This window comes from Anarhichas minor, unplaced genomic scaffold (genome assembly GCF_050575085.1).
Source record: "Anarhichas minor isolate MPS153535 unplaced genomic scaffold, ASM5057508v1 ptg000011l, whole genome shotgun sequence".
In the NCBI taxonomy this organism is placed as follows: domain Eukaryota; kingdom Metazoa; phylum Chordata; class Actinopteri; order Perciformes; family Anarhichadidae; genus Anarhichas; species Anarhichas minor.
This window is the reverse complement of record NW_027466457.1, coordinates 8,767,330-8,899,038: the sequence shown is the minus strand read 5'-3', so window position 1 is coordinate 8,899,038 and position 131,709 is coordinate 8,767,330. Positions and strand designations below refer to the sequence as shown.

The 131,709-nt window shown below is 41.1% G+C and overlaps 12 protein-coding genes, 1 long non-coding RNA gene and 1 pseudogene across 15 annotated transcripts; 9 read left to right on the top strand and 5 right to left on the bottom strand.

Moving 5' to 3' along the window:
- Positions 1–1,471: 1,471 nt before the first annotated feature.
- Positions 1,472–5,177, bottom strand: aqp9a (aquaporin 9a). Its single transcript, XM_076089936.1, has 6 exons — positions 5,076–5,177; positions 4,722–4,848; positions 3,656–3,793; positions 3,392–3,510; positions 2,415–2,632; positions 1,472–1,676 (listed from the first exon to the last, which is right to left on the bottom strand). Exons 1-6 carry the CDS (start codon positions 5,175–5,177, stop codon positions 1,472–1,474), a joined length of 909 nt encoding a protein of 302 aa, XP_075946051.1.
- Positions 5,178–5,385: 208 nt separating this feature from the next.
- Positions 5,386–15,470, bottom strand: LOC142948055 (cingulin-like protein 1). The gene is made up of 18 exons (XM_076089935.1): positions 14,499–15,470; positions 14,330–14,424; positions 13,299–13,392; positions 13,106–13,201; positions 12,876–13,024; positions 11,956–12,097; positions 11,640–11,852; positions 11,341–11,547; positions 11,140–11,244; positions 10,787–10,939; positions 10,444–10,614; positions 9,983–10,135; positions 8,514–8,603; positions 7,297–7,380; positions 6,581–6,705; positions 6,207–6,315; positions 5,950–6,113; positions 5,386–5,843 (listed from the first exon to the last, which is right to left on the bottom strand). Exons 1-18 carry the CDS (start codon positions 15,468–15,470, stop codon positions 5,765–5,767), a joined length of 3,201 nt encoding a protein of 1,066 aa, XP_075946050.1. The 3' UTR covers positions 5,386–5,764.
- Positions 15,471–18,536: 3,066 nt separating this feature from the next.
- Positions 18,537–29,581, bottom strand: LOC142948053 (transcription factor 12-like). Its single transcript, XM_076089934.1, has 13 exons — positions 29,459–29,581; positions 26,946–27,045; positions 26,292–26,437; positions 26,078–26,201; positions 25,912–25,982; positions 25,429–25,525; positions 25,237–25,310; positions 24,105–24,281; positions 23,265–23,376; positions 22,950–23,097; positions 21,084–21,319; positions 19,733–19,912; positions 18,537–19,523 (listed from the first exon to the last, which is right to left on the bottom strand). The coding sequence occupies exons 1-12, from the start codon at positions 29,525–29,527 to the stop codon at positions 19,770–19,772; spliced, it is 1,497 nt and encodes a 498-aa protein (XP_075946049.1). The 5' UTR covers positions 29,528–29,581; the 3' UTR covers positions 18,537–19,523; positions 19,733–19,769.
- Positions 29,582–36,887: 7,306 nt separating this feature from the next.
- On the top strand, positions 36,888–50,167 carry rfx7b (regulatory factor X7b). Of its 2 annotated transcripts, none has more exons than XM_076089252.1 (10): positions 36,888–37,297; positions 39,505–39,538; positions 41,588–41,673; positions 41,962–42,048; positions 42,139–42,261; positions 42,351–42,470; positions 42,845–42,926; positions 43,012–43,219; positions 43,625–43,920; positions 44,017–50,167. In XM_076089252.1, the coding sequence occupies exons 1-10, from the start codon at positions 37,170–37,172 to the stop codon at positions 47,335–47,337; spliced, it is 4,485 nt and encodes a 1,494-aa protein (XP_075945367.1). In that variant the 5' UTR covers positions 36,888–37,169; the 3' UTR covers positions 47,338–50,167. The 2 variants fall into 2 exon arrangements, with proteins under 2 accessions (XP_075945367.1, XP_075945369.1); XM_076089254.1 differs by having other exon boundaries at positions 36,889–37,297; positions 41,588–41,674; positions 42,011–42,048.
- A 2,447-nt stretch (positions 50,168–52,614) lies between these two features.
- prtgb (protogenin homolog b (Gallus gallus)) lies at positions 52,615–65,942 on the top strand. Its single transcript, XM_076089933.1, has 19 exons — positions 52,615–52,737; positions 53,307–53,606; positions 56,652–56,796; positions 56,948–57,081; positions 57,178–57,474; positions 57,717–57,876; positions 57,975–58,222; positions 58,866–59,030; positions 59,317–59,622; positions 60,402–60,587; positions 62,460–62,555; positions 62,671–62,857; positions 63,135–63,262; positions 63,423–63,593; positions 64,049–64,231; positions 64,768–64,891; positions 64,999–65,137; positions 65,334–65,441; positions 65,529–65,942. Exons 1-19 carry the CDS (start codon positions 52,671–52,673, stop codon positions 65,940–65,942), a joined length of 3,558 nt encoding a protein of 1,185 aa, XP_075946048.1. The 5' UTR covers positions 52,615–52,670.
- Positions 65,943–68,838: 2,896 nt separating this feature from the next.
- Positions 68,839–71,201, top strand: rsl24d1 (ribosomal L24 domain containing 1). Its single transcript, XM_076089251.1, has 6 exons — positions 68,839–68,997; positions 69,989–70,102; positions 70,187–70,259; positions 70,359–70,422; positions 70,556–70,641; positions 70,773–71,201. Exons 1-6 carry the CDS (start codon positions 68,917–68,919, stop codon positions 70,847–70,849), a joined length of 495 nt encoding a protein of 164 aa, XP_075945366.1. The 5' UTR covers positions 68,839–68,916; the 3' UTR covers positions 70,850–71,201.
- Positions 71,202–72,329: 1,128 nt separating this feature from the next.
- On the top strand, positions 72,330–74,348 carry arpp19b (cAMP-regulated phosphoprotein 19b). Its single transcript, XM_076089250.1, has 3 exons — positions 72,330–72,493; positions 73,049–73,171; positions 73,258–74,348. Exons 1-3 carry the CDS (start codon positions 72,449–72,451, stop codon positions 73,426–73,428), a joined length of 339 nt encoding a protein of 112 aa, XP_075945365.1. The 5' UTR covers positions 72,330–72,448; the 3' UTR covers positions 73,429–74,348.
- Positions 74,349–75,216: 868 nt separating this feature from the next.
- LOC142947581 (unconventional myosin-Va-like) lies at positions 75,217–88,595 on the top strand. Its single transcript, XM_076089249.1, has 40 exons — positions 75,217–75,384; positions 75,755–75,865; positions 76,400–76,571; positions 76,783–76,927; positions 77,052–77,208; positions 77,291–77,434; positions 77,839–77,920; positions 78,028–78,135; positions 78,260–78,366; positions 78,475–78,740; positions 78,835–78,916; positions 79,002–79,142; positions 79,278–79,403; positions 79,678–79,761; positions 80,026–80,154; positions 80,452–80,549; positions 80,668–80,754; positions 80,874–80,982; positions 81,072–81,283; positions 81,361–81,517; positions 82,208–82,447; positions 82,598–82,846; positions 83,336–83,429; positions 83,518–83,660; positions 83,763–83,876; positions 84,315–84,449; positions 84,549–84,605; positions 84,765–84,992; positions 85,080–85,147; positions 85,226–85,300; positions 85,379–85,577; positions 85,789–85,882; positions 85,988–86,131; positions 86,261–86,415; positions 86,487–86,576; positions 86,663–86,813; positions 86,926–87,205; positions 87,590–87,764; positions 87,850–87,930; positions 88,021–88,595. Exons 1-40 carry the CDS (start codon positions 75,358–75,360, stop codon positions 88,171–88,173), a joined length of 5,469 nt encoding a protein of 1,822 aa, XP_075945364.1. The 5' UTR covers positions 75,217–75,357; the 3' UTR covers positions 88,174–88,595.
- Positions 88,596–90,038: 1,443 nt separating this feature from the next.
- On the top strand, positions 90,039–99,806 carry myo5c (myosin VC). Its single transcript, XM_076089932.1, has 40 exons — positions 90,039–90,065; positions 90,454–90,564; positions 90,672–90,843; positions 90,952–91,096; positions 91,168–91,324; positions 91,527–91,670; positions 91,752–91,833; positions 91,993–92,100; positions 92,189–92,295; positions 92,398–92,663; positions 92,761–92,842; positions 92,936–93,076; positions 93,167–93,289; positions 93,427–93,510; positions 93,675–93,806; positions 93,957–94,054; positions 94,160–94,246; positions 94,335–94,446; positions 94,532–94,743; positions 94,827–94,992; positions 95,102–95,248; positions 95,324–95,488; positions 95,605–95,698; positions 95,780–95,843; positions 95,958–96,232; positions 96,330–96,393; positions 96,480–96,560; positions 96,666–96,846; positions 96,941–97,034; positions 97,140–97,203; positions 97,288–97,456; positions 97,578–97,662; positions 97,747–97,845; positions 97,961–98,115; positions 98,379–98,468; positions 98,587–98,737; positions 98,833–99,118; positions 99,197–99,371; positions 99,448–99,528; positions 99,651–99,806. Exons 1-40 carry the CDS (start codon positions 90,039–90,041, stop codon positions 99,804–99,806), a joined length of 5,232 nt encoding a protein of 1,743 aa, XP_075946047.1.
- A 1,348-nt stretch (positions 99,807–101,154) lies between these two features.
- gnb5a (guanine nucleotide binding protein (G protein), beta 5a) lies at positions 101,155–105,469 on the top strand. Its single transcript, XM_076089247.1, has 11 exons — positions 101,155–101,290; positions 101,779–101,915; positions 102,025–102,066; positions 103,047–103,123; positions 103,223–103,355; positions 103,687–103,830; positions 103,927–104,018; positions 104,279–104,327; positions 104,415–104,511; positions 104,617–104,783; positions 104,869–105,469. Exons 1-11 carry the CDS (start codon positions 101,155–101,157, stop codon positions 104,878–104,880), a joined length of 1,086 nt encoding a protein of 361 aa, XP_075945362.1. The 3' UTR covers positions 104,881–105,469.
- On the bottom strand, positions 104,245–106,654 carry LOC142947580 (uncharacterized). Its single transcript, XR_012953380.1, has 2 exons — positions 105,648–106,654; positions 104,245–104,870 (listed from the first exon to the last, which is right to left on the bottom strand). It is a non-coding gene; the product is annotated as an uncharacterized LOC142947580 (long non-coding RNA).
- On the top strand, positions 106,065–116,464 carry ap4e1 (adaptor related protein complex 4 subunit epsilon 1). Of its 2 annotated transcripts, XR_012953379.1 has the most exons (22): positions 106,065–106,401; positions 107,680–107,751; positions 107,871–107,994; positions 108,199–108,272; positions 108,356–108,477; positions 108,591–108,750; positions 108,838–109,004; positions 109,086–109,159; positions 109,252–109,374; positions 109,478–109,587; positions 109,675–109,818; positions 110,494–110,602; positions 110,747–110,865; positions 111,499–111,801; positions 112,176–112,287; positions 112,377–112,515; positions 112,609–112,864; positions 113,146–113,697; positions 113,798–113,988; positions 114,068–114,228; positions 114,926–115,163; positions 115,846–116,464. XR_012953379.1 is itself a non-coding variant. In XM_076089246.1 (21 exons), exons 1-21 carry the CDS (start codon positions 106,261–106,263, stop codon positions 115,084–115,086), a joined length of 3,414 nt encoding a protein of 1,137 aa, XP_075945361.1. In that variant the 5' UTR covers positions 106,065–106,260; the 3' UTR covers positions 115,087–116,464. The 2 variants fall into 2 exon arrangements, 1 of the variants encoding a protein (XP_075945361.1); XM_076089246.1 differs by having other exon boundaries at positions 114,926–116,464.
- A 1,370-nt stretch (positions 116,465–117,834) lies between these two features.
- Positions 117,835–120,298, bottom strand: LOC142947576 (aromatase-like; annotated as a pseudogene).
- LOC142947571 (uncharacterized) lies at positions 117,879–130,395 on the top strand. Its single transcript, XM_076089240.1, has 32 exons — positions 117,879–118,102; positions 118,552–118,676; positions 119,886–119,954; positions 120,189–120,269; positions 121,928–122,027; positions 122,215–122,584; positions 123,265–123,316; positions 123,424–123,441; positions 123,527–123,598; positions 123,980–124,063; positions 124,482–124,601; positions 125,233–125,289; positions 125,412–125,495; positions 126,045–126,119; positions 126,341–126,433; positions 126,525–126,614; positions 126,775–126,861; positions 126,951–127,025; positions 127,172–127,240; positions 127,386–127,466; positions 127,559–127,651; positions 127,741–127,815; positions 127,964–128,044; positions 128,137–128,229; positions 128,319–128,393; positions 128,529–128,609; positions 128,704–128,796; positions 128,879–128,950; positions 129,092–129,166; positions 129,317–129,442; positions 129,540–129,690; positions 129,783–130,395. Exons 6-32 carry the CDS (start codon positions 122,261–122,263, stop codon positions 130,249–130,251), a joined length of 2,865 nt encoding a protein of 954 aa, XP_075945355.1. The 5' UTR covers positions 117,879–118,102; positions 118,552–118,676; positions 119,886–119,954; positions 120,189–120,269; positions 121,928–122,027; positions 122,215–122,260; the 3' UTR covers positions 130,252–130,395.
- The last annotated feature ends 1,314 nt before the right edge of the window (positions 130,396–131,709 follow it).

Below are 131,709 nucleotides of genomic sequence, written 5' to 3'. Positions count from 1 at the left end.
AAAGTCTAGCATTGAAAATATTATTAATTAAAGGATTAATCTGATTCTTTTTGATTAAATAATTGTTGGTTTGGTTTGTAAAAATTCAAAAAAATGCAATTAATGCTGTCCCAATAACCCAGAGCCCAATATGACGTATATATATATATTTGCTTTTTGTTACTACACTCTCACTTTGCACAATGATGAGTGTGGCACTCAAATTCTCCACTTTAAGGGACAAATGCTTCTCTGCTTTAAAGTGTGCACACGACTGGTGTCTGTCGTGTCATGGTCCAATGTGCAACTTATACAAGTGTGATCTGGAAACTTGAAACTTGGAAAACACGTAGAATGTATATTTTGCAGTGCTTTGCTTTAAGGATTTCTGACTCTAGATGACTGAACTTTGGAGGGGATCTTTGAGTAAAAGTTTGAATTCAGTACTTTTACTTGTAACAGAGGACATTTGCATTGTGGTATTTTATCATTTTACTCAAGTAAATGGTCGAATACTTCTTCCACCGCTGACCAAAAGGGTGAAGAGTCTCCACAGACTGACAGGATGGCTAGATTTTTGTAACCACATTCCTGTTGTTTCCACGTGTTTAACTCTCCAACAGTAGAGTCACCGCCTGAGGCTCTAATTCAAGTCAGACGTCCCACTCTGATATGTACAAAGACATTAACTTGAGTAATCAGCTCACACAGGAAATATTTCACAGCATAATGTACTGAGTTGACACAGAGGTGTAATCATCCTCAGCGATCATAACAACTAACAACAAATAATCCGTCTCTTGTGTCGGTCCAATTATAGTCGAAGGTGTTCAATCTTAGACCAATAAATGTACTTGTCTGCTGGTGAAGTTTACTGCAAAGATTCGTGCCCGCCATTACTGTCCTCGTTCACTTCATCACACAAGCCTATACAACAATCTAAAGCTCAGTTTAACTGCAGTTTTCAGTAATAAATGTAACATATGATGGAGTCTCATCCCCTGAAGTTGAATATCTCTTATGAACTCGATATTTGTAGAAACTTTAATGTTGACAAAACATCGCAGAGTAAAATACAAATATTAATAAAGAACAGGAGGGGAGGAGTCCTCGTGGTTTGCAAAATCAGAAAACAATTACAAGTTACAACAAAAAACATGTTTTTTTAAGTGAATATACAGAGAATATCATCACAACCACTCAACTAGAAGGGAGCAAACGTAAAGGAGACTGGCAGTAATGTAAAACTATTAGTCCAGTACCAATTGTTGAATATAGCCAAATAAAGGGTCTAATATCTATAATACAGTATTTACAACATATATATGAAAATTAATAACAATGTTAAGCAAACAGGACTGAGATTTTCATGTGTTTATGAAACATAAAACGTTAAATTGGAAATGAGACAGTCCAATATCGGTGTGGACACTGACAGAGGAAGCCTGTCTTTACAGATGGAAGGGTGTTAATGTCTTTTTTCCCGTTTTGTTTAGCTCATCGTGATCATCTCATATTTGTCCTTCAGACTGCTGTCCTCGTCGTCCTCGTCTTCCTCCTCCTCCTCTTCCTCATGGGGCTTCTCGGGCGCATCGCGGTGGTGGTGCATCTCGATGAGCAGGTAGTAGATGACGGCTGCCACCACGCCCCCCACCATGGGCCCCGCCACAGGGATCCACCACCAGTGGTCTGCAGTGCTGCAAGCGACAAAGTGTGAAAACACATCGGCAGAAAGAGTTAAATAAATCTCACACGGAGGCCCCTGTAGATCACCGGGGCCACCACCGGATCATTCACAAGCATCGACTGCATCTGTCGAGTGCGTGTGACCTCATGTAACACTATGGTTCATGTCAGCAGCTCAGGTCCTAATCAGTTAACAGGATGACAATCTATCAACTGCTTATTTATTATTGGACGAAATTAATGTGTTAATAAATATAAGACAAATAGACAAAAGATAGACAAGATAGACAAATGAACAAAAGTTTTATGATAATTAAGCAATAACATCAACAAACAACACGCCATTATGGACACAATTTAAAATGTTTCTATAATGTAGCTCGATTACATTTCAATAGGCCACATCTAACATATGCATACAATCCAAAGGATAACTAAGAAATAATTGAGTTAAACTACAGAAATGATATACAGTAGGTTGATAAAATAAAAAAAACATCTGTACATCTGTATGTGTCTATGTACTGGCTGTGAAAACTAATATCCATCTGGAACAACAAAAAAATCTAAATCTAGTTTCCCTGCTTCTCTTCATATGGCGGTGCTCTACTAAACAAATAAAAAATCAAATAAATGATGGTGTATTTGGACATCGTATTGCCTGTATTTGGTTCAACCCAGGTAGATAAGAGAAATCACACATTAAACGTAACATAACACCCTGATCTGTCTTCCTCTGCTGCAGTTACCTGAAGACCTCCATCCCCCATCCTGCTGCAGCTGTGAACAGTCGGGGTCCCAGGTCTCTGGCGGGGTTCAGGGGGTAGCCACAGTTCAGTCCCATGGACACACCGATGGCCATGATGATCAGACCAATAGCCAGCGGCTGCACGCCTTTGGGAGCTCCGATGTTTTCATCATCAATAATAGCCAAGATACACAGGACCAGCATACCCGTCCCCACCACCTGCGGGAGTGGAACATTTGTTTGGTAAACTGCAGAGTTCAGGCAACGCAGTACGAGTATGTCGAGTAATTCGGTTTATCTTGACTTAAGAGGTCTCTGCGCTTTTAGCTTCCTACATCTCCGGCACAGGTTTTTTTAACATTACATTTTTGCATACAACTTTTACGTTCATGTATATCTAAGTCTGTATATATGTGAATGTCTTTGTGCACATATGTCTTTTAGAATAATGGTATTTTAAATAAAATGTGTCGCGTTAACCTGTATAGTGGTCAGCTGTTTTGATTTGTAAACAAGTTTAATCTAAAGGGTTCAAATCTAGGTTTTAACTGCTATTCATTATCATTAATTATTTAGTATTTAGAGGCAGGGCCCTGTACACAATTCAAAATGTTACACATTCAAAATGAAACATTAACATGAGCACAATCACGCTGATTAGAGTTTAGTCAGACTTATCTCAGTTGTTCACCTGATGTGGTTTTCAACAGTTTTAAGATGGTAGATGTGTTTTTTTTGGATCGCTGCACCGACTAAAAAGGTGGAAAATGGTGTTAAGTATAGATTTGACCTTCCAGTGAATGCCAGGAAATGGGTCATTCGACCCAAAGCTGAAGCAATAGAGGGGATATTCTCAGACTAAATGGGGCAATCAATTTTGCATTAGCTACATTTGCCAGACACAATTTAAAGGCTGAATGAGAGCGGCGATGCACAATTTATTTGGGAGGTCATTAGGTCACCGTGACTAGAGCTCACCTGATCGATGAAGCCGCCGAGGACAGACAAGTGTCTCGCAGGGTAGGAAGCAAAAATGTGACCTGTCGCGTTGATTCCCGTCACTGACAGAATCCCACTGGTGAAGTCCATGAAAGCATCTGTGAGGAGGACAAATAAATAGTTGTAACCATTAGTATTTAATTACTATGAACATGTAGCTGAAATACTTCTACTGTGACAGTCATGGCCAACTGGTATGGTTTAATATGCAAGTGTAAGGGGATAAAGTTCAGGTGTATTCACCATAGTATAATCCAAAGACTGCGGCAGCTCCAGCAAAAGCACCGAGAAACTGAGCAATGACGTAGAAGGGAAACTTCCAAATCTTCAGTTTGCCCAGAATCACCATGGCCAGAGACACAGCGGGGTTCACATGGCCCCCTGGGACGAAAGACAAAGCAGAGAGTGAAAGAGGGGTGCAGTGGGTGGGGGAGTCTGGCATGATATCCTCTCCATCATTAGTGAGGCTGTCACATTTACGAGGGGCAGCAGAAGGAGAGCGGCCCCCGGGGCGGTGCTGGGTTTTGTTATGTATGCTCACAGGCAAAGAGGCAGAATAATGGTCACATATTAGAAATTCAACCAATGAGTAAGAAAAATCAAACAAAAGGGAGCATTGTTCTGTTCTGCTGCGCTCACATCCTGCTAATTTTTATACATTTTTAAAACATCTGTCATCCGTCAGCGATCTGTCTCCATGAATTCTGTTTGGTCCTTTTGTTTGTAAAATTGGAAGTAGCTGCTGCTCCGACGAGTCGGGCAGTCTCGTTTGGTGTGATGAACGTAGCCTGTGATCAATGGACTTTGCAGGACATTTAGTGCCCAGGGTTATGCATGACCCTGGAAAGGCTGTGCACCAACACTAACAAATCGATGGTCAGTACGCTTTCATTGGATCTGGACAGAGAACTGGCACGACCCTGCCGACACTGGCAAATGGCTGGACAGGACGTCATAAAGTTATATTATTACAAGCTGCAAACCTCATGTTTACATTACAGCACATACAAGAGAACTGTTTCAGGTTGTTTGCATCAACTATAAAGTATTTTAATGGAGTCTGTAGCGCGAAACAATATATTAAATCCAGCAAAGAAGTATATTATTAAAACTGATGATATTTATTCCCTTGATTTGACAGGAAGCCAATACCCAGCAGAAAGAGTAGAAACTTGATCATAACAACACCCAACAATTATTATTTATTTAACTGCATCGCACATGTATTCAATTCCAAGAGCCATATCAAAGTTGTGGGGAGTGGTGGCTCATGTGAAATGAGTTCGACTTGAGTGGAAACCACATTTACCTGAGACTCCACCGGCCACGTACGCCGCCATCATCAGTCCCACGGAGAAGCCGATGTGGACGGTGAGAGGCTCACCCAGGCTGTTTCGACTGAGGACGGTCTGAGCGACTGAGCCACAGCCAAACAACTGACAAACCAGAGAGGAGGAGAACAGCAGATGTTCACTAACATCACAGAGGGACATGTAGATTTCTTAGCATAAGCTGGAGCAGCCTGGAACTCAACGAACATGAACACATATACAAGACCTCAGACTAAACAACTTCTAAAGCAAATATATTGTGTAAAGAATTGCACTCAATTGCAATTAACGTGAGAAGAAAACACAATTTTATAATGCAAAATGCTACTTACAACCAAGACAAATGTCCCCAGGAATTCTGCCAGGAATTCCTTGAGTATTCCATGTTTGAGAGCACAGTGTTGCCTCATGCTTCTCTTTTGTTGTATTTCCATGTATAACTGTCCCAATTGCTGTTAAAACTACTAAATTCCCAGCAGTGTGAACCTCTGGAGTTGTCAAACCTCCACCTCTACTCGACCGCAGCCACTCAGAACAGACCATTGATCCACTGGCAAAACCATCACAATCCTCTCATCAGACTCGGCGACACACACAAAGTTTCATGAGCTGTGATTTATATTTTATTTCCATTTCTCCGTATTTGTTTTTTGCCGTCGCAGGACAAACAAGCTGCTTCTTTTAAGAGTTTCTTGAGATGTACAAACTTAATTTTATTTATTCATTAGTTTAATATTCACAGTTGTAAATAAACGCACACTGGAAAGGAATAACTTATGAACAAATTAATGAATATGAGTACAGGTGAATAAGCCAGTTTATCTGCTGCATTGTAAAACATCAGTTTGTCAGGTATTGTAGTTATACATGTTGCCACAAGAGGTCAGACTTGACAACTGGAAACATCATGAAATCACACCTGAGTTTGTTAAAGGGGTTATGTTGAATTATGATATCAATTTCTTCCCTGTAAGTCCAACATTTCTTAATAAAGTCCAGAAATGACAGCATGTCATGCCAGTCAATCAGATCCAAAGTCATCCACGTCGTTCCCGTCGTCCTCCACGGTCCTACTGAGAGGAGGAGATTTCCTCTTACGCCTGTTAATGCACGGAAGTAAAATGACAGAGTTAAAGAACAACTTGATTTAAAGTAACACCGTATATATTAAACGCAGAAACTCAGGGGCAGAAGGTGAGTGGTCACCTCATGTCGTTCCGCAGTGAACTCAGTTGGCCGTTAAGCTGCTCGTTGGCCTCGATCTGCTCATCCATTTCTCTCTGCAGCTTCTTTTTGCCGTGTTCCAGACGCTCGATCTCCTCCTCCGCCTCGTCCATCTGCCTCTTCGCCGTCTTCAGTCTCTGAGTCAGCTGCAGAGTTCACAAAAGGGAGATATGATGAGTCACGAGTCAAGTCTGCGGCTCCTGACTACTTGATAACTTAGTTTTTAAAGACGTGTCTACCTGGTCTCTCTGGCTCTGCAGGTTGACGTGTTCCTCGTCTGTCTGCATCTTCATCTCCTTCACCTTGCGTTCCAGCTTGCGGTTGGCTTGTTGCAGGCTGTTGTTGTCTCTGAGAGGAAAAGGCACCAAGAGATCACGTCGCTGCTGCAGCTTCCTGTAACTCAACACCTAGTGTGTTTCAGACCGGAGATACTCTCACTCTTACAACCACAGGGGAAGTGATATGAGTGGGTTCACTGCTCGACAGCAACCATCAAGTATCTGATGGAACCATTATCCAAAGTGTTATCCTGCGCTGGTAAATACAAGCTCTGTCCACATTTACTGTTTTGTTAAGAGACATAAAGGTCATTATTTAATGTGCAGGTGATCACCTCTCTTCTCCTTGCAACCTTTCCTCAAGTTCCTGGATGCGACTGTTAAGTTTGGAGACGAGTGAATCCTGGTTGGTCCTCTGCGATCCTTCGAGATGAGTCACTCTGCTCCTCAGGTCTTTATTCTGACAGAGGAAATGAAACAGAAGAATGACATTCATTTGACAAAATTTAAAGGGGGAGTTTTCACTGTGGAGCAAAGAACAGGAGGACACAAATGGCGCAATACAAAGTCCAGCCAATGGTTTCACATTATTCCACTCAACTACAAGAAATACAGCATTGTGCCAGAACCTGTGTTTGTTTACAAGAACATTTAGCTGTCAGCAGAGAGTAATGATGCTGGATTATCTGTGCTGTTGAATGTCCTCCAGATCTGATGCCAGATGTCATCTCCCGCTCTACCCAAGATTATGTTTCTCTTATTTTCTGTTTAATTTTGGTGTACTCAACTTCTGTCTCTCGTTTTAAAAACTTCCTGCCTTTATGTGTTTCCCGCCTGTGCGATTATAAATCGCAAATATATGTACAGTAATGTAAGTACCCCTCTTCCAGCCATTGTGAATGGGGGGGGGGGGTTACATCAGGAAGCACATCTGATGCAAAACCTATGCCAAATCAAATATGCGTATTATAAACCATAAATAGATTTTTTTGTCAAAAAACAAAGACTGTATTTTGTTTTCCAGGCGTTGCATGGGGTCAGAGGTCAGTACCTGTCTCTCCAGGCTCATCTTGTCACACTCCAGGTCCTGCCTGACTGCTTTTTCCTGCATCAGCTCACTCCTCATCTGATCCATCTGTCACAGAGAGGAGGAACACAGTTTACCTTTCAGCAGTGGTGAAATATAACATTTAAAAAAGTACTGTGCTGAAGTACAATTTTGAACTGTCCCTTTAAAGATTAGAACTGTGTTTCCAAGCCGTTATGTCTTGTGACCTTGTCATAGTATTGTTTGTAGCTTGTTTCCTGTTTCATTTTGATAGTGTCATGTCTTGTTCTACTTCCTTCCTTTGTTTTATTCCCGCCTGTTTATTATCTCACCTGTGTTTCATTAGTTAATTAGTCCCTTGTGTATTTAGTCTGTGTGGTTTCCCTCTTCTGTTACCATCTGTTACTTCTGTCTGTTTTGAATGCAAGCTGTAAGTATAATTCATTTTTTGTCATAAACTAATTCAATGAAACTCTCCCTGCTGCCTCCTCATCTCTTCATTTGAGTCTAAACCTCTTAATCCCGGAGACATTTACCCTCTGAACTTCTCACTTAGCTTCATTTTAATAAGTGTTTGTCACTCAAAGAGGTTAAATTATCCCATCTTTCATAAATATCAACATAATTAGATTCTTTATGCCAATGTCTAACCACAGAGCTAAATATGGGCTTGAACTCTATGCGTACTGTTTTCCCTATTGACTGAAAACACAACCTTATTAAAAAAAACAGCACCCGTTGACGGGCACTTTCAGGTTAAATTAAAAGTGTTCAGCTTAACTCCTAAAACCAGAGGAAATGCTGTCTGGTCTGAGCCGCCATATCTGATCTAAAGGCTTCTTTCCTCTCTAATAACATCCAGAGGCCCAGTGAAGGGAGTGTGAAAAGCTGCTCACAATAGTTTGCTGTTTTTTTTTGTCTTTGCACTGTGTTTTGTGTCAATTAGTCTGCACCACATTGCTCCCATGAATGGTGGCCTACTTCACAGGCAAACTGAGGACATGAGGCTCTTGTGACGCCATCAGAGAGGAAGAAACATATATCAAGTAAGTGCCGTTCAGTCTTGTTTCTTGTTACAAAGTGAGCATTCTGAAATCTGAGTACTCTGCCCAAAATCTGTTTATAGTAGGAACAGATGTAGGGCTGGGTCTTCAAACTGAACAGTTGGGGGAATTATGATTGTTAGCAAATGCTGTAAAAGAGGGAGGGAGTGAACCTGCCTGCTCTTTGGTTTTGTCTAATCGTTCCATCAGGCGGTCAGCACTGCTGCGCTCATCATTAAGATCCTCCTCTAGTTGGCTGATGCGTCCCTGAGAGAAGAGGAACACATGAAAAATGTGTCAAACCATTATCAAGTTAATATACTGCATTACGCTATAAAGCACAGAGGGCATGATGAATCCATGTCTTGAGGCTGTGGAGAAAGCTGTGGAAATAATTACAGTAAGACAAAGATAATAGCCTGTGATGTGTTCAGGTTTTAGTGTTTGACGCTGGGAAAGGGGGGAAGAGTGAAAGACGATTCCTGAGAACACCCAGACAGGTCTGATAACTTTGAACAGTAAACATGAGCTTCCTCGGTCGATAGGCAGTGTCAACAGTGATCACGCTGGTGTCGCCGTGTCATGTTTTGTCATCAGCAAGAGAAACAGTGCTCAGCTGTGAGATCTTTGTTGCTGTGGCTCTTTTCAGCGCCCTTATAGTTCACAGGAAAAAGTGAGTGCAAATACTGGCAGCTGAACCGATTCAAAGCATAATGATGAACTGAAGCATGTTGGACTGAGTGCTCTGAGAGTACAGTTCCTAATGGAAAGCTCCAGATGATCATCAGTTTAGAATTGTAGCTTTTTAGCAAACATATATACAGACTATTATTATGCCAGGAAACTTTGCTGTTATTACCTAAACTTATTATAACTCCACTTTGGGAAGATTCGGATCTAAAGGACGAGATCTACTGTGAACTCAGAGATATTTTATTTCATTTGCACAAGTTGCACAAGAACCTGTCAGATTCAGATTGTTTCCACCTTGTGAGTCTGTGTGTGTCTTCACGGCATAATGTCCTGGAGACACTGGGACTACCACAGAAGCAGTTTTGAGTACTTTACCAGGTGTTTATATGTCTCTGGACAGATTTTGTCACAGCGATAGTGATTTGGCGTTGTGACTGGTGTGATCCCACCGCAAGATGGCCTCTAGTTATTCTATTTATTCCTCTTTTCATTCATAAACAACAATTGATAAGTGTTCATGTCGATGGAGATGTATCTTAATTTCTACATCCTGCACTGGGACAAAGTATACCTATCATTCGGATGCCTGTTTATGTTCTGACCGCATCTTAAAGAGGCACTCCGCTGATTATACCTTGTATGCAGTTTACTAGTCGTGGTTATTATTCAGGCTGTGAAAATAGTTGTGTAGTGTCCTCTGTGGCTTTGGAGGGAAGTCTGAGAGGTCAGCTTGGACTTGAATACCACAGATTTATAACAAAAACCTTGCATTGCAAAGTGGGGACGGCGAGTCAGAGAAGGTCTAATGAAAGATGAAATTTATGTCCCAGTATTTTGACCCATACTATGAACTTAAAGTCTTCTTTTCTCTTGCGAGTCCCCCGACATTATGGAAGTGCAATACTAAATCGCTGGAGTACACCTTACATTTCCTAAGTTGCGTAGACGTTTACCTCCAAGAGTTTGACCTGGCGCTCTCGCTCTCCCACCGTGGCTGCGTTCTTCTCCTCCAGCTCCTCCACCCTCTGCTCCAGCTGCCGGCCCCTCAGCTGGGCCTCCTGCTGCTCCCTGCGACACCGCCGCAGATCCTCCTCCAGAGGAAGCAGCTGAACTCATAACAGACCACAGAAGAAACACACACTGTAAGATAAGGTAACATGCGGCATCTGCCATTAGGTAATGGTCCATCAGTCTCACATGTGTGCAGGAATGCAGAGTTATTCAAGTCTTATAACACATCTGTGACTACTTTTCTATCTCTGTTTAAACTCACACAAAAACTTGTTTTAAGATCCATTAAGAAGAAGAAGAAAAACAAACTCCTTTCCATCCTAGTGTTGACATTTTATTTTATTGGTAACTCAGGCAGTTGAAGCCACATGCTGGTGATTCAGAGAGACAATGAGGACCACACCTCTTCCTGAAGTTTTTTGGCAGCCTGACGGGATTTCTCCAGCTCTGCTCCCTTTTCCTGCTGCTGTCTCCGCAGCTCGTCCAACTCCCTCTGACTCTTCTCTCTGGCCTCATCAACCTGGTCCTGAAGTACTTCTGTAGACGCCTCGCACTCGTCCATAATGGTGTTCATCTGAGATTAACAAAGGGTTTCTCCAGTGAGATAAGAGGACCTCTTTGGGTACATGGACAAGACTATCCGAGCACAAGAAATATCACCTGTTTCGGCTGATCTCATGTGGTTTATGGGGTTGAGATGACAGATTAAATAAAAGTCTAATAAATAGTCCAGGTACACCTCTCACCTTCCTCTGCAGTTGCTCCACATTCCTGTCCTGCAGCCTCCTCTCATCCTCCAGCTCAGTTTTTGTCTTCCACAGCTCCTCTATTTGTTTCCTCTCCTCCTTGAGTTTCTCCTTCAGGTCCCTGTGCTCATGATTTAGCTTGGTCAGCTTACTCTGGGAAAGAAAACACAAAAGAAAATGGCGACAACTGTGAGCTTCTAAGCATGGCTAAAAAAAGGCAGTTCATGGTGTAGAAACGTGCGAGGAGACGGGATGGCATGCAACAAAGTAAGAAGCAGTTCTATGTGATGCATCTTAGACCACGAGGACACCACCAAGCGTTTTCCTTAAAGCTAACAGCAAACTGGCGTTACCTGCACGTCCTCCAATCGAGTGAGCAGCAAGTGGTTAGACTGACACATCTCCTCCTCATTCCCCCTAACCTCCGTCAGCGCTTCCTCAACCTGCTGCTTTTCCCTCTGGAGAATAAGGAAAACAATGGCATATCCAAAGAAAATGGCAGAATAGAAGAAGAGAACATCTACAAACAAAGTTAAGTAAATCAGTTGTCTCACCTCCAGCTGCCTTGCTCTCTGCTCCAGCAGTCTCTCTGTGGCGTTAGACTCCTGAGCTGTCAGACTCAGCTGATCCACCTTGTTGTGCAGCTCCTGCACCTTTCCTCTCAGCTGATCTCTGTCCTGGCTCAATTCCTTCAACTGCACCTGGGCTGTGCCTCTCTCCTCCTCTGCTTCGGCATTGTCTCGACCCAGCAGAGCGCTGCACTGTGATTCAGGACGGAGGAGTCAACGATGAAAACATGTTTTCGCTTTTGGAAATAAAGAGAGACAGTAGAGATCCATGTCTTCACTGTTACCTCTTTAGCCATCTCTAAATCCCTGAGCAGCTTTTCAAGCGCATTTTCATATTCATCCTTCAGAGCGCCCATGTATGCATCGTGAGACTCCACCTCCTCTTTGAGCGCCCCCTTCAGGGCACTGAGCTCCCTCTCCCTGTGGTGCAGCACCTCCTCCTGCTCCTCCTTCACCTGTAGCATCTCCTGAAAGTCCACACGCAGCTGCGCCATATCCTGACAGACATCCATTAAGACACTACGTCACTACCTTGAGTCCCGTGAGGGAGCTTTACAGCTGCTGTTGATTTGTGTGCCTTGTTCATGTGGTTTAATTTACCTCCAGAAGGACTTCTTTATCTGCATTAATCACCTCCACCTTCTTGGCTTGGTCCAGCTCGTCATGCATCTCAGAGAGCTGCTGCTGAAGGTCTTTCATCTCCGTCTTAGATCTCTCTCTCTCTGCCTTCATCTGGGCCAGCCTTACAACGCGCACAAATATGCACGAAAGGCGGAAATATGACAGATATATTTTAGATCAAGAAAAGAAGGCCGCTTCCCATGCTTCAAAGTTTTAGAAAGGTGCTCAGTAGGACTAGATAACAAAAAAGTACATCTGCACACTTAATCCAAATGGTATTTGACCCTGCTTCCAGTCAAATGACCTCCATCAGATCATACATCAGTTCACTTGAATAAACTTCAAGTATTAGCAGAAGCTGAGTAAAAGAAAGTGGAACATAGTATTGAGTTATTATATTTAGTTCTGCATTTAAAAACGTTTTCATTTGCTATCCCTGGAAAAAATCTAACTCTGTTTGATACACTTTGTTTTGCGACACTGGAATCATTTCAAGGAATAGTTCAACGTTACGAGGTAAACGTTCATTCGCTTTCTTACCGCAAGTTAGATGACCGCCACTCTCACATCTGCATGCTAAATATGAAGCTGATTAGCTTAGCTTAGCATAAAGGCTGGATTCAGGGGGAAACCGCAAGCTAACGATAACAAAATCCACCTACCAGTACATCTAAAGCTCAATTGTTTACACATGTGCTGGACTAGGCCGGGTGCAGTGACTTCCTGAAGCCAAACAATCGTTAGCCATGACAGGCTAGTCTTTATTGGATGACATTTTGGGGGATTCAAATTAGACACCTTTCTTTTTGGAAGCCCTCATTAAGCTGATAAGACTTGCATATTTTTACATGGCAGATTCATTGTAAACTTTGTGAACGACCCGAAGGTCAAATCCTTACTCCTGTTTGGTGGACTGAAGTTGGGCCTCGATCTCAGCCAGTCTGCCGCTGAGTTTGAAAAGCTGCTCCTGACTGTTGGCCAACTCTTCCTGAAGTTTCTTCTTCTCTGTCCTGGCCTTTTCACAAGCCTTGGCTAGAGTCTTTTCATTCTGCACAACCAAAACAACATCATCAGTCACTGGAATAGTGAGTGTTTCAGAGGTGAATCAGCAGCATGGGACTGCACTGACCTTAATCTCTGTTTCCAGTTTTTGCTTTAATTCAGACACTTCTCTCTCCAGCGCTGCCTGTTTGTGCTGCAAAAGCTTCACCTCAGCTGCATAATCCTACATGTGTGAAAAAGGAGACGCCCAACATCACCGTTAGTTTCAGACAAAGACGTTAAATCAGGCTGACTGGCAAACATCTCATCCCAACACACACTTTCTCCTCCTCCACATTTTCAGCAGCTTTCCACTTGACCTTTTCAAGCAGCAGGGAGACTTTCTTCTGAGTGGTGGAGTCATTGTCAGCCGTCCTGAGAAGCAAGAAAAATATTTCACAAACTCTAACAGTACTGACATGGTGTAATGATAACATCTGATTTAGTCAGTTGCTATTCAAAGACATGGCGGTTCCGATGTCCCGGTGGCGTGACCCGCCATAGGTAGCGGTTGTTTTTTTAAATAATAGCTCTGCTTCAGCACATATTTATCAAAAAGCCACTGATGGATCATAAAAACTTTCCATGTGAAGAAGTTATTTTATCAGTGGAAACAAGTACATGCTCTGCATTCCTGACTGCTGCGTGAGCACACACAGCTGGAGCAGAGCCCCCTCATCTGACTGCACTACATGATCACAACTACAACCTAATCACCAAGAAACACTTGTTTAATGGAACTTGCTTTACGTTGATTGGAAACAGATTCATACACTCTTTTATTTGTACAATAATATGAAGCTGCAGCCAGTTAGCGTTGCTTAGCACAAAGACTGGACACAGGGGGAAACAGCTAGCCTGGCTCTGTCCAAAGGTAAAACAATCTGCCTTCCAGCACATCTAAAGCTCACTAATTACCACGTTATATCTTTATTTGACTCCTGATGGTTACTGCGCCCGGCCACGAAATAGTTCAGAACATAACTCCTGTTTTTTTTGTCCGTTTAAACAAAGAAAATTGAACATGTTAATTAGTGAGCTTTGGAGGTGCTGTTACGTTGATCTTGAAACCATAGTCTTTTTAAAAATAATTCTATTTAACTGATGTTATTTAGCTTTTTGTTAAATCCTGCACTAATGGATTGCTTTGCCTTGTGTAAACCACTTTGAATTGTCTCCGTTTAAAAGGTGCAAAACAAATAAAGTTGCTTTGCTCTTATACTAATCTAGCTGCAGCCTCTTGGCAAGAAAGCAACCAACCATTTTTCCACCTTCCTTTAACTAAATGAACTCAGGACTGAGGGGCACTTACCCATCCTCGAGGTAAGTGAACAGCATCTGTTTTTCTGTGTCTTCAGGTGGGTCGACTGAGAGTTCTTGCTGTCCTTTCAGAAGATCAGGAGTCACCTGGTTAGAAGATATACAGCAAATAAATACACACTTTTAAATGGCAACTGTGCCTTGGCACACATCTCTTTTACCTGTGTATCTCTTTCATCGGATTCATCAGTCTGGTCACTAAATGATTTGGACATGGAGTGTTTCTCTGCTCTGCGAAGTAATTTGGCAGCATGTGGAGACATCGTGTCGTTTCCACGATGCCCTTTAAGCAGTGGGCTGGGCTTGTTCTCCTCCCTTGGCAAAGGGGCATCGCCGGCGAGGAGTCGAGCCCTGGCTGACCCCGGAGGATATATCCCACCTGGGGTCTCGCCCCTGACGCCCTTCAGAGACGAGGCTCTGCTGGAGGAAGAGGACGAGGACGAGGAGTCATAGTTTCGACTGCTGTCCACGCTGCGTGACCTTCGACACTGCTCTGGTTGCAACCTGTTCCTTGGGCCTCCCCTTCCCCTCCGCTGGCTGCTGTTGAACTGGCTTATTAGATTCCCAACAGATATGAAGGACTCTGTGTCCACTGAGTTTGGGGACCTTGCAGGGACTTGTCCACCTGAATAAGGGGTCTTGTTCAAGGCCACCTCACTTTGGTCTCCCACTGGGCCCTCAGCAGGCAGAGGGATCCTGGGTTTATTCACATTAGCAGTCTCAGGATGAACGCCAGCGTTTAGCTGTCCAGGTCGAGCGACTGAAGCTGTGGAAGGAAGGACTAAGTTCATGTTATTACTTTCAGGGTCATAAGGTCTCAGAATCTCTGGGTGTTTCTGATAATGTAACATGGAGGAGGTAGCAGTCCTCTGTGACTCATAGGGAGAGGGTCTTTCCTCCACAGACCTCCTCACCATGCCAGGATTGTACCCCGCCTGGTGAGTGATAACTGAGACATCCCGGTGGATCTCTTGGCCAGAACTGTTCAGAACCACGTAGGGTTGGCCTTTGATCCCTTGGATCTGCACCCTGACACCAAACATGTTGTCCTGGCTGCCTCTGGGACCGTGTTGCTGCGTGTAGCTCCTCTGCATCCTGACATCCGGAGAGCCGCTCAGCCTGTGAGACTCCATCGTGACTCTGCTGGATTAACAGATGAACTGGTGAGAAAAAACAAACCGGCATGTTAAAAATGACACTGAAGGAAATTGGAGAATGATGCATCAGGTTGGTCAAGTGGAGGCTGGTGTTTACACAACATTGGAGCAGGGTCAGAGCCATGGGACACAATGACAGACATCGAGGGAGCTCTTCGCACAGCTGCACTCAGCCGATATAAAGAGAATAAATGGACACTGACGAGAGCCAGATATTGCTGTGCAATGAAAACAGCTCCCACTGTGTGCTCATGACAGTGTACTATTGTACGACTGCATGACGACTACAACTGGCCGGGGTCTCCGAGGTGTCGTCACCCACTTCATGGTCTGACACTCGAGGAAAATGTTTGTCAACAAATATGTTACTGTGTGGCTGAAACACAAGAACACAGGAGGCGTTGTGCAGCGGACAAAACGGTTTCTTCTTCAGAGCACCATCCCTGAGTATAGTCGCTTCAATTAATAACTCATTTATAATAATTCAGAAAAAATATACAAGTACTCCTACTTTTTAATTAGACACCCTTTACAAAGGGTTCTGTGACTGCTTTAATTATGTTAATACTTGATTGACGAATGCTTTATAGGTTAGTTGTAAGCCATTAACAAGAAAACGTTTTGGGTTGCCAGACTGTGCTAAATCTTCCTCCAGCATGACACTCGCTTTGTCCAAACCATTGAATTCTTCTGAACCAAAAGGCCTGTTTGACCTCAGGTTAAAGGTGCTATGTACAAGTTTGGGATCATTTAGATTGCCTCTCAACGGCTCTCAACATGGCGGCGGCTTAGCCGGCGGCTCACAGGTAATGGTGCTAACTGTGCAAACTACGCCAAAAGTGCTGCCAGAGCTGAGAGGGTGGGCACTCGATTCCACGACGATGCTCACTAGTGGGGCACGCTCAAATGCACGAACATGCACTGAAACTTTCTTGACGGCGGGCCGGCTTTGTCGAGAAAAGAACGAAGAAGCTCAGATTACAACAGAGCGAAAGAGACCAGGAAGACATTATCACCTATAGCTTTACATAACGTTGTTTGCTTAACACTCTGAATATCTAGTATAACACCTTTAAAAGCTGAAAGGACAAAGTGTGTGGATTCTTTACAACCTGGCAACCCAAATGTTCTCAAATAGCTTATAACTGTTCCATGAAACATTTGAAAAGTATGTATAATCTATTAATAGCACCATTAACTACCTTTTATAAAGTGTCCTTTAGTAAAAAAGAAAAGAAAAAGAGGGACACATTTGTCTAAATTAAGTTCCTGTGCATTTTGTCCATTATTTTAAAGGGATTTTCTTTTGCATCACACGTTTTCAGCTTCAAAGTTCCACTGTTCGTGAGTCCGTTAACGTTAGACTGTGAGCCAGTCACTGTTACTGCAGATCTGCGTTTATCCGGTTTTACGTGGTGAATTTCAATTCACACTTTTAGCAGCAACGTTAAACTATAAGTCCAACGTGACAGTTTGTGAAAAAACATACAACGTCAACCTACAGTCACATTAAGTTGCGTTACATCGAGGAAACGTCAATCAAAAAGTCACAACTTGAGCTTTACACTGACAGATGGAAAAACAGCAGCAACCAACATTATTATGATGACCCTAAACTCACCACTGAGCCCCGCAGAGACGCTGCAAGACGCCGTAGAAGCAATATCGCGTTGTTTTAAGAAAACGTGCGTTATAAAGGCATCGATCTGAGCTGAAACTCACCCGCTGAGTCTTGAGTGCTGGACAGAGTCCTCCTCCTCCTCCTCCTCCTCCTCCTCCTCCTCCTCCTGTTCCTCTCACACTGTCCTGCCTCCGCCCGTGTCCCGCTCTGAGGCGTTCACTGCCTGCTCTGTGTCAGATATTCAATCCATGGGATTGCTGATTCAAAGTGCTTATACGACGAAATGTATTAATTTACAAGAAACTAATATTGATTAGAACCAAAGGACAATTTATCACACTGTACTATTGTGATCATTATCCACTGAATGGTTTGAAGTGGGAAATATGACTAACGAAGACTGTTAAAGGTTTAAAGTTCCCCATAACATTTTAAGGACACCTGGAGAGACGTATGCAGATGTTTGTTGTTTGGTAGTGTAGCCAGTGGTGGAAGAAGCATTCAGATCTTTTACTGAAGTAAAAGTAATAGCACAATGTATGAATAATCTGATACAACTAAAAGTCCTGCATTCAAAATTAATCAAAAGTACTCATTATGTGGATTGGGCCATGTCAGCATAATGCTTATTATATGATTGGCTGTAGTTATGGATGCATACATAGCTTTAATGTTGCAGCTGGTAGGCTTATTTTTTAACTATACTGCTGGGTAGCTAGTGCATTTCAAGTCTTATCTCTAGTTATCCATAATGATACATCATCATTTATTTGATTGTGTTTTGTATTATTAATTTGAATATCTAAAGTAAGTCAAATAAATGTAGTGAAGCAAAAAGTAAATTTTCCCTCTAAAATGTGGATTCTAATGTTCTCAAGCTTTACTAATTTTACTAACTCTTCTGTCAATTTCGTTTTTTATGATTGATAACTACCAACTATTTTTTGGAAACTTTGTTTCTTCAAATTCATTACTTTGATAAATTAAAAAACTTAATTTTTTTATACTTCACAATTCCCCCGATGTATATTGTGACCCTTTGGTGGGGCCTGACCTTTAGGTCGGGAACCACTGGATTAAACTAACAAACTGTAACGTAGCTAAAACTAGCTGCACCTGGACCAGCTACAATAGTTAAATAACAATTTAATAATGAGTTCAACCATCAAATAATATAATATCTCGTTATTGAGTCCTTTCACATTTTATACTTTAAGTGCATTTGGCAGATAATATTTATGTTCTTTTCTTTACACTTTTGAATGCACTTGTAATGTTGTTTGTTGTATTGGTACTTTCACCTAAATTAAGGTTTTGAGTACTACACTGTACTGTAGTGTATATACAATAGGTGTGTGATTTACCTTTCTATAAAACATAGAACATACAGACTCAAACTATTTGAAAGACATTTATTGCTACATTATCATTTCGACACATGCCTGTAGGCTACTTCAAACTGTACACACACTGTAGATGTTATGATAGGAGTATTACAGATTCGTTTTGATAATTATTTATTATTTGTTCAGCAGAGTGATAAGCAAACAAGACATCAATTATTCTGTAATACTGTATTGCTCAGAGCATGACATGTGGCTACATCTAGTAAAACTGCACACAAATGTTTTTTCTGTGTAAAAGTAAATAGAGAAATTATGAAAATCACAATATTTGTATAAAAGATAAGTTACATAACTTAAAAAAAAATGTAATGTTCTATGAAAAACTTAAACATGCAAAGAGCTTCGACTACATCTGAAGAACAATAATTACACTGAGAAGAGGATGGATTCTGTCCACCAGTGTATCATTAAGTGTAATCCTGTTAACAGTGCTATAACACAAATTTGTAACAAACATACAGATAACAGATGATGCCCACGTGTTAAAAGAACATTCTCGGAGATCTGTTCATTCACAGAATGGTCAAACTCCTGCAATACTCACACAAACACAAACTCTCACACACTTACTCACACACACACACACACACACACACACCACAGGACAAATGAAATCCGTTTTCTGAACACACAGATGTGGGAATGTCGGTCCTCTGAGATCGGTGGAAATCACGAGTGTACGTGGTGAATAGTGATACGCCGTAAAAATCAGTCCGAAAGTTATCCGGCTCTGCCAAAAAATCAAAACTGCAGATGAACCCTCGTCACTACTGGGTTTCATCCTTTCAGATATATTGAAAACAGACAGATAATCAATAAATGTACAAAATATGTACAAAACATCTGCAGCTTACAATGCATTTGTCTGTTACAGGTAAAGTTTAGGCACAAAGTTAGACTGATGATTGTTTAACGGAGAGAGGTCGACCTCCGAATTCAGAAGAAATGCTGGACCTCCAAAACAGCTGGATGTTTCCTGGGATGCTCTCCACTCAACAACATCTGAGACACAGAGATAATGGCAAAATTAGACCTTTTATACAAACATTATTAAAGTTGAGTTCTTTCCAAATATGGTTTGGTAGCGTTAACATTTGGTCAACAACAATATTAAAAACATATAACATGCATGCCTCATTTTGGAAAAGGATGAAAGTTTATCACAGATGTATGAATGTGTAAGTGTAACTGTGTAAGTTGATGTTATCTACTTTATGCTGGATTTGATGCAGTTGTTCAGATCAATGATCAGAGGTGGCCCATGGGGTTCGCTGCGACTGTCACACTGGGATTGAAAGCGAGATGCATGGACTGTGGATCGGTCATGAGTGCAGACGCCTTCTCTTCCTCTCTCCTCCGCAGACACGCTGCCTTCGGGTTCAGGTTCCTCTCTGTGGGATTCAACAGACAAGGAGTTAGCGTTTGAATGCATTTTAAAAACAGAAGCTGAAGATGCGTGGTAGTGCCTGGATATTATTCATTTTCATCCTCTCTGTAGTGCAAATTCAGGAATTTTTGCTCTGTGGAAACTGTTGAAAAATACTTTGATGAATTCTGCATTGGCTGTTGACCTTTCAGTCATTATAGCTCTCAGTGCATCACCAATTATTGTTGTGACAAACTGCTGTCATGGTGGCTTTTAAACCTGCTGTAATCAATATTTGTATAGATCAAGTTGATTACATGTGTTGTAAAATATCTCTCAATGAGAAATCCCCGGACAATGTTCACCAGACTGCTGTTCTTCTACTGTCGTGGAGCGTTTTAGCATCTTTCAGCTCATTGTTTCTGATCTTGTAATGTTTTGGTTCATTCTCTCAGCTCTCATCAGTGTAGCTTTTGGCCGTTGTTGGTGAAAAGGCCGCTGCACACTACCTGGCCAGCACCAAAAAATAGCTGGTGAACATAGTGGAGCATTAAGCTGCCAAAGATATTTCCCTCAATAGTTGGTGGGCACTGAAACAGAGCTAAACAGAGAGTGAGAATGAATTCTACGAAATATTACTCCAGCATAGTATTACAAAAGGTTTCAAGATTAGTGGTGCTGTTTACACTAAATTCCTTGATCTATGTTTGTTCTGTAACTTAAGAATAGTAACGATTTAGGTGGCAGAAGTGAAAATGAGTCTCAATCAATTAGTAATTAGTTGTGTTCAGAATGATGAAAACAGATGGAGAACAATTAGATACAAAATGGAAAACTATCGCAAACTATCATGTTTTTCCCAAATTAAGGACAGATTTTTAGGCATTCTTAGGCTTGAAAAATAGTGCACACAAAAAATATCCCTGGAGCAGAGGGTTGATAAGATTAATCAGAAATATGACCCCAAATATATGATAATGATGCCCAATGTCTACTAATTGTATAAAAAGTCAACTGAATTGACCTAAATGTCTGGATAAACTGCAGCTAAAACATGTTTAGAGTCTCTAACCAGCTGGTTAATCTGCTACACTGACTCCCAACCCCTTGTTGTAGGTTTCTATCTTATTGTCTCACTCCCCTTTACTCATTTGACTTTACAGAGACACAAGGCCCCATCTGAAGAAACCACTGACCTCTGACTTGTTGTTCCAGGTTGTGGATCACTGACACGGCCTGGTGCAGCACCAGCAGCTTGGTCTGGGGCTTCTCACTCTTCAGGTGCACCTCACACATGTGCCCCAGCTCCTTGAAGGCCTCGTTGATGTCCCGCACACGCAGACGTTCACGGGAGTTGTTGGCCATCCTCCTGCCGCGCTCACGCACGACCTTCTGCTCCGGACTCAGATCTTCATCCCCATCCTCGTGGATACTACAACACCAACGAGACATACATGAGAAGACGCTGGTAAGGATGCTCATTAATCTATTGTATGATTATTTTAAACATTCATGTTCTTAAAGTTGATATTCAAGCTTAAGTGGATCTAAGAGCTTCAGTGTGTCACACGTAAGAACAGAGTTATACTGTGGATCTCTCTGCCCTCTGCTGGTCACTGAGCTAACCTCATGTTGTTGAGTCTCCTAAGGTTATCTGATATATCTTCGTTTGTTCTGTGAAAAGGGCTTATATGTATTGACAATCTCATGTGATCAGGCGAATAATTAATTTACAAGAGTATTTCTTTTTGAAAATCATTTTTTAAGATGATCCTTTCTCAGTCCATAACCACTGATGGTCAAGAGATGCACTCCCTTTTTAAAGAAATCATTTTATTTTTAATCATTGTCTCGTTGCTGGAGGATTGTCCCCATATGTCTATTTATTGGTTTATTTGAACGGGACAGTGCACATTAATAAAAACATTTCTGCAAATGTGCCAGAGTTAGCCAAAAGGCTATTTTTCATCTGTAGTCCCAACCCATGTCGACATCGATTTCCCTCAACTAGATAATAGTTATGAATAAAAAGAAAAGATGTGCTCAGGCATCAGAGCTGATGTCCTGTAGTGACCTCTGAAACTCGAGACACCACTCAAATTAAACTGTGAGGCTCTCAAGATGTTCAATCTGGTTTCAAATCACTGGCTCATTTAAAATCGAATAAAATGACATTCTCCGTCATCAATGATCACGAAACGATCTGATGACAAAAATAGAGCTGAAACAATTGTTGATTAATGAGCAACAGAATATTAATGGGCAACTCATTTTGATACAGAATTAATTGTTTAGTTAATTAATTAATAATAATAATAATAAAAAAAACTTTGTAAGGATTTGCTGATTTTCTCAGTTTTATATATTTGTAATTGAATGAATATATTTTTTCGGGTTTGAGACTGTTGGTCTGACAAAACAAGCAATGTGTTTACTCTTGAAGTTGAGCTTGTAAGCATTTCTTTTCTCCATTTAATGGTCTAAATAATAAATTAGAAAAAAAAAATCAAAGTTGCAGCCCTTGTTACAATTATTAGTTAGTTCCACTTAGTAGCTACTAAGGGCTGTAACTCAGCCTGTTTTCTATTTTAGTCTTAATAGCTACCATGGACAGTGGTAGGATACTAAAAATATAACCCCACTACCAAGAATACACCTTCCTAACATTGATGTCTCTGCCGTTTCCTGGCAGCTCCTCTTTTTTCCCTCATTTAATTCACTGTAACATGAAGAAGAAAGATGAGGCAGAACTAAATAGGCTCGCCTGGACACAGCTGCCCTTCACATCAGGGGGTCCGACAGCGTTTTAAATTGGTGAAATAAGACGTCTCTAATTCTTACCTTTTTACTACTTTACTGTCACAAAATACTTTCTTTCTCAATTAATTTTTTTGGCATTGCAGATTATTATTCATGCCCACAACACTTTTTTCAGCACAATGAGTCCACAACAGATTCAGCAGCTTAAAAACAAAACCGTTTTTTCTTATTTTTTTTTAATATATATATAAATATATATATATATATATATATATACTTAGCAGGTAAGTGGGACTGTTTACCTGTTACTTCCACTGTTTTCTCCTTGTGTTTTGAGTTCGCTCTCATCATCTGATCTCTGGCTGTCAGAGCTGTGACTGGTGTGCATCATCTCTTCCCGTTCCCTGCTTTCCATCTTCAGCTCCAGATTATTCTGAACTCCAAGACCTCCTGTGGGAGATCACACAAAATTATTTAAAAAAAAAAAAAAATATATATATATATATATATATATATATATATACTGTATATATTAAAGCTGTAAGAGCTCTTAAGTATTTATGGCTCAAAGGTTCAAAAGTTCAGATATAGGAGGTGAGATTTGCAGCAGCCTCTACCTCCACTTTGCATGGGCTGAAGCGGGGTCCTCTGTCTGGCTGAGTACGGATGGCCATTTTGTGTGGGACTCTGGAAGGCTGAGTGGTTGTTGTTCATATTGACAGCTTCAACCTTTACGACAAACAAAGAAAAAGGGATGAGATAAGGCAAATATTCATGTGTTCACGAGACGGCAAGCCTGGCTCAGTCACATACAGTAGGTTTATACAACTTCCAGATCCAACCAATGGCAAAGAAGTCACAAAACCAACAGCTGCCTCCTTGTTTCCGGGTAGATCTCCCGCTCTACAGAATTAATTTAATCTCAGACAATCTTAATCCTTCCCTTAAAACTACTGAATACTCTCTACACATACCATCAATTCTCTTCAGGAATGATGATTCACTTCTAACAGACACATCATTTGGAAAAATAAAAGTGAGTGAATTTAATACCCCCAAAGGATTAGACTTAAAAAAAAACATTCCCCTGCATATACTTCAACTCCAGCTGGGTCAAAATCCCCTGGCCTGCTGAAAACATACTGGAATGTGAATTTTTACGATGCATGCGACCCTCATCACCCCACAGTGGAATTAGAGTCCGCACATAGCTCTCCACACAAGGGCAACGCGTCACAGCCCTCTCCCATTGTGCTCAGTTTCCTATTCCAAGGACAACAACCTTTATATGAGGAAAACATGCAGACATAGCGGGTGGAAAATTCCTGTAACTGAACACCAGCACACACACACACACACACACACACACACACACACACACACACAACATGGGGTTTCCATACACGCTGCCCTCTCCTTCCTTAAAAACTTCAAAGAAATGGTTGTTTAATGTTTACCATGGCTGAAGTGTGGCAGGGGAGCGGCAGAGTGCTGGCAGATCCCAGGTGGCCGTGGAGGTTCTGGTTTAGCAGGCCGTGGATGTCAGAGGGCAGGCCGGCCGTGGGGCCCACAGCGTGGTTCCTCAGGACGTGGATCACATCGTCCAGTCTGTCCAGTCGGTCCTCCACCTGAGACTGCAAACACCAACACAAAAGGTTATTGGTGGTATTTGCCAATCAGGACACAGTTTATATACTCTGAGTTAAATAAAGATGGGACCTTTTTGTTTTGCCAAATTTCAGCTCTAAATTCATTCTTTAAAAAAAAGAAAAAGCTGTTTTTTGTGCTCAGTTGTGCCAAAAACAGTGAAGTAAGTCACAAAGTAACAAAGAAAGGTATATGTTTTAGTTTGGGAAATAGTTCATTATTTTGGGAACTAGCATTATTCACATTCTTGCCTAGAGCTATCTGACAAAATTGATATCGTATCTGTGCGTTAAATATGAAGCTGCAGCCAGCAGCATGTTAGCTTAACTTAGCATTAAGACTGGAACCAGCTAGACTGGCTCTATTTCTTGCCCAGGTGCAGTGACTTCCTGGTCTTTTATCAATAAACTGTATGTGATTACTTTTCTCAGTTTGCCCTCATTTGTTGCCATTTGAAGTCTCTTCTGGATGTAATTATTTTTGAACATGGTCTTCTCAAGCCATAAGACAATTTTTACTATAATTATTGTTGCTGTTATTATTGTTGTATTGGTATTTTCATAATATCATACATTTTTCCAGGTATGTGAACATACCAATGCATTTATTCATTATACTGTTAATTATTGGTTTTAATATGCTTAAATATATTCTGGGTATTTTATATTGAATATATTATCCTTCTCAGTCTTACTTCATTATATTTGCCGCAATGCTTATATATATATATATATATATATATATATATATATATATATATATATATATATATATATATATATATATATATATATATATATATATATATATATATATATATATATATATATATATATATATATATATATATATATATATATATATATATATGCTCATGTTCTCTATAGGACACAATAATAATTTAATCTTAGACTTCAGGCATGTATCAAATTAGATCTTTACCAATGATATAAGTGAAGACTCATAGTGCGGTGACACTGGTGCCTGAACTGAACTCCGGTGCCACATGTTGGTACCTGAGAGGAAGAAAACAACCATATTAGACCATAAAAGGGTTGAAAAACACAGAATGTACATACATACTATTTCACTCTGGGCAGCAGCTATATAGCAGCACGTGTTACTCCAGTTTACCTGCATGTTCAGCTGCGTTCTGCAGCGGGGACGGAGACCTCACTGGTGTAGATGAGCTGGAGGGGAAGCTGCTGCTGGTGTGATCGGGGGAATAAATCTGGCAGCAGACAGGGAGAGAGAGAAGGAGGGGGAGGAGGGGGAGTCGGGGGAGTCGGGCATGGATCATTTTGAAAGCACAACTTGTCATTTCTGCGTGAGGTTTTACAGCTGCTGCCACAGCCTTTGGAGCAGGCTCGTAACATGAACTAAACTCATCAATTCTGGTCATTTTACTAGTCAGCAGGCAATAAAAAGTCCAGCAGCAGGAGCTTAGCCCTTCGTTATTATGCACTGGTCTGTTACAGGCAGGGACAAAGCACTATTTTCCTTTTGCATTATAACACTGGGGCTCTCAGGGCTTGGTCTGACGCTCTGGTCTGACTGTTTGAACAAAACACGGCATAGATGAGCCGTTCTAATTGGATTGAGGTGGTGCATACTTACAGAGGCCAGAGCTTTGCCCAAGGTATCGCCTGTCTGTGACCCTCCTGACACATGTCCCTCGGTCCCTGAGACTGAAGGAAAAACACCCATTGTAAACGATCACAATAGAGAGCAGACAAACTTGAGTTTAAATAAGCACTGAAGATTATTTTCTCCATTTCCTCACCTGTTGAATTCTCTGAGGTGTTGACTGGCGGAGTGCGTGACGCTGTATGGTTGCGGTGAAAAGTGGACATTGGTGGGAGACCCCTGTTCATGTCAGCAGCCATCACTGACGGTGGAGAGTAGTCCTGAACAGTAAGCAGACACACTATTATTATCAGCCGGGGTGAAAAGGGCGCTGTGCTGTCAACATCCAAGGTCCTGGAGGTAAATCTCACCAGGTGACTGTGTTGTAGTGGCTGCAGGCTGCTGTAGCTCCCCGGGTGTGTTTGGTGGTTTGTGGCTGCTCCCAATGCACCTTCATAGCCCTGCTGGTTCAGCCCATTTACAGCATTCCAGATGTCAGGCGAGTTGCTCATCCCCTCTAAAATAGGTAACAATATGTTACAGCCTGCACTGGAACAGCATCTCAAGCAGCCAGTCAAGTCATGAAGCTCGATGGAAACGATGAAGCCCTGTCTGTCAGTCAGTACAAACATCCATGTCCCCCTAAGGATGAATTTTACTTTGTTGATCTTCTGACTTATTATGTAGCGCCATAATCCGGTCAAATTTTAATCACTTTAGTTTTTGACCAAATACTTGAACTAACTGGCTGTTTTGGTATCCTTGCAAAGTCATAGTACTAATATTTGTATATGTCCTTAGATGCTGCTGGAGCTGGGCAATATATCGATATTATATATAACTAGATACTTGAGAGACTGTACTGTTTACAGTAAAGTGATGTAATTCTGACATTATCAGACACTTCGAGCTGTTCTATTACGTGTCTTTACCCACTGAGTCATTATACCCGTATAACCGATGATTATTTACCAAAAGTCTCATTGTGTAAATATTTTGTAATATTTCGGATCTTTTGAGCTCACCAAAGAAGGTGCTTGCAAACACATTGCTGAGGGCCTTGTTGGCCAGATGTGAAGATGAGTTCTGGTTGATGTCGTCATTAGCGGGAGACTGCCCATAAACCTAAAGAGAAGACAGTATTTAAGGCTTTGTTGACTTTAAACCATAACATAATGTACACAAACAATTATTTTCTACGTGTCTGGAACACTCAAACCAATCTTACTGGCACAACCGCGTGAATACTGTCAGTGTGAGCTGAAGCAACAATATTATAAAAACAAAGCAGAGAGCTGATGCACACTTAAAGCTATTGCGATAATCCATAAGCTGCAGATCCCTGCACCTCCTCATCCGGATTTAGGAACCATTCACCATGAGAAATCCCTGCCCTAATCATGATCAGGTTCGGCTGGCTTCAGAAGACTGGGATGCAATTCCCTCCCAAATATAAATTAAATTACAGGCCTTCCCACACTTTGTCCTCAGAACCAAACCAAACAGTGAACTGAGTGTCTCCCTAATGATGCCCTTCTGGAGGAAACAAAATATTGTAAATAGCAAATAGATCTAAGAATTTACCTAAAGATACCATTGGTTTTAACTGCAAAGCACAAGGCCAGAAAACCGCACATATGCACACGAAACACACCAACACATGCTCACTCACTCAAACACACCAAGAGGTCTGGGCTGCACCTGCACCTCCCTCGAATGCTTTGATGTGCCCCAGGAAATGAAAATAAACCTCCCTGCACAGCATCAATGGGGTGTCAGTTACCCGGACGACAAGTTCTGTAAAGCAGGCTATTAAAGACTCTCTTGAGTATGCTTGTGCAAGCACACTCACAGGCTCACACGCACACACACACACATACACACACACACACACACACACACACACAAAGACACACACTCTTAAGCCCACACACACACACACACAGCCGTGACCCTGGCTGGCAGGAGTCCCATGGTGATTGTGGGCTAGGCCAAACAGAGGAGCCCCTGCCGACACTGGGCCCGTCTAAGCCGCCATGGGCAGCATATGGTGGAGGATAAAGCCAATTGTCCTCCTTACCATCAGCATAGCAGGCGACCCGTTAATAATGGTCACACCCCCGCCCCAGCACGCCCTCTCTGGCCCCCGCTGGAAAGGGGCCGTCACCATGTCATCTTCTTTTAACATAGCATTGATTTAGGAGCCATCAATCACTGCATCACAAATGATAAGGGACTCTTTTCAACAAATAGAAAGCACAATTAATAGAGGATTGAAATACTATAAAACCTTCACATTTGCTTGGACTACTCATTTTTAACATGAGTCCTTTTTGACAACCTATTAAATGCATTTTTAAAGTTATTTTAATCTGGAAATATGTAATGTATGTAACGAACAGCTACACTGTTTTCGCCATTGTAAATGCACAGAGCATTACCATGCTAGATGAGTGAAATAACAACTGGCTATTCAGGGCCTATGCTGTGCTCCACCATGGCCAACTCCAGCCACATGCAACCAATTTTCTGCCTCTGTGATCCATGATGTCTGGATATGGTTAGTCTCTCAGAGATCAAAGCTGCCTTTGATAATGGCAGCAGTGGTGGAGGGACCGCACCGCTCCAACATAGCGGGGTTTAAATCAAATAGAAATAGCAGCAATCTGCTTCATGTCAAGATGTGTTCTGCTGCTAGGCTTGACTACACGGTGCTTAGAGAACAGGAAGCACGAGTCTCACTGGTGCATTTTAACACAAGTTTGTTAAAAAGCACAAGTGAGAGAGGTGTTACTGAATGATACGATTATTCTAGGTGCTTTTCATGCTTCAAGTATTGTGATTTGTGAGTAATCCCAATTTTAATTGTTATGAAATGGCATTCTTATGTGGATTAAGAGCTATTAAATATAACCACACAAGTGACCAATGGGCATCCTAGAGATTTGTACCTTACAATGTTACACAGACTCTTGTCCTGAATTAACTCTGGCAAGTTGCAACCGCTGAACTTTAAACAAGAATAAGCTTCATACCATGTGCTCAACTGCTGAAGGAAGTGACAATGGCACATTCAGCACAAATCATTGACATGACCACATCAAAACCTCTCTCCCACTGTTTCCCACTCTCTCTCTCTCAGACACACACACACACACACACACACACACACACACACACACACACACACACACACACACACACACAACGGAGAAAGATACACACACCAAATAGATAAAACAACCTTATAGCCCAACAAATGTTCTGTGCAGACGACGAAACATCCCCACTAATTCCGAAATGCCTCATTAAAAGGTGTATATGCTAAATGAGTTATAACATGTTGGGTGTCAGTTAAAGAACATTCTCTTCACCCACTATAAACAAATACAGATGAAAAACTGTGTTTCACTGTTCAAGTCAACAAACAAGCAGAACATCTGAGAAGACAATTAAAGAGTGCAACAGCCTCATCCACACGGTGTCATTTATCCGCTGAAAGAAATAAGATCGAAACATGCGTAAGAATTGTACTCACTGGTTTCATGTTGTAGCAATACATCAGTGAGTTGTTGCCTGTGCCGGAGACAGGATGAGCACAATACATAACTCCGTCTGGTTCAGTGCAAGGCTCTCAATACAGTCCACAAGCAGCTCGTCTGTCCGTATCTTTACTCATGTGTATGTAGTCCACATGCACTCCTTCCCCTAACCTACCCCTGCTGGTCATGTAGCTACCCGCAGACAACTTATGCAAATAAGGGCTGGACCATTGCAGGAATCAGAGAGGGGTGGCCAATGGCTGATGCTATCACTGTACTTACAAGCTTGTTCCACAATATTCTAAGCAGTGTTTTTTTATTTTAAAAAAAGAATAAACAAAGTCAGGTTGTAGTTTTTAGTGTTTAATGTGTGTTGATTAAGGAATCTGTTTGTGCAAAATGGCATAAAGAAAATATGTTGTTATAATCAGGGAATTCCCCCACCCACGCACGATCAAACACCTTGACCACACCAGATAAAAGAAGAGGGGGGAAAAAAGCCATCAGCAGTGTGTGTGTGTGTGTGTGTGTGTGTGTGTGTGTGTGTGTTGTTCAGCTGTCATCCTCTTTCTACGACTCCCTATGTTGGTGTAAAATCATATGCAAGCAAGCTCAGAAAACCCTGTAAGCAGTGATGACGCCATGAAGATGATCTCCTGTTAGACAGGTAGAGGTTTCCAGTAAACAGAGGCTAACACGCCCCAGTCTGACCTACATGCACAAATAGATCCAAATCTTTAGTTTGTAGGCACGTGTGGCGTGCTGACCTCCTCCAGCGGCCGGGTTAAAAGTTATTTTTACTGTAGCCTGTCTGGGTGATGTTGATTCTGTTCATGTAAAACACTTTTAACAGTCAGACTTCCTGTGTGAGATTAAATCCACTGTCAGTGACCTACTGCATGTGCAAACAAACCCCTCAGACTTCAGAAAACTCTCACTAGGAAGTGAACTGCCTGAACTGCTCATGTTTAAATACTTGAACAGCCAGAATAGACGGTGTGTAAACAGTACAAGAGGCTGGCCTGCTGTATTTCGTGCAGTATTCAATGTGTTACATAAATACGGTTCGCCAGAGAGGAAAAAACAACACACTGCAGTTGGCGTGATGCTCAGACCTGCAGTGTGCCACACTTTCCTGGCAAGGCTTTTAGTCCTAGAGAGACCTCACAATAATCCAATCAAATAATTCCCACTGAGACAGCAGCACAGTCTTTATCGTGACCCTCCAGTGTTTACACTGAAGCCACATGACTGTGTGAGTGTGGAATACTTCCTTAATACCTATTTCAGTTTAAGTCTTTAACCAAATGTATGCTGTGGTTTCCCAGGGTTTTACTTTTAATGCATACTGGGTGTAGTTTAAAAATAGCCAGCCTATATTTATAACAAATGAAATCACTGATATTGTTAATGAAACAATATCCATCCCTAAATTATAAGAAAACTATTTAAGCAGCAGGACCGTGATAAGGAGACCAGTGTTTACTGGGGGGAAGAAACGGAGAGCAAACTAATCTAAGAGCAGAAAGAAGGACCTATTGTCTGCTGGTTTAAATATATCTGAAGGGGAGCTGCAGTCCACTCAGCTTCCTTAAAGTCAAAGTCTAATCCCGACTATCCATGCTGGTGTTAACTGGGTTAGCAGGTCACGCTCTTCATCTTCATCAGAACAATCATTCGTGGACATTTCCTTCTTCTTCTGGTAATAGTGTCCGTCCTAAGATTCATTTTTTTCATTAAGTTAGAATGGATGATATTAAAAGGAAATGTTCTTAATGCAGGTGTCTTGAATGAATAACAACATTAAGGACTTATACAAATAATAGTGTTTCAGGAACACCGGTGGCTACTGAATGACCTTTTCCTCTGACAGAGATCAGTTCTCCTATCTGACACACTAAGCATGCAGAACACACACACACACACACACACACACACACACACACACACACACACACACACACACACACACACACACATCTTAGGTAAATCCAAGAGCAAATATATGCAGTCCTCTAACCCTGAACTTTGCATCAATCTTAGTTAATTGCAGTCTTGTCAGGAGTGCGATTATTCAAACAGGTAATGCAAATGTTAATGAGTTCATATTTGCATATCTTTATTTTCCCATGGTTGAAATGTCTTTGGTTATGACGCTCTACAATGAAGAATGTCACCGCTGATGGCCCCCTGATATGTTGTCGGCCATTAAGAGGCCAAAAAAGAGCAACTGAAGGGGATGGGGGAGACATAAATAAGGAGCCGGGCTCAAAATACAAGGAAGGAAATGGAGACTTTTTCATGCCAACAAATAAATACACATGCAGGCAATCACGTCATCATGGCAGCCCACGGTTATCAAAATTAATTTTATTTGCAGAATATATTAGTGAGTGGCATAAAATCTAATTCTGTTCTATTTTGATGTGGCCAACCAATGAGAACAAAAAGAAAACATCTACCCCTTTGAGTCTGAAGTCATGGTTGTCCTTTTACTGTAAGATATGCTCTTGTGCATCCTACGCCTGCAACACACATTTTCAGTGTTGCTGGCATATTGCTTATCGTCATGCGCCTGATTTGACATGGCTTAAATAACTATCTTCCTGCCAGTGATTGGCATTCACACAAGAAGGGGTGAGTGGGACTGGGGAGCAGATGGTGACATTCCACATGACCAAACTGATCAATCAGCATGCTGGGACGCAGGTGCAGCACAGGCGGGCAGCACCACACCATCTATTTCACCATCTACGGGGCACAAACACATGGGCACCAATCGTGGCACCCTGAGGGTCTGCATGCATGCTCCTGTGTCCTGCTGTGCCAAGGTTGATGACATCAGAATTTCCCATCCGCTCTTCCACAGGATGCCAAGAAAATGGGGGAGAAGAAAAAAACGACGCTGTATAAAGTCTGCAATAACAGCCCGGCCTGGGATAGGTTGTGTAAGTGACGTCAAAGCCAGGGACTCCCATATTTCACCCTGGTACTGAATAGATGAACCAAAAGATAAACCAAAACATTTTGGAATTAGCTGTGCTATTTTTGGGATATGATAACAGTATTTGAGAATACAAATTTCAAACATTTCTTCCTTGCTGCAGGCACACAGTGGATCCTATTTGTTAGGTTTGGCTTTTACAAAAAAAGATAACACTACCTTTGGTTATTTTATTTTTATTATTCTGCAGGTTGTTTTTTCAGTTAATCAATAAAAAAAATTGTCTCTGTAGAAAAGAAAATGAAAAAGTACTGTTATTATTCACCATAAGCCAAGTTGATGTGTTCAAATTGGTTTGTTGGCCTAATAAGCACATCCTTATATTTTAACAGCTGGAACAATAAAATGTTTGCCAATTTTCCTGAAAACATGATTCAAACAATTCATCTGTTATCAAAATAGTAACCGATTAATGTTCTTTTATTGGACTATTTATCGACTAATCCTTTCAGCTCTAGTATCTTTCCTGTCAATTTAAACAACAAATTCTTTGGGTGAGCACTTGAACAGAAAATATCTTTAAATATTCTGCTTTAGAGGACATGTATGTGAATGCTTTTTTAAAAGCAAACTGGCCTACTATACACATGCATGCGTGTTGGCTGTGGTGTTTGATACCTGCTGGCGTGACTCTGTACTCAGGATCTCCTGCATCTTCGGGATAAGACCTGAGCACGGCAAGCCGATCGTATAGTCTGGCCTGAGTCCTGGAAGAAGTGGGGGTTGTAAGAGGATTGGAGCAGCCATGGCTGCCTGGTGCACGTGAGAGCCAGACTCACCAACCTCTGCACCACGGTGACCTCGCTGTCCCACATTCACCAAAGTAAAAGGAGAAGACCGGTAGCTTCATGACACTGCCAGTCTAATGCGTGACCTTGATTTGCAGGGAGCAGCTAATGAAATCGACAACAAACAAATACGTCGTGTTTGAGGACACGTGTTTAAGTGTGCTAACATGTACTGTATATTTTAAACTACAATATACAGCAAAAGGTACATGATATCAGCTGTAAAATAAAATCTAACATTGATTATTGCAGACTGGATGGTCCTTGTCAGCTTTGTCTTTATATATTTATTTGTATACAATATGTGTTGTTCTATTTAAGTAGTTTTCCCTGCATGTGTTTGTTAATGGCACAGCATAATGTGAAATAATTCCTCTAAAAAGTAATATGTTGTGTAAAAAAACGTAAGTCGACACATGACTATGAACTAAGAAAGCTACATTGAGGAGATATTGTAAATTGGTGACAAAAATGGCATCAACTTTGTAAGAGTGTTGTGTAAATCTTAACATTCGGAAGAATGAGCAAGGGCAAAGACTGCTGAGATGAGACCTTCCAGCCCAAATCAGTAGTGACAGGAGATTGACAGTGAAATAAATCAGTCCAGAATAGCCAGCAACCGAAGGTCACAAATAGAGTGAGAAAACAATGACTAACAAGGAAACAACATTTTCTTGAGATTTAGATGAAGTGTCACTGTTCCACACCTCCGGTGCTGCTAACAAGCCAGCAAATGATGAGGTTTGAGGGATGTGTGTGTGTGTGTGTGTGTGTGTGTGTGTGTGTGTGTGTGTGTGTGTGTGTGTGTGTGTGAGTGTGTGTGTGTGTGTGAGATTATGGAGAGAAGAAGAAATTGTCAAGAATATCTAAATGTTGAAGCAAAGACTTATTTTATTCAATTACATCAGCAGTAATAAAATAGACATTTTGGTGATCCGATCCTATAGTTAAAGCCTGTTATTATATGAGAAAATGTTTTATAATTTCAGAGACGGTTCCAAAAACACCCAATGACTTTTATTATAGTTTTCATGTTTAAAAAATATAAATTTCTGTTGGCCTTTAGTACGATCAATGAAATCTTTATTTGAATGTCATACACCAGAGGTTGCAATGCACATAAGACCCTAATTTCTGCATAGAAGCGTAGAATATCATATCAAATATGTGTAATATTTATAGCTGCCCATACAAGCATCTCGAGCATAAACCAGAGCAAAAGTACAGAGACAAACTAATATGAGTACAACAAGTACTAAGTGGAAGGCTCAGTGTAGTACTTCTTGAAGAGGTGAGTTTTCAGCCTGCGCCGAAAGTATTATAAAATGGAAATGGAAAAAAGTACATTGATCAAGTAAATTACATTCCACCATGGATTTTAAGTTTGTATACCTTGATGTGTGACCTGGGCCCATGATGCCATGTCAAAGATTCATCATCAACTTATGTGCACTGAAAAAAACCGCTTCAACACTGCAGAAGACAAACACAAAAGCAGTCACATAAAGAAACCCTGAAACTGAACAAACTGAAACCAAGAAGCAACATAATTATTCCCTCTCCTTCCTGTTATTCTTATTTTAACGGGTATTAAGTCATCCACGTCACTGCTTGTCCATACATGCCTTTCGCGGGCGCGCGCGCGCGTGTGTGTGTGTGTGTCTATTGCTGTCTTGCATTATGTTTCATGACCATGGCGTCAGTGGAGTAACACTACCTGTTTCCATCAACAGATGGCGGCATAAAATAAGTCATGATGAAAGAAATTATGTAGGTCTTGTTTTTCTTGACCTGGTGGCTTCATTCTTCTGACTTTATGTTTTCATGAAGGAGATATAAAAACATCACTCATATGTTTAGTAGGTCAATACAGTGATTATAATCAAATTAACTGGACACGTGCGTAGCAGAATATCAGTTATTTTCAAGCAGGTTCTCTGGTGTGACATAAGTGCACGTTTTATTTATATCTGGTACAGACAGCCTTAATCCAAATCATCCTCTCAGGTTATTTTTTTCCGCCAGCTGTGTCTCAGATTTCAGCCGAAGGAAAAAATAGTATTGGCTAAACTGTGTGATGAGGATCTTGGAGTAATCTGTTTGATGTTGCAGCATTTCTTTCTTCACCTAAAGTCTGACCAGATGATCATTCGATTGAAACACATTGGTGGATCATTGGATCGATACACGCGCTGGTAAATACATGGTGTACATGGTGAGGTGATATCATCCTGGCTGTTTACCCGTCATTGTCACTATCTGATCAAACAGCTTCCTGCAGCAGCGCCCCTGTCGGCTGATGGCGGAACTGCAGCACACAGACCAGCGTCAAGTTAGAGGAAACACAATAAAAAAGTTAAATCCCCGTCAGGATTTTAAAATTAAGACTCTGTTAAAAACACACGCACAGCAACTGGAAGAATAACAGTACAAGTATGTATTTGTTTATCAACAAGTATTTGCCATTTTATAGAAGTGGGAATATTAGTTACCTCTGAAAATGAAACAAAAGGATTTACTTTCAAATAATTTAAATTGAATAATCTTTTCTATAAAATGTGCAGAATATATTCCCAGAGCCCAAGATGATGTATTCAATCGACTGTTGTATTGTCCAACCAGTCCAAGTCTGAAACCCAAACATATTCAGGTAATATTCATATTTCTCACATATGAAAAGTGTTTGGCATTTTTAGTAAAGTAACTAAATTGATTAATAGACTGTCAAAATAGTTGCCAATTCATTTTATTAAATTAAATTAATTTTAATTTTTTATTAAATTTACAAACAGTCCTTGGTTGGCATCATTTGAACATTTAGATACTGAATTTAGTTCCAGGGGGTCCTTTTAGTTCCTGGGTTCCTGGTTGAAAAGGGCCAGTAGTCAAAGTGAGGACTTTGTGTATTATGTATACAGTATAAGGGGGGCCTACAGTGCCCCAGGTTCATTATTTGGCAGTTCGTTTCAGGTAATTAGATTATTGCAGAATAATAATATAAATTGACATGTTATATTCATAGGAAAACCCCCATAGTGGGAGGAACCAAGGCTCAGTAGGGGCCCACAGCTCATTTCCTTATTTTGCCTGAGGGCCCCGAGGAGTTTTTTCTGGACCTAGTGCACACACTAACACCACATCACTCTGTGCAGGTTCATGCTTTTTGAAGTCTGTCTTAAAACAATAGCCAGGTTGCAATGTATACATTGAAAGAGTGTTTCCTTGCTCATTACTCCTGTTTATTCTGGTCATTAAAATGTCCCGTGTGATGTGCTTCCAATGTAAGTGATGGGGTGAAAAAAAATCGACAGTCCTTGTGCTTCCTTGTTATAGTGTTTTAATACTAACTACCCTCCCCATGTCACTATCCCTAAATAAATACTGGAAATACAAAGAGCCTCTTAATGTCTTCAGACACACTTTGGATTTAGTAATTATGTTAAGAAGGGATCTTCTGTTGGCCAGTGAGTGTGCACAGCAGACATGAATACAGCTTGCAAAAAGCTATTTGAATGACGTACATCTGGACATCAGATTATTATCAAAAGACACTCGTGTGAAACCTGTAAACAGTTCAAATGCTTTTATTTCGAAGGCAGAATCCCCGCGTACTTCCGGGCTCCTTGTGCGTAACTTGACGCTCGTCTGTAGCTGCTGCTGGCTGCTGCAGGCGTGCTATTTGCGGCAGCGGAGAGAGACCTCTGCGAAATGCCTTTTGTATTCCCGGGTGTTATTTTTGGTTTAATTTTGTGTTTTTGCGCGGGTCAGATCACAGTGTTCGTAGCCATGCTCTGCGGTGGATTCAGCGGGCTGTCCTAGCTGACTGAGCCGCTCCAGCAGCGGTGGGTCCGGTGCAGCGCACAGCCGGGGATGAGGCCTACTTGTTAAAGCTCCCCCACCAACCCCTCCATCGCGATGGCTGATGATCAACAACAACCTGGTCAGAAGCCTGCCTCGGGATTAGGCTCTCTTCCAGCGCTGGTGCCAGGACTCCAGGGGCCCGAGGCTAACGCGTTACAGTTCAAAATAAAGAATTCAATTTGGTAAGGAATGCAAACGATCCTCTCGAGCAGCCACACGGTCCCTTTTACCGCTAGCTGTAGCCTCGTAATTAGCGTATCTAGCTGTGTGGAGTGGCAGGGGGGCTGTGTGTGTGTGTGTGTGTGTGTGTGTGTGTGTGTGTGTGTGTGTGTGTGTGTGTGTGTGTGTGTGTGTGTGTGTGTGTGTGTGTGTGTGTGTGTGTGTGTGTGTGTGTGTGTGTGTGTGTGTGTGTGTGTGTGTGTGTGTGTGTGTGTGTGTGTGTTTGCTGCACAAATGCGGCTGAAAAAACAAGTGCTCTCCGTGCAAACCGGAGACATTTAACGGAAATGCAATAACCGCGAGGAAAGCTGTGCTGCCTGCTACCTGTTCGTGCACCGATAAGACGGTAACGTCTGGTTATTTACACGGTAGTAGCTGTAATCATTAGCATCGAGCCACAGGAGGCCATGTGATAGATGAGACTAAACCCACCAGTGGTGCTGATGACAGGTGTCAAACCAGACCGCTGCACAGAGAGACGCTCTCACTGATTTAATGCTGCTAATAACAACACCAGGTTTAGTTTCTACGGTGGCCTTTGGAAACGATTAAAGCAAAAATATGTCCTGTTTGTTTTCATCATTGTGAGTAAAATCATCTAAATAACTTTGACATGTTATTATCAATATCCGCTCAGATGTTTGGAAGGAATTCAAACCCCACTCACACTTTTCACACTTTATGTATTTAAACTGGGTTATATGTACTTTCACAATAACCCTCAATGACAAGTGAAAACAGGTTTTTAGAGTTTTTTTCTGCAGATTCATTTGACTTTTTTAAAAAGTGAAATTGCTCATTTACCTAAGTACTCAGAGTCTCTGATATGCATCCATTGGTGCAGCCGCTTTGATGTGTCTGAAATCTCTATTATCACCTATATGGTGCAGTATATTTACGTCCACACCATATTATTTACGTCCAAATTCTGAATTTGAAATGTATAAAATATAAAGTGGCCTAAAAAACATGACGGGCTTTTTCTTTCTTTCTTTTTTTTTGCAGAAGACATTTCCCCACCTCACAGTAGTAAAAACACAGGTGTAGATGATAACAACAATGATGGCTGAATTCCATTTAGCTGCTTCAGTTTCAGGGTCCTGGTATTGTGTGGCACACTCTCACGGCTTACTAGGACACCTAAATAGAATAGAGCCATTGTCGATGTTTTTATTAACTCCTGGGCTTTTACTACCATGACAAGTTGTAACGTGTGATGTGGAACAAACGAGCAGTGTCCTTGGCATGGATCCCACAAAGCAATTCACTGCATTTCACAGATGCTGTGGTGCGACACTACACCTGCCAATGATGACGCAAAAATGATGCTAATTCATAAATGTCACAAATCTCCATTTACTTACTCTACAATAAACTAGTGAGGGTCCATTGGGAGTAGTGACACGGCATAGAACTTGATTGGCTAATTAAAATGATTGGGGATGATTTAAAAAGGCACACGCGTGTGTGTGTGTGGTTTCACAACTGGTCAGCAGGGTTGTGGTCAGGGAGGAGACAAAGCAGCCATTGGAGAACAGGTAGAGGGTACCGCTGGTACAACAACCTGGAGCAGACAGCCAGGCCAGCGCTGGAGTGGCTTTGGGACAAGTCTCTTAATGTCCTCGAATGACCTGAAGCCCAAAAAACATCTGTTGAGAGACCTGGAGACGGCAGTTCACACACTCCGGTTCCAACCTGAGCCTCAAAGCGGCAACTTCTGCCCAAGTTGATTCTGAATTCCAACGCAAATAATAGAGAAAAATATGCAAAACATTCTGAAATATATTTTCACAGATTTAATATTGTTTATTTAAACACAATAAAGTGTGCAAAAAACAAAATGAAGTGTCTGAATACTTTCCAAAGCCGTCACTGATGCAGCACATTGTATTAACACATCTGATTGTGTCTCTTAATTTAGTATGTTTAAAAAATATATATATCATGAAAACTACAGTAATAAATGAAAAATTCTAAATATCAATACATTGCCTGACTCAACTGCTCACGTCTAGTTTCTTCTACTTTATACCACACAAAGAAAACAGGTCAGCAGGGAATGAAAACAAAGTTAGTTGAAATAAAGTGGAAATCCTGCACGTATCAATGTTCTATTAATCCAAGTCCTATTTATTCACAATGCTGACTTTTGCTCTCTTTCATATTGCAGCAAATCTGTACAATCAAAAGTGGACAGCATATTGGTGAGTATTCACAACAGAGCTGTACAAACCAAGTCTGTGTTGTTGCCTTATTATCAGAGTCACATGTAACAGTTGCTTCATGAGAACAGATGTGCAGCTTATCTTTAGTTGAGAAATAATTTATAGTTTCATGCTTTGGTGTCCTCTTTCATATAACTTATTTATATAGCTTATTATGCTTGACTGTTGTTTGTATTGGCCTGTAAATACACATAGATCTTTAGTATGTGTATGTGTAAAATGTGTATGTGTATGTGTAAAATATTTATATCTCACACATGGATGGTGTCTAAATATCAGAAGCAGCATATTCTACAATAATATGTGCATCGAATGTTTAGGTAAGGGGACAAAATAGTAATAATTAGCATTGGGTGAAATTTATGAATCTTCTATCACCGTAAATTTTACCTTATATCAAGATGTCTATAATAATATAATACATTTTACCAAAATCTTATTGAAAAACTGTCTGTTTTTGGCTTATCCAGGGAACTAGGTAACTGACGAAGCAGAATATTGTGGATGAAAAAGCATGGGAACATTTCAAACCACATTAAGTGGTAAAATATTATGTCCTTGGAGACAGGGATTTAAATGTCGGGTCTGTTTATATGGCTGTAAAATGAACATATACCTCATGTATAATCTTATTTTCTTCCTATGGACCCTGCTTTATAAAACGGATCGCTCAAATCAAGCAATCTGATTGACGTCTTAACGAAAGTCTTAACGTACTTAAAGAGGAGGTTTGACAATGTTGCCCAGAATATGAAAGCAAGCAGGAATGCACACACCGCTCCCTCTGCAGCACCACAATGAAGAAACTATCCAAAAAGTGATCGGACATGCAACATGTAAAAAATAAAAAATTAATTAAATAAAACCGCGTTCCATAGAAACCACCTCTGAACGTGCAGGCAGCCGAGGAGCGCCTATTTTATTGTGAACTTTATTGTTTATTAAACAATGATTTATTATTGTTAATCAAACGTCTGAGTTTTAGTTTAGTTTATTTAGTTTTCAACTTATACAACTCAAATGCACCCATAAAAAACAATAAAATCAATGATTAGTCATTATTTTTGAACAAATGACAAACAAAAGCAAATTTATATTTTCCGAAAAGGTGTCGACTTAACCCACAGCTTATTACACCGACCATTGTTTGTGTGTATACACCATATACACAGGAGCAGTGTTCATACCTCGGTTTTATTTTTGATAATCATTTTATTTTTAAATATTATCTACACACTTTCATTTCAATTTCACAAATTAACTTCTTTGACTGTGAAACATCTTTGCTTTGCTTTTGTTCTCATCTTTGTTTTTTTAAACATGCAAATGTTTGTTCATAATAATAATGTAATTTGGATAACGACTGGAAGCATCTTATTTTGTACTTTATACATTAAATAACCATTTAAAAAGTCCACCAAATCTGTAAATTAAGCATGTGAGTTTATAAATAACACGTTTCCTACGTTTTGTGTATAGTTTCTGTTGTCGGGTGTAAAAATCATCCGAGAAAATCCAACATTTTGGCAACATTTTACAGAATGTTGCCAAAAGATCCCACCGTGGCATCTATATGCAGAGGAGGACCGATTCGTTCACTCTGCTTGTAGCAATGGAGTGTAGTAAATAGCGTTTTCATTCACTGCTCATTGGCTGACGGCTCTCACCTCATTCATTCAAGTATTGGTTCCCCTAGCAACAAAGAGGCAAATAGAAAAGATGAGTCCACTCTGAGGAGCCAATTGAAAAGCAGTCGGGATGGAATCGACATTAAGGAGGTTGTGAGCAACTGTCTCACCTGTGTAGCGTTTACAAATCGGTGCTAAATTCAGATTTGTTTTGCAAACGTATATCTATTTGTTCAGGTGTGAAAACCATCAGGCCTGAAATATGATTCACAATCGTTTGATCGATGTCTTCATTCTCTGTTCCACATTCCTCTCATGAGGATTACATTTAGAGCTTCTGGTTTTAGATTTTATAGAAATAATATTCTTTCCTTTTTGTGATCATTTTATTTTTTTACAGCAAGATGTTGAGAAGTTTACAGACATCGAAAAACTCTACCTCTACCTGAAGTTGCCTTCTGGTCCCAGTAGTGGCAATGATAAAAGGTATGTCACACACACACACACACACACACACACACTTCGATCAAGTTCTCCCACTCTGCTCTTTGGCTTTTCTTTTGTCTCACACACACACACATGGCTGCTTTGTCGTGGCTCTCATTACATTATTGGCACTGTTGTTTCATTGCTTGTCAAAAAATTTTGGTCACTGGTGACCAAAAAATATTAAATGTATCATTCATTTTTCAGCTGTATGATTGATTATCAGTATGAAGCAAACCACTGATCTGTGTAGATTCTTGCTATACCTAGCTGTCTGTGTGTCATTTGTTTCCCCATATCTATTCATCACCCCAACCCCCCAATTCTACCCATTTGGACTGAGAATGAGAGGGGGTCCTCCACTCCTGGATTATGGTATTAAAGTTTCTGTATTAACAAGAAATGATGCGTAAAAATCGAGGACACTGCCTCACCACATTCATTTTGCTTCGGCACTAATTTCAGTGATCAGAGTTCCATGTCGTCAAGCCGCACTCAACAGATGTATGCGTTCAACTGGATACGGAATCACCTAGAAGAGCACCCAGAGACTTCCCTCCCAAAGCAAGAGGTGTATGATGAATACAAGTGAGTGTAACAGAAACAGAGAGGGGCGTGACAACAGCATGTACTTTTAATATCCATACTTTCTTATGGATGATGCTCTTCTCTTGCAGGAGCTATTGTGACAATCTCGGCTACAATCCACTGAGTGCAGCAGACTTCGGAAAGATCATGAAGAATGTCTTTCCTAACATGAAGGCACGTCGACTGGGCATGAGGGGCAAATCCAAATATCCTTTAATTCTGATGAACCCGTCGACAAAGTCTTCCTCTGCTTTCATGCGTCTGCGCTTCACTTTATTCTGCTTATATAGTCTTCAAATTGTGAGCAAGTGAGTTGATGCTGTTTGTTGATTGCAGACGTGTAGTGCTGCCACTTGAAGAGGCAGGTCATGTCTTTCTTCTAGCAATGAGTGCAACAAGTGTTACGTTCGACATTGCTGTAATAAGCTACACATCGACTAAATTGATGGCATGTGTCGTCCACAGGAATCTTAAAAGTCCCGCTGTGAATGGATTCTAAAAACTCAAGAAAAGAAAATCACATTATTGGCAAATCACGTTGCATGCAAATTATGTTTCAGACTCCTTAACTCCTTCTCACATACTGTTATAGCGGGTTAAGGAAGAAAGCTTTTGTTCACATGCCGTCCTTACCCAACCTTGATCTGCAGAAATCTGGTGATGGGGTAAGTCAACTTAAAATAATAGTAAATATCTAGCTAGACATGTGAAACTGTCTGACGCTCATCCACCTGCTGCTCTCTACTGTAGTGTGAGCTGATGGAGTCGACTGGCCAGTCCCCGAGCGCTGAAGATGAAATGAGATCTGCAGCCTGTGGACTGGTGTGTGAGTGGGCCCAAAAGGTCCTGAGTCGTCAGTTTGACCACGTGGAGGACCTGGCCCGCTTCCTGCTCAATAGCCACTACATTGGTACTAAGTCCATGGCTGCACTCACTGTTATGACCGGAACACCCACAGGTAAAGAAAGCGGTCCTCTCATCTGCTGGTGCTGTCATTTTACTGTTGTGTTGTTGGGTAACGCGCAACAAAAGTAATCCTGGTCGCTCATGAGCAACATAACAGAGCATCGGCCATTGTAAATAAATATGACGTAATAAAACGATGTAATCCGTCAAATCACACTTAAGGATATTCTCTTAAAAATTATAAAATTCAGAGTTTATTGGTTTATTAGTCTACTGGTTTATTAAAAAACATTAAAAAAATGGTATGGTTGGTTTGATGTTCAGTTCCAGATTTATATAGGCTATTTATTTAGGTAGTATTACTATGACTGAGATGTTTAGTTTAACAGTTTGCTCTCACTTACTCTGTGTCCTTACTAATCATAATTCTTCGCTTTTCATTTTCTTCTCCTGACAGGAATGAAGACGCCAACTCCAGCGTCTGCGTTTGTGCCAACAGCTGAGGCAAACTCTTTCCAGCCGCAAGTGAAGACCCTGCCTTCTCCCTCTGTCGATGCGAAGCAGCAACTGCAGCGCAAGATCCAGAAGAAGCAGCAGGAGCAGAAGCTCCACTCACCCCTGCCCAGTGAGGCCCAGGTCAAGAGAACGGAGGCCAGTACTCCCGGCCCCACCATCCCCTGTGGCAGCCCTGCTCTGCTCTCCCCTCAGCCCACCATAGGCATCGTGGTAGCAGCTGTCCCCAGCCCAGTCACGGTATGAAGCTGAATTTGTCCCCTCCAATTATGCTCAGATACGTTATCAACAAATGTGCCTAAATGTAGTTATATATTCTCACATTTCTTCTCCCAGGTACAGCGGGGCAGGCAGTTAATGACCTCACCCAGCCCTGTGGGGACTTCAGAAGGGAAAGTGTTGCCTGTGAACTTCCAGGTGGTCACTCAGTCTCTGAAACAGTCGCCCAAACATCCTCAGAATATCTCAGCCAGTCCTGTGAGTGACCGGCTGGCACGACATGGTACACGGTACGCACAAATTCTGCCCAAGCCCTCTGCCACCAGTGCCATCACGCTGCGCTCACCCCCCACCCTGCTCATCACCAACAGCCCCATTAAAACTGTGATGCCAACTCCCCACGTCAGCTCAGTTAACGTGGTGAAGATGACGGCCATTGCTCTGGCTCCCAGCAGCAGCAGCACAACCGTGCGTCCTGCCTCGGCGGGTGTGAATACCATAGCTGCGCTGGACGATTCACAGCATCCACACGGTTTCAGCTCATTTGCCCCTCAGTCTTCTGCAATCAGACCCAGTGCCCTAATCTCCACCTCAATCTTCTCCACTGACTTCAAAGTGGTGTCTGAAGCCGGAAATGACAATAACCCCGCCCATGGCATAGAGAGAACTGCTGTTGGGGCAAAAGAGGAGAGAATGGCTAAGTTCAGGGCTGCCAGTGAGCCAAGCTTCCTGATTAAGTGTTCACCTGGACCTGACAAATGGTCAAGGGTAAAAACTGACCCCACATCCCCTCCCACCTCGGTAGCTGTAGCTGGGACTCAGGACAGCAATAGCATTAACTGCCATGGCAGTACTTTGTACTTGACTGTTGATAATCAGAACTCCAATGGCAACACTCTTACCACAACATCGAGAGATCCCTGCCTAGATGTCAAGAGCCCGAGAAAGCGCACAGGCCCAGGTGGCGAGTCCCATGTCATTCCTGTGAAGAGGGTGTTTATTTCCCAGCAGCCACTGGCTTTAATTGACAATTCCAAACCTGGAGTCAGTGCTGCATTGAAGAGGATCCCCAGACCGGGAACCCCAGCCAGGCCAGAGAGTGCTCCCTGCAAAGTGACTGTGAGACACACCTCCATAGGGCCCACACAGATCTTTGCACTCTCTGACTCGCCCATCACACACAATGAGGGCTCCCAGACTGTTGTCAAACCCCTGGCCTTGCTGATGAAACGCGAAAACCATTCTCTCTGCACTGATACAACAGCAGCTGGAAACAACACGCCGGATCAGGCGTTGCTAAGGCAGATCAGCAGGGACCCTCTCACCATACCAGCCAACTCAGGAGCACACGAAGCCTCTGTGATGAGAGACTTAAAGAGCACAATATGGGAGGAAGGACAGCTTGATGAGCTTCGGAAGCAGGCGTTTGCGCAGCAGATACCAGCAGAACACAAACAAGCCCCTTCTGACCAACTTTCCATTATAGCTCAACCCCCCGAGGCCTCGGGCCAGCTCAGCCTCGCGCAGGAGATGGTTGACTTTGCAGGTTCTCAGCCCAACATGGACTACTTCCCGTTCAACGACGATGACATGACCCAGGACAGCATCGTAGAGGAGCTAGTGCAAATGGAGGAGCAGATGAAGCTGAAGGGTCTGTTTGGTAGCTGTGTGGATGTGTCTATACAAGGCCAGTCAGCCAGCAGTCAAGGCTCTATCCTAAATGCTCACCAGTCCGGCAGTACTTTCTTCCACTCTGCCCACAGTAGCACCACTCCTGTCCAAACTCCCACTCCAACGCCGACTCCAACTCCGACACCCACCCCCACCTCTGAAATGACGCTTGGGCACAGCATGACGAGAGAGAGCCCCTGTTCCCGCATGGCTCCCATCACCCCTGTGGATGGAGCCATGGGTCGCCACACCCCCATCAGCACACCACTGTCCAACTGCAGCAGCAGCGTCCCCCCAAGCCCGGTGGAGTGCAGGAACCCTTTTGCGTTCACTCCTATCAACTCAAGCATCACAGGGTATCACGATGCCAGTATTGTCTCCAGCAGCCCTGTTAAGCCCATGCAAAGGCCAATGGCAACGCACCCTGACAAGGCCAAGCTGGAGTGGATCAACAGCCGCTACAACAGCAACTCTGCAGGTCCTTTGCCCAACCACAGCATTGGCATTCTGCCTAGCTACCAAGACCTGGTAGATGACCAGTTTCGTAAGCCACATGCCTTTGCAATTCCAGGCCAGTCATTTCAAGCTCAGTCGAGACAGGATGCTGCTCACTTTGGCCGTTTGACCCCCATATCCCCGGTGCAGCAACAGCAGCAGCAGCAGCAGCTGGTAACAGGTGTAACTACTCCCACTAAACAGGAGAGTTTTGCTGTGCCTGCACCGTTGGACAACAAGGCATCAACCTCATCTGCGTCCAGCACTTTCCGTTGCCGCAGCGTCAGTCCTGCAGTGCGCCAGAGAAACTTCAGTGGCAACACCAACCCTCAAACCACCACCAATACCACCAATACCACCACCACCACCCGAGCTGTGGTTTCACCCTTTAACTCCCCCATCACCTCTGAGGTGCTCAGCATCCTGTCCAACAGTCAGACGGTCGGCTCTGTGCACAGCATGGTTCAGCGTAGCCAATCTGTGCCCCTGACCATCATGATGCAGAGTGAGATGCTGCCTGTGCAGGGTCAGAGTAACGCCTCCAAAATCACCAATGTTCTTCTCAGCAAGATGGAAGCCGACGGGGACGATTCTGTCCGTGGCCTGGGTATAAACAACCTCTCCTCTAACTACACGGCTCGTATGAACCTCACGCAGATCCTGGAGACCACTCCTGACTTCGGTGGAGGAACCGCTCACCAGACTCAGCTGCCTCATAGCTCCAGCCCTGCTGCCTTTGAGCTCCAGCAGCATGGCTACCTCACCACTGGCAGTGGAGAACAGGTGAGTTTCTCCACCGGGGACAGCCAAGCACAAGCGGGTCCTGGTGACCAAGACCAGCAGCAGCTCCGTAAGAATCCTGTGCAGTCACAACCACAGCTCCTCCTCCAGAGCACACAGCAGCCGGAGGCAGAGGACGAGCAACAACAGCTGGATTTCAACAACACCGTCAAGGACCTGTTGGGGGATGATGGCCTCAACCCCAGTTCCCAGTTGGTGGGTCAGGTAGCTTCCGAGCTCAACGCTGTGGCGTCCGACTTTTCCAACGACATGAGACTGACCTCAGATCTGTCCAGTAGCATCACTGACCTTAACACGTTGGACACCAACCTGCTGTTTGATCCTAATCAACAGCAGGAACAATATGAAGACTCAACACTGGAAGAACTGAAGAACGACCCGCTTTTTCAGCAAATATGCAGTGATACTGTGAACTCTTTTGACTGGCTAGAAAGCAAAGACCAGCCTACTACAGTAGAGATGCTGGGCTAAAGTCATCTTTTACTCTGTATGATTTCTGTTCTCTGTTGTTTGTTTGGTGCGTATGTAGTTTATCCGTTTTTAAACTATAGTTTGTTGGGATTTGTCTGGACTTTGCCATTCGTTCTGTTAAAAGTGCCAAGCTTACCAGAAAATCACTCCTACTGACGTTTAGTTACTTCTCTCCTTTTTCATTTGTCACCCAGAGATTCAGTACTTAACCACTTTCCTCCCTCATCTGAAATTAGAAATGTAAGCATTTCAAGTAAAAAGTGTGAGTACTTGGTGGCAGCATGCACTTACAAAGTGCATGTTTGTATGATATGACCATTAAGAGAAACATAATCTTCCTTGTTATAACCAATCAATAATGCAATATTTGTATTCGACGGACACTTAATGAAAGAAAGAGACGGACAGGAAATTTGGCACAAAAGACCAAAAAAAAAAAAATTCAGTGTGTTCAACCAAATGGAGACAATATTGGGATTGTAGTATATGCACATAATAGTTGTAGTACATTTGCCTGCCATATCTGAATATTAAAAAAGGGTAGCATCTTATGCTGCCAGGTGCTGAATTTAAGACATAATCTTTATACTTTATCATATACCAAATCAGTGGAAAACTGATTCACATCTGAGCATTGTCCAAGAGTGAAATTTTCTCAAAGCCTATACTTCTTGTACTGTTTAATATCTTATAAAGGGAGTCGATGAATCGGGAGGGAGAAGATGGGAATTCAGGCCACTTTGTGGACTATACATCGAAAGGAATCAACAGCTGGTTGCCTTATTCCCAAAGTCCAAGGCCTTACGCCATCTGTAGAGAGACTGTATATAGTATAATGCTAAGACTCTTCAGAACCATCCAGAGCTTCATCATATCAAGGCAGCTGTTACTCTGATGCTTTCAGTACTATTTCTTATTGTTTTTCTTTTGCAGTGTTACAATATAGATGCGGATTGTATAGGCTACAAACTACACTGTGTGTGCCCTTATCAGTAATGGATTTAGAGGAATTTGATATGCTGTCCATAAAACATGGCAGGCACACTTTTAAGTCATGAGATTTTAGTTTGGCATGCTATACTCCCAGCTCGGATAAGAATATCAATGGTATGGAGAAGGCTTAGTTACATAGAGAGCTAGAGGCTGACATTTATGTTTTGATGTCATCTTGGGATCAAGAGGAAATGAAATTATGTTTGTGGAAAATCCAGCCTTATTTCCATACCAAAGATGATCTGTTTAAATAACATAAGAGATTATTACACATACACAGTCCTAGTAGACATTAACGGCAACAAAAAAAAAAGGGCGACCGACCTCGGAGATATAAAAGAGTTTTATTGCATTTCAAGAGAAGGGTTGAGTTGCGTAAATCTTATGTACAGTATGTAAATTTGTGAAAACGGTCACTGTCCTATGTTTTATAGGTAACCATGGACCTGAGAGCATGTTGAAACCATCACTGCTAGCCAGGTAGGCTCTGTGATACAGTAGGATGCTTGCTTGAGTTTTTGGCTATTGTCAATGTTGTATAAGTCATGTTTAAGCTCCATCTGTACATAGGATAGATACATAGAGATTTGATGTATCAAGACACTATATTATGGCCATTATTCTAGCTAAGTATGTGCCATTCAAAAGAGAAAAAAAAGCTTAACAGATCTATAGTCGGCAAGATACTGTATGTTGTGTGTTACATTTCTGGCTCAGTGTGTCGTAAAAGTAATGCCGTCTGGTCTCGCTTGCTGATTTTCTTTTACTTTTTTTCTATTCAAAGGTAATAGGTCTCTGCAGTTGCAGAAGTGATGTGTGCTTTGAGCAGGATCAATAGCATGGTATATTGAGAAAAAAAAAAGTTGTGATACTGTTAGCTGGTTGCAAACATCTCTGTGACAGACATTGTGCTCGAAGCCTTTCAGCAGACACTGGAAAAAAAAAATGACTCATGTTTCAACAAACTTTGGAGGTTCACGTTATTGCACTAAATTTTTATGACACATTGCTTTGCCACACCTTTATGGACAAATGTAATGATGGATGCCCACAAAAAAAAAAAAATAAACATTTTTTTATGACAAGATGAGTAGGGAAATTAACTGTCAGAAAATGACTAATTGTCTTGTAGCAAAATGTGCATTAATCTCAGTGAGATACACATTTCTTACTCATTCTCATACACGAGAATATAAAGCATTGAGGGGGAAAAAAGTTCAACAACCTTTTAAATCCTACATGCTCATTATGTTGATAAATGATTGTACGCACGCATGTGTGATGACTTCTGTCGTACTTTGTATTCTTGGTAACCACTGTCTTCTGTGATTTGGGCAGGTTCTGTTAACCAGACTGGCAGTGCTAGTTTCATACGTTTGATTACTTTTGTTGTGTGCTGTTTACTAAGTTAATGTTGTTCTATATGTTATGTTCATGATGACTGTTTTCTGTTGATTTTACATGTTCTTATTTTGCAAAACACATTTGTGAAGAAATTTAACATTTTCTCGTAATCTTTTCTTAAACAATAAGGCACTGATATTTGAATTTGAATGAAGGAAATGCACCTCTTCATGAGTACAGGAGCTCCATCAAGCAGTGACTCTGATTCTTTACCTTTGACTGACCCAGAACCAACTCCGTTTGACTATCTTGTCCATTTCTACCAGTAGAAAAAAAGAAAAAAAAAAAACTCCTCCGTGGTGTTGTCTGGTGTACTGCTTAATGTACAGTAGCTTGTTAATATTGCAATCGCGTTGTTTCTTTTTTCAATGGAAAGTACTCACTGGTGAGATTTTTAAAGTGGTTTTAAAAGCCAATAAACTTTTTTAAAGAATCTTCTTGTGTGTTTGTGTGCTAATGATTTTGTGTTTTACTGTAGTGAATAAAAAAGATGCTTCAAAGCATGAGAGAAAGTAACCTCACAGGACTTGATGTAGATTACAAACAATCAGAATTAATAGTTGAAGTGGTTGTTAGCTAAACAATTATTATATTATGTGTACTGTTAAAATGTCACCGGGTAATGACAAGATTATAGGAAAGAAATATACGATCCGTCTCCAATTCAAACTTTGCAAGACAAAAACACAGTTTTGATTGGAGAGATGCCGGCTCATGACATGACGCTGTTGATTTTTCCAAACATGCTAATGCTGGGTGTTCATTTGCTTTTGGTCAAACACCACACACTTTTACTATTTTAGCAATCAAATCTATGCAAACCTTTCCGTCACCCTCTTGGCTTGAGGTTAGAGGTCTTCAGCTCTTCAAATGACCTCTTGGGTCAGCGGGGGGGGGTTGAGCTCCGATTGGCTGGAGCGAGTCTCCTAGCGACTCGCTCCAGCCAATCGGAGCTCAATTCGTTGGTCCTCTGCTCTGCTTTCCCAGGGCCTCATGATATTCATGACATGTTAATGACCTGAACCCTATTGATCATGGCCAAACAGACGAACCTTTAGCCATGTGGAGCCCAGCGGCAACCTCCACCGCACAACATTTGGCAACGTGAGTCGACAGATTTCAGATTTCCTGTTTGTATACAACATGCCAATGACAGGAGAATGTAAAGCTTACAGATAGAGTGAGGCAGCAACACAGACAACTCATGTGTAGTTTATTATATTTGCCATCATCAGTGAGGGTTAAAACATCTTCTGTGTGCAGAGAAACTAAATATTAGCTCTTTTTTTAATCTATGCCTCCTAATGCATTTCAATAATATGTCTGAACACAAAAAGCACACTTTATATCGGTGAATTAGTTGATAATCATCGACGACTAATTAACAATGTGTGTTTCCTAAAAAAGAGACGGTACTTTAAATACATATTGAATCATAAAGTAACTTGAAAATATAAACCATTGAGTAAACACATTACAGGATGCTATTAATCTAACCTTTGATTTGCTGTGTCGAATTATGACCAAGGCTTGGGATGATTAAATCAATAGGTGTAATAAATACATAATTACACTCCGCTCTCCTCATTTGATTGGATATTGAAGTGTGGGGGTGCACGTTTATGCCAGTAATTCCTTTAAATCATTACACAACAATTCATAGACATTGTTGAGAATACGAATGATATAACGTCTATTTGAATTATATAATATCTGTTGGAGGGCACAGCACAGTTCCCATCCTGAATGTGATGACTGCATTTACCTGTATCAATGGAGGGGTGTTTTGCTGATGCAGCATGGCTGATCTCACAGCTGGAGCCCATTGTATTGCTAGTGAATGAGGGCTGGGAGACGGGAGGGTCATTGTCAAAAGGCACGGTCGCTGGATCAATATCTGAATTCATTAGGCGGCTGACTTGCAGCCATCAATATCTCCTCATAATTACCAGGTTTTGTGGTAGAAGCAGATGCTGTTCAGGGTGACCTTATTACCAGTGGCCTTTTGTAACTGATAAGTCACTATGTTCACCTTGTTTTGTTGTCTAAAATATATGATGCACAGAAAAGAAGATCTCACAAGGCTAAGTTGCTAAATGGGAAATCAGTATAGTTGACTCCTGATCAGTTTGTAATTTGAAATGTACTGTATAGTGATGTAGTCTATGGACCTAACTAGAGCTTGACATGTAAATGCAACAACTCAAGATAAGTCCAGTCAATTCTAAAGCCTACCGTTCCTAGTCTTTAGACCCTCCTCTTGAATAAGGAAAACTCCACTAAAAACCTGTATAACGGGGAAAATGTATAAACGTAAGGGACAGAACATCAGCAGAGGAAGGATTCAGAACAGACAGATATGCAATAAATGTCTTATATACAAAGCAGAAGTGATGTAACGACCTGGAGAAAGATAATGACAATATTATCAATAAAGTATGAGCATGTGAAAAATATGGACAGATTATAGAAGATGCAAAACTCAAGAATACCAACGGGACAAACTATACATTCAAGCGTATCTGCCAAAGTGCAGAGTAATGTCTGTCAAATAACCAAATGTCAATATAGATACATATTATCAGCCAACATAGGACCTCCTTGGACATCTTTGCTGCAGGTGTCACTTCCAAGTGAGGCTCTAGAAAGGAAGAACCGCACCATCTCTGATCATCACATCATCCTGTAAGTGCAATGTCTTGTGACAGTTCCACCTGGAGGCCCCTTGGGTCCCCAGACCTCAATTGTTGGAGACGCACTTGCTTCTGGTCCGTACTGTCTGCGCATGCGTAAAGGGGCGAGGGTGGGGGCCCCTCGGCACCCCTGTAGAGCCGTCGGTCCTCTGTTGCTGGCAGAAGTGCTTTTGGGGATATACGGACAGCACGCAGGGCAGCGGCGGATCGCGGTGGGAGAGAATGACACAGATATCCGGATGAATGGCGAAGTTTAAGATGAAGGTCCACCAGCACTGGCTGTTTATTGTTTTGTTTCTGCCTTTATCAAGTAAGTGTGTTGTTTTGTTTTTGTTACTGATGTTATCGTTGTTACTATATACGTGCTGACCCGATAAGAGGTCCGCGCACGGACTGTTGATGGCTTAATGTGTATTGTTAACGTTAAATGCGTATATATGTTTAGTTTAACGTTATTGTTCCTAGCAGACATATGCAACTATTTCTTTAATTGTTTTCTGAACATTGACTAAAATGAGATTACTGAACAGGTTGTTCAACTTTAACTGTATTCTTTCTAATAGTCCTGTGTTTCTCTGTCATTAGAGTTAACCAAAGCAAATATTAAAACATCATACCAAACTATTACATCAATGTTTCTGAGAGATAAATGGTGTTTTTTAAAATTAGGATAGCACATTATACATCAATGCTAACAACCCTAATTCAGCTGCTTTACACAGTGTCTGTCATACTAAGAAATTAATATCGACAACTCCATTCTGTGTGCTTTTTTTAAAACGTTTTTTATAACGTCAATGTCATTTTCTTGTAATATTACATGATATGTGTAATCTGTATTGTGCACTCTTTACTAATGGTCCCATCCTTTTCCTCCAGGTGTTTTGTGTTTCAGCGAGTTGTCCTTCATCACAGAGCCCAGTGATGTTACCTTACTACTACAGGACCCAGCTGTCTTGGACTGTCAGGCTCATGGGCTTCCTCCAGTCACCATCAAGTGGCTGAAGAATGGAGTTAAGTTGGCAGAAAGTGAGCACATACAGTTTCTGCCCAACGGCTCCTTGTACATACCAAAGATAAAGCACACCAAGGAGGATTCAGATGAAGGATTCTACCAGTGCCTCTCCCAGAACAAATATGGAGCTATCCTAAGCCAAAGATCACGTCTGACTATCGCAAGTAAGTATGGAGCTCAGAGTGAAAGGGATTATCTGAGGCTAACATGGACCTTAATCCTGTTGGAAGGATGGGTTAAACTTGTTGGTGATTTCCACTTTGTGGTGTCAACATGCAGGCATCAGAATGGCAAGTTCATGGGTTATTAACCTGGAGATGGGGAGCAGATGTACCCCACCCCTCTCTTTTTTTCTTTACTGAGGAAGCACCTCTAAAGTCTGAGTTTCAATGTTATTGGAGCTTGTTCAGACTTAGTCATGCTTGAGTTTAAAGCTGTCGGACCAGTTATAGGATCATTTTAAGAGACAGTTAAAGGTAGATAGTGAGTCAATCTAAAAGCTCATAAATACTCCATAAACATGCCCTGAGTCTGAGCACACTGTCTGTTCCCTGTTTTGAGGAAACACAACACTTGCACACTTATGGAAGTACAGGAAACATTGGCAAAACGTTAGAAATTAGCCTTCTCTCTTCTTATGTTAGTGGGTTTGCATTGTCACTGCAGACTGTGGCTCTGTGTAATTGCTGAATGGTCTGCTACACAGAGGAATCTCTGAACGGCCACTTGCCTTTTAGCTTTTGTTTGGAGTAACCCCGACCGCACCAGAAGAAAAGGCTGGCTTTTCAGGGCATTTGTTTGTCCACATATCAGTGGACAGGACAGCTGTGTCTATTCAATGGGCCTGGTCTACCATGGACACTTTTCACAGGTCTTAGAAGGGACATCCCTTGACTGGTGTCATGGAAACTAGCATTACCTTCTGAAATATACTGATTTTGACACTGACACTGAGGTTAGAAAGTCTGGGGCAATATGTCCCAATACTCAACAGTACAGAACTATGAAGACCTAGATACAATTATCACACAGGAAGAGATTTATAATAATAGAAAACAGGAAAATTAATTTCATAGGCTTATAGACACACCAAGTATGCTTTGACAATTTTGTTGTGATTGTTGTCAATCTTTTAAAGGGCAACAAAAAAAAAGGATGACCACAGAAAAAAACCTCAAAAGTCAAGTTTGGCCTGGCGTCCAGCCTTTGTCACTGAAAGGGTTAAAGGTTTTTTTTGGTCAGCTGTAGGCAGGGAGTGGAGGATGGGCCTCCTCTGTGCTCCCCTTCTGTCCAGAGGTCCTGGGGGTCAGGGGTCAGCAGGGAAAGCCTTTGTGATGTCACAGGCCTGCTCTGGCTGGGCTGCCCTGCTGTTCCTTCTCACAGCCCACAATCCCTTCCACTGGATTAGTCCCTCTGTTGCCCTGTCAAGCAGAGCCCTTTTGTTAAAGAAAGCCCAGTTTGTCATGTGGTTGAACAGGCCTGATATTCCAGTAAAAAGAGATGACCCTCTCAAAACATGTTTACATTCAGGTGGTATTTTCCTTGTTGTTCTAGGACTACATCACTAGGTATCAGCTATCTGTCATATATATCTTACAATATCCTCAAAATAAGTACACATGTGCTTTGCCACTATCATTTTATACTATTGTAGCATTTGATATGTCATATACACAAATATACACAAAACATACAGATTACAAGATCCTCTTTTGTAGCCTAATGGTAAACTGACTTCGATCTGGCTCCCAGTTTGGGTTAAAATTGAATGGACAGGGGGTTGAAGCAAACTTTGACCTCTTCAGAGTAACCTTTGTGCTGTTTGACCTAGATATTGATTTGTTCTTTACAACAGGGGTGACCATATTAGCGGATCAGTCTGTGCAGGCCACACCCACCACCTACATCACTGATCCCAGCACGAGTGAAGACGGTTATCTCCCAGTGGAGAGTAAACAACTTACTATTTTTAACTTCCTACCTGGTGTTGAGGGCTTTTCATGATCACCAGTCGGCTATGTTGTCTTAGACAGAATAAAGGGATCATTCCAAACTTCATCAAAATGCTGACCATTTGAACTTAATTTGGGATTTGGTTGTCATGTGTTCACACTAAAGCAAACCTGCCTTTCCAGAGGAATAATTCACAAACAAACCCTAAAGGATCTTTTGCCCAGGTTTAGGCCTACTCCCTAATGCACTTCACATATGCAGGATCTTCAGTTTATTTGTGTAATATTGATGAGATTAGGTCTTGAATGAAAGTATTGGTCTTTAATTTGGATGTCCCAAAGCTGAGTATTTAAATGTGGAGCTTCAGTGGGAGAACAGGGTATTGATTTTCTTTAACATGATATTGACTTCCTTCCTGTGAGTGAGGGGGGAGGGAGGGATTTACCACCTTAATGAATACAGGTCATTGGTCATATCTTACAGAGTATTCTGGAGACAAATGCAGATTGGTGGTTGTTACTTGTGGTGATTATTGAAAAGCTTTTTAAATACACATGAACAGAATGTGACTCAGCAACTTCATCACAGTTGTTTTAGTCATTTTAAAGCAAGTATACTTAATCCATGTCTACATAGCAGGTTATAAGCACAACATTCACATATGCACAGATAGCTGTAAAATATGTACAACATGAATCTGACTAAATGGCTTTTTTTCTGTGTGTAATTATGACATCCCTGACTTCTGCAAGAAAGAGAAAAAAACTTTTACATTTCAACATTGTTTTTGATAGTTTTATGTTCCTATTGGTTGCTGGCAATCCTTCTTATGCAAAGGCAATTGATTAGTTTTTATCTATAACAATGCATCATTCAGTGTCATTCTTCCATTGATCCATTGATTGGACCAGCTGGTCAGTCTGGGACCTGATAGCTCATCTGCCCACAACCAAGATCATGGCGTCTTCCAAAGATCAATTATTTTCATACAATCAGTTAACATCCATCAAAGTCAGGGCTTTGCATGCATAATGTATAATGCTTTACCAAATATTGAAAGAAAATGCTATATTTAGTGACAAACACAAATAACCGCAAAAGAAATTTTATGAATAATCATATTAGAATATTTAATTCAGCAGCCAACTACTAAAACAACTGCTAGTTGATTTCATAATAAGCTAATTAATTAAGTTTTAGTTGAAATATTCTACTGCTGATATTTCGACCTTAATTGATACATTTTTTTTTCACAGGTATCTCAGAGTTTGTGTTGCATCCTGTGCCTATGGTGGTGACTGAGGGCTCATTGGCCCGATTCTCCTGTGCTGTCACCTCTAGCCCTCCTGCCGCCATCAACTGGGAGCTCAACCAAAGCACATTACGACTACGAACAGACAGGTACCTGTCGACACGCCTTGAGTCATTTTAGACACCATCGTATAATCCACTGGACAACATGTGTTTCTAATCTAGAAGGAGCTCCCAAATTCTGTTGCTGTCTACATATACCCCCCAGTTTGAGCCTAACGTTATTGTTGTTTGTTCCCAGAATAACAGTTTTGTCCAACGGAGTCCTTCAGATCCACAATGTACAATTGGAAGATGCCGGACAGTATCGATGTGTGGCAACTAACATCGGTAGCCGTTTGAAGAGTAGAGAGGCCACACTGACTGTCTACCAAGGTACAGAGACTGCATTAAAGGGATTTTAGAAATGAGCATTAAACAATCATATCATATAGGCAATTGATTTTTTAACATTTTCCTTTTCTTGTGAAGGTGCAGGTCCTAAACCACGTCAGAGGCCCAGAATCATTGCAGGACCTCAGAATGTCACAGTTTCTCTTCACCAAACTGTGGTGCTGGAGTGTGTGGCCACAGGCAATCCCTGGCCCATCATCTCCTGGAGCCGTGCTGACAGTAAACCCATTGATGTGTACAACGCCAAAGTGCTGGGCAATGGAAACCTTGTTATTACTGATGTCAGTTCCAAGCACAGTGGAGTCTACCTCTGCAGGGCCACCACCCCTGGAACCCGCAACTATACTATTGCTGCCGCCAACCTCACAGTTCTAGGTACACTAAACTCTGAAGTAGTTTTGCAGCACTGCTTCTTATTGCTTCTCACATTCCATAATGCCTTAACACAACTAAAGCTTTTGCAGATGGAACTAATTTTATACCTGAAGAATAAGTCCATGCCTGCTTGGAAAGAAAGTGTTATTTGCAAGATGCCACAAAATTTGTGTTTTGTGAGCTAATAAATAGAAAGCGATAGCCTTTGTTTTCATCACTTTTCTCTTACTCCTCTGCTTTAGTGCCACCATCCATTGTCGAGAGGCCCGAGAGCCAGACCCGTCCAAGAGCAGGCACTGCCCGGTTTATGTGCCAAGCAGAGGGAGTGCCCCCGCCACACATCAGGTGGCTAAAGAATGGAGAAGACGTTCACTTAAATGGAAGGATTAAGATGTACAACAGGTATTGCAATCAAACCGGAGTACCGTGAAAATCATCAATTACGATTGAATTTCTTGAGGTTAGTGCTGGTTGTTAATATTTTGTTTATTGCTTCACAGTAAATTGGTGATTACCCAGATCATCCCTGAAGATGATGCCATCTATCAGTGCATTGCAGAGAGTGAACAGGGTTCTGTGCTGTCCTTGGCTCGCCTTATTGTTGTCATGTCCGAGGACAGGCCCAGTGCACCAAGAAATACTCATGCTGAGACCATCTCAAGCTCTGCTATCTTACTGGCCTGGGAGAGACCGCTCTACAATGCAGACAAAGTCATTGCCTACTCCATCCATTACATGAAGGCTGAAGGTGAGACCAAAAGGAAGAAACACTTAATTCTGTTAAAAGTTTAATTTAAGCAGTTGTGAACTGGGAGCTGTGAAGGTGCGAAAAGATGCAAGATCACAGCTAACCACAATAAGATATCTCACGCTCACATGTGATAATCTTTCCTTGGTGAAGGCCATCTATTGTTGCTGCACAGAGCATGCACAGAGCAGAGGTCAAGGAGGACTCAGAATGGCAACTTCACTGAAATAACAACAGGTTTAGCCAGCCCATTGTCCACTCCCCAGCTCATTCTGCTTCCAGTTAAAGGGACGGGGTATCTTTTTAAAAGCCCCATAGTCTTGCAAACCAGTAGCATTTAACATAAAGCATTAACGTAACAGTTAAGTAACTCTATTAGGATAAATCTGCCTTTGTAGTAAACACATCTTCAGATGTTTAATTAGGTTAGCTTGAAGACCCCTGGAGGAAGTTATGTGGCTGTGACTTGTGTTACAAATGTTTATAGAAAAGATGAGTGACATTCAGGAACTGCCGACATCAAGCCTTTGAAAACACTGACTGTTTACATGGTACATGTCGGACAACCTTTCATAGACGTCTCTTCTTCTTTGGATAATCTTAACCCATTTCCTAACCCACTTTATGATCCGTTCCATGTCAGGTCTAAACAACGAAGAATACCAAGTTGTTATTGGCAACGACACGACCAGTCATATCATCGATGACCTTGAGTCAGCTCGAAACTACAGCTTTTACATCGTGGCTTATATGCCAATGGGAGCCAGTCGTATGTCAGACCAAGTCAGTCAGCATACCCTGGAGGATGGTGAGCATAGAGCATTGAGTCTCCCAACATTCCTTGCAATAAATCACTCTGGTAGTTAAGCTAACATGCATGCTAGGGATGTGTATACAGAGCACATTTTGAGTGGAAATAAGGGGGATGGGTGATTCTAGTGTTAGCACAATTTTCTACTCACTAACAGCAACAATTTGTCAATATATACTGTAGATATATGACAGTTTGTTTGTTGCCATTCATGTTTATATTCTAAAGAAATCCATCACCACATCAGAGCTAAGTATATTTTTATATCCATGTCCATCCACAGTGCCTTTGCGTACCCCAGAGCTAAGTCTGATCAGCCAGAGCTCCACGGACATTCAGGTGATTTGGCAGCCGCTGCCCGCCAAGGTGAGCCGCGGTCGGTTGTCTGCATACAGACTATCCTATCGTACAGCTGCGGACAGCGCTGTCACCTCTGTGGAGTTACCTCAGAACAGCACCGAATATCTGCTGGAGGGCCTGCAGCCTGACACCATCTACCTGCTTCGCATGGCTGCAGCCACCCGCGTGGGCTGGTGCGAGCCTTCTACGTGGACCTCGCACCGCACACCTAAGACCTCCAGCAGCAAAGGTAAACCTGCAGAAGGATGAAACAGAAATGTTGTCTGGTTGTATAGAGCAGTTTTGTTCACTTATTTTTTTGCATTTGTCACTAAGTTTTCATGCATAATTGAATTTATTCAGTGAGGTGAGAGGCAAACAACAGGTTGCTGTAGAGTAATAGAATCACGTGGTGCCAAAATTGTAACTGGCTATGCTTTGCTTTTGTTGAGTCGCTGTTTTGCTGCTCTTAGAATACCAGGAGGATCACTAGAGCTCATGCAGAGTGGCTGGCTCATGACTAGAGTTTGCTCTTGTAGCATTGTCCCACACTCTTTGTGTTGGTTACCCAGGAACCTTTGCCCTTCGCTGTCAGTGATGTTAGAGTGGCCTCAGTCACGGGTCATAAAGAGAGGGCCTCAGGCATCTATGTGGGGGAAAGAATAGCCTCTTTTCATGGCCTGGTGTGTTGGGGGAGGCTGTTTGTTCACCAAAGCTGGACATCTTGTTTTCAAAAGTTTGGTTATATATTTAGGTGTTGAAGAGCAGCACAGCCGACAGAATTATACTTTTTATTTGAGAGCAAGATCTAAAACATGATTGCTGGTGAATGAAAACCCAAAATGTAATGTGCACCTTAGATAATAACTAGTTCACACCCAAACCATTGTGTTAATGAGATGATCCTCCATCCATCCTTTTTCAATACCCAATGTCCTGTTGTTTTTTCTTTAGTCTTCCTTTGCGTTCAGCAATTTTCTTTGAAAATAAGTGTGTATTGATAACATTTTCGCTGTCTCTGCCCCATAGTGCCTTCAGCCCCTACTCTTCAACTTGAGCCGCTTAACTGCACCTCCATTGTGGCCCGCTGGCAAACCTCCCCACAATCTGTGGTTGTGCAGGGTTACCGGCTGTGTTACCATGAGGAAGGCCAACCGGAGCAGCCCATCATCCAGCTGCAGGCTCAAACCTATACCTACACCATCAGTGGCCTTGGTGAGTGATGCACTTGTCATAGCCGTCTATTTGTGAGATGATGGGATAGTGGAGGGGGATGAGAAACATATAACGTGTATATTTCACTATGTTTCTACCATCTAGACCTGTACATTTGGTCTAGAGACAACAGAGAGTGACCGAAGGGTTCTCACTCAATTCGGTCCCAATTTAATTCAATGGACAGTTGGAAGCTATATTTGCATTTTGCCCTCTGTCATGATCAATATGGGCTGACCCCTCTTGCCTAACCAGTAGCCCCTCCAGTCTGGCTGCAGTATTGTGTGGGAGCAGGCTCCCAGGGTTATAGGTCAGGATCCAGATGTCCCTCCCGCCACCGTTTCCCATCCTGAGGCTTGCATAATTATCCCTGGCCATTGTGTTCCATCCAGGGCCAGACCTGCCCTGTAAGACCCTGGCCACTACCCCTTTTAGCTGGACACTGAAGCACACAAACAAAGACCCCTGGGACTGGCCAAAGCTGGACCGAGCCACTGACCTCTAGCCCTGAGACAGCAGTCCTGGCTTAGGACCCTGCCCCCACCGGTCATCTGTGCTGTCCATGTCAATAGCCCTCAGCAATCTATGTGCAGCATGAACCAGGGCCATCAAAACTGTTAACAATATAATTTTGTCTGATGTGAATCTTTAAGCACAGTGCACTTCCTAAGCAGTTCCGATCCAAAAAGTTAAATTAACAATGGGTAGATTATTAGAAACTGTTTTTGATCAAAATGTTTTTGTAGTAATACCTTGCTCGATCTGGAAGAACGCTTCAGTTTGATTCTATATTGATAATCACACAAGCTGTGATTGGTTCCATATCACTAATCTCAATACACGTTCTGTTTTGGAGCCATGTTTCTTTCTGCGTTGCTCCAAGTTGAAGGCTATAACACAAGGCCAGTAGGAAGGACGTGAAAGGGGGAACAAAAGGGGCCCAGCTCCTCTCCCACAGTCCTGCGCAGTCCCACAGATTCCTTCTGTTCTATCTTGGCCTGACCTGGTGACCCCAGTCAAAGCCCCCCAGTCCCATGGGCCTAGGATCCCAGCAGCTGAACGCTGCCACTGGCCCAGCCCCCCACAGCAGGCCTGGACACACCGCCTTCACTGGTCAATACCCAAAGGCTGACCTTTCACACCAGAGGCATAAAACAAATCTTAACACTCACGTTTCAAACAAAAGTTTCCCAACCCCAGGCCCCAACGATCTTGCTGATGTCTTTCAGCCAGTACTTGATACAGCCTTGTATTTCCCATAATTACTTTTTTTCAAGTTTTACCTAATCTCACCTCTGTTGTTGTCCTCAATGTTTGTGATTTGTTTGTATTGTTTTTGAAAACACAACCTAGTGCTGATAGGGTTTTATAGTTGTAAAATCTAATATAGGCTTTCAAAAGGGAAAGAAAATATATTTTTTGTGATAGTTTTTATTGAGCTTATTGATCATGTCACCATATTTACTGGGCCTTGGGGCTGGTTGATTTGTCTCATGCTCCTTACACATGACAACACATGATAAATGAGAGGTTGGGGTGACTCAGGAGACCATGCATTGTCCATGCATAAGGAGTGGCCATTTATGACCTACAAACGTCCCCTCCTGCAGCTAATTGTCAAAGTGTCTGCCCTTTTTTTAAAGATGCTGCTCTATTTGTTAACCATCAACTCTGGTATTTTAATGGATATATTTTAGAGTTTGGAATTCTTGTTTGGCCCCAATTGGACTATTCGAAATAAATAATAATAAATAATAAACTATTTGAAAAAAGCTGCTCTATGCGATTATTGTAACGTCAGTTTGACCAACCTTCATTTGCAGTTTAACAACATGGGTAGAAATGGTTGAAAATTGATTATTTTTGTTTCAGACCCAAGGAGAAAGTATCATGTCAAGATTCTGGCTGTCAGTCAAGCTGGAGATGGCTATCAGACAGACCAAACAATTAGTACCCCGGGATGTGTGTGTAAGTATATTTCTCTGTTGCTTTTTTCAGAAGTCTTACAACTTAAAATGGAATTCAAACCTTTTCTCAAATTGAGGAATGTGACAAAAATATGCATTTTACTTGCATTGTTCAGCGGCTAGAGACCAACTGGCAGCAGCCCCTCCGCCTCCAGGTCATGTGACTGTCTTGGCCAACAATTCATCTGCAGTGTCTTTAAGCTGGAGCCGTCCTACTTTCCCTCCTGGAAAGGCTGTCAGCTATACAGTCCGTTGTACACCTGTGGGCACCCACAACACCTCTGCTATACGCTACCTTCAAACGTAAGCTGAGAACCCCCCAAAAAATCTGTAATTTACATCTGACATAATGAATAAAACCTCCAAAAGATCTTTTGGTTAGTTTGCACAAGTGTTAACGCTATGTTATAGTGCATGTTTATGAATTATGTTTGTGCCCTTGTAATTTAAATCATTTGCTGTTTGAAATGATGATATAAGTATTTAAGCTTACCTTACATTCTCACATTTTATAGCAGTCAGTATCTCTGGATTATTGTCTGCCGAATGCCCATAATGTATGAATGTTGTCTGCCCACAGTACCAGACAGAGTGTGATGGTTCAGAATTTGGATTCAAACACTCGCTATGAGTTTGTTGTGCGTCTTCATGTGGACCAGATGTCGAGTCCCTGGAGTTCTGTTGTTTACCATCAGACTCTGCCAGCAGGTAATAATATCAATTACTGTAACATCATTTTGTCATGACTATGTTGCTGTTTGTGTATCCCACCCCTCTGCCGTCCAGACTCAATTCAGATAATTGCGTATTTCTCACAAAATGTCTTAGCAAGTGTTGTTTATTGTGAATGTGATTTCTCTGTGTGCAGCACCTAGCCACCCACCAGCAGGAGTGCGAGTAAGTCTGATCGAGGATGACACTGCTCTGGTGTCCTGGAGGGAGCCCATAGAGCCCAATGTGGTGGTTACGCGCTATACCATCCTGTACGCTTCCCAGAAAGCCTGGATGGCGGGACGCTGGCAAATATTGCAGAGGGAGGGTGAGTAGTGGACTGGATCGTGTTTTCTGTAAATTCATTGATGCAGAAAGCACCTACAGAAATCACATTGCAATTTTATAAAGATATACAGTAGTAGAACATTACATAGATCGATAGTGAAAACAATGAGGTAATGTCCTAAAAGAAATGAAGAAATTCCCTTAAGCACAATTAACTAACAGCTAAGGCACTTTATCCAACATAGTATGAGTGTTGGAGTGCTGTAGGGCAATTTTATACATATAGGAACATTTTATTTTGAGGAAACATTTCAACATATCTTACCCTGTAGATTGTGTATCACAAGGAACCTTCTGTCACCCCAAGTTATAGTGGGTTTTGTATCATCTGACCTCCCCAGCTTCAGATATATTCTGTAAACAGATATTCATGCAACATGAATTGCACCAGTATCAGTTTTCTGTATTTCTAATCCTTGCTGCTTTTGTTTACAGGGAGCCACACAATGGCCCTGCTGGAGAAGCTGGAAGCCGGGAACGTTTACCTGGTGAAAATCTCTGCCTCCAACCGGGTTGGTGACGGGCCTTTCTCTAACATTGTGGAGCTGGCACTGAAGCGGGGAAACACCCACCGCAGCAAGAACCCCAGGCACTCTGACAGCTTCCCCGATACAACAGGTAAGCATCATTAAACACTGGAGCATACATGATAAGAGGTGTCTTATCTTGATGAGTTCATTCATTTGTTGTATCAAGCTGCTAGTTATGTGGCAGGACGTTTATAATTATATGAAAGCAAAGCTATACTCTGATGTTAGTATTCTTAGCTTGAAATGTAATGATTTTAATTTCTCTCAGGGTATAATGTAATATTAGGGTTTTGATACCACTTAGTGCCTCAAATTAGGCTTCATTTTATTAAGTTGCTTCATTAAATCTATGTATCTTGTGCTGACAAAGTGCATTTTTACTGTGAGGTGATGTGCTTTGACTTCAGTATGGATTCATAGTCGTAGTAAAACTGGTCTATGGGGAGTGAATGAAAGTTCCTCTCTGGTAGGAAACAAACCACTAGGAGGCGTAAGTCAGCAACGCTTGACAACCTCATTAATTTATAACCGAAAACAACTCTCCTGTTTATTAATTTTCTCTAAATAGTTTTAGGTCATGTGTAATCATTTGTAATCTGAAACACTGCTTTTGTTATCTTCCAGTCTTATCTGATGGTCTCTACCACATAGACCAGAGGTCTATGACAGGGATCATTGTTGGTGTGAGCATCGCCTTGGCCTGTATTGTTATGTGTGCCTTAATCCTCATCAGTAAGGGCAGACCAAGGTACTGATCATCATCATTTTGCAATAATGAAAAGCTGTTGACAATTACTTTAGAAAACATAAACAATCTTTTCTTTGTTTACATTATTATCTTTGAATGACTCATAGGAAATCCTCCAGTCACAAAGTCATTGCTGTGGGAGCTGCTGAAGGTCCACATGCTGGTTTGTCTCTGCCCAATGAACACCACAGAGAGAACGTTGAGGCCCTTATACCCATGATAAGTCACCACTTTCTAGATACCAAGGTGAGCCAAACAAAGAGAGAGAGAGAGAGAGAGAGAGAGAGAGAGAGAGAGAGAGAGAGAGAGAGAGAGAGAGTGAATGATCGTGTGATGATGATTCTTAATTGAATTCATTTCACAGTTACATGTTCAAAGTTCAAAAGAGCACATGACCATGAAAAGAATCTGTGTTTCTCATATGTTTTCTCATTTGTCACAGACTGAAGCTAATATGGTCTTAAATAGTGCCGGTCCTATCAGCAGCAAGAATCAAAGCAAGAGGTGGCTGCTCCTCAAGAGGGAGATCAGGAATCCAGCTGAAAGTGATGTAAGTGATGCAACATTATTCTCAGTCAGTCAGATTTCTTTTTTTTTTTTAATCTTAAATTCAATTTGGTTGTCTCCATCCCATTAGGCTGAGAGGAGAGCCAGCTTGTATGAGGCTGGCAAAACAGTTTTGAGGTATGAGGAGCAGTTAGGTTCGGCACCCTTGCCACCTTCATCCAGGGAGATCATCTATGGACCGTATCACTCGGAGAGCTCTCACACCAGTGAGGGCAGCCAAGAGACGGGTGACTCTGGACACTACTCCAATGAAGAAAGCAACGAAGAGATGAGCAACCCTTCGACCAACCAAAGCTCCCGACCTGAGTCTTTTGTGTCGGACAATGGCCCCACTGCCGCTGAGCTGAAACAGTCTTTTGACGTGGAAAATGAGGAGATGTTGAGCCATCCCCTCCATCACTCCGCCCCTGATGCTACCCGCTTCTGCTACATCTCAGAGTGCTCTCATCCTGCCCTGCACACGTCACAAGGAGTCGGCTCCTGACATCACCCAGCCTAGATCTGCTCTCCAGCAGCCGAAGCTACGCCACTTCTACCTCGTTTGCTTCCTGAGATGAGCCCCTCGGTTATTTCCAGAGGCACATGGGATCAGGAAGCCAGCTGCTGCGATGGACGAAATGTGCTTTTGCTTCGGATCTACCTCAGGATTGTTTGAATGTTTGTTATAACATTTAATTTCCATTTTACTTTACTTTCTACCTGTTTGTCTTTTTGGCGTTGTCTGTCCTAAACCGAAGCTCACCCATGATGAATGTTAAAAAGAATGTCAGAAATGTACTGTGATACATTTTCATTATATTTAATTACTTTCCACTGGAGCAGAGGGTGAATTTGGGCCCTTTAGACCGATTATCTACCTCCCGTGTTCTGTTCTTGTGTAAAAATTACTACCTCCTTTTCACCACATGTTGTGCAGTATTTCTCAGACTCAGGGGACAAGGTGAAAACATTGTATTTGCCATGTCTAAAAACCTCTGTTGGGACGTTATTATATAGAGGTCCTCACTTTTTGAATTTTCAGAACTTTTATTTTCACGGTTTTAAGAGCTTTTGTTTCACATTGTTTGTCTTTGAATGGTGTATGTTGTGAAAATAACAAGTGCATTAGATATTGTCAAGCTAATTGAGCTTTATCATACAATATCGTTTGGCATTTCCAGTGCACTGAACTCTAAGCTTTAACATGGCCTTACTATCGAAAGGGCTTTGCATACTATAGAAGATGAGATCCAAAGATGGGAAGAATTGTACCCAAAGAGTTTTTGATAATACAATAGATATTCTAAGGCAACCAAAAATATAGAGAATATACATTAAGGGTGCGTTTGCCAAAATATTGTTCTTGCCAATGATGTAAATTTCCCTTATAATGGTGGTTTGAATGCTTTACTCAATGTACATTTTCTTGATGCTTTATTCTGGTGAAAGCTTTAGCACAAGTCTCCCCGGCTTGTGCTCCATTTGCCTTCCAGACCATTGCTAAATGCAGCGGTGATGCCGATGCTATTATCCAAAGAGTTGTCTCCTTCCTCAGATGGGTATGGCTTTTCATTCAGTTGATCCTTGGTGCTGTGAGGTGGAAATATTTGACACAAGATCAAAGATCCAGTTTGTCTTGCCAGTGATAGATGATGATATTTATTCTTTGTTTGGAGAATCATCTGTTACCGATCACAAATATAGCTGTATGGGGAAGAATTCTTTCTCTCTCTCCATGATATTTCCTGTCCAGGTGTGACAATGAAGGATTCAGACTATCAAAATGGAAACCCTCTGTGTGAAGAGCAACATAATCAATTTTTTATATCTTTATAATACAAATAATCCTAACCAAAGAAATTTGAAGGCTCTGTTATTTAGTGATTTTCTTTGGTTTTCATTCACATTATTTGCATTTAAATGTGATATAATTTTCAATGGCTTTGATTGTTAGAGAGGCATTTTTACATCGTTTTTTTTTAACTGTTCTGCTGTATTTTATCACCATGGGATTTTACCTGAATGATATTATTGGACATTTTCATTTAGATTGTCTTTTTAGCATGATGTCGTAAACAAAAACATTTCCCAATTTAAATGTGACATTTTTTTCTAAATGAATACGGCTGGTTTCATGTTCAAAGTTTGTCTGTGTTATGCATTATTATAAGAGGTTCATTTGAAAGCCACAGATAATTTTGCTGACTTAACTCAGGTGCCAAATGTAGATTTAGAATGTAGACTTAAATGTTAATATTTAAGTTATGTTTTTAAATACTAAAATTCATCTTTTAATCCAAAGTGAGCAACAAAACAAATTATTTTAAGTGTTGAAATGTTGCAACAGACTTTTTTGATACTCTCAAGATGATCGCAGATACTAGATAATAAAATTGTTCTTGGAAAAATACCAATTTGTGTTGCACTTTGTCTCTTTGGGTTTGTGTTTGTGTTTGATTTATGAGCCTTTTAATATTTATTGAAAGGTTAAGATGATAAGGAATATTTTGAATAACAGTGTATACAGCCTTGAGAATAGGTGACAAACAATGAAACCGTGCCAGATGCTCAACACTGAGTCAAGATTTCATCTTGTGTGAACACCACGCTCACCAGCTGTATGAGAAAAACAGCTGTGGAAGAAACACAGCTGTAAGACACACTGTAGGGATTCATGATTCAGTTAGGTGGGAAAAATAAAGTGTTAATTATTATTATTAAATTTGTAAATTTAAGAAATTATGAAATACTTCCAAACATTTGTCAATATTAAGAAATCAACTCATTTTTCACTACCCATCTCCATATGATTGGCTGAAAGGTAAAGTGGCAATGACATGTGGAAAGATGCTATTATGAAATATAAATTGTAGAAAGAGAACATTTTTTTATAAAAGGTGAACTTCAATAAAAAAGAACATCAAACAATATTTGTTCACACTGGCTATTTATTTAACAAAATCGTATTCTTATTCAAAGTATGGAGATAATGGACATGAGGAGGTTATACTATTCTGTGTTGCAGCAGTTCGGGAGGGAGTCCAAGCATATCTAAGAAGTAAGAACATAAATTATCTTCCTACTTACTAAGATAAGATAAGATAAGATAAAATAATCCTTTATTAGCATACAGTGTAGTGCAAACAAGAGACACAGTACAAATACCAAGATCAAAACAAGTATTATAGATAAGTAAATAAGTAATAAAACAGTAAAGAATATTAACTAAGTAAAAAATCCACAATAACTTAAATATTGTATGTACAGACAGAACCAATCGTCAATGCAATGTGTACTTTTATCAGCAAGTTGAATCCTTTCACAAATTGAAAGTATAAACTTGGTTTGACAGAAGGTCCAGCAGGGGGCAGCACATTCCTACCACGCGCTCCAGCAGCCAGGATCGAAGAAGACGAAGAAGAAGACACGGGGCGTTCTTGTTTTCATCGTCTGTCGCACGCAGCAGCTCTGCGGCGACAATGCGCATCGAAAAGTGTTACTTCTGCTCGGGGCCAGTGTACCCCGGGCATGGGGTTATGTTCATAAGGAACGACTGCAAGGTATGATCCCGTATTTCACCCTAAATAATCCTGTATCTGTAACAGAAGCTCGTGTTTGACTGTCAGCGTTCACCATGTAGCTATCTGGCTAACGTTAGCATGCTAACGTAACGTGCTGTTCTCGCTCACGTGGGACCAACATGGGGTTTTTAGTTTACACGGTAAACAACTCAACGTGGTGATCGTCTACCTCCGTGTTGAGTTATTTACATCGTGGAATTGAGGCATACTTTCTGAAATGTTAGATCAATTCTGCTTTTGATCAAATAAATCAAGTTGTTGAATAACTGGACGTTAGCAGGGCCTCGGGTTTGGCCTGTGGAGTAACTGCGCCCTCTGGAGGCGACGTTACACTGTGGGCAGAATTATAAACATCCACACAGTCATCTGTGAAGCTTAAACTGGTTGTTGAGATTGTGTCAGCGATATTTTTAAACTTTGCATTAATGTTTAAGCTCCAAATGTGTGGTACGCCCTCAATATTACACATGACTACTTGTGGTTTTAACAGTCACAACAAAGATCGAACATTAGCTTCACACGGGTTCATCTTCTTTTCATAGTACAGTTAAAATGTGTACATTTTCTAAACCCCATTAGTTTATAAACTATATTATGTTACTGTTTATTACAGTTTTAATAGTGAATAATTGTAAACATCTGTTACATTCATAATTATGTAAAATGCATATGGTGTTGGGAACACCTTTTTTTTCAGGCCCTTTTCCACACTAAATCGTCTTTTACATAAGCTTATTTATAAGCATTTTTGTGACAGACGTATACTAAGTGAGAGATTTTATAGATGAAAAATAAACTTGCTGTCAGGCTATGTAATGACAACACTGTTTTCTAAACTACCTCAAACATGCCTTGATTATGTAGCCCATAAAGATAGTTTAGATCGTGTGTGAAGTTTGGCTAATATAATGTTAAATCTTCTTCTTGAGTTAAACTTAATATAACTTTCCCTCTTTTTAAATGTATGAAGTCATTCAGATTCTGCAAATCAAAATGCCACAAGAACTTCAAGAAGAAGCGTAACCCAAGAAAAACCAGATGGACCAAAGCATTCAGAAAGGCAACAGGAAAGGAGTTGACTGTGGTGAGTTTGTGATCTATTGAGAACTATCTCTGTGTCATAAATTAGTTTTATTGTTATTTATCTAACAAACATCCTCTCTTTCAGGATAACGTCCTGGAGTTCGAGAAACGAAGAAATATACCTGTTAAATACAACAGGGGTCTGTGGGACAAAACAGGTAATGTAGAAATGTTTTTCTCACGTGTACTTGCGGTAAATTAGTTTTGTCATTTGATTTTTGAACTAAAGAGTTTTGTGTCTATTTTAATTTCTACAGTGGAAGCCATGAAGAGGGTGGAGGAAATCAAACGGAAACGACAGGCAAGATTTATCATGAACAGGTGAGCAAGTCATTCATATTTTGAGTTAATCTTTTTGCATCTTAGAGTGACCGTCTTATGTTAAACAGTTTTTATTGACGGGATTTGGAAAACCATGTTTGCCTCACCGCTGCTGTTTGTCTCCACTTAATAGATTAAAGAAGGGCAAACAGCTGGAGAGGGAAGAGGACATCAGCGAAGTGAAGAAAAATATTCACCTTATCAAAGCACCACATGCAGGTAAGAACTTTTAGAGTCACCAAATAGCCAAGTTATACACAAGAATGTATACTATGCTGAGTACTTATGAATGTACATAAAATCAGTCTGTGATTTCAGCATTGTTAAAATTGTGTGTTTTGTTTTTACAGGAAAGGCCAAACAAATGGAAGCCAAGATGGTGCAGAAGCTGCAAGAGGACGTGGACATGGGGGCTGAAGATGACTAATCTTGTACCCAAGAGATTTTGTTTATGTGACGACTCTCGTAAACAAGTTGACTTGTATTATATTCTACTTCTGTTTTGGAATTTAAAATTTCCATGATTCCATGCTGATGATCGACACAGTAATGGATTCACTTTTAAATAGCTGTACGATGATTGAAAGCATTGATTTAACGAAGATCTGCCCCCAAAGCAGTATTTAACCACATACCTTCCTGTCATTTTTTTTTCCTGTGTGGTAGTTGGGATTGAAAATAATTTACTCTTATCCTGTTGCAAAGTAAAATGTATTCCAGCCATGCAGAAAATGTTAAGCGGTAAACAACAAAAATGTAATAAACTTCTTTTTGGGTAATGGTCGTTTGATTCTTTTTCTGTGACATTGAACACACAATAACCATCGCTAAATTAAACATAAGTTGGTGCCACACTAAGTGTATATATAATATATTTGACAGAACTATGAGAAACCAGGACAATTGAGTTTGTTTGCTGATAAACCTAGAATTTCTGGTTATTGTTTTTGTATGAGGATCGTTATGTAGGAAGAGAAAGTTGGCTGCACTTAACTATACAGCACACATGATGTACATAATGTAAGCACCTCATTGAATGAGATTCACCTAACTAGTGTAGCCTACACAAAAAATACAATTGGGCTATGTTGATCATTTGGACATCTGTCACTCATTCAACTACAAGTTAACTGAACATGTATCAAACAATTCTACATCCTGTCTATAAGGGTGTGGGACAACAGGTATAAAAACTATATTTGTTATATTTTCCAACACAATTGTTTTCCTCCAGAAATATAGTTTAAGATGGGTTGAGAAAGATTAGTCTTTTCTTTTACCACCTATTTAGATGGTAGATTAGCAGGTAGATTTACACTGATTGAAGAGAGATTTGATACAACAGATTATTGAAATGAAATACTATGAAAAATAAAATATTTTATCTTTTATGCCCAAATACATTTTTCTTTAAAGATTCCAACGAATTAATTGGCAAATTAAAAGTAATATATTGTGTTTTATTGAGGCGAAGATGAGTCTATGGAAAGTCTTCAATAAAATTGTATCCATATGTAATATTCGTTGTGAAAATCGATTTAAAATATTTTAATATTTAAAAACATATTAAAGATGTTGTACAGATAAAAGCTTAGTGTTCCTGCTGCACTTTCAAAGCATGAATTATTAAACGCAACTTCTACATATTTAATGCAAATATAGTGTAAACGCACGTAGCCTATGACATCACTTGAGCCCTGAAGCTATTTTCACCTTTTAAAAAAAAATAGCTTTCTACTGCACAGATTGTAAAACGCTTGTATAGCGCGACACTTGATAAGGTACCATTTAAAAACAGATTAATGTGATGATCTGATTGTACCGGTCTGTTTTCCCATCTGCATATCTGGCATCGATTCACCGGCCTGTTGCTGGACAGGCTGTGCATGACAGGCTGCTGTCCTCGCCCGCCGATTCGTCTCCATCTGCCTGCAGCCTGTACCACCTTCCATCTCCCAGAAGAGCTGGTTTAACGGCTAACGTTTCACCCGCGGTTTTGCAAGCAAAGCAGGGATTCAACACAGCAATGTCTGAGGAGGTCGAAGGAACGAGGACTTCGGAGGAACAGCAGGTTAGTTGTAACGACTAACGTGGCTGCCAATTTAACTAACGTTCGCCCGTGATGTGCGCACGTCGAGTCTGCTAAATTAGCAGGCGGTTAGCAGCAGGCTAGTTAGCCAGTAGCTACGCTAATGTCACCAATGATGCTACCGCCAAGTCACTAGCTAATAAGCTCGTAGCGTTTTATTGGTAGAATAAAACAATAGTATTGTTGTTTTTGGGGGCTGACGTGTAGCGTAGATAGCCACAATTACGTGTAAATATGTGGATAGCTTAGCTTAAATTGGTAAATGTTGTAGCTTTAATATGCTAAGTTAATTTGGAGGATTAATGCTAACGTCAGTGCAAACACTAGTTTGAGTTTTCCCCTCATGGCGGCGTCTGCATATTTTGAATTATATAAAATAAATTGTAAGCACAGAAGCTGTAACTGCTGTCGGAATGTGTATTGCAGTTTCGTTCATCACTAATGTCGTGTGTATTTTCAACGAAATTTCAGAATTTTTCTCCCCTCAAGTCAGTTTAGCGGAGCATTCACCGTCCATACATTGTGTTCTTTCTGCAGGAAATGGAGGACAAAGTAATTAGTCCTGAAAAAGCAGAGGAGGCCAAACTGAAGGCCAGGTATCCTAACCTGGGAGCCAAGCCTGGGGGCTCAGACCTGCTCAGGAAAAGACTTCAGAAGGGGGTGCGTTTCATACCTAAACTTGGCTAGCTCCTTATTTCCTAAATACATGTCTTACAATATTCTCACTTTACATCTTCTGTGTCCAGCCAAAGTATTTTGACTCTGGTGACTACAACATGGCCAAGGCAAAGATGAAGAATAAACAGTTGCCATCGGCCCCAACAGAGAAGACGGAGATCACCGGGGGGCACATCCCAACACCTCAGGACCTGCCTCAAAGAAAGACTTCAATTGTGGCCAGCAAACTGGCTGGTTGATGGTTTCATGTTTTACTCTCTTGTTACCATTCCGACACCCACTTCATATCTACCTGCTGTTTACGTTTTTGTTTGTTTTTTCACCTTTCTATGTATTCTCCAAGAACAAGTAATGTACCAAGCCAAATTCTTGAGACAAAGGCACTGAATTTTGAGTGGGTTAAATCAAACAAAAAGAAGTAGCTGAACATGTTTCAAGATCTTAAAAAAAAGAATGAATTGTGATTGATTATAAACAATATTATAAAAATGAATGGACGTTAATGGTATCTCACATAACATTTTCACCTTTTAAGGATATATATGCCTCCGTACAAATTGCTTGTCTAACAGAAGTTGAAGAGCCTGCGCAGAGAAATCTTGTTCTGCCATATTACTGATAATTACTGAGGCGAAAATACTTGAGTTATGACTGCAGACAGTTTGCATTGATGCATGTATGAAGTAGAAGTGTGACAGATATGCTGCTCATATGGAGGAATATCTGTTTTAAATAGTGAAGTGATGTTATCTTGCTTTTTTGTTGTTTTCTAATCCTTTGTTTGTGTCCCCTCTCTATGAAGCTGTTTGATTCTGTGCTTTCAAAGTACTGACAATTAGACCACACACACTTTATAGCCAGCTGTATTTTAATTCATTTTAGTGACATTCATTTGCAAGGACTTGCTGCTGGTGTCCATTTCATCCTAACCTCTAAAATGGCCTTAAAAGTAATGAACCGTTGTTCCTCTTGAGCAATATTTGCTCCCTCAGTGAGAATCTTGGTTATGAATTTTGCCTGAAATGTCTGTCACTGTCTGACTGGAATCACTTAGGATTTTATGGAAAGAAACTCCCATGACATGTCTGGAGTGTGCATGTGCATTTACTGTGCAGTCATACTGTGCCATTTGTTTTGTAAATAAAATAGTTTTGCATAATATGTCTCATGTTATTTAAACTACCCACACAAAGAAGAGCTCAGTTTATGTAGTACGCAAGTAAGATGGAAGCCTAAGAGGATACAAATATGCCCTCATCCATTGGTGGGTATTTGCTAAAATATTAATATTTTCCGATTAAGGATTTAGATATTTGATTATATAACACCAGATGAGCAAAACACATACATGTTAATGGGAAAGTAAGTGAATAACTTATGAAAATGTAGAGGTAAGTTAGTAAGCAGTGACATATACAAATTTATGATTGTCTTGACCAATAACTATTTAATTTTGGAGGTAAACTGCTCCATATACTGGGGTGGACCCGAGTCTTAAACACTTGTCTACGTGTGTAAGTATCTTTATTTTCATCTGGAATGTGTCAAGTGGTGTAAAATGAAGTTTAACAAATATAAGTTGTCAAATTGAGGAAATTGCACATTGAAATATTGTGACATTTCTATTTGAAAATAAGTGAAATTCAAACAGTTGTTGAAATTAATTCAATAACAGAATTTTTTCTATCCAACATTCACCTGATTTCTGCAATAAATGTAGCTTTTATCCTCATTGTAGTGTAGTTCATCACACTTTCATGATAAAGCTATATGTGCACTGCTCAGTTACAGCTCTGGTTATTAAGTCAGATAGCAATATTCTGATACCACTGATGTGCGTACTAGGTTACACTCTCTTTTAATGTTAATTCTGGGTAAAATCATTAAAATGATCCTTCGTACATTATGATCATCGTTTGTCACGAGCGTGTTGGCCGCTGGGTGGCGGGCAAGGCGCACGAGAGCAAAACGTGTCGGTGCAGGCGCAGCTGAGTGACACATGTAGCAGCAACAGTTCAACTCTTCTGTGCCGGCGGCGGAGAGCACCGAGCCCAGGAAGAGGAGCCCAGACAAGTTCATGTCTTCTAATCTGGAAGTCAACAAAATGTTTCATGTTTCCTCTGCGAGCGGAGAAAGTTTCTGAAGGTTCACTGAGCTTCTTCTGAGACATGGCAGCCTCTGAACTTTACGCTAAGGTAGGCATATGGACTCATTTATCGTTGTGCAGCACATTTAACGCGTTTCTTGAGCTAAGGTTCTGCTAGTTTATCTGTCAGGAATGGTGGTTTACTCGTGTCAGTCACACAGATGTTTACAGAACAGTTAACTCTTTAACATCTTATTAATATATTGCTTTTTTTCTATCTGCCTGCCACTTAAAATACCTCGTATCAATCCACGTTACACGCATGACTGCTGTCTGCTGACTTCAAGTTAACGTTAGCTACTCTGCTCACTTTCCTGAGCTACATGTCACTGCTGTTTTGTTGTAGTTTTGCAAAAGACTGGGTGACTGTGAAGTGGTTGAATGGCTCTGACCCGGTTTCCCCCCTTTGTGTCCATCAGTATGCCCGTGTATGGCTGCCAGATGCAGGAGAAGTGTGGAAGTCAGCAGAGCTCACCAAAGATTACAGTCCTGGCGACCTGAAGCTGACTCTGCAGCTGGAGGATGGCACGGTAAGACGAGGCAAATGCCACAAACTCACATAGTAATAGTCACGTGCACTGAGGCGGAAATGGGTGTGTGACGTTCTGTCAGAGAGCCATGAACATATTTCTCTGCAAGAACACTGGCAATGGAGCCTCGTGAATCTGGGTGTGCTGTGGTGATCAGTAAATGCACATACAGTAGATTCCCAAGACACCTTGAGCCTCTGTATGCAACTATGCAACGTGTTCAATGCAAGAAGCCTTTTTCACCCTGCGCTGTTCCTACCTGCAGTTGTGATGTCGAGTTTGGGCATGCACTTCAGGTATGGAAATAAGGCTAAGTGTTATCTTGAGTGAACACGAATAAGCCAAGCACAGTGGTTGCTAGTTAGCTTTAACATGAAGAAGGACAGATGGTAATGTTTTATTGCTTAACCATCTATTTTTACTTAATTTGAGTGTGTTGTCCTGACAGTTTTTGCAGGTTTTATTGTAAGCAACTTACTTTTTTTTAGCCTCATACTGTGGGTACTCATGGCTAACGTCTTGTGTCTTTTATAGGAGGTGGAACACCAAATAGACCCCCGAACCAACAACCTGCCACCGCTAAGAAACCCGAACATCCTGGTAGGGGAGAATGACCTCACAGCTCTCAGCTACCTCCACGAGCCTGCAGTGCTACACAACCTCAAAGTGCGCTTTATCGACTCCAAGTCGATTTACACATACTGTGGTAATAAGCTTCATCTTCTTTGACTCACACTATCACTGTCACGGTAGACTTTGGAGCCCTGCTCACTGAACGCTCTTGAGATAATCTACAGTACATCATGCTGATTATTGTGGTGCAGGCCGCTCTTAATGGAACACCCATTAAATGTATTAAATGTTCATTGGTTTCATAACATACGTTTACGCTGAGTCTAACAGATTGTGGTGTTTAGGGATTGTCCTGGTCGCCATCAACCCTTACGAGAGCCTTCCCATCTATGAAGCGGACATCATCAACGCCTACAGTGGACAGAACATGGGAGACATGGACCCCCATATCTTTGCAGTAGCAGAAGAAGCGTACAAACAGATGGCCAGGTTTTGGAACCTCCAAATATATTCCATTGTACATTTGAAAGCAAATTAAAGTCTACTTATGATGATACTCTAAATAGCTTTTAGCTGATATTTGGTCTGTATGTCGTCCCATCCTTTGAGACAGAGATGAAAGGAACCAGTCCCTCATTGTGAGCGGGGAGTCGGGAGCTGGCAAAACCGTCTCTGCTAAGTATGCTATGCGTTACTTTGCCACAGTCAGCTGCTCCTCTAGTGAGGCCAGTGTTGAGGAGAGAGTCCTGGCCTCCAACCCCATCATGGAGGTAACACTAACTCTGCAGGGGAATAAGACAAAATTATAAACTGACAAAAGTTACTGAGAACCTTTTTGTGCGTTTCCTCTAGGCTCTTGGGAATGCCAAGACGACAAGGAATGACAACAGCAGTCGCTTTGGGAAGTACATTGAGATTGGGTTTAACAAGAAGCATTGTATAATCGGGGCCAACATGAGAACCTACTTGCTGGAAAAGTCTAGAGTTGTGTTTCAGGTAAATGTCATTGGTTTGATTCCATGTGACTGTAAATGTGGCCGTCCCCATCTCTGTTTCTTATGTGCATCTCCTTGCAGTTAATTGATTTAAGACACTATCATGAACATGTAACATGTGTAAATCTCAGCAACATCATAACAAACAACATTAGCATCACTCAGTTCAGCCCGCCTGGCTTTTTGCTCAGAAAGACGGCAACAAATTTGGTTTTGTAAAGAAACTGTGAACTATTTTCAAGAGAGAATTTGATGGCATCAGTTGAAGCCTGGGTTTAGCAATGTGCTTACAGTTTATGCATGCATCTTTAGGTGAAAGAGCTGTCGATTTCACCGAACATGCTTCACGCAGTACTCGTGTTATTTACGTGGCTCCCATTTCACATCTCTTTGCACTACTTTTAGGCCGACGACGAAAGGAACTACCACATATTCTACCAGCTGTGTGCCTCTTCACATTTACCAGAGTTCAAAGCCTTCAAGTTAGGTATGACCAAAATATCAGATGTCATTTTAACAAGCTTTACAAAAAAAAAAAAAAAACGATCTATCCGGTCTATTTAGTACAATATTTGATATGATTAATGTTTGAAGGTTGCGCAGATGACTTCCACTTTACTAACCAGGGTCAGAGCCCCGTCATAGAAGGAGTGGATGATGCCAAAGAGATGTGCAACACCAGGAGGGCTTTCTCAATGTTAGGTCAGTGATGATTGCATTTCAACAAGGTTTGCTTTTACATCATGTTGAATGGACAATACTCTACATATGTTTTTTTTTATTTGGATTTCCTTACGTGATCGAGTACTTACTGTTTTCATTGTAGGAATCAGTGAAAGTGATCAAATGGCCATTTACCAAATTCTGGCAGCTATTCTTCATCTTAGCAATGTGGAGGTGAAAGATCAGTCGGCAGACAGGAGCAGCATCTTGGTAAACACGCATTACCTGCTGAACACGGCATAAGAACATTTTGCCGAGCATACCTGGTTGATTTTATGTGGTACCCGTATACGATCATTATTGTTGATGTATTTCCAGCCAGACAGTGTCCATCTGATGGTGTTTTGTGAGTTGATGGGTGTGCCCTATGAAGACATGGCCCACTGGTTATGTCACAGGAAACTCCAGACGACCACAGAAACCTACGTCAAGTCCGTCTCCAAAATGAATGCGGTCAATGGCCGAGATGCCCTCGCCAAACACGTCTACGCCAGACTCTTCAGCTGGATCGTGTGCGGTATTAACAATGCCTTGAAGTCTGCAGCAAAGCAACGCTCCTTCATCGGTGTGCTCGACATTTACGGGTATGTGTTCATCTCCAGGTTTGTGATTTGTTTTCCATTTATGTTCCCTAGATGACCAGACATGTTTTAATTTAAACGTGTGTTATTCCTTTAGGTTTGAAACATTTGATGTCAACAGCTTTGAACAGTTTTGCATCAATTATGCCAACGAGAAGCTTCAACAACAGTTCAACCTGGTATGGGTCTTTTCTTGCTCAACTTGTTAATTGTTTTTAAATCAAAACGTTCGAGTTAATCATTTCCAGCTGTCGCTCCCTCTAGCATGTCTTCAAACTGGAGCAAGAGGAGTACATGAAGGAGGAGATCCCGTGGACATTGATCGACTTTGACGACAACCAGCCGTGCATTGATCTGATCGAGGCCAAGCTGGGAGTTCTGGACCTTCTGGATGAAGAGTGCAAAGTAAAATGCCAGTTTCATTTTTTTTTTTTCTTCTCTTCAGCAAGTTTCCACTGGAGGAGTCTCCACCGTGTTATGTTTGGAGCTTATGAGTAAGGCCATGACTAAATGATGTGTCAGCTCTTCCTGTTTCCATAGATGCCCAAAGGCTCTGATGACACATGGGCCCAGAAACTGTACAACACCCTCCTGAAGCAGAATGCTCACTTTGATAAACCCAGGATGTCAAATAGAGCTTTCATCATCCACCACTTTGCAGACAAGGTAAAGCACGGTTGCATGTCCCGTGCTGAGGTGGCATTATGTCTCAGTGGTTGGATGGATGACTCATGTTTATCTAATCTGAGAGTACCAAGGGAGTCAAGTGTGGAATTCTAATTACTTTGTATGCAAAGTCAGAATTATATGTCTTCACCGCTAATGTTTGATTCTATTCATTAGAGCAGTACTAATCGGTCCACTTCCAACTTTGAATGGTGATTATGCCCGTTCGTTTTTTGGTGAAAGAACACTGTGTGAGCTGATCCTTTGTGCCTAGGTGGAGTACCAGTGTCAAGGTTTCCTGGAAAAAAACAAGGACACAGTCAACGAGGAGCAGATAAATGTGCTGAAAAAGAGCAAGGTGAAATGGTTTATGAGTAGTTAGTTGTATTGCCACTGCCTAGTTCTTCTCAAATAGTGAGTGTTTGGAGCTCACAGGGATTCTATATCAACACGAAATATATTTTGTGTTGTAAGTCCCTTGGCACACAGCCTAGAATTGTCCAACCACAACTATTGGAGGAAACACACCAACATTTGAATCTCAGATTGAAAACACTGCCATCTGCTGTTCAATGATGACTTTGTGTTTTTCCTCTCTGATCTCTGAAAATTATCTTTTAAGGTTGATTGGCTGCTGAAGCTGTTTGAGGACGATGAGAAGGCAACAAGTTCTAGGAACAAGCATAAGCCTACTGTCACTGGAAGGGCTGGTCAGACTCAGCGGGATAACAAGAAGACTGTCGGACTTCAGGTGAGAGCACAAAGAGCAGGCGACGGGACATTTGGGGGGTGTGGGAAAATGCATTATTGAAATGTATCTTGTGGAAAAGTTATGGAAAATTATATTTAATTTATTGGTTTCCTCAGCTGGTCAGAATTAATTGCCTTAAAGTAAATGAATATCCTCCAAAACATTTATGATTGGATCCTTTCTAAGTGAATCTATCAAAATCTGATATCGGATATTTAAACTGAATGTTCAAGCACTTTTAATTTACAATGTATGTATTTTCATACTTATCAAGGATTTATGGTTGTCTTTACTCAGTTTCGTCAGTCTCTACATTTGCTGATGGAAACACTAAATGCTACAACTCCTCACTACGTGCGTTGCATCAAGCCAAATGACGACAAGTCTCCATTCATGTGAGGATAATTTCACTCTTCCACTTTTTTATGATTATCTGCAACAAGCACAGATGAAAGAGAAGTACACACGTTTTTGTTACCGGTGTTTTTAATGTTCTTTACCTTTTTTATAAAGCATGGATCCTGTGAGGGCAGTGCAGCAGCTTCGGGCATGTGGCATCCTCGAAACGATCCGGATCTCAGCAGCAGGCTTCCCATCTAGGTAGCATATCAACATCAGTATCTGGTACTGCACAGAGCCATGGGCAGTTTATGTGTTTATAACACACAGACCTGTACAAATAATCCATCTGACTTGTCTTATTAACACGAATATTGCAGATGGACCTATCAGGAATTCTTTCGCCGCTATCGGGTCCTCATGAAGCAAAAGGATGTGCTTCATGACAGAAAACAAACCTGCAAAAATCTCCTAGAAAAACTTGTAAAGGTGTGTCTGAATCGTATAAAAGCTTTCCCATAATATCAGTAACAACTTATTACATTTGCTAATATACGTATATTCTGTTTGTTTCTTAGGACCAGGATAAGTATCAGTTTGGCAAAAACAAGATCTTCTTCAGGGCCGGTCAGGTGGCTTACCTGGAGAAGCTGCGTTCTGACAAGCTGCGAATGGCTTGTGTCCGCATCCAGAAGACGATCCGCTGCTGGCTGGCCCGCAAGAAGTACCTGAGGATGAGGGACTCTGCTGTCACCATCCAGAGACATGTACGGGGTCACCAGGCACGCTGGTGAGTGGAGACGTTAAAAAAACAACAGAAGAAGAAGAGGATATATTACATTTCTGACATGTGTTTTTTTCTTTCAGCTATGTTAAGTTTCTGCGAAGAACCAGAGCCGCTGTTCTCATTCAGCGGAATGTGCGTATGTGGCTGACCAGGACGCGCTACCAGCAGCAGCGCTCTGCAGCTATCACCATTCAGTGCTTCTTGAGGGCCTACATGGCTAGAAAGCAGTACTATAAGGTAACGCCATGCTTGAAGAATTAGATATGTTATAATTTAACACTTGTAAGGTGTCCTTTTAAATTTTACTGACAGACTTCCAGCAGGCAATATCAACATCAGCCTTGATTTGAGCTTTTTGAGTTTGTTTCTGGAGCTTGAAAGGGTTTTAAAGCCCAGAGAGAAACGTGATGGTTGAATATTACATTAACCAAACTGGATTTAGTAGGTGCCACCGAGAAAACAGGAATCAGTGCCTCATGAATATAATACGGAAAAGCTCCCCGCCCAAAGGAAGCCCAGATGTGACGGGTTCCGTTAGTAACATTGTTCAGGCAGTGAAGCCATGGAGCAGCAGATTGTTCTGCACTTCCTAAACTTTGATCGCTATGTAGGACTCTAAGCGATTAAGTCATGAATAGAGACTGACAATATTCACACTGACCTTGTTGACCTCATTTACACTTTAATATTAAATGTTGTATTGAATTCATACAGAGTTTCAACAGCTTGGGTCCATTTACTTCCTGTCAGCTGAAGCGACTAAGGAATAAATATTTGTATAAGTTTCTTGCACTGCAACAAGAAATATGTTTTATTTATTTATTATTATTATTTTATGTAGAAAACTGTATACCATCAAAGATTATTGTCATTATCATTTCACTTATAAACTTGACATTAAATATTTGTTGCTTTTTTTTTTCGCAGTTGTTATTTGAGGAAAAAGCTGTTGTCATCCAGAAATGGGTCAGAGGCTGGCGGGCCAGACGGCGTTACAAACGCACCATGGCAGCCATCGTCCTGCTGCAGAGCTGTGTGCGCCGCATGAAGGCAAAGAAGGAACTAAAGAAGCTGAAAGTGGAGGCTCGCTCTGTGGAGGGTATCAAGAAGCTCAACATTGGCATGGAGAACAAGATTATGCAGTTGCAGCACAAGATAAATGATCAGGTGAGTACTGCGTGAGTCTAGGAATGTAGTTTGTTTGTGTTAGTTGGTGGTTCACTCTGAAATCAACCAAAACAAAGCTGATTGAAAACATTGGGTCATTGGGAGTTGTCGTATCACATGCACAGCGTGTGTGTGTTTCTCCCCCTGCAGCATAAAGACAACAGAGAGCTCAGTGAGAGGCTGAATGTTATGGAGAAGACCCAGACTACAGAGAGAGAGAAACGGAACAGAGAGATCGAGAACCTACGTAGATCCGAGCAGGAGGCCCGGGCCAAGGCAGTGACGCTTCCCTCACTGCTGGAGCAGCTCTCCTTCCTCCAGCACGAGCTGGAAAACACCCGCAGAGAGAAGGGAGACCTGGAGGAGCAGGGAAAGGTCTACAAGGAGCAGACACAGCAGGTCGGCCTACTTCATCTGCATTTATCCAACTTGACTGCTGGGCAACTTCTCTACAATTTCAGCGCTCTTGTTTGTAACTATCTGGATGATAATGGGTAGGATTTGGTATGCGTGTGCTTTTGTGTTGCTGAGCGCCTCGCTGAGCGCCCTAAACGCCTCGAGTTTAACTAAATTGATCTCGGAGCAGAACGCCCAACGTCATTAGCTTTTTTCTCATTGTGGTGACTTTTGTTGGATACCCGGAGCGATGTGACGTCACCAACTGTAGTTACAAAGATCAGAACACAAAACATCTGGCCTGGAGGCAAATGAGTTCAATACTTGAAATTTCAGGGAAGTTGTTTTCCCTGTACTATTAACTGTTAGGTAGCGTACAGTTCGTGGTTTGTGTTAAGCTAACACTAGCGCTCGTTCAGTGGTTGCCTAGCTAAATAAAATAAACCACTCTCTCTGATCAGATTGCATGATCTTGCCTCCTCTGACGATCAGGTGGTAGAAGACCTTAATATGAAGAACAGCTTGCTGAACAGCGAGAAAGATGAACTGAACAAACAAATCCTGGAACAAGCAGATCAGCTAACAGGTACTGAGCGCTTCACTTCAAACCCACACTGTCCTTAAGTAATGGCTGCATTTAGAATAAAGGAACAAATGAAACTGTTTTGTTTCAGATATCAAAACCAACGTTGAGGATGCAAAACAGCTGGAGAGGGACTTAACTGAAGAGCGCTCGCGCTACCAAAGTCTGCTGAGTGAACATCTGCATCTGGAGGAGCGGCACAGAGACGTGAAGGAAGAGATGAATCTCAGCATTGTAAGGAATACTTCGAGTTCAGTAGTTCATGTAAACATTTTTACATACTGACGATATCTTACAGCTTATTCCATCAATAATATGTTTTTTTCACACAAACAGAGTACAATCAAATCTGGTCACGAGAGGACAGACCCCAACTACAGCAGCAACTCATCTGAGTTCAGTCAGAGCTTAGGCTCTAATGAGGGGGACGACGGCTCCATACAAACAAAGGTAATGTCAAAAACTACACAATAGTGCAGTGTGGTGCATCAGAAATGCCTAAAATGTGTGTATATATATATATATATATATATATATATATATATATATATAGCAGCCCAAAATGTATCTTGTTGCGTATGAAATGCTCACCCCCTGTACGCTAAAGCATTTGTATTTCCTATAAAGGAATTGCAGCTGTGGTGTGCACACAGTGAGTTACAACACATTAATTGTGGGAAAACTAGTTTCATGTTCAAAAGGCAGCTTTGCTGACATGACGGTGACTATATTAGTGATAAATGATCACTGTGAATAATTTAGATCACAAGTGGCTACAAACACTGGACACTCACTTCTTGGAGCAGCTGTGGTATAATCGTATTAGTGCAGCATTCTACTTAGTTAGTGAAGAGATTCTATCACCCAATGCTTGCTCTGTTTTGTTAGAATCTGACGCAGGCGACGGTGGACCTGCAGGTCCTACTGAAGCTCCAAAGAAGAGTAAAGGAACTGGAGCAGGACAGACAGTCGCTAAGTCAGCAGCTGGATAACAGAGAGGAAGCCCAACAAGAAAAGGCAAAAGTATGGATGGGAATTTATGGCGAAATTAGTTATGTTTTGGTTAATATTTGCTGTTGAATGGTTGGTTTTTACACTATGTAACTGTATCTTTCAAAAAAGGAGGTGGAGGAGCAGCGGACTGTTGGCAGAGCAGAACTGGACTTAGAAACACTGAAGGTATGACTTTATCAGCTACATGTTTGACTTTGTGAGATCTCTACAAAAAGGAGTCGCCATATTAATATTCCTTAAAACAGTTACAAGAACTGTACGGCGAATAGAAACAAAAACAATTTGTAGATGTTTGACTTGTTTGTGTTTCTCTAAATGTCTTAGCGGCAAGAACTGGAGTCCGACAACAAGAAGTTGAAGCAGGATCTGAATGAGCTGAGAAAGTCTCTGACCAATGAGGATAGCGAGTTGGCGCCTCCTATCCCGGGCTCTCTACCCTACAACATCCTGCTGGAACAACTCGGTTCTTCCAATGATGAACTGGAGATGCGAAAAGAGGAAGTGATGCTCCTCCGGTCACACATGGTCCGCCAAGAGGCTCTTAAACATAAGGTGAGAAAGTAAATTATGTTCTTGCATTTGTTTCTAGATATATTTGCATTCCTATATATAATTAATCACATATGAACTGACTTCTAGGACTCTCTGCTCGGGGAAGGTGTGAGTTTAGATCTGAGTGACATTCCTACGTTTCAAGATCTTGACAGGTAAGAGCATGTGGCTCAGTTTAAATTCATCAGCTGGTCCATTAAGTGTTGCTTACTTTCTCTGATGCTGTTTCTCAGGTCCACTGACATCCATACACTCAATGAAGATGGAGAGCTGTGGCTGGCTTATGAAGGCTTGAAAGAGACCAATAGGTAACGAAATAATATTCTGTAATTGGTTCCATTCGTGCGTGACCATATCAACTTGAATACTATACGTCCGTCCTCCAGAATTCTGGAGTGCCAGATGCAGGAGCAGAAACGTGCTCACCATGAGGACAACAGGAAGCTGCTCGAGGAGGCGAACAAGTTTAAGGGTGAAAAGGAGCAACAGCAGAAGCTGCTGGCCCAGAGCCTCCTCCTGCCTGAAGATGCCCGTATCGACGCGAGCCTGAAGCACGAGATCACACGGCTCACCAATGAGAACCTGGTGAGTCTGCTCACTGCCTTTCCCCAGTTATTATGTCATTCCATCCACGGTGCAGATCTGTTTTTATGATTTAAGAGTTTCTAAGGGACAAAAATAATTCTCGCCATGTTGCTATTTACAGATGTTTTACAGTTTTTAAAATGAACACTTTTATACTATATGAAAGTTTGGTTTGCCTTCGCACTAATCTTGTATGTTTACATGATTTCAGGATCTCACGGAGCATCAAGAGCAACAAGACGAAACTATGCGCAAGTTGAAAAAGCAACTTAAACTTTACATTAAAAAAGTGGGAGATTTGGAAGGTAACCACATGGCATTGAGTGTGTTCACACGGTACATTTTCTAGATGACATTAGTACAGCGTTTATCCTGTGATTTCTTATGTTATGCGTCTCTGTTGTATTCAGCGAGTGTTCAGCAAAAGAATAAAGCCCCTGTGACGACTGCTCCCGTCAGAGCGGTGAACATCACCCGCAAGGACAAAGAGTACCGGGGCATGCTGGAGTACAGGGAGGGCGACGAGACCCGCTTGGTTAAGAAACTGGTCGTAGGTATGTCAACCCTATTGTGCTCAAGCAAATCATTTTCTGAACTGTTTTTTAGAATTGCATCCAAATGCTTTTCGTAGATCAAGGACACATTTATTTGTGGCTTTTTTTTAAATGCTGTAATCTTCTCAGATCTGAAGCCTCGTGGTGTGGCAGTCAGCTTCATTCCTGGGCTTCCTGCTTACATCATCTTCATGTGCGTACGGTATGCAGACAATGTGAACGATGATCAGAGAGTCAGCACTCTGCTCAATTCTACCATCAGCAGCATCAAGGGGGTCATCAAGGTTTGTGTAACTTTGTGTAAAACAAAATAAATGACGGATGCTTTTATTTTGAATTCATTTTCTGTTTCTAGAGGAGAGGAAAGGATTTTGAAGTGGTGTCTTTCTGGCTGGCCAACACATGCAGATTAATGCAATGTCTGAAGCAGTACAGTGGAGATGAGGTAAGCTTGAGAAGGCTTTGATACAAGAATCATGTTTACGTCCCGTAATTAACCCTGGATGTCTGTAAAACCTCTATTTACTGCAGGCCTTCGCAACGCACAACACTGCCAAGCAGAACGAGCACTGCCTAGCCAACTTTGAACTGTCTGAGTACCAGCAGGTTTTTGGTGATCTGGCCATCCAAATTTACCGCCAGCTCATCAAATGCATGGAGGACATCCTGCAGCCCCTGATTGGTGAGAAGAAAGAATCTCACCACACATAGTTAACAATGTCTTCTTCTCCCGACTGTAACGAAACCACATGAAATGTATTTGTCCTCAATTTTTACCGGGTTTTTTTGTGTAGTGGCGAGCATGCTGGAGCACGAGACAATCCAGGGGGTTTTGGGGTCCAAACCGACAGGCCTGAGGAAGAGAAGCAGCAGTTTGTCGGAGCAGGCTGTTACAGTGGAAGTCCTGCTGCAGCAACTTGGCGTCTTCCACACCACCATGAGTCAGCACGGGATGGACTTGGACCTCATTAAACAGCTTGTCAAGCAGCAGTTTTACATCATCTGTGCGGTCACACTCAACCACCTGCTGCTGCGGAAGGACATGTGCTCCTGGAGTAAAGGCCTGCAGATCAGGTACTGTCATCAGTACTGTCATCAGCCAGTTATTGTACTTCATGCAGTGAGAGTAGAGGGGCAGAAGAGTGTGGACTGAGGTGTGTTACATAGTGCATACATCAAGCAAGCTGTCTCAGGCAGTATCTCAGAGTCTTAACATTTTATACTGACAGAAAAAAACCACACTACTCAGATAATATTTTAAATATATAAGGTGAATAAAAACATCATGCACGGGGAACATGTTTAGTGTTTTTGTTCCATTAAGCACAAAATAACTCGTACAAGCAGCCCTTTCTTATTCACCATGAGCCTTACTCTGGCGTCACAGAACAGGTTGGACCTTGCTCGACGGTACTTTTGGTTCAGTCTGAATTGTTTGTCTAATGCCTCCGGCTTCAGGTACAATGTATATCAGTTGGAGGAGTGGCTGGCGGAGAGGGAGCTGGCAGACTGCGGTGCCACGGAGACTCTGGAGCCTCTCGTACAGGCTGCACAGCTCCTACAGATCAAGAAGAAGACCGAGGCGGACGCCCAAGTTATTGGCACCATGTGCTCCGCCCTCACCACAACACAGGTATCAATCAGTAAAGGTTCGGCTTTCTTCATCGGCAGACATGGTATGCTGCGAGTGCGTTGATCATGTGTGTTTCTCTTTGCAGATTGTAAAAGTGTTGACCTTGTACACCCCAGTGATTGAGTTTGAAGAGCGAGTGCCGACCACTTTCATCACAACTATTACAGTGAGTAGAGGTTTGCATTAGGGCTGTTTTATACTCAGTCGTGTGTCTAGTAAGGCTATTGTAACATGTTTTTTTTTCTTTACATTTTAGAACCTTTTGAAGGACAGGGTTGAGTCAACCACATTGATGATGGACACTAAGAAGATCTTTTCCATCACCCTCCCCTTCACACCCTCCTCTGTGGCCCTGGAGAGCATCCAGATCCCTGCTAGCCTCAATCTGGGCTTCCTCGCCCGCATCTAGACCAGAGACCTGTGACCCTTTAACCAGAGTCAACACACTGAGTGACCAAAGATTCTGCAATGTTGTCACTATCACTTGTTATTGCAGCACTGCATGTAAACAATGTTTACATCTATGTATTAACTTTACAGCACTACATAGCCAAAGACTAATAACTGTATAAATGATGAATTTCTAAAGTTTTTAAAGGCCATCTGTTGCCCCCCCTCTAATGTATTGCTAATACAGGTTTTGATAGTATTTAGTGAATTCACGTGTATATTTTTTCCTAATATAATACCTGAATTCCAATAAGGAAAGCTGACAGAACTGCAAGTGACAAGTTTCTGATTATTGGGATATATGAAACCTGGTAACTATGAATTTGTTAGTTTTCACAAAATGAGCTATTATGTGCATCTGATTTAAATGTTTAAATTGTCTCATTGTGAAATCCTGTTTTATTTCTCTAACTTTTTATTTCTCTAACTACTAATACCAGGTGATGGTATTTATGTCCGTACATTAGAAGGAACAGAAAATAATTCAAGTATGTTTTTAACCGGTCTTAATGTTGTCGGTCATATTAAAGGGTGGCTTTTCTGTAAGATGGGTTGAAGTGCTACACAGAGTTTCACATCCTCACGAGGTGTTGCACATCTGTTATCTCAAGCGCAGTGTTTTCAAAGTGGAACCACCAGTGAGTCCCTAAGAATTGGTATTTAGCAGGAGATATCCTTCATGAAGGAAATATATTTAAACACGGAAGTGCACTCTGAGCCTCATCTAATTGGGAGAAGAGCTGTAGAATCCTCGCCATGGAAGAGGTTGGGGATCTAGGATGTAGAAATATGCATGTAACTGATGTATCTAACCTCTGCCTTCAGTCTATAATAACATCTGGGCCGTACATGCTCACCATGTTAGCTCTTTTCCTTCCATGTTCAGTATTGCTCTGTGTTTCCAAATGCTTAACATATAAAAATACATAAAAAGTTAATAACTGATTAATCTCCTGTGCTCACCAGGAAGGTGATGGTGTGTTTCCTTCTAAAAGTCTCGGGCATTCACACTTCTTTTCCAAGTGCAGTGATATTGTGAAATATTTACTTTAACATATTTCGTTTTAACGAGCTGTGGTGAAGCACTGGCTGAAATGCCTTCCCGCATGGTGAGGTCTGTATCCGGTTTATTTGTTGTCAGAATCCTTGATCAAACGAGCACACCCACTCTGTCAAGCCGCTGTCACGAGACGGGAGGGCGGAGTCAACCGGGCAAAGTCCGCAGCAGGTGAGCGTCAAGACTACCAGGAAGACGCGAGACACACCTGTGACATGAGTGACGAGGCTTTAAGAATAAAAGCGGCAGGCTTGTCACTATAGATGGGATTTTTTTTTTTTTACAGCACTAGTTTCGAATATTTTGGGTGGTGACCCCTCAAAATTCAGCAATGTCTATCTGTGACTTCACATCATAGTTTTGACTGAGAATGTCTTTCTCAGAATGTTTAAATTAAAGAGTTTTAATCTTTCTCCTGTTTTATTTCCTCAGATATTGTCAATTAAAAGTAATGAATATACAGTATTCCATTTGAAGTACATGCACATGAAATTGAAGCACACAATAACCTGTAAGACTGACCCTTGAGTGAACATTTCAACAACTAATTCATACAATGGTTCGTTTTTTTCAACTTCAGAGATTTTTAATTAATTCAGTGAGTATTATTTTGAAAATTACAACCGGTAAAGCGATGTGATTGTGTCTGTCTTGATGCTGGTGATACTGGCATAGTTGAGGGGAAGGAAGAAACTCGTTGGTAACCTGAAAAGTACAGTGATACAAAAGCTGAAAATACTAACAAGAGAAAACAATAATGCATAAACATGGCGTTATTGGAACTGTACACCGAGGTAAGAGAAAAGCGACATGTTTTTTATTTCAATAGAGATAAACCTTTATGTTGTTTTACTGAAACATATGGAAACTTTCTCAAGGCTCAGTCAATTTGTAGAGATGTAGAGGAGGCTGGACTTCTAGTCTAAATGCTCAACTGTTTACTCTTACTCATCTTTTTAAATGTTAATCTTTATGACTTAATATAAATATGAACTGTAACGACTTGCTGTTGAATAGGATATTAATTATAGTTTAATTAATAAACTATAATTAAATCATGGTTTATTAAGTAGATGTTCACACAGGGAATTGTGTTACATTTACAGTGTTGTATGTTTGAACTAGGCTATAGATAAATTGTTAAATGGTTATGTTGACACCACTGAAATCTTCTCCCTTTAGTACAACAGAGTGTGGATACCAGATGCAGAACATGTGTGGAAATCAGCCGAGATTATGAGAGACTTTAATTTGGGGGAGAATGTTCTTGAATTGCTTCTTGAAGATGGCACTGTGAGTAAAACGTGAAATAATAAAACCTTCACATGCAGCTGCAATGGATTTATGATCTTGAGAAGTAACAGCTGACTGTCTCTTTTACACAACCTGTCACTGTACAGGAGCACCACCTCCCTGTTGACCCGTCAAAACCACAACTCCCTCCACTTCGCAACCCGGACATCTTGGTGGGGGAGAACGACCTCACCGCTCTCAGCTACCTGCACGAACCTGCAGTCCTGCATAATCTTAAAGTGCGATTTGTGGAGTCCAGAATCATCTACACCTACTGTGGTACTGTTGAAACAAAACCATTGACTGTCAAACTGTAGCCTATCTTACCTCTGAATTGTAGTTTGTTGGTGCTCTTGTCTCAGCCTGTGCTGTTTCCTCAATTTGCAGGTATTATACTGGTGGCTGTAAATCCATACAAACAGGTTCACGTCTATGGAGATGCAATCATTCATGCCTACTCAGGCCAGAACATGGGAGACATGGACCCTCATATATTTGCAGTAGCAGAGGAGGCTTACAAACAGATGGCCAGGTAAGTAAAAGACAAAATTATCACATAAAGTACAATATACAGTCAACTTATAACTGTACACTTTCTCTCAGAAACCACAAGAACCAGTCTATCATCGTCAGTGGGGAATCTGGAGCTGGGAAAACAGTGTCTGCTCGATACGCCATGAGGTACTTTGCTGTTGTGAGCAAATCTGGAAGTAAGACTCACGTTGAAGACAAAGTCCTGGCATCCAACCCGATAACAGAGGTATGATTTGACTGGACCAGGAGCTCTGTACTCACAGGGCAACACATCGCCGCTCTCTCCACTAAACTGACAAAATGGTCAATGTTTCAGTACTGTGACAACATTAAACCAATATAAAGCATGCAGTGCATTAATTAAGACAACTTATATCTGTATGATAACTTAAAAAGAGATCTGATGAACTGAGGGGATTTTCTCTCAGGCAATAGGAAACGCAAAGACCACCAGGAACGACAACAGCAGCCGTTTCGGGAAATACACAGAGATCAGCTTTGACAGGAGGTACCGGATCATCGGAGCGAACATGAGGACCTATCTCTTAGAGAAATCTAGAGTCGTCTTTCAGGTAGTGTATGAGATGAAGGTGTTGTGTTCTTTCTTTCTTTTAATATCTGATACATAACAATGATACCCTTGTTTTATTCAGGCAGACAATGAGCGAAACTATCACATATTCTACCAGATGTGTTCCTGCGCTCACCTGCCAGAGTTCAAGAATCTAAGACTGTGTGAGTGTTTCTACTGAGGGTTTATTGAGCAGGTTTGAGACGGAGCAGCGCCTGTTCTTCATCTGATTCACTTAGAACACACATCTAAGTCTTGCAATCATTCATATGTTTGTTATTGTATTGTAATACTGCCTGGTTCTATATTCCTGTCATCTGTAGTGAGTGCAGATAAGTTCCGGTACACCTGCATGGGCAGTGATATCAGCATTGAAGGTGTAGACGACAAGAAAGACATGGAGGAGACTCGAAAGACCTTCTCGCTATTGGGTAAAAAAAATAAAACCACCTCATCTGTCAGACTGTAACTTGCTTTTAGTGTGACGTTTACGTTACCGTCCTCTCTCTTCCTCTCCAGGGTTGAAGGAGGACTTTCAGTCAGATGTGTTCAAAGTTTTGGCTGCCATTTTGCATTTGGGAAATGTCAAAATCAGAAACTCTGGAGATGGGAAATCATCAGTTCCTGTGAGTCTCACCTCTCCCAGCCTAAATGGCTTTTTGTCCGCTCGGTTAGATCTTGAAACATTAACCTGGTTCAACACACAACTTGATTTGCATATCTTCCAGCCCGGTGACCCACACCTGGCGGTCCTCTGTGAGTTGCTGAGTGTGAGTGCAGAAGAGTTGGCGCGTTGGCTGTGCCACCGGAGGATCGTTCTGGTGGCTGAGACGGTTGTGAAGCCGGTGCCCGAGGAGCGGGCTGTAAATGCCAGAGATGCCCTAGCCAAGCAGATCTATGCCCATCTGTTTGACTGCATTATTAAGAGGATAAATACTGCACTGCAGGTTCCAGGACAGCAGCACGCTTTCATTGGTGTGCTGGACATCTATGGGTATTGCAGATACAGCAATGATTTGTTTCAGCTGCTTGATGTTTCTGGTCTCTAATGAGGCCATCTGTGATGTGATCCTTGTTTCCTTTGTCCTCAGCTTTGAAACGTTTGACATCAACAGCTTTGAACAGTTTTGTATCAACTATGCAAATGAGAAGCTTCAACAGCAGTTTAACTTGGTATGCTTCACCATATTCCTAAATCATTGTAAAACACTGCATACAAACCTTTGTCAGCCCAGGGGGTTATTCTGTTGTCTTATTTTCAATCAGCACGTGTTCAAGCTGGAGCAAGAGGAGTACATGAGAGAGGACATACCATGGACGTTGATAGATTTCTATGACAACCAGCCGGTCATTGACCTGATTGAAGCAAAGATGGGGATCCTGGACTTGCTTGATGAAGAATGTTTGGTAATTGAATGGATGCGTTGTGGATTTTTACAGTGAGAAATGTCCACTTTTGCTGTGCCTCCGATACATATATGTCTTTTTACTTTACAGTTTCCTCAGGGAACTGATCAAAGCTGGCTGCAAAAGCTGTTCAACTACCTCGATGACAATCCTCTGTTTGAGAAGCCGAGGTTATCAAATGAGGCATTTGTTATTCAACACTTTGCAGACAAGGTGCAGTCTGGTGACCTTTAGAAACCCATTTCCTGCATAATGTCACACAAATGTTACTCATACTATTATTCACGATTAATGCTTTTGGATTCCTGACAGATACCTGTTTTAAACTATGAGTCTTTTTCCATTAACAGGTGGAATATCAATGTACGGGTTTTCTTGAAAAGAACAGAGACGCTCTATATGAAGAATTGGTTGACATTATCAGAGTCAGTAAGGTAATCAAAGGCCCTGTTTTATTTTGACTTATTTTTTTCAATAAATCATATTGGTTAAAAATAACAAAGTTAACAAATCAAAGTGTCTGCATCATTAAAGCCAATCCATGCAGCTTTGTTTTTTTCTAATTTAACACATTTCTCCTACTTGCAATTGTTGTCAGTTTCCTTTTCTGGCCAACTTTTTCCGAGAGGAGAAGCAAAGCTCTGTGACCAGTAAAGGTGTCAAAGTGAGACCTGCCAGACCTGTACTGAAACCAACCAATAAACAGTTGAGAACCTCAGTGGGAGATAAGGTGAACATGTTTGCTTACTGTCGCTGCTCACTGGAGATTAAACTCCCAGTTTCCACAATATGTTGTATTTACCAATGAATATAGAATACAACAGAGTTGTATTTTTGTTGTATTTTTATCCTTTCTCATTAACTTTGTGGTTGACTTTAGTTCTGCAGCTCCCTTTCTTTACTGATGGAAACACTGAATGCTACCACCCCTCACTATGTGCGCTGCATCAAGCCCAATGATGAAAAGCTCCCGTTTGAGTGAGTGCTGGTGAAACTGTGACAGGAATCAATCTGTATTGGCCTCCATCATTTGTGCATGTTTGTGTCTGTGGTTTAAGCGAGTGTTTCCTTGTTTGTTTTTAGGTATGACTCCAGGAGGGTGGTGCAGCAGTTGCGAGCGTGTGGAGTCCTTGAAACTATTCGTATCAGTGCACAGAGCTATCCGTCCAGGTGATTCTCTATTACACCGTCTATATAAGCCCCCAAAAAAATCTCCATATGCTCATGTTGTACTGGTTCACATGTTTTTTGTTAACAGGTGGACATACAATGAGTTTTATGGCCGATACAGTATCCTGATGTCACATCAGGAGGCGGACCTCAATGACAAGAAACAGACCTGCAAGAACGTGTTGCAGAGGTTGATTCAGGTTAGCCGCCTCTTTAATTGCCTTTTGATACATCATTGTCATGCATTATTTGTGCATAACTTCCGCCTCATGGCTTGATCTTCAGGACCCCAATCAGTACAAGTTTGGTCGGACAAAGATCTTCTTCCGAGCTGGTCAGGTAGCTTATCTCGAGAAGCTGCGTCTGGACCGCCTGAGAGGAGCCTGCGTGACCATCCAGAAGCACGTCCGCGGGTGGAGCCAGAGGAGGAAGTACCTGCGCATGAGAGAGGCAGCCATCATCCTCCAACAGTACATCCGTGGAAAGAGGACAATCCGGTTAGAGGCATTCACTTGCAGTTTTGTTGTCCTCTGTTGTATCTGCCAGGGTTCTGACATGTGCGCTCCCTCTTGTTCTGCAGTAAAACAGTGACTGCTGCAGCACTGAAGCAGGGCTGGGCAGCACTGGTGATCCAGAGATACTGGAGAGGTTACCGCATGACACAGATCTTCCAGGTAGTCCGCCTGGCTTCCATCACCATCCAGGCCTTCACGCGAGGTTGGATTGCCCGTAAACGGTACAAGAAGGTCTGTGAAGTTGATTAATTAGTCATTTGTATCATTTAGTATGATGAAATTACAAGTTGTAACCACATGTTATTCATGCTCTGCTGTTTCTTTATTAATTCATTCTCAGATGGTGGAGGAGCAGAAAGCCGTCATTCTACAGAAGTATGCCAGAGCATGGCTGGCACGGCGGCGTTTTCAAACCGTGCGTCGGCTGGTGCTCAATGTTCAGCTCTCCTTCCGGGTTCAGAAGCTCAGAAAGAAGGTTGAAGAGCAGGTAAATATGCATTGAAGGTTACTTCAGCTGTGGCTTTTATGTAGAGGACGTCACTAAATCCCTGTATCCCTACAGAACAAAGAGAACCGTGGATTGATGGAAAGACTGTCAGGCTTGGCCAACTCCCACTCTCACACCGTGGGCAGGCTTCAGGGTCTGGAGGCACAGCTGGAAAAATCCACCAGCCAGAAGGCGTCTGTGGAGGCCAGAGAGAAGAAAGCAAAAGAAGATGCAAGTCTGGTCAGTCTTGAAGTTAATGCTAAAAATCAGTTGTTACAGATTGTTTGTGTCTTCTGTTTGCTTATGAAGCAGACTGTATGAGCCCTTTAAAAAACACAATTTTATTCTTGCTCCAGACAACTGCACAGCTTCGGAAGGAAATAGATGCACTAAACCTTGAAAAGCAGAACTTGGGGAACAGGTTTGAAGCTTCCACCAAAGAGGCCAAAGGTAATAGGAGGCAGGATTTCTGTGTATGCTACTCTTATTGGAATTTGCACCAAATTTGTGACCGGTTTTACACTCTTACAGAGAGCTTTGATCAAATAAAGAGGAACCTCCTGGAAGACAAAGAGTATGAAACAAGGTTTAGAAAGTAAGTAATGGAAATATACAGTCTACTTCCTTTAGAGCATGGAGCAAATATTTGTTTAGCAAAAGCAAATTTTGACTTGTTTATTCAGTCAGTTGATGAGATGCTTTTTGGCAGAATTGCAGAGAACAACACTGCGATCCAGAGACAGGACCATGAGAAGGAGGTGGAAACTCTGAAAGAGGAGATTAAGAGATTGAAAGAAGAGAGAGCCAGTCTGCAGAGGAAGATCGAGAAGGAGGGCCAGGTGAACTCTGACCTCCAGGAACAGGTCATCCAGCTCACCAAACACGTCAAGGTTATTCCCGAGCTCCGCAGAGATCTCAACAACATGCAAAACCAGAGGAATAACATGGACCGAAAGATGAAGCAACAGTCAGAACAAGCGAGAGGTACACGCTTTTACTTATACCTTCAGTTATGAAAATGATACGTTATAGATAAATAAAGACAATATTGTGCTGACGATACCTGAATATCTTTCTGCAGCTAAAATGAAAGATATTACGAGACAACTTCTTGGTGGTGTTGTTGAGGAGGAGGTTCTTTTGGGGTAACTCAAATATGTTAAGCGTTTCTCTCACATTGTTGTTCCATATCTCATTTAGTCATTTAATCTCACACATTGTTTCTCTGAAGGCAAACTCCAGACGACTCGGAGAAGATTTATGAAGTTGAAGATTTGCTGGCAGCCTTTGATGGCCTACAGAAAGCGACCAGGTGTCTATTTCTACTGACAACCATAACACTCCCTTCACTTAATGCCATTGTTATTAAGTCGTTTACTCTTGATCCTGTTTAACACGGTTCCACCTTTGACGGCAGAATAGTAGAAAACCGCCAGAAGGAGCAGAGGGAAAGCTACGAGACACAAGTGGAGGGCTTGAACTTGAAGGCGGACCACCTTCAAAATGAGAACAGCAAGTTGCAAAACCTGTTCCACGAGAAAAGTAATCTCAACGAGAATATTCGCCAAGAAGTGTCCAGGCTCAGCAGCGAGAACTCGGTACGTTATTGCATTCTTGGTCCCATATTTCATTCCTTTGGATCGATGAGGTGCAGAACCTTCCGTCATTTGTCTTATTTCATGTGATCCACAGGTTATACCGGAGCTCAAGATGCAGGCTTCAGAGCTGCAGAGACAAAAACAAGAATTGGAGGCCCAAGTCGAGGTGCAGGGCAGAGAACTAGCAGGTTAGTCTGTTTTTCCTCAACTATTTCACCATGAAGCTCTTTTGCAGATTAGAATCTGACCTGTTACTTTGTTGTTGTTTTTTGTTTGTTCGTGTCATCCAAAAGAAAAAACTGAGGAGGTCACAAACATTCTTCAAAAGAAGATTAAAGAAGAGAGCTCCCAACGCAGGTAAAACACCCGGACTGGAGTCTGTTTCTTGATTAATGAAGTGATGGTCATTTCTGAGTCGGCCTGATTTTTGTTGCTTTTAAGGCACTTTGAGGAAAAAGCTGAAGAGCTGGACGAGTTGAAGGGGGAGCTTCAGGGCAGAGTTGAGGAGCTGGAAGACGAGAATGATCATTTGAAGAGACAGATGCTGATGGAGAGCGAAGCTAAGAACAAACTGAGACAGGAGACTTCACGGTTAACTGCTGAGAATATGGTGTGTGTGTGTGTGTGTGTGTGTGTGTGTGTGTGTGTGGAGATATAGAGGGTTACAGTACGATTGTGTGCATATACGTCTTGTCTGTGAAAGACAGAAACAAATTGTGCTTTTCTTTCAGGACTTTGAAGAGCAGCTCGACCAGAAAGACAGAATAATAAAGAAACTCCAGAATCACATAAAGAGCCTCGAAACATCCCAGAAAGGTATAGTGCTGTGGTTTGTACACACACAATATAAGATGAATCCACCTGTTCTGTGTTCATCACTTTAACGTGTCTCTCACACAGCCAAGCAAACGCCTGCATCTGCCATTCCCAAAGATTACCTTGGCATGTTGGAGTACACGAGAGAAGATGAATCCAGGCTTGTTCAAAACATCATTCTGGGTATTCTTCTTCATTCATTTTGTGACTTTGTGTGTATGCTAGAGGAAGCATCTGCGGTCCTCTGGATTTTGAGCAGGAATAAATTGTAATTAAACTTGCTATATTGTACTCACAGACCTAAAGCCCAAAGGTGTGGTGGTCAATGTGATCCCCGGTCTGCCATCTTACATCCTGTTCATGTGCATCCGCCATGCTGACTACTTGAACGATGAAGTCAAACTCAAGTCTCTTATGACTGCGATCATCGGTGCTGTCAAAAAGGTCACCATGGTGAGGTTGATTATCATTCTAGTAGCCTTTATCTCAACTGATTTGCTAAATAAATAATAGTATCATGATATAAGTAATAGTAAAATTCCAAAAGCTATTACTCATGTCCATATTTCAGATTAGGTAGCCTGAATGTTGGCAGCAGTGTAGTTTACTTTCATTATCTTACTTTTTGATATTAAATGTCACATCAATGAAGAATTAGAATTACAACCATTTGGTTGCTGAAAAGAAATGAAAGCAAGATGACTTTCTTTTTTCAGAGTCACCACAAAGACTTTGAGTTGCTGTCATTCTGGCTCTCCAACACGTATCAGCTGCTCAACTGTCTGAAACAGTACAGCGGGGAGGAGGTCTGTATTTACTGCATTTACCCTGGTGGCACTATTATTGTTTTTGTTGAAAATATCATATACATAACAGGCATATTTTGACATTCTCTTGTCTCTTTGTTGCGTTCTGTTACAAAAGGAGTTCCTGAAACAAAATACTCCTCGACAGAAAAAGAACTGCCTGCAGAATTTTGATTTGTCTGAACACAGACAGATTCTCAGCGACCTGGCCATTCAAATCTACCATCAGTTTGTCTCCGTCATGGAAAAGACCCTATCTCCTGCAATTGGTATTTTATCATCATCATTATCACATGCAGATTTTGATAGTGCTCATCCTTTATAAGCCACCTTAACTCTGCTGCTTGGCTTTCTCGCCCGACAGTGCCAGGTTTGTTGGAGCACGAGAGCTTACAGGGGATTTCTAGCATGAAGCCGACGGGCTTCAGGAAGCGCTCCAACAGCATCTACGAGGACTCAGAGACACACACCATCTCCTCCATCGTTCAGCAGCTCAGTGTCTTCCACTCCACCATGAGCCAGCATGGCATGGAGCACGGACTCATCAACCAGGCAGTCAAGCAAATGTTCTTCCTAGTTGGCGCGACCACCCTCAACAACATCATGCTCCGCAAAGATATGTGTTCCTGCAGAAAGGGAATGCAGATCAGGTCTGTGGTTGGTTTAATGAGAATAAAGACGATTTCTTTACGCAGACAAAAATGAGTTCATAGCTTTTGTTTGTTTAGGTGTAACATCAGTTACCTGGAGGAATGGCTGAAGGAGAAGGAACTGCAAAGCTCTAATGCTATAAATACTCTGAGGCCGTTGTCTCAGGCCGCCTGGCTACTGCAAGTCAACAAGTCCACTGACGACGACGCCAAGGAGATCACGGAGAAATGCACTGAGCTCAACCCCGTTCAGGTACTTGATGCATGCCACACATGCTGTATTTTTAATATTGGAACAATCCAGCTTAACACTGAAACAAAACTTGCAGATTGTCAAGATTTTGAACTCCTACACTCCCATTGATGATTTTGAGAAAAGGGTGACGTCGTCATTTGTTCGCAAAGTTCAGGTGAACTTGATTGTTTGTTTTTCTAATTTGAATGTAACACACTTTTCTAATTTAAAGTCATGAAATCACCTGCCAAATGTACTTGCACTTGACTAAATATGCCAAGTTTCTCCTTGTTGCAGTCATTACTACAAGATCGTGACGGGTCCAGCTCACAGCTGATGCTGGACTCAGACTATCGTTTCCAGGTCACGTTCCCTTTCTGCCCGTCCTCGCAGGCTCTGGAGCTGCTGCAGGTCCCGAGCAGCCTTCACCTGGGCTTCCTAACCAGGATCTGACACAGCCAGCCTTCAACCTCTCACTCTTCATGACTGATTCATAGTCCGGCGACTTATGACTGCAATTTACTGTATATGTACACATGTGAACACTTTAATTAAACAATAAACACAATATATTTAAAATGGAAGGCTAAGGCCAAGATTTTTGAATTACAGAGGTCATTTACCCCCAACGCACCCACTCCAAAAGGAAAGAATTTGTATTTTCATATTTTGCAAATGAATTGATTAGTCAATCCACAGAACATTATCATGAGTAACTTTTTTTTGTTATTGATTAATAGCTTAATTTTACGATCAAATACTTCATCCGTTCTCTGGTTTAAGCTCCAGTGTGAGGATTTGCTGCTTTTCTCTGCTTTGTCATTAAAAACTAAATAGCAGTTCGTTTTGGGCTGCTGGTCACAACAAAACAATCCATCTGAAGACTGCAGACCAAAACATTTCATTTCCCAACATCAAGGTCTGAATGCTGCCAATTAAATACCCATCAACTAATTACATTACCTCAGCGTCATCAGTGTGATCCAAAATTAAAGTGGAATCAATCAAACTCAAACGTATTTTGAATCATTAGCTCAAAACAGGAGATTATATAGGATATTAATATATTTGTTTAAAAACAGCTGTTTGATTTGAAAACATATTTACTGAATAATAGACTCTGTTGAAATAACTGGTTTTATATGTTCGAACACCTTATTTATCTGCCGTGTTTTTGCATTACGGTAAAAAAAAAAGGCCACTAGGGTTGCTGATTGCTTTGTTTAGACACGTGCAAAAAATGACGAAATGTTTCCAAAATAAAAACAATTTATTACTTACAATCGCAGCGTTTCCTAAAACAAACAGAGCACAGTGCACTTTCTCTGTCACAAGTCTATTTCCTAAATCCTAGACAAAATAAACCATATAATCCATCTGTATTCATTACTGCACGGTCTACAAACTGTTTGCTTCCGTCCAGTCAGCCACACCTGTACCAAGTAACCCTCCTGATCATTTTTAACCTCTTGCTTAATTGACAGCGGCGCTACGCCCCCAAGTGGTGGGAGGTTTACAAAAACAATAACAAAATGGCTCTTACAGGTAGTTTGCATACAGCAGTGTTGTGTTTTCCATGTCGGCAGTATTCAAATGCATTATTCAGCAGTAGAGTAGTGAGGCTGCTGAGGATGCAGCAGCATCACCGGGATGCAGGATGCAAGAACCTCCTCCTCCTCCTCCTCCTCCATCTGAAAACTGGAGGAGCATCTTCTCCCCGTGACGTCATGACAGCAGCATCAGCTGTTAGCTCTGCTTCAAGCCTTTTCGCTGCCGATCGCTGCCTGCACGAAGGAAATATATGAGATCCCCTCTAGTCCCTGAAATGGCGACACAGGAGGTACAGCTGAATGAGACTCTGTCCCATCTCAAAACGGAGTCGGAGACGCTGAAGACGAAGCTGGAGGAGGAGAGAGCGAAGCTGCACGACGTCGAGCGTGAGTGCTGCTGAAAATGGAGCGGCCTCGAGCCACCGCTGCGTTTACACTGTGACGAGACAAATAACAGTAAATGTCTCTGTTGAGAGACAAATGTATTTTAGCGGGAGGACAAATTGTGCCCGTTTTACAGGGACGTGAGTGTGTCCGAACTGATGATTGACCCGATTGGCTCGACGTTAGATCCAGATATTTAACAGGCGACTTCAGCAGTGTGTTTGTTTGCTTCCCCATTTTTAAAGCCCTCTGCTTCCATCTGAATTTTATTCTATGTAGTGGTTTAGTCCAATCACATATGGCACAGATGTTGGAAAAGAAACCTAGAAACAACCTTTGTAATGCATGTTTGTTTATGAGAATACATGACACAAAAAAAAGATTAATTAAAAAATATTCCTGTATATGTTGTAGGCCCACTTTAATCCTTATTGCTCATGGGAATATTAATCCAGTGTATGTACTGTGTGTGCGTGTGTGTGTGTGTACAGTACATCAAGTGGCAGAGAAGGTGGATGGATTGGGTCAGTTTGTCATGAAGACCAGAAGAACTCTGAAGGGACATGGCAACAAAGTTCTGTGTATGGACTGGTGTAAGGACAAGAGGAGGATCGTCAGCTCCTCTCAGGTCACACACTCTACGCTCCTGCTGCCTTAAATGCTTTTAGCCCAGTGTATGAGTGCATGATTTACACTAAATGTGTTTTTATATTCTACTTGTTCTGATCTCTTTGCAGGATGGAAAAGTGATTGTATGGGATGCTTTCACCACCAACAAGGTAACTTTCTCTTTTCTAACATGCATCTATTTTTATTGCGAAACCATTTTTTTGTAAAATGCTGAGATTTTTAAAAACATTTTCACATTTGACCCATTACTGCATCCTCCTGTAAGCTTGTTATAAACCAGTGTTTCAGCTATGCTCCCTGACACCAAGTCAACCTTCTCGACATCTTTAACTATTGTCTAAACCAGTTGTACCAGTTGTTGTAACCATTCATAACGAAGCAATCGGCTACTAATAGCTACTTCTGACCCCTCATCAGAGATTATGGACATAACTTTTGTTCAACCGAGTTCAACCAAAGAGTGGTTTTCCATCTCAGATCGCTGTCACAAGGACCGATCTGCTATTAGACTCTATAATAAATCACCTCTGGCCAAATCAAACACAAGACTATAACAATGCTACACTGTTGTTGCTGCTGCTGGTGATCTTGTGCACTACTGTTTTGTTTATTTTTTCCTACTTAGTTAATTTAATACGATTCTACTTAGTGTATATACTGTGCATTTTTATTACTTTATCTTCTTAAATCTAATAGGTCCTGCTCGGTTATTTTATTTTATTGCATTGTATATATTGTGCATTTTCCACACTTAATATTTTTATTTTATTGTGTAACCCTATTTGCTGCTGCCACAGACAAATTTCCCCTTGGGGATGAATAAAGTACTATTCTATTCTATTTTATTTTAAGTATTTTATGAATAATAATATTATAATAATGAAATAATTGTAAATTATTGTGAATATTGCAGAGGGAGCCTTTGTATAGAAACATCATCTATCATCTAAAATGTATTTAAAATGCCAGTTTGGCTTCATAAAGTTTCTGCTTTGGACAAATGGTTACACCGCTGATGTGTAACAGCCTAACGCTTCCTGTTCTGCTCTAATTAATTGATTCTAATGAATTTGATTCATCTCGGTGTCCTGATGCGGCTCATGCAGCTTTGCGTTTTGATATGTATTAGGAGCACGCTGTGACAATGCCTTGCACCTGGGTGATGGCCTGCGCCTACGCCCCCTCCGGCTGTGCTGTAGCTTGTGGGTGAGTGTCTTGCTGTTCGTGAGGATCCAAATGTGGCTTGTCATCTGTTTGGGGTTCCTGTTCTGTTTTTGTAAACTTTGGTCATTTTCTTGTCACAAGGGGCCTGGATAATAAATGCTCGGTGTATCCTCTCTCTCTGGACAAGAATGAGAACTTGGCTGCCAAGAAGAAGTCAGTGGCCATGCACACAAACTACCTGTCAGCCTGCAGCTTCACCAACTCAGATATGCAGGTGAGATCATTGGCCAGACACAAAAACACATGCACCGAAAGCAAGTTTACCCCAATTTTACACTCTAGGCTCCTGCAAACACGGTTGTTTTTTCTATTCATTACTATCTCTCATTATTTATCACAAATCACTGCCTTCAATGTTCCTATGTAAGGAGCTCTCCCACTTTGTTAATAATTCACAGCAGCCAGTTGCTCCTTGATGTCCTGGTCACATGATGTTTCACACGGAAAAGACAATCCATTTATAGCCGTGCGTTAGCCCACATAGACTTTTACTGATCTTCAGAACAGACACTATTCTTCCTCCTCATCGTCTGCTTGTGTTAAAGATCCTGACGTCCAGTGGGGATGGAACATGTGCATTATGGGATGTTGAGAGTGGGCAGCTGTTGCAGAGTTTCCATGGACACGCAGCAGACGTGCTCTGTCTGGACCTGGCCCCCTCTGAGACTGGAAACACGTTTGTTTCAGGGGTGAGGACACCTTTCACCACAGCTTATTGTTATTTAAATTCACTAGTTTACTTCACACATTTGGGTCATATTCTGCATCATTCTGTGTTATTGCAGGGCTGTGATAAGAAGGCCAATGTGTGGGACATGCGTTCAGGACAGTGTATTCAGTCCTTTGAAACTCACGAATCAGACATAAATAGCGTGCGGTAAGTTACTGCCAATTGTACATTTTAAGTGATAAGTGGAAATTATATTTTTAATTCATCCATCAGTGAGAAACATGCTGATATTTTAAATCCTCTATGTGAAAAATGTTATGTCTTGTAACATCTTTCAAGTTAATCTGATATTCTACTGCACAGTGTCTTTCTTCATGCCACCACTGGGAGTCGCTATAAGTCAGATATAATCAAAGGCTACACAAGAGAGCTGTTTGTTCCTAACTTGTCTGTTTCTTTTTTAATAGATACTATCCCAGTGGAGATGCATTTGCGTCTGGCTCAGATGACGCTACAGTAAGTAATCAGATATTTACCACACGAAGTGCAAATGGAAACATATTGAAAATAACTTTAACATTCAAACAATGACCTTTGTTACAGTGCCGGCTGTATGACTTAAGAGCAGACAGAGAAGTGGCTATTTATTCCAAAGAGAGCATCATTTTTGGGGTCTCCAGTGTTGATTTCTCTCTCAGTGGTAAGAAATATACACCATCTGGTTATTCAACCAAACAGCAGTTAATGACCAATCAGGGCTTAAAATAAAAATATTTATGTTTTTTTTTTTTTTTTAATCTTTCAGGACGGTTACTGTTTGGCGGCTACAACGACTACACCATAAATGTTTGGGATGTTCTCAAAGGAACACGGGTCTCTATTCTGTTTGGACATGAGAACCGTGTCAGTACACTGCGTGTTTCTCCAGATGGGACCGCCTTCTGCTCAGGTTCCTGGGACCACACTCTTCGGGTATGAGATGTCTGTTCTTGACTTTTCAAATGTGCAGTGACCTTTTTGTTGATATCTTGTAATGTCTGCTGTTATATTTTTCCAGGTCTGGGCTTAATGATGAAGACACAGAGGATTAAATGGTAGACAGACCTACTGAAGACGCACCATAACGTTTCTGTTTGCTAGAGTACAATCACAGAGATAGAGACTCAGTTTTGGTTGTACATAGGGCATATCAATAGCATTGTATATACTCCAGTCTCATGGCCACGGTAGATTTACATATTTCAGAGAGTAATTAAACCAAATGGCACGCTTGTATTACAGTATGGTTGAAAGAAAATTGCACAGAGGTACTTATGGTTACAACTTAAGATGTAAAATGTATATTGCAGAACAAACATTGGTAGTGACTAGCATCAGTCTAGGATAGAAGTGACACAATAAAGTGATGTGTTGTATGAGCCCACATAAAGGACATTACTTGTTCATTTATTTGTTGTTGTTTTTTTTGCACAAAAAATAATGGAGGAAGTGCAGACTGAAGAAGAAAATAGGATACTAGGAAGCAAAATACTTCTGCAGAGGACGCAGTAAAGTTTTATGAAGGTCTCAGCTTCACAATTAATCAATAATAGATAGTTTGAAGCCATATGATGGAGCATTGGCATAAATATTAATGAACAAAAGTACAACTTTGTAGTTTATGAGGATGAGATAAGACAGACATGGATTTAATTACATATCCTGCGCACCCAACAAGCCTTGACAGCAACTCACCTGCCAATATAATTCTAATGCAAAAAGAAGCACATATTTAAAGGTAAATCTAAAATATATGATGTAGATTTTCCCTCCCAATGATTTGAAAAGATGGTTTACCTCTCATCCGTCTGTTTCCAGCTGTGGAAGCCACTTACTGCTCTATGTGCTCACTGCATCTGAATCTGTGGTCCCTTACTAGATATAAAAATACTAATGCATATGAATAAAAAAAAAAACATGTTTAAATTCTTAGAATATACTCCTTTTCATGCAGTTGTCCAATGGCTGTAATTTAATATTTACTGTAAGTATTTTATTGTAGTTTAGTGTACAGTTATTAAAGGGACTGTTTATCAAAGTATTAACATAATAAACTGAGTTTTGAATATCCTTGCACTGTCTTTTTTGTTCTTTACCTGATCTTATAATTGTATTGTGTTGTACTGAGCCATTTAGATTTAGACTAGAATAACAGCCACTGTTATTGTTTACGGTTTCTAATAAAGTTTCCCAATTATAAGCGGAAGTGACGTCATTGGTCAGTCCGCTGATTCAAAACAATGGCCGACTGGCAAGCTAGCATGTTACCTCTTGTGATCTTTTTAACCGTTTAACAACTAAGCTTCACTTGCTCTGTTTAAGAGGCTGTTACTGGGATGGATAGATGATTCAATAAGTGCACTTTTAAAGGGAAAAAAACAGCCGGCAAGCCCAGCTTTTCGTTGCCAAAATGAGCGATGTTGTGGAGAAGACCCTGACAGCTCTGCCGAGCCTGCTGTCTTTAGACTCTCACTCTGGAGCTACAAAACTGTCCTCTACCTCAAAACTAGGAAACCTCATCAGAGGGATCACTGAGTTAACGTCCAAACATGTGAGTCCGTCCTTAAAATGGAGCTTAGGTGAAATAAGACGAGTCATCTTTGGGTGATTGTGCTCTAACGTTAGCTTGCTATACTGTCTATGCTAACTCAAAAAAAAGGTGTGTTTACGTGTTTTAACCCACTTACTATATGCCGTGTTTTCCCTGCATTACCGGCTATGTGTTGGACTGATTTACAGGTACCTTCTCGTTCCTGCTTTGTTATCATTACGAGTTAATTTAGACGTAAACAGAGCTGGGACTATTTTTAAAACCTGTCCTTGTTGGTGCGTTCATGTGCTTGTGATAAACTCAGTTATTCGAAGAGTCAGCTGACAATATGCTTTGCGTTCACAAACTGTGTTGCAGAGAAGTAAAGCTTGGAAGGAAAATATGGACATTGTGATAAATGTTGCTGCTGTCCTTCAGCTAATTCTCAAGTCCCACTCTTTAGTGTTGTAATATCCCGTAAACACGTGAATGCACCAATCACACATTGTTTGAATGGTAAATATTACTGATATTCTCTGTGATGTATTGCCTTTCTATAAAGTCTCTACAACTTGATTTTCAGTGTATACCTGCATGGTATACTGTAGGCAATGGCTAAGAGTAATGTTAGGTGTATATTATTGTTTTTTTTGTTTGGTTTATTGACTTTTTTTTACTGTACAACCTTTGTCAAGCTCAAGATGATATCACTTTAAGAGTCTTACCTAAGAAATATGAGAAAACAGGAACTGAAAACTAGAACATTAAATCATATCAACAAACAGGCTTTCATTTATTTTCAAGAAGCAAACAGTTATCCAAAAGGCACATCATAAATAGTATAATAAACATTATTTCAAGGCATGAATATTAATAGATTGATAATCATAAAACAATATATTATTATATATCCACACGCTGTGTATCAGCCACTGTTTAACATTTGTATTAAAGCTAGGAGGGTTTGACACCTGTTTAATAAAAGGAGGCAGTTTATTCCAATCATAGCATCAGCACATTATAAAGAGAAGAATCCTTACTTTATCGTCTTAAATCTATAAAGATTTAAATATGCTTCACAGGCTCTGGTAATATGAATATAAACATCTCTCACCTTCTTGAAATAACTACCTGGACACATTTCTCTGTGAGATCCTGATATGTATTAATGGGATGAAATATGTTCTTTTAACCTAACATGACCATTGACAGCCAACCGAGCGTGGTAGTGTCTTATGTTAGCAGGCATTTTGTCAGTATTTGATCTTAAAATCCTTAAGTGTGCTTCTCCTTTTTCAGGAAGAGGAAAAACTTGTTCAACGTGAACTAGTGTCTATCAAAGAGCAGGTGTCCTCCCCGAACACCTCCATGGTACGATTCTCCCGATTCTGCAGTTTGGTTTGTTAAGAAAGCAGAGGAGTCAAATAGGTCCAGTGATGCCTTCAATTATTGATGTGTTTACTTCCTCCTTGTGTCATAATCTCATCCAGAGGCAGATGAAGGAGCTCATGGTGAGAGCGATCTACTGTGAAATGCTCGGTTATGAGGCTTCGTTCAGCTACATTCATGCCATCAAACTGGCTCAACAAGGCACTGCTCTGGAGAAAAGAGTCGGTATGTTTGTTTGTGATGAACTGGAAAGCGTACTCGTTCTTCAGAGTCCTCACTCCATGACTCTTCAATACTCACTTTGTGTCATTATCAACACCAGGGCATGATTAGTAGATTAGAGCGTTTAAAGCTTAAAAGCAACTTTAACTCACTGCATCTTCCTGAACTTCGTTGAGCAAAAGATGAGTTTGTGTTTCTGAATTGTAGGTTATCTCGCCGTGTCTTTGTTTCTGAACGAAAGTCACGAGCTGCTTCTCCTCCTTGTGAACACTGTGTTAAAGGTGGGTCTTGTGTTTTTTACAGCATTTGTCATCTGGCTGCTTTTCTTGGCAGAAAGGGATGTTGATGTAATTTGTGTTTTCAGGATCTGCAGAGCACAAATCTTATTGAAGTGTGCATGGCTCTAACTGTTGTCGGCCAGATGTTCCCCAAAGATATGATTCCTGCAATCCTTCCTCTGGTTGAGGAGAAACTTAATCACCCAAAGTAAGAAAGTCTTTGAATTTCAAGTCTAAATAGCTACCAATATGCATTCAAGTGATGAAAAGAATCTGCTTAAATATTATGATTTATAAGCGTTTTTTCGAACATATTTGCAGAGAAATCATTCGAAGAAAAGCCGTCCTGGCACTGTATAAGTTCTACCTAATAGCACCAAATCAAGTTCAACACATCCACAACAAGTTTCGTAAAGCTCTGTGTGACAAAGACCCTGGCGTCATGGCAGCGTCACTACACATCTACCTACAGATGATCCAGGTAATTTGTTTTTCTGGACTCTGGACTTTCTGGTTTCATCGACTGTGATGAATCCAGTCTTATCACATGTTTTTTCTTTTGTTACAGGAGAATCCAGAAGGTTATAAAGACCTGACAGCAAGTTTTGTCACCATACTGAAGCAAGTGGTGGGAGGAAAGCTGCCCATGGATTTTAACTATCATAGTGTTCCGGCTCCATGGCTGCAGATTCAGCTTCTCAGAATACTGGCTTTTCTTGGGAAAAATGATCAGAGGTGAATATTTTTGTTCAACAATTAATCTTTGTACTCAAATCCCTGTGAGTACATTTTGTGAGTCTGTTCTTTGTTTGACAGTTCAAGTGAGATCATATATGAAGTCCTCGATGAGTCTTTACGAAGAGCAGAGATAAATCATAACATCACCTATGGTACGTCCAATTTAAAGTATCGTTTTTTTTTGCAAAGTTGGTTGTCTAAAATCATTTTAAGTATTCTATTCAAACACTGTCTTTATTTCCAGCAATATTATACGAGTGTGTAAAATGCATTTACACAATTCATCCCAAATCTGAACTTTTGGAAAAAGCTGCAAAGTGCATCGGCAACTTTGTTCTGTCTCCAAAGATTAATCTCAAATATCTCGGTAAGATTCAAATACAACATTTTATTTCAGTAATTTCTTTACACTGACAATCAAGACGTCGGATATTGACTGTAGTAATTTGTTTTATTTGGTGTTACTGTAGGCTTGAAGGCCCTCACCTATGTGGTCCAGCAGGATCCTAAACTGGCCCTGCAGCATCAGATGACCATCATAGAGTGTCTCGATCACCCCGACCTCATCATAAAGCGTGAGGTGAGGCAGATACTGATGTTTCTGGATTTTGGTGTCATAGAATTGGAGGTTTGTAGCATTATGGGACTTTTTCTGTTTTTCTCGTAGACACTGGAGTTGCTCTTTCGGATCACTAACGCACAGAATGTCACGGTCATCGTCGAGAAGATGCTGGAGTTTCTGCGAGTCAATAAAGATGACTACACTACCATTGACCTGGTGGGCAAGGTGGCAGAGTTGGCAGAAAAATATCCTTAAATATATATTCATATACTTCTGGTGGCCCACTGCAAATGGAAAATAAGAAAACACATACAAAAATGTGCAAGAGTCATATAATTAAGCTGCTATAAATATTGAAATAAGAGCCTGCAATGCCTACTGGAGTTGTGTCTCTGATCCAAAAAGCAAATTGTAGAATAAGTTTATCGTGGTGGTGAAGCAGTACCTTTCTTGAAACATATGGTACCTGTTTATGGCAGCTTTTCAAGTTAAACATAGATCAAAGATGCAATTGTTCAGGCCTTCAATAACCAAGATATAGTGTGTTCTACATAACTGGAAGCTCACAATCTTGAAAAGCAAGCCTATTGGTTCTGACAATTAAAAGGGTCACAAACTTTACTTTCTGTGAAGTTGAATGGGATTTGTTTTACACAACTTCCTGCTTCCTTCAGAGATCCTGGTAATCCTGGTAGAAACCATGGTTAGCGACACATTTTTTTAAAACACCATAACAGCATAACAGCATTCAGTCTCTGTTTCTCAATACTAGAACTACTGGTGGTGTTTAAATTTAATTTAAATTAGTTATGAGTTATAAAAACAGAAATCCAGTCCTTTAAAACCATGCTGTTGTATTATTTATACCGTGTTTGTTCCTATTTATTGTGTTGATTTAGTTTTCCTATGAACTATTATACATATGCACCAGACAATGAATGGTTCATTGAGACCATGAGCACAGTGTTTTCAGTGGGTGGAGACATGATGCAGCCTGACATCCCAAACAGTTTCCTTAAGCTGCTGTCTGAGGGTGAGAAACACACACACACACTCAATATACTGTATATTATACTGTAGTTGTTGTTCTGCTGTGTTGTAATATTTCAGTTCAGTTATTTACTACTGATGCTGATTCCTAATTGTGTAATGCTATAATGTCTCTTTAATGGCCTAGGATTTGACAGCGTGGAGGAAGACAGGAAGTTGAGGCTGTTTGCTGTGGATTCATATGTTTCTCTGCTGCAAGGAGAGCCTGGAAAACTGCCTCAGCGCTTCCTCCAAGTCATCAGCTGGGTGGGTGCTGTATGCACAATTAGCACTTTGTATAGTTGTTATGTAATACTAATGAGAACAAGAAGCAGAAGAGGGGAAACGAAAACAAGGTTTGGTTTAAAGCTTTCTTTACTAACTGCTTTACAATTTCCAGGCATAGAAAAAGAACAGTAACATTTTAGAAGAGATGAAATACAGAATTCATTTCAGTGAAAATTGGTAGGAATAACTACAGGAAATAGAGCAAACCACATAAAGAAACAATACCTGTTTAAAAGTGGAAGTGTTTTAAAAAATAATAAAGAATTAGCCGGGCTGATTTCCTCAGGTGGGTCATTTTAAAACATCATAGTTTGACATCCAGACGATAAAAGAGTTTAAACATGGCCAGTAAGATCCTAATGTCAATTTGATATATACATACAGTACATATGTATATATGGTACCGTGGTGGCCTAAAAATGGACACTTGTGAATTCATTTTTACAGGAATGACACAAAAATACACAGTCACGTTACAGATTAAAAACATTCAATTCAACATTCAACACTATTGCTTCAAAATGTAACTGACAACACACTATATACGGATACTATGCAGGACATACACCGAATAACACACTAAACGTTTGGCCCTTTCTCTGCCGTACACAGGTCCTCGGTGAATACTCCTATCTGAGGGAGGAACTTGAAGCGGCCACAGTCCTGAGGCTGCTGGCCAAACTATTGGACATGAAGAGCACCAGCAGTGAAACCAAAAGCTGGGTCCTCGTGGCAATGACCAAGCTCTGTGAGGGCGGGGCAGGTGTTTCTGTGGCCCAGGAGGTTTGTGAAACATACAGCAGCTCCCTGGACACAGTACTGAGACAGAGGGCTCAGGAGCTGCAGCACCTCAGCCAAGACTGTGAACTACGAGCCAGGGTGCTACCTCGAGACGCCGGCCTGGAGCCCCTGGAGGTAACATGCGTACGCAGCAGAATTACAAAAATTATGTTTAAGTGTGCGGTAAATTGTCAATGTGATGTTGTTACCAGTCAATACTCATGGATACCTGGTATATTGGAGACCTTGAAAGTCCGTTGTTGTTGAGACTTGTGTAAGAAAAGAGCCATAAAATGATTTAGCTCTGTGAACCTCGGCAGATGTGACTTTGTAGTTCCTCCTCTCTGGCAGAGTAAGTGGTTATTATCTGACGGTTGGAAAACAAAACCTGCCTCGACTTGCCCTCCATGATACACAGTATTATTATACTATTTACTGTATTTATCGAAATAATGGGAATCATCATATCGGCCCTAATCAAAGCCGTTGTTATTGATGTTGGTTTCCAGGTGGATTCCTCTCTGTCGTTTCTGGATGGATTTGTGTCGGAGGCGTTGGCTGCTGGCGCTGCTCCTTACAAGCCTCCCCATCAACGACAGGAGGAACTAGCTCAGTCAAAAGGTAAAAGATTGAGGTTTAGATTTTGGCCGATTTTGGCCGCACATGCTCTGTCTTGTTTTGATTTGTTCTGACTGTGTTTTTTGCCTCAGCGTTGAGCCTGGAGCCATACGGCCTGTCCCTGCCCATCAGCATGTCCTCGTGCAGCATCGCAGACAGGCAGTCTCCTACACTGTTGTCTGTAAGCTCCGGTCTGTCAGGCGATAGCCCCGACCTCTCTCACAAAGGAGGGTACGTGGACACACACGCACACTTATGCTGTCTGATTTTAAATAGGTCGCACACAAATGCACGGCTGGCTTCGAACTTTGTTTTTTGTTTCAGCTCTACAACTCTGAAGCTGGACGGTGTGAAGAGGGTGTGGGGGAGGGAGGGCTACCTGTCGCAGAGGGAACCTGTGGAGGAGTCCGCCCGTGTTGAGGTTCCCAGTCCCCTCCGGTCACCCAGCCAGCAGGGAGAGGCTGACAGTTCCCACAGCCAGACTCCCGCTACGACACCGACCCCGCAGCCCGAACAAGAGAAACAGCAGCTGGCCTCTTCGCTGTTTGTCGGCCTGGGCTCCCAAAGCTCTGTGTGTCTGGTGAGCTTTTTAATTCTTCTTTTTTAGTTTGAGGTGGGGATGCCCAGTCTGAAGTAAAGGTGCGAAGTGTGATAAATGCGTTTGATTGTATAGAAGTTGAAAAAAAACTATTAATCAAAATAGTTGGCAGCTATTATTCTGTTGCTCTGTGAAGCTCATCCATTCTGATGTGATGTTGAAGCCATTTTGAAATTGTCACAGTGAACGTTATAACAATGATAAAACAAATATGATACACTGTGCATGCATATGTTACAACTAAAACTTTTCCTTTTTAACAGATGGGAAAATCTGAGCCGACAACCCAGCGATTCAGAAGAAAAGGAAAAAGTCCGGTCTCGTCCTCGGGTGCCAGCGAGCAAATATCCAACTCCCTCGTCTCTACTCCGAGCACAGCGAATAACTTGCTGTGTAACAACCTCCTGGACTCCAACGTCACCTCAGAACTGGCTGTTTCTTCACTCGAACAGACGTCCCAACTCTCTCAGGGCCCCGCTGCTGCAAACGGCACCTGTGATGTAGAGTTAACGGACGGTGACATGAAGGAAAGTAGCCCCTCTCTCGTTGGGGGTAACGGTGTGGTAGCTGCTGATCCGGCTCCACATGAAGACCCAGACAGACCTGAAGGCTTGTGTCTCAATACTCATCTTCCTGCAGAGTTCTCTGGACTCTGTCACTCAGAAATCACTCCTCTGTGTTCAAACCAAAGCCTGGATCTCTCGGCCTGTCATGTGCAGAAAGAGGATTCTTTAGCGCTGGTTGTTTTCATTTACAACTCCTCTGACTCTGACATTCAGCAGATACTACTGGAGCTTGACTCAGATGAACTTGAGGTACAGTTACTATTGAGCAGAGCATTATTAATGTAAGTCTTATACTCTCCTTGTAGGACTTTTCATATTAAATGGCATTTTGTTGTTATGCTTGTTCCAGGTATCCTGTGTGTGTGACGGTGCAGTGCAGGAAGCGAGAAGCCACAGCGTAGCAGTGTGTCAGTATTCCCTGAGTGTGAAGAGGCCTTCAGTCCATGTTGAAGTGGTCGGGATGGTGTCTTACCAGTTTCCTGTCGGGACGCCTCAGTCGGTGCAGTTCTCATACAAACTGCCTCTAACCAGCTTCATCAGGTGAAACATTACTTCTTTTTCAAGTGTGATCTTGCAGAGAAGATTAGTTGCTTTCTGTAATTTCCCATGTTTCCTTCAGACCTCTGACCGTGTCCACAGAGGAGTACGGGACAATGTGGCTGGACTTCTCTCATGATACAAAGCAGAAGCTGACACTGATAAGTGATGGCCAAGAACCTCTCGCGGACACTCTGAATGTGCTGAAGAAGAAACTTAAGCTCCATGTCGTGGAAATCATTGGTGAACAGACATTTGAAACATTTATTTATTGTGGTAACAAGTTAGATAGTCTTTAATGTCCCAGAAGGTTTGTTTGCACATGTTCCCGTCTCACAAGAAAATAGACAGATGCACAAAAAACACAGTGGACGTATGGCCGTATATACACATATATATTCATGTTTATAGATATACAGATATATATATAAAGTATGAAAGCTCATTCTTCACCTTAAAAATGTTTGTTTCACAAAATAATCTAAACACAAAGTCCACTGACTGGCATTTTCCAGAGCTTTTAACCTAGCTGATGAAGACCATGAGCTGTGATTGAAGGTTTGAGAAAAGAAAACGATAAATTGGTCCTGTGGCTTTAATGAATTGGCTATTAATGCTAACTTACATCTTATACCAGATGCATCAGATGTAATGTATATACAGCATTAAGCTGAAGAAAATATGGAGCCCCAGTCCATTCTCAGTCTTTTAGAATCAATCTCCACTCATGTTTGATTTACTCACTTGTTCCAGAGCTTTAGAGCTCTATAAGATTCAAAGTCATTAGTTTTGTCACTATTATTTCAGGACATACACACCTATGTGAAAGGTGCAGTGGCACAGTATTTGACCAATAGGTCGATATGTGTTAAATGCAGCCTACGTTTCCCATGTATTTTGTATTGTATTTGTGATTAACCTTTATTATTCCTCCCCACAGGTATGGAAGGTATCGTAGCGTGCCGGCTCCTCCAAGATCAGCCGTGTCTGATGCACTGTCGTCTGCATGCGGGAACGCTGTCCGTGTGGCTGCGCTCTCCGGTCCCCGACCTGCCCGACTGCCTGATGTACCACTGTCAAAGAGCTTTACAGGAGCACTGAGCCTCCGACTGCAACTCCTCCACTGAGCAACGTGACCACCTGACCCTCAACCACTGAAGAACAAGAAGAAGAAGAAGGTACACAAAGCAGTAGCGCAGAACATCTTTATATTACAGTGTTGACTATTTGTTTATCTCTCCCACGAGACTATTTTGTCCTCGAATCATTTATTTTTTGACAGTTAAATTGCTGGAATAATTCACAGGGTCACAACTGTTTGAATGTCATGGCTGGAATAAACCTCAGGGCCAAACGATTGTGTTTTTAACCTTCTGTGGGTGTTTGACGTTTCAGAACAACAATAATGTCTTAAAATGATGGCAGGGCTTCACTTGAAAACTTCAATGGGTTCAAACATTGTTAGTATGCAAGATATTCTTGGAATGAGGTGAAAATCATGAATTTCCACCATTATTTTTTGCGCCCCTGGTCTGCGTGCTGAGAGAGACATCATGTCCTGCTTTTTAATTTGTTACAGGATTTTTTTACAAATCAACCACATTTTCTAGACTAGAACGATCATAACAGTGAAGCACAAAAGGGTAATTTGGGTTATTTTCAAGTTCATCAATACTGACTGAAATGGAGAGACTGGCATGTATTCTTGCATTGGACTGGTTGATGTTAGTTATTAGGTTTTTTTGGGAGAAGCACAGTGAAAATATTGATATGTTTTAAAATGAATTGTTCATTATTTCTGGTGTGGAAACAAACTTTTCGAGGAGAACCTGCTCGTCTTACATCTCTCTTTGTCTTTAGGGTGGCATCATGCTAACGCTCACCTCTGACTGCAGCAGTTCCACATCTGTCTTTCATCTATGATGAGAGCGTTTTGTCTTAAGTAACAATGTCCCTCTGTGATGTTCATATTGTCCATTTGTCATTGTGATGAGGAGCATTTCAGGTCTTCCTCCTGATTTGTGTGATATGATTATCTATGCACTCATGTTTCAGTCCGTTTTGGTGAGAGGTGTATTTTAGTGGTCTTTGATTATTATATTTTTGTATCAATGCAGTATTAAAAACATATTTATTGGATTTATATTCTTACAGAAAATATTTTGTATTCATTTTTCTGAAAGAAATCATCGTGCTCCATGTGCTGTTTGATCGTGCTGTGTCAGATTTGACTTGCTCAGCCTGTATTATTTAATTCACCCTGACGGGAGAGTTTGGTCTTTGTTGCCTGTGTCCTTGTTTGAAGCACAGCGTGAAGCTAGCAATGTGTCGAAAACTCCACTTTAACCCAACGCCTTATCTTCTAATGCCGAGGTGGCGTGTTTGGTTTGTGCCTGTGGTACAGAGAAATCCTTGTTTCTTACAGTGCCTGTCACTACATTCTGCTAACTTATGAATAAATCCAACACGTGTAAACTAACTTGATTTTGACTCAAAGATTATTCATTAAATGAACACAGATGTGCTGCACTTGAAGCAAAGAGGGACGTTATTACAGTAAAGAAAAACATTTCTGATGATCTTTCCTCTCATGGGATATTTGAAATATTTATTGAATGAGTATTGTTTACTTACTACAAACACCAAAAAAACACAAAAAAAATACTAGTATCATTTGATTTGCAGCCTTTGTCGTACAGTCCACATTTCCATTCACTGAGGCCCTAAAAAGAAGTTATCTCTGAATACTATCAACCTTTTTTATAGAGATTTAACATGAACAAAACAATATAAGATAGTGAGGGTTAATGAGTTTCTATCTGGATTCATCATACTAATGCATTTACACCCAATATTTTATATATATATATATATATATATACTTTTGTATGTAACACTCCTCACTATTCTATACTTTAACATTGATATTTTAACTTTAGTAATGCTTAAAACAGTAAACCTAAACAGTAACGCGAAAGGAAACGGATACTGTCTGTAAAATATGTCATTGACTTGTTTTAACATGTTTTAACTTCATTAACAGGACTGAACTCGGATCAATATTACAAAATTACTGTGATTGACTCAGTCCAGGTCCTAAACAAAAGCAAGTTGGCTCCACATTAGGACATCATTTTGATACCTTAAGACAGCTAAACAACATCTATATCCATGTCTATCCTGTTTTTCCAAACTGCATCACGTGGGCTAGAAGATCATGCTTGCACTGTTTCAGGTAAAACCGTCAGTAGTATTTGTTAAAGGTCAGTAACGTCAAAATAGACAAAATTTAGTAAGAAAGAGACGTCTGCAGGGATGGCGTATTTTTGTAGATCAACCCGGAAGTTAGCGTCGCACTGGTTCCCTCGACAAAAAGCCAATGAGGTTTTCGATTGGATTTGTGATTATTGCAGAAAATAAGATCCGTAGCAAACACAAGGTTATGATACTTACACGTTTTGTTCAGCAAGATATTCTTCCCAAATGAACACCACTTTATTTTTTTTTTGAAGCATTAATGCAATCAGCAGAAGTAAAATGCTAATGTTAGGCTACAAAGTGATGTTTTATGGTCTCACTTAAACTTTTTTTAATACACGTAAAAACTTTAAAAATCCAAGAGAGAGGGAGTTACTGAGAAAAACCATTGACTTTGAGACGAGGGAACCATGTCCTGCTTTTAGGACTCATTCCTGCAGCACTCTATATTGAACTATGAAAACCCAAAGTACCAACGTTTGTGGGTTTTTGCACATTTGTACAATCAAGGGAATATTTTTGTATCGGTTACATACTTCACAATATGCACTACCAAGTAGTTTCCACCAAAATGTGACCCCTGCACGTGTCTCAGTGCTGACTGTGTTGAGTTGATGTGGTTCGAGGGATGAAGCGCATGGCCAGGCTGTGCTCGTCCTCCACAGGCTGCTGTGACAGGTTGTTGGTCTGCCGGATGCTGCTGAGGGTGCAGCCACGGCGAGGACACACGGTGTAACGAGACAACAGAGTGACCAGGATGACCTTCATCATCACCATGGCTATGTGTTTGCCCACGCAGGAACGAGGCCCGCATCCGAATGGCTGGAAGAAACGACTGGGCACCTGCCAACCAGAGGAGGTAGAAACTGAGCTGTTGTTGTCCTTAAAGCCACATGATGTTGCACAACATTCACCAGACTTACTGTTTTGTCAAAGTTCATCAGGTTGAACACTTTTGGGTTTGGGAAGAATTCGGTCTTATGCATAAGACCAATGTTGAGAATGATGTTGGTTCCTTTTGGGATTTTAGTGCCTTCGATGTTGTCATCCTCCAGAGCTTTTCGCATTGTGAAATCAACCACCGGATGAAATCGCAAAGACTCGTTGATGAAATTCTCCAACACTTTTAAGCTTTGATAATCAATGTTTTCACCTTTTTCACCTGGAAATGAAAACACAGCATTGACGGAATAGTTTTTTTTTTAGCTGTCAGAGTGTAACAGAGAATAATACAGCACAAATGCTCTCACTCAAGACAGCGTTCATCTCCTCCACTATCCTCAGCTCTACGTCTGGGTTTTGTTTCAGCAGCATCAGCATGAAGAAGAGGCTGATGGAGAGTGTGTCAGGTGCTGCAATCACCATCTCCAGCACGCACTGCCTGACGTTATCTGCTGAAAGCTCTCCGACATTCTGCTCAAAAGAAAGTAAAGGTACGCGGCAAACACATGACATGATCAGTACAGTACCTCTGTGACGCAGGCGGTATAGATTTATCAAAAGGGACAAACCTGAGCAAAGATGAGCTCTGTTGCAAAATCAAGATCATCATCCAGCTTCTCAGACTCATTTATAATCTTTCTTTTCATTTCAAGAAGGCTCTCCATCACGTCCTGCAGCTCTTGGCTGTTGACACAAAAGGCAACACATAGATTAGGTTGAAGAAATCAAGTTGAAGAAATCTGTTGAGTTGCTGTGAAGCGTGAGGATCTTACGCTGCTCTCTTGTGCTTGTTGTACAGCCATCCAATCTTGAAGAATATATCAGGCTTTATAAGAACTGTTTGCCAGGTCTCAAAGTAGCTGTGGATTTTCATCAGCAAGTCCTTCTCTGAGTTATGAAGAGCAACAACAAAAAACAGGAATCAGGAGCTTCAGTGCAAGAATTTGAAATATTATTTGCTGGCAGAAAATAGGCAGTTTGAGTGTAGAATGTGCAGACAGTGACAATGCAGCTGACCGTTGAGCGGCACCCTCAGGAAAAGCCTGTTGGAGATGTCCACCACTACGACTCTTAGCAGATTGAGAGCGTCCACGTGTCTGGAGGGGTCGGTCATCTTCTGCAAGTGGTCCAGATGTTTGGCTGTGGAGCTCACACAGATTCTCACCGTACGCTGGAGGCCTGGGCCTGTCAGAGCTGTAAAACAACCATGAGACAATACAGTAGTTCAAATACAAGAAAGCAGTGTTTCAGTTATTGCAAGACTTCAATTTTGCAGGAGTTGGAAAAGAGAGAGAAGGAGAGTGGTAAAATATGGCACCACAGTACTCTGACTACATACTCTCTTGTGTAAGGTTATTGCTCACCTTTAGAGAAATATGTCCTCACTTTTCTCCAGAGCAGAACATCGCTGTTGAAAATGATACCCCTCCCTTCCATCCCAATACACTCCAGCCCTTTTTTGCTCCCGAATCTGGCTGTGTAGTGGGCGCTCCTCAGGACATGATACACTGCTGAAGATCTGGAAGAGTAGCCAGGCTTTGACTCACTACAGATTCATGGGATAAGATAGAAGTTGTTTTTTTTTATCTCAAAAGACTTGCCTGCTCAGAATGAGGGTCTCCTCGCCGTTAATCCAGACCCGGACAATGCTGCCATATTTGTTGTTGTAATAGTTGCTCGCTGTTCCTATCCCCGTCCAGATGAATCTGCCGTAGGAGAGGATAGGACCGAGTCCTGCCAAGAAGGACGGACCTGACAGAAAGAAACAGGTGTTGACTGAAGACATAATAGTCCCCAGGCTGCTAATGTCCAAGTGAAAACAGAGGTCTTCCTGTATGGAAATCAGTTACTGTTTTCATTATCAATAACGTGATGCAGAAACATCTACTTTTCGCTCACACCTGCAGTCCCTTGAACATGTCGATAAATCTGTGCAACTTTTGTACAAGAACAGACGCTGAAGTCTCTTACCGGGTATATGTGACCGTTTTATTTGACTCCAGGCCGTGAACAGCAGCAGTAGCAGCAGCAGAAGCAGAACAGTGGTGACTTCAGACATTGTGTCGACCACCTCGCTGCCAACGGTGAGTGTCTCCGGCGGCTGCATCCCCATCTAAACACACACATGAGCATGCTTACTGTGTCCTCTGTCTGTCCCGTGCTCATAAAGCTTCTCCTCTAATAACCAGCAGACAAAACAAGCTCATCCGTGGACATCCCTTGTAATTCTCTTGTCCTTGTGTATAACACAGCCATGGAACACATTAAAACCAAAACACACCCACACAAAGCTTTAGGATGAACTATTTGTTACTCAGACAGCTGCTCAATATGTCAATATGTGTGGGTGACAGATTATTCCCTCATTTCTTTTAATGGTATTACAGGTTTATCATTCTCATAATATTAGGGTCTTCTCTTGAGATATCAGGTACATTGTGTTGCAAATATTCCTGACAGAACTCATCCAAATAGAAACATGACAGAGTTAGTTTCAACTGAATTTCACTACTTAAAATTTGTGTTTCACTTTAGTGTACTACAGGAGCTAACACAGTCTCTCAATACAGGAACAAAATCCACATAATTCCATTTTTAAATTGAGTAAAAATTGGGTTAACATTTGCTCAGATTTCATCTTTTATCCTTAACAGTATCTTTTTGCCTTTTTTTTAATTGTTCATTAACAAATTATCAAAGAATATTACTTACTTCTCTTGTTCTTTTCGACCGCTGACGAGTTACAGTGCAGTTTAAAGTGATGCCGTTCTTCCTCCACTGGTTGTAAGGATGATCAACATGCTCCTACCAAATAAATCACAGTCATTCAAGTGTTTCTAAATCCTCGGTTAAGCCCTCATTTTACCGGTTGCTTAGAAACACCAGTAAAGGGGTTACAAGTACCATTAGATGCACAGTGAACAGGCCAGATAACGGTGCACGTCTAACGCTCAAAAAGAATGCAAAACCTGCAGGTCTTTCATCCCTTTTACTCTGCAGCACTTTTTTTTTGATGGATTTACTTCACATTTAGCTTTGTTTAAAAGAAAGAAACCCCACTGTCATCCCCTTGAGGAGGCTTTTCAACAAGAAATTAATTAGCTGGGTCAGGCTGACCCTTGTAAAAGGGAGTAGGGATTTACTCAGCAGTTCAGAATAGGAAACACCAGAAAGAGAAAATGTCATCTTTATTATTTAAGAATTTAAAGTCTTATAAATGTCATGAACTGGTGTCAGTGCTCCACTACTTTAAATATGAGAATGGATGCAAAATCAAAAAGGGGAAACAGTGGTTCATGCAGAGTTTGGGTGCTTCTGACGAGCTGTCCTTCAAGCTTAGTACCTGAATAGCTGGTATTCTGTTGATAATGATGTTGGCCTCAGATTTAGGGGTTTGGATTGGGGCTTTTCTCCAAAGTTGGCTGAAAAACCTGCTCTCCTGATTGTAGTAGAGACTAAACTGGATAATAAGAACTTTTTGGAAATGGAGAAACTTTACTGTTACTTCTCCACCGACACAAGTGGAGAAAAAAGATACTATACTATCTTTGTAAATGCATTATGCAATAACTGAAAAACACAAAATTCCATTTATTAAAAGGAGATTTCGGTACACACACACACACACGCGCACACACGCTCAGTCTTTTATTGAAAGCGCTCTGAAAGCTCTTTTGTAAATCCAAAGAATGCTCCACTTGTTCACAACTTATTTATTCCACTTCCATGTCATTTTGTGTAGGACGGACCGGTGGCAATATTGAGAGGAAGAGCATCAGAATGATGAGAAGCACGAAGGCGTGTCATTCTGGAAATATGTCCATTAGCTGCTTCTAAATCAAGTAGGCCTACAGATATCTACTGTTTCCCAGATGCTTGTTGTTGCGCAATGCGTCATGTTGTTCTCCAATGTTACAGACGAAACTCGACATGTTTATTTCTCTCCAACAGCTCGAGCGTAGTTTCCCTCTGACGTCTCATCTGTTGGCAAGTGGTCAGATATGTGCTGTATGTGCTTGTGAATTTCAGAGCTCAGATTACTCTGCAGTGGAGGAAGAACGAGCACGGCACAAATATGAAGGAGATGATTGGAGCGTTTCTGCCGTGCAAAGTGCTGCTGGTGGGGATGTGTGCGTTGCTGCTCCTGAGCTCAGGAGGTTTAGTGTTCCTGCTGGTACGACAGAAAGAGCTGACGGAGGAGCTGGTGAGGTTGGACGCCCAGGTGCAGGTGCTGTCACAGAGCTGCAGGCTGCAGGCAGGAGTCCTCCGGCCCACAGACCCTGCAGAGGCTGGAGAGCTAAAGAAGCTCCAGCGCAGCAGAAGAAACCAGGAGGGAGAACCAACACAAAGCAAGGACGAGAAGGATATGATGATGCTGATGACATACTCCATGGTTCCTGTAAGACACCTGTTCTCTTTACGATTAATTGATTGTTGACACAATAATAGTTAATAATCGATTAATCATTTTGTGCTCTGGGAACTTGAATTGAGTGTTTTTCCACTATTTTCTGACATTTCATAAACGACTTATCAATTAATCCAGAAAATAAAAGATAGAATAATTTAAAAAAGAAAGCAATGCTTGATGTATCCTTAACTATTATTGGTGATTATTAATCGATCATGCCAATAATAAAACTGGCCTTTATGTTGGTTAAATACGTGCGTAATGTGAGTAATGTGCTGTCAAAACATACAGTAGCACGCTCTGGAGAAATGCCAGTTCCCATCAGATGTGAGAACTGTTGAGGGAGGAGCAGACACACTCCACTGCTCTACACAATTTATCCTGGAAACACTCAGTGGAAAAACAAATCACTGCAACAGACTCTTGGATTCTTTGCATTTCACGGACATACTTCTTGTCCCAAAAAGGGAGAAGAGAGGAAATGTTTCTATTAAAGATGAAAGCAAGGAGATGTTAATCGCTGCTCTCTTTTGTCTTGTAATAATATAATGAGAATTTCTCTTTTCATGTGTTTCACAGAAGTAAACAGTTTGCAATATTCACAATTTTTAGCTTTCAGATGTTGTAACAATCAACACTGACTTCAACGTCTGTTTTCTTTATTTCAGGTCAAAGCCTTCGTGGATCTGTGTAATAGCTCCAGAGGACTTTGTTTCACAGGTGCACTTCTCAAATATTGTACATTCCAGTGCTGTAGTTTACATTGTTGCTGCTTCTACTCTTTTTGGTTTGTATAAAATTCTTATTTATCCCCCCCCCCCCCCCAGGCCCAGCTGGACCACCAGGTAAAAATAAACACTTTAATTAACTTCATCAGTTATTTGTATAAGCTGAAGTTGTTACTGCAGCAACACTCCTTGTTCCTGTTAGGTTTGCCTGGTAGAGCTGGTTCATCGGGACCTCAGGGTGCGCCCGGGCCGGAGGGGAGACGAGGAAAAAGAGGTGAGAGATCTGTTGTGTCAAAATAGACTAACCCCCCTCGTTAGATCTGCACCACAACAGACAAACTCAGAAAGTCAGTCACAGGATTCAAACAGTCTTCCGTTGTTCAGCCATCGTTGCATAACATGACAATCCCACTCGCTTTTCTATCGCTGCCACGTTAGCAAAGCATGGGAGATTGATTCAGTTGAAAGCGTTTACTGGACTGATTAAACCTGAATTATACTGGTTTCAGGTCGGCTCGGTTGTATTTAGCACTTTGAGACTTAATGTTTAAAATATATGTACATGTTCTCAGTCCTACAATTAACACATGATCATCCTGTTTTTAATTTCCATTTTCAACTCATTGGTTTAAACTAAATACCTGTCAATGACTAGGACGCCCTGGAGAACCAGGACCTAAAGGAGACCCTGGAACTTCCCGACCGAAAGGAGAGACCTACAATGAGATTCTCATTGAGGGTGAGCGATGACGACATATTCGAACCTGATGTGAATAACGTGATTAACAGACAGGAAGTCAGTCACATTCCAGATTACATCTGAAAAATCAACCTATTTTTATGTTATTTTGGGAGTGAACTAGAGGCTTGATGTTCAGCTCTACTTCTGGTGAGGTTTCAAGAGCAGCTAGATGGCCACCATGTTTGTTCAACACTTTATCCTGTTGTGGGATGTAATAAACAAAATGAACTTGTTTTTGATAAAATCTTAATTTAATGATTATATTTTTCTCCAACTTCAAATTGGAAATAAATGTTTTGATTCAAAGTTTCCCTTTAAAGGTTATTTCAAAAGTGCCTGTTGTTGATCAGCAGTATTGTTTATTAGGCTATTTGTACATGTCTGATATACAGCCACTGCATTTTAATATTTAAAGGTCCTCCTGGTCCAACGGGTCCAGCAGGCCCACCTGGTCCACCATGTCCTGCTTGGTATTCTAATGAAGTGAGAAACAAGACCATCGGAGAACACAGCTGTCAAAACAACATGTTGATGGGTGAGAAGAACAGAATCATTGGGGGTGGGGATTGTAGAGATAATAGATTAAAGGTCACCCTCCTCTAGACAAACATTGTGACCACGCACCTTTATTTTTTAAAGGACCAGCGTGCAGGATTTAGGGGGATTTATGGGCATATATGGAATATAACTATGTTTTCATCAGTGTGTAATCACCTGAAACTAAGAATCGTTGTGTTTGTGTTACCTTATGAGCCTTCATATTTACATAGAGAGAGCGGGTCCTCTTCACAGAGTCCGCCATGTTGCTCTAGTTCTTCGACACGCTTGTGAAAAGGAAGGGGTGAGTAAAGGAATCTGCAACCTCGCCGCTAGATGCCACTAAATCCTGCTCATTTCTCCTTTAAGTTAACTGACCAATTATATTGTCTGTAAATTGTATTCTCCAACGTCTGAATTTAAATATATTGAGTCTAAAATACTGAAATCAGTCTATGAAATATGCACCAAATGTTGTTTCTCAATAGCAGAGTAACTGCCCCAGTAAAAAGGTAGCTATGGCTGCTGATCACAGACATGCTCCATGGAGGCTTTTCATGTCTACAAGAGGGGAAATGTGTCAGTGAATGAAGTTAACCTCCATTTCTTCTCTTACTCTACATATTTAGATTCATCTCCTTCTGTGACCGATGAAGAAAACCGCAACTCAACAATTAACAAGAATGGTAGGAAGGGATTCAGAATTTACATTTAGTGTACAACAATTATATGAGTTAATGATTTAGATTATCGGCTGTTTGTGACTTAGTAATAATAATAATAATGTATGATGTCTTTATTGCCACAGAATCACCACATCCAGTAAATGAGAGCAGAGATGTTTTGAATGTTACCGCCTCTAAAACAACTCTAGACACAAGTACGGACTCTGGTGAGCAACCGCGATAGGACAACTTTTTAAGTTTGTAAACATTACATAATTTTATCAATATTATTATTATTATATTATTATTATTTATTTAGCCTTTATTTAACAATCAACCATTTATTTTGCAAGGAGACCAGGCCACGAATGGCAGCCACACAGTTTCAACAATTAACAAAAAAGCACATAGATTTGAGTAACAATAAATATGATCAGATCACACATTTGCACACAGACATCTTGGACTTGGTGCAGAAAATCTAAAGCTTTCTTTCCCAATTCAGTTCTGACTTTAGGAATAACAAAACACAAAAGGTCCTTCGAAGTGAGATTGTAATTTCCATAATTCAAATTAAAAGAGAAAATAAGTAAGTAAGAATTTGACCCAAGAATCACTTTGTGAATAAAACCATACTAGTGTACATAAAGTAGGCCCATTCACAGAGATCCACAGTTTGTAAAGAATCTCAGATAACGCTACCAGCTTGTAAAGACAGTGTTGATCATTTCTGGTAGCAATTTCCATGTTAACTGATTCATTTTACCACATTTTAGCCCCACTTACTCCAGACAAAAACAGTACCACCTTCAATGGCAGCGGAAACATTGAGGATACACCAATGAAAAGTGGTAAAGAAACTGACCTATTTCTGAACTGTTTTTGGCATCAGTATTATTGAGCAATGCACATATGTTTAGTTCAGTCAAGGCACAAATATAAACTCTAGTTGACAACCATTTTGAGTTTCAGGAAGATCTTATTGACAGATTTGAACTTATTCCACTGTATTTAATAACATAACCTTGTGTAAAAATGTATGGTAATCCAAATTCTGTTTCATTTACCACAGAGTTAGTATCACCTCGTCCAGACCACAGACGGGACATGTGGATTGGAACCAGTACAGAGAATGTTACAGAGGCATCAGTTAACTTATTAGCAGGTAGGAGATACTGAAACTCATTGTTCATATGTTTGGACACGCAGATCTGATCCTAACTTCATACTGTACTCATCTTATTTAATCTCCACAGTGTTACCAACACCACATCCAACTCGTGAAGCCCCAGATGTTTTTAACGTTACTGACTCTGAGAATCTGCAAGAGACAGATAAGGAATCTGGTATGCAACCGTTGCTGGAAGATTTCCTTGACAGACCTCTTTACTGATCTTTTTGTATTGTTTGTATTTATTTACAAAAATGTGCTTAAAGAATCAAGTATCTGCAGGAAAGTGCTCGCTGTGACCGTGATGATGAAAATCAATACCTTTTATTTTCCAGAGTCAGTATCATTTCATAAAGACTACAGCCATGACGCCGTGAATATCACTGGGAATGTTACAGACGGACCAATACAATTATTAACAGGTAGGAAACACTTTGTTTTGAATTATGAGTAAAGAAAGTGACCATAACTTTAAAAACAATATATATATATGTTTCATTTCATTCAACAGTTCCTCTCTCTGTGGACCAAAACAGCGATTCCTTCAATAACAGTGGAGCCATTATTGATGCACCCTTGACAAGTGGTAAGAAACTGTCTATTGGTATCAATGTTTGGTATCAGTGTTGAACGTAAACGGAATAAAAGTCCAACGTTTACAGTAGTTCAAGACTACTCACAATATATCTCTTAAAATTGTGATTTTTTTCTTTTTCATAATTATTTCTTTAGACGCTTCATTTTCACTCCAGAACAACAACAAGCTAAATTTGACTAGCGAAAAGGGATGGACAAAACCCAGTGAGTAAACTGTGAATTTAAGCTTCAAATGACTGAAGTAAACAGCAATACATTGTATGAATTAATGTTTTTGTGATATGCTGTTTTAATTATATTTAATATCTGTACCATCTCTTCTAGTTGAATCTCATTTTTCTTTCTGCAGATTCAGCAACTCCTCGTCCAACTGACAGCAGCAGAGATGTCACTGACTCTGAGAAACTTCTAGACACAAACATGGAAGCTGGTAAACAACCAGTTTCAGCAGAAGGGAGACTTAAAAACAAACTTTATTTATATGAAGAAAAGTAAAATCAAAAACTTTGTTTTATTTTCTAGATTCAGTATCATTTCATCAAGACGACATCCATGACATCTTGAACGAAACCAAGACAGAAAATGTTACCGACAGACCGATAACATTATCAACGGGTCGGAAACACTTAAAAAAAATCATGAGTAAAGTCGTGACAATAACTTTAATTAAAACGTTATATTTAATGTTTCATTTCCTTCAACAGTTTCTCTCTCTGTGGACCAAAACAGTGATTCCTTCAATAACAGTGGAGCCATTATTGATGCACCCATGAAAAGTGGTAAGAAACTGTCCATTGGGATCACTGTTTGGTATCAGTGTTGATCAATTCACACTTTTAGTATTTGCGTTCTTTATCTTCCCTCAAAAGAGGTACATTTAATATCTGTACCATCTCTTCTAGTTGAATCTCATTTTTCTTTCTGCAGATCCAGCAACTCCTCGTCCAACTGACAGCAGCAGAGATGTCACTGACTCTGAGAAACTTCTAGATACAAACAAGGAAGCTGGTAAACAACCAGTTTCAGCAGAAGGGTGACTTAAAGACAAACTTTATTTATATGAAGAAAAGTAAAATCAAAAACTTTGTTTTATTTTCTAGATTCAGTATCATTTCATCAAGACGACATCCATGACATCTTGAACGAAACCAAGACAGAAAATGTTACCGACAGACCGATAACATTATCAACGGGTCGGAAACACTTAAAAAAAATCATGAGTAAAGTCGTGACTATAACTTTAATTAAAACGTTATATTTAATGTTTCATTTCCTTCAACAGTTTCTCTCTCTGTGGACCAAAACAGTGATTCCTTCAATAACAGTGGAGCCATTATTGATGCACCCATGAAAAGTGGTAAGAAACTGTCCATTGGGATCACTGTTGATCAATTCACACTTTTAGTATTTGCGTTCTTTATCTTCCCTCAAAAGAGGTACATTTAATATCTGTACCATCTCTTCTAGTTAAATCTCATTTTTCTTTCTGCAGATCCAGCAACTCCTCGTCCAACTGACAGCAGCAGAGATGTCACTGACTCTGAGAAACTTCTAGACACAAACAAGGAAGCTGGTAAACAACCAGTTTCAGCAGCAGGGAGACTTAAAGACAAACTTTGACTACATGAGAAAAAAGTTAAACCCAATACCTTTGTTTTCTTTGCTAGAGTCAGTATCATTTCATCAAGACGACGACCATGACATCTTGAACGATACCGAGAGAGAAAATGTTACAGAGGCACCAATAACATTATTGACAGGTAGGAAACACTGTGTTTTGAATTGAGCAAAGTTAAACCATGTATAAAACATTATATATAAATGTTATTTTTCATTCTATAGCTCCACTTTCTGCGGACAAAAACAGTGATGCTTTCAACAATGCTACAGAGGCACCAATTAGATTATTCACAGGTAAGAAATGCTCTGTTTCAAATGATATGTAAATGTACCAATGGCCTTTAGAATATTTGGTCATGACTTTTGCATGATTTTGATGCTGCACTATCTCACCATTATTGTCTATGTGCATTTATGTTTCCTTTCATGTTTCAGCCTCACTTTCTGAGGATCTGGAGACAGACGCCTTCAACATCAGTGGAAATATTATCAAAACACCCATGAAAAGGGGTAAGAAAGAAATAGTTTTGTGTCCTGTGTTTTGTTTTAATAATAATCAATAATCTTAATTTATAAGATTTCTCTTTTCTCTCAAAGCCCATCAATCATCTTTAAAATGTTATTATTAAAATACTGAAGTACCTATCTTCTTTTATTTAGAGTGCAGAATTAGAAATATTAAATGTCCGGAGAAAGCCACCAAAATGCAAAGCACATTTGGAGCCTGGATGTCCGATGCATCCCAGCAGGATGGAGGTCCATACTGGCTGGCCGATCATTTTTCAGGTATATTTTTTATTTTCTTTAGTCTACAAGTCATTCATCAAAGAGATTTGTGAGTTATTGTGGATTTACAGTAAACACTGAAACATTTATTTCCCAGGTCGAGTTTTGGTGGAGCGCAGGAACATTTTGACATTTAATGATACAAACAAAAAAATCATAGACGTCGGGACATGGTTCCAGGGCTGTGGTCATGTTGTTTATAAGCGGTCATTTTACTTTCACAACGCAGGAACAGACAAACTTATGAAGTAAGTGATTGTATTACCTTGTATAAGACTTTGTCCCTGCCGTATTAACGTACTCATTCTGACTTTTTTTAAACTTGTGTAATATTTTACAGATTTGACCTGAACACCGGGGAAACAAACACTCTGGTCATGGCAAACAGCAGATATCACAACCTGGCTTATCTTTTTTGCAACTCAAAGACGTATTTCAAGTTTTCTCTGGATGAAAATGGACTGTGGGTCATTTTTGCATCAGATACAGATGATGATACGATGGTTGCAAAGATTAACACTGATAGATTCTCTATGGAGTCAGTCATTAACACTCGCTACCCTACAACTAAAGCAGGAAATGCTTTCATTGTAGGTGGGGTGCTATATTTTACAGATGACAAAGACAGAAAAGTTACATATGCCTTTGATTTAAAGAAAGAGAGTCCTGTGGATGCAAGTTTTGATTTAAGGCCAGCCAATGGCATCTTGGCTATGCTGTCATATTATCCCAACAGAAAGCTTCTGTATATGTGGGACAACAGCAGCGTGAAAATATGCAAAGTTAGACTCAAATGGACCAAGAAATAACCACAAAACTTGTAAAATGAGCAATACAGTTATTTGTAAAGGCTCAGTTGGTTTACGTGAATGTATTGAAACACTGACCCGATTTTGACACACGATGTTTAAGTCACACTGGACTTGTTCACAGTAAATATGTTACTCAAACTACTGACTTCCAATCTTTATTTGTCTATTCCAAGATACCTCAATTTTGGATTTAAACAGAGTCTATAAAGAAAATGATTCCACATTTTTTTTATTTAAATTATTATGTACAACTGTGAGGCTATTTCCAATGTCACTATTGAACATTTAAACTTTCTAGATAATTTTGATTTATTTATTTATTGTCATTAAACTACAAGGACAAGACAAGAGGACATGATTTGGTCAGCACCAAAGCTTTATGTGTATGTTATTATTATCATTGTTAATAATATAAGTATAACAGATGTCTGAGACTTTTTTTCCTGTTATTTCTTATGATATCTCTGATTGTTTACATAAGAATCAGAATCAGCTTTATTGGCCATTTATGCGTACGCATACATGCTCTCAACGTATATACACAGAATATACAAATAAACAAAAACAAAAAACAAGGACAAAAAAATTAAACAGATATAAGCATAAACATTTAACTGTATAAATATAAATATATATACAAAAGTATAGATATGAACATAAAAAACAACAACAATGATCATGAAATGGAGGTAATAGTGCAGAATGACTGATTAATTGTTCATCAGAGTGACGGCTGGTGGAAAGAAGCTGTTCTGGTGTCAGGTGGTTTTAACGTACTGCAGTGCCTTATAGCGCCTACCAGAGGGGAGGAGTTGGAACTGGTTGTGTCCAGGGTGTGATGGGTCTGCAGTGATGTTTCCTGCCTGTTTCCTGACTCTGGAGATGTACTAGTCCTGGATTGAGGGCAGGCTGGCACCAATGACTTTCTCTGCAGACCTGACAGTCCGTTGTAGTCTGTTCTTGTCCTGTTTGGTGGCCGATACAAACCACACAGTCATGGACATGCAGAGAACAGATTGGATGATAGCCGAGTAGCAGCTCCTGAGGTAGGTTGAACTTCCTGAGCTGGCTGGGGGGGGGCTTATCAAACCTGCAGTACAACACATTCTGGTTGTCAGCCAGTTGGTGAGTCTCATCAGTGTGTGTGGGGGGGGGGGAGTGGGCTTATCAAACCTGCAGTACAACACATTCTGGTTGTCAGCCAGTTGGTGAGTCTCATCAGTGTGTGGGGGGGGGATGGTCTCCTGTAGTTGGTAAGGTCCTGCAGGCCTCTCCACTAATGCAGGGTGAAAACCTGTTTTCCAACTTTTCAGTGTAGCTCCTCTTTGCTACCCTGATCTCATTTGTCAATGTGTTCCTGGCCTGGTTGTACAGGATCCTGTCCCCACTTCTGTAGGCCTTCTCCTTGGCCTGATGAAGCTGCCTGAATTTTGCAGTAAACCAGGGTTTATTGGC

Bases quoted from the DNA above. Each gene is read 5' to 3' on its own strand.
- gnb5a (XM_076089247.1), top strand. From the start codon at position 101,155: ATGAGATCCCCTCTAGTCCCTGAAATGGCGACACAGGAGGTACAGCTG. The intron at 101,916-102,024 runs GTCACACACTCT...ATCTCTTTGCAG, and splicing joins GGATCGTCAGCTCCTCTCAG to GATGGAAAAGTGATTGTATG. The intron at 102,067-103,046 runs GTAACTTTCTCT...GATATGTATTAG, and splicing joins ATGCTTTCACCACCAACAAG to GAGCACGCTGTGACAATGCC.
- aqp9a (XM_076089936.1), bottom strand. From the start codon at position 5,177: ATGGAAATACAACAAAAGAGAAGCATGAGGCAACACTGTGCTCTCAAA. The intron at 4,849-5,075 runs GTAAGTAGCATT...CTGGTTTGTCAG, and splicing joins TGGGGACATTTGTCTTGGTT to TTGTTTGGCTGTGGCTCAGT. The intron at 1,677-2,414 runs GTAACTGCAGCA...TGTCGCTTGCAG, and splicing joins TGGGGGATGGAGGTCTTCAG to CACTGCAGACCACTGGTGGT.
- LOC142947571 (XM_076089240.1), top strand. From the start codon at position 122,261: ATGAAGGAGATGATTGGAGCGTTTCTGCCGTGCAAAGTGCTGCTGGTG. The intron at 126,615-126,774 runs GTATGCAACCGT...TTTATTTTCCAG, and splicing joins AGAGACAGATAAGGAATCTG to AGTCAGTATCATTTCATAAA. The intron at 129,167-129,316 runs GTAAGAAAGAAA...TCTTTTATTTAG, and splicing joins CAAAACACCCATGAAAAGGG to AGTGCAGAATTAGAAATATT.
- myo5c (XM_076089932.1), top strand. From the start codon at position 90,039: ATGGCGTTATTGGAACTGTACACCGAG. The intron at 91,671-91,751 runs GTAGTGTATGAG...TGTTTTATTCAG, and splicing joins AATCTAGAGTCGTCTTTCAG to GCAGACAATGAGCGAAACTA. The intron at 92,843-92,935 runs GTATGCTTCACC...ATTTTCAATCAG, and splicing joins TTCAACAGCAGTTTAACTTG to CACGTGTTCAAGCTGGAGCA.
- rfx7b (XM_076089252.1), top strand. From the start codon at position 37,170: ATGGCTGATGATCAACAACAACCTGGTCAGAAGCCTGCCTCGGGATTA. The intron at 42,471-42,844 runs TCCTTTAATTCT...CCTTCTCACATA, and splicing joins ATGAGGGGCAAATCCAAATA to CTGTTATAGCGGGTTAAGGA. The intron at 43,921-44,016 runs GTATGAAGCTGA...TTCTTCTCCCAG, and splicing joins CTGTCCCCAGCCCAGTCACG to GTACAGCGGGGCAGGCAGTT.
- prtgb (XM_076089933.1), top strand. From the start codon at position 52,671: ATGGCGAAGTTTAAGATGAAGGTCCACCAGCACTGGCTGTTTATTGTT. The intron at 52,738-53,306 runs GTAAGTGTGTTG...CTTTTCCTCCAG, and splicing joins TTTGTTTCTGCCTTTATCAA to GTGTTTTGTGTTTCAGCGAG. The intron at 58,223-58,865 runs GTGAGACCAAAA...GTTCCATGTCAG, and splicing joins CCATTACATGAAGGCTGAAG to GTCTAAACAACGAAGAATAC.
- LOC142948055 (XM_076089935.1), bottom strand. From the start codon at position 15,470: ATGGAGTCTCACAGGCTGAGCGGCTCTCCGGATGTCAGGATGCAGAGG. The intron at 12,098-12,875 runs GTAAGGATTTGA...GCGCGTTGTAAG, and splicing joins CTTCAGTCCACCAAACAGGA to GCTGGCCCAGATGAAGGCAG. The intron at 11,548-11,639 runs GTAACAGTGAAG...CCTGAATCACAG, and splicing joins ATTTAGAGATGGCTAAAGAG to TGCAGCGCTCTGCTGGGTCG.
- LOC142948053 (XM_076089934.1), bottom strand. From the start codon at position 29,527: ATGTATTGTGCTCATCCTGTCTCCGGCACAGGCAACAACTCACTGATG. The intron at 23,377-24,104 runs GTAAACATTAAA...TTTGTCGTAAAG, and splicing joins CCTGCCACACTTCAGCCATG to GTTGAAGCTGTCAATATGAA. The intron at 21,320-22,949 runs GTAAACAGTCCC...TTGGTGTTGTAG, and splicing joins GAAAACAGTGGAAGTAACAG to TATCCACGAGGATGGGGATG.
- ap4e1 (XM_076089246.1), top strand. From the start codon at position 106,261: ATGAGCGATGTTGTGGAGAAGACCCTGACAGCTCTGCCGAGCCTGCTG. The intron at 108,273-108,355 runs GTGGGTCTTGTG...TTGTGTTTTCAG, and splicing joins TTGTGAACACTGTGTTAAAG to GATCTGCAGAGCACAAATCT. The intron at 108,751-108,837 runs GTAATTTGTTTT...CTTTTGTTACAG, and splicing joins TCTACCTACAGATGATCCAG to GAGAATCCAGAAGGTTATAA.
- rsl24d1 (XM_076089251.1), top strand. From the start codon at position 68,917: ATGCGCATCGAAAAGTGTTACTTCTGCTCGGGGCCAGTGTACCCCGGG. The intron at 68,998-69,988 runs GTATGATCCCGT...AAATGTATGAAG, and splicing joins TCATAAGGAACGACTGCAAG to TCATTCAGATTCTGCAAATC. The intron at 70,642-70,772 runs GTAAGAACTTTT...TTGTTTTTACAG, and splicing joins TATCAAAGCACCACATGCAG to GAAAGGCCAAACAAATGGAA.
- LOC142947581 (XM_076089249.1), top strand. From the start codon at position 75,358: ATGGCAGCCTCTGAACTTTACGCTAAG. The intron at 76,572-76,782 runs GTAATAAGCTTC...TGTGGTGTTTAG, and splicing joins GTCGATTTACACATACTGTG to GGATTGTCCTGGTCGCCATC. The intron at 80,155-80,451 runs GTGAGAGCACAA...GTCTTTACTCAG, and splicing joins AGAAGACTGTCGGACTTCAG to TTTCGTCAGTCTCTACATTT.
- arpp19b (XM_076089250.1), top strand. From the start codon at position 72,449: ATGTCTGAGGAGGTCGAAGGAACGAGGACTTCGGAGGAACAGCAG. The intron at 72,494-73,048 runs GTTAGTTGTAAC...TTCTTTCTGCAG, and splicing joins GGACTTCGGAGGAACAGCAG to GAAATGGAGGACAAAGTAAT. The intron at 73,172-73,257 runs GTGCGTTTCATA...TTCTGTGTCCAG, and splicing joins GGAAAAGACTTCAGAAGGGG to CCAAAGTATTTTGACTCTGG.